Source organism: Peromyscus leucopus, chromosome 2, assembly GCF_004664715.2.
Source record: "Peromyscus leucopus breed LL Stock chromosome 2, UCI_PerLeu_2.1, whole genome shotgun sequence".
Classification (NCBI taxonomy): Eukaryota; Metazoa; Chordata; class Mammalia; order Rodentia; family Cricetidae; genus Peromyscus; species Peromyscus leucopus.
This window is the reverse complement of record NC_051064.1, coordinates 78,604,897-78,749,075: the sequence shown is the minus strand read 5'-3', so window position 1 is coordinate 78,749,075 and position 144,179 is coordinate 78,604,897. Positions and strand designations below refer to the sequence as shown.

At 39.2% G+C, this 144,179-nt stretch overlaps 1 protein-coding gene across 1 annotated transcript; it reads left to right on the top strand.

The window, feature by feature from the left end:
- Positions 1 to 34,840: 34,840 nt before the first annotated feature.
- Megf9 (multiple EGF like domains 9) lies at positions 34,841 to 140,067 on the top strand. The gene is made up of 6 exons (XM_028885699.2): positions 34,841 to 35,590; positions 91,835 to 92,036; positions 123,602 to 123,741; positions 129,356 to 129,499; positions 133,383 to 133,652; positions 135,335 to 140,067. Exons 1-6 carry the CDS (start codon positions 34,987 to 34,989, stop codon positions 135,784 to 135,786), a joined length of 1,812 nt encoding a protein of 603 aa, XP_028741532.1. The 5' UTR covers positions 34,841 to 34,986; the 3' UTR covers positions 135,787 to 140,067.
- The last annotated feature ends 4,112 nt before the right edge of the window (positions 140,068 to 144,179 follow it).

The following is a 144,179-nucleotide window of genomic DNA, read 5'->3' as shown; positions in this document are numbered from 1 at the left end:
TTCCTGTCTGGCTACTGGCCAATCAGTGTTTTATTTATTAACTAATCAGAGCAACACATTTGGCATACAGAACATCCCACAGCATGGAGCTGGTGCCTACCTAGAGCCTGTTGCAGGAAGGTACTCTCCACTCTACTAGAGTAACATAAACACCAAGACTGCCAAACCCTTTGATGTACAATGGTGTATTGCCTGCAAGATATGCCTGAGCAATGGTGGCACAAAGCCTGTGGGAGTAACCAACCAATAACTGACTTGACTTAAGGCCCACTCCAGAAGATGGAACCATACCTGACACTGCTTATGTGACCAAGAATCAAAGACTAGATAGCCGAGGGATCTAGGGTAAAAGCAAATACTACAGGTCTAAGGAAAAAAGTAATAAAACAAATCCTAACAATATTCATAGATCATTTCCTTGGATAGCCACCATTGGAGAAGTTTCCTCTTGCAGCAGATGGGAAAAAATATTGAGACCCACAGTCAGACATTACAGAGAGTGAGAGAACACTCAGCTCTAAATGGGACATCCCCATAAAATCCCTCCCCTTGTTGCTCAGGGAACCCAGTGGAAAAAAAAGAAGAAAGGGTGTAAGAGCCTAATGAGATGGAGGACACCAAGAAAACAAGGTCCTCTAAATCAATATGAGCGAATCTCATATGAACTCACAGAAACTGTAGCAGCCTGCATGGGGCCTGCATGAGTCTGCACCAGGTTCTCCGCATATACATGCATATATATACAGGCTTCCAGTTTAGTGGGGTTCGTTTTCTTCCTTCCTTCATTCCTTCCTTTCTTTCTTTCTTTCTTTCTTTCTTTCTTTCTTTCTTTCTTTCTTTCTTTCTTTCTCTCTCTCTTTCTTTCTTTCTTTCTTTCTTTCTCTTTCTTTCTTCCTTTCTTCCCTTCTTTCTCTCTTCCTTCCTTCCTTCCTTCCTTCCTTTCTTTCTTCTTTTAGAGAGGGTTCCAGATAGGGTTTCTTTGTGTAACAGGAACTCACTTTGTAGACCATCCTGGCCTCAAACTCACAAAGATATGCCTACCTTTGCCTCCCAAGTGCTGGGATTAAAGACATACACAACCATACCCAGCTCAGTTTAGTATTTTTATGGGATTCCTGAGGATGCAAATGAGTGGGTTTCTGATTCTTTTACTTTCTCTTGGGCTCATTTCCTTCTATTGGTTTATCTTGTCCAGTTTTGATGTGATAGTTTTTCTTTTATCTTATTATATTTTATTCTGTTATATTCCAATATTATCTCTTAGAAGCCTGTTCTTTTCTAATGAGAGACAGAAGGGGAGTTGATCTTGATGGGAGGAAGGAACTTGGAGGAGTAAAGAGTGGGGAAACCATAATCAAGACATATTATATGAGAAAAGTATCTACTTTTGGGGGAGGGGGGTTTTGTGGGTCAGTGCAATCGTCTCTTTTGTCATTGTCCACTTTCACCCTTTGAAGTAGTTTCACTTTATTTCTTAATCAGTCCTGTCTTTAAAAAAAAAAAAGCTTCATTTAACGGTCCTGTTAGGACTGCATATTGTTTGAAAATAAATATACCTAGTCAGCTCTTCAGCTCTACATACCTATGTGTCAAAGACAATATGAAAAAACTGTGAAGTTCATGTTGTACAGTAACCTAAAATAAGTCCCAGTGAGCAGCTAGAAAGAAAGAAAGAAAGAAAGAAAGAAAGAGAGAGAGAGAGAAGAGAGAGAGAGAGAGAGGAGAGGAGAGGAGGGAGGGAGGGAGGGAGGGAGGGAGGAGGAAGAGTATCATCATTAAGGAAGAGTTTCAAACTGATAGATTGTTAATTATTATATATGAATTATAGGAAAAATAAAGCAAAATCATATCCTAACAAATATTGAACAAAAAGACTGGATGCATGTTGTAGAATATTATTTTAAGATGTGTTACATTTGTTTATGCTATGGAACATTTGTTTCAATGATGCAAAGATGTGTTGCATTCTTTTATGTTGCATTTGTTTAACTCTGAGTTACTGTGCCTGTCTAATATACCTGATGGTATAATAAAGAGTTGAACAGCCAATAGCTAGGCAAGAGAAAGGATAGGCGGGACTGGCAGGCAGAGAGAGCAAATAGGAGAAGTCTGAGAGGAAAAGAAGAAGGAACAAGAGAACAAGGAGAGGAGGACGCTAGAGGCCAGCCACAGAGTAAGAGTGAAAGTAAGCTATACAGAAGTAAGAAAAAGAAAGAGCCCCGAGGCAAAAGGTAGATGGAAGAATTTAAAGTTAAGAAAAACTGGCAAGAAACAAGTCAAGCTAAGGCTAGACATTTATAATTAAAAATAAGCCTCCTCCATGTGTGTATTCATTTTGGAGCTGGGTGGTGGACCTCCACAAAGAGCAAAAACAACCAACAAAAGATGTGTTTTATTTTTTAATATTATTATTATTATTATTATTAATGTGTGTGTGTGTGCACGTGTGCACATTGCATGGGTGCAAGTGTATACAAACCTATGTGGTCTTGTTCTCAACATGTACTACAAACTACACACAGAATTCTGTCCTTCCAAGGCAGTGTTCCCAGTGGCTCTGGAATATAGTATACACTAAGCCATCTACCTCCATGTGGAGAAGTGGCTTCAGGTTGACAGTGTTACATGTAACACATGGTTTGCTTTTTGTTGTTGTTGTTGTTACTGCTGTTTGTTTAATTGCTTGCTTTGTGTGTGTGTGTGTCTGTCTGTCTGTCTAATTCTAACTTATAATTTTAAAATTATTTATTTTATGTTTTCATATTGGGTTCCCTGGAACTGGCATTACAGATGGCTGTAAGCTAGCATGTGGCTCCTAAGAACTGAATTCGGGTCCTCCATGCAAGCAACAAGTGCTCTTAAATCACTGACCCATCTCTCCAGCTTCCTAATTCTAGATTCTAAATCACAGAAATCATTTGCTCTAGAAATCTCTTTCCTCACCATGCCTTTCCCTTGGCACCCTTCACTGTTCTATGCACGATTTTGTTTTCCTGCCAGAATCTGCAGCCATTATTTCACAGACCCAAGCAGAGCTACAACCATATACACCCCAGCCTTTCTTCATGAATGACAGCACCCTACTCCTTGCTTTGTTACTGACACTGTCTCAGGACAGCCCTCTGGCCCGCCTCTGCTGACAGTGTGTGTAATGTGGATCATGGCCACGAGAGGGCGGAGAATCGCTTTCAGAGGAAAGCGTTTTTCCAGGTCCTGCGAGTCTGTCTGTAGTTCATGCTTCTTAGCCTAATTATACTGACATGGGGGATTTTTCCTCCTGACACTAGCAGCTAGCAGGACCCCATCCTGTGCCCTGGTGTGTGTAACAGCTCTTGGTTCCATGTCTGCCACCTATAACTTGGAGCAGGGGTTATGTGTAGAAATGAGGAAATGAGAGCATTTACAGAAAGATAAAGTCACTGAATTGTCTTCTTAAGGTGGCCAAAGATGAAAATAATTAATTATATCAAAGCTACACAAATCCCTACCAACACTGGAGTTAGAATGGTGACTTTGAACGGGGAAAACATACATGAAATTGTTCATGAGAAATGCTCAGATTAACCCACTGTCTAGACATGAAGATCAATGCAATTGAATGATATGAAATAGAATACAACACCCACATACAATCCCAGACAGACACCAACTCCTGATTTTTGACAAAGATGAAAACAACATTGGAAAAAAGACAGCGTTTTTAACAAATGTTATTGGGAAGACTTGAAACCCACACGTAGAACAAAACTAGATCCTTAACTCTCCATCTGCATAAAAAGTAAGTCACAATAATTGAAGGTCTTAATATAAAACCATAAATTCTAAAACTATTAGAGGAGAAAGAAGGAAAACAACTCAAAATGCAGGTATAGGCTAATAATATTTGGGGGTTACCTCATATTAAGCTCCTGTCTACAGTGTTTGGGGGCTCTCCTGAAACAAGTGCAGGCTTATTAGAAGCTATCTTATCATTTAACCAGTTAAAATCAGCTTGTATTAAAAGGAAGGATATATGAAAGGACAGTAACACCTCATGTATGTCCCTAAAAGGCTTCAGGTGGCCAGCCCAGCTGGCGGGACTAGCCCAGAGACTTACTCCTGCTCTCTGCTGCCCAGCTTGGTCATCTCATGCCTGGCTATAAGCCCTCTTGTTTATCTTCCTCAGCACTACAGGTCCTGCTGTTTTAACCCTTGATCTTCCATTTAACTACAGGTGTGGTTCTCACTGTAACATCCATGAGCTGCGTTCAGTTTCCATCCTAGGCCCTTTTACCTTAATACCTACAAATAGCTAGTTCCTACCTTAATGTGACAGCTATACTACTCCTGGCTACAACATATTGAGAGATATGCATGAGTAGTTATTGTCGCACTATTTATAACAGCTAAGTTATGGAAACGCCTAAGTATTCCACAGCCGAGGAAAGGAAAAAGAAAAGGTGAGTTATATACATAATGAAATTTTTTCAACCATAAAGAAGATTGAACTTATATATTTGCAAGAATATGGTACAACTGGAGATAATAATATTAGTGGAAATAAGTCAGTCTCAGAAATACAAATATCACATGTTCTTGTTTCTGTTTCTGGGTTTTTTTTTTTATGTGTATAGGTGTCTTACCTATAAGTCTGTGCACCACATGTATGTCTGGTGCCTGAGGAAGCCAATGGGATCCTTTGAGACTAGAGTTGCCACCATGTAGGCTCTGGGAATCAAACCCATGTTCTCTGTAAGAGCAGCAAGTGTTCTTAGCCACTGAATCATTTCTCTGACACCAATATCACATGTTTTATGTCATACATGGTTTCTGGATTTTGTACAGATACATAAAAGCATGTATATCTATATGATATAAAAAAAGTAAAACTGTCCACATGTATAAAAAAGGAATGATAGGAGAGGGAAGAAAGGACAGCATAATAGTGTTAAAGGGGAGAGTAGGCCCAAAATACAGTACACATTCCTATGAAAATTACACACATGCACACACTTGTGGAGTAGCAGTATGATGGTTCAGCAGGCACAAGGACTTGCTGAAAAAGTCTGATGACCTGGTTTCAGTCCCCGGGATCCACAGTAGAAGCTAAGTCCTGAAAATTGTGGCACATATTCACATACACATATATACACACCATTTAATAAATAAAAGTTTGATAATAAGTATCTGGAGGTGGAGGCACAAGCATCAGGAGTTGGAGCTAATCCCCACTGCTCAACATTCATTTGCCTCCGAAAGTCTCAAAGTGCACTAGGCTACCGTATCTTATTGGTGTGTGGCAGACTATAAAATTAATTTTTTTTCAAAGTGTGGGTATGTATGGCAGATGCCACAAGAAATATTATATTATTTCTTAATTGCTGTTTTTTTAGTTTAATAATATTTGTATATTCATTCAAACCTACCTATGTGGATGAAATTTAAAAAAAAAAAAAAAACTTGTAAAGATGGGAATTTGGTCTATAATTTAAGATGGATTTTGTGTTGCTTAGGCGAAAAGAAACCTAGAAGGTGAGGAAGTAGGCCACTGGGGTGTCATTAAGGGTCTGTCTTCTCTGGATGTTTCTCATCCCTTCTCCAATCCTTTCTATCTTGGTGGGAACTGCTCTGTGCCCTGTACACCACGATGGACTAGAACTTCCAAAATTAGGAGCTCGAGTAAATGCTCGCTCTCTTACTATGTCAGGTGTCTTGACCACAGAGACAAACAAAACAGGACACCTGTGGTGGCCGGAGAGAGGGCTCAGGAGTTAAGAGCACTTATTTCTCTGGCAGAGAACCCTGATTTGGTTCCTAGCACCCATGTCAGGTGGGTCACAACAGCCTGTAACTCAAGCTCTAGGGGAAAGTGAAGCCTCTGGCCTCCTCAAGCATCTGCACACACACACACACACATGCACACATGCACACTCACACACGCACATGCATGCACAGATGAAAAAAAAAAACACAATAAAAGGAGAACTGTGGCCAAGAAAGAGCAGCATCAGTGGCTTGGTTGGTAGGGAGATCATTTGCCTTGCACCTTGGGCAGGCTCTTCACTGTGGGGCATAGTTTTAGGATTCTGCCTCAAATCATGTGGAGTGCTGGAAGGTATGAGGCTGCCTTTGGCTCACATAGGTGGATGAGTAATTGAGAAAAGTACAGGACACTACACACACACACACATACACACACACACACACACAAACACACACACATTCGTGTGCAAACTACCATATACAATCTTTAGTTTCCACCAATTAAAGTGCTAAGAATGTTGCCAGATAGCCTGTAAGAATTTCCTGTAGCATAATTTTCTCCATTTTGCTATTCTCCACCTATCCTTTGTACCTACTAATGCATTTACACAATGTCTTGGCTTCCCTCATTCTATTACTATAAAAACATCAGGAAACTGTATTCACACTGGAACATGGCATTTGAAGTGACCTAAACCATGTCTTGTGGCCACAGTCATTCACAGACTCTGGGATACACTATCTGCCTTCTTCGGTGAGAACTGCATTTCTACAGCACCAACCTCCTGTGCAGCTGCAGAGGGTCCAGAGTTCACCTGCTCTCAATGTCCTCCCAGCCAAGGGGCTCCCAGAGCCTCCCTCTAACCTCATTCATGAAAAAAAGAAGAAAGAAAAAAAGGGGAGAAAATTTCTCGGTAAACCTTAAAGATGTTAACTTAAGAGCCACAAAGTGGCATATATGACTAGTGAAAATATACACATGTGTACATATGGACAAAAATACACACATAAACATACACATGTACATGCACATAAAAATACACATGTTCACACACATAAATATATACATGTACACACATAAACATGTATATGCAAATGTACATATATACACATAAATATTCACATGTGAATACATGCAAACACACATATACACACATATAAATATATACATGTAAATATGTACATGTAAACATACATATATATACATATATATCAATATATACCAAACACTAATATGCACAGGTACATATACTGACATAGATGTACAAATACACACACATAAATATACACATGCACACATATGAATATACAAAATGAACATATATAAATACATATAATTATATAAATGTGGACACATACTAATGTACACACATAATATAGCCATGACCAAAAAGCAAGTTGGTGAGGAAAGGTTTCATTTGGCTTACACTTCCATATTGTTGTTTACTACTGAAGGAAGTCAGGAACTCAAACAGGGCAGGATCCTGAAGGCAGGAGCTGATACAGAGGCCATGGAGGGGTGCTGCCTATTGGCTTGCTCCCTATGCTTGCTGGAGTTGCAGAAGTGTTTGTGGCAATAGTGAAAGACGCAAGCATCTTCAGCTGCCACTTCAGGCAGGACTCCAGCTGAGGCTGTTGCTGCCCCTGCCTCCGCTCTGGGACTGGCAGAGCCTCTGCTCTGGACCCAATGTCACAATCCATACTTCCTGAAAGTGGTTAATGCAGTTCAATCCATCAGACCAGAAGAGATACTGTATGGGAGGAGTTTTGTTCAAGATGAATTCAGGTATGCTAAGGTCAAAGTTGTCACCTTGGACAGGCTGGTATGGGCCCAGTCTCTCAGCCGAGGGACTTCAGCACAAGAGTCGAGCTTCTGGCATTAACCCAGGCGCTTGAGAGGGAAGGGCAAAGCCATCACTGTATATACATGGATAGTCAGTACACATTTGCCGTAGCTATAGTGCCCTCTATATATAGAGAGAGGGCTTCTTATCTCAGCCAGAGGAAATCAAAAACAGAAAAAAAAAAAAAAAAAAAAAAGCAAAAAAAAAAAAAAAAAAAAAAAATGCCAAGAGAGGAGCCATTGTCCAGCACAAAAAGCATCAAAAGAAAATCATCAGAGGCCCAAAGGAATAGGTCAGCTGACTTGGCCACCTGGAAGGCAGCACTAGAACTAGTGAGGCCTCTCCACATCTTGGTTACCCTGCCTTAACCTGAATTGCTCAAGAGCCCACTTATACACAAGAAACCAAGCAGGCAAAAAGGGAAAATGCCAAAGAGGAGGCTATGGGTGGTGGCTTTTGCCAGATGAGAGATCGGTATTCCCTGCCATTATCAGAAGACAGACGATGGCCAAACTCCACCAGGCCACACATTTGGGAACAACTAAAACTAATGCGTTACTCAGAACCAGATAAAAATTCCTGGAGTCTAGCAATGATCTGGCCTTGAGGGCCAAATTTCCCTAAATCTGGCAAATGTTGATCGGAAATTACATTATGTCAGAGGCCACAAGGCTCAGGACAGGTAAATAAAATATGTCCTTGAGATTGAAGAAAATGGAGCCAATCTTTTACCTTTTTCCTTCCTAAGGAACAGATGCACCCCATAGCAAGAAGTTCATAAGGCAAGAATTACTAACCATTCCTTCCTCAAGTCCTTACAGGCCCTGCAACAGACCAAGAGGACTGTTCATCAGACAGTTTGAGAGGCTGTGCCCTTCTCTAGTCTGAGCATGTCCATGAGTTCCAGCCTGGCAACCTTGTATTGGGAAAGAGGATCCCAATCCAGAACCTGGAGCCAACATAAAAAGGCCTATACCCTGTGGTCCTCACCACCCCTACAGCAGTGAAGCTCACCAGTGTCATTCCATGGACTCACTACTCCCAGCTGAAGGAAGCTACAGAAGATAATGACAGATGGGTAGTGACCAAGTCCTCTGATCCCTCAAGATGAGGCTGAAATGGACTTTATAACCATGGTTGTGCTATTTTGTCTTTTTTGTCTCCCCATGGGAAAGGTCTAAAACCCCCATAAGCCAGGACTTTGGGTTTGGAAATTTAAAAAGACTGAAACTAGAGAGTGCATAGCCAATCTATCCACTGAGACACAACCCACCTTCCAAGTCAATTTCTGTAAAATTTTGCATTCAGGGGCTACTGGAGGATGGTTCACTCATTCCTGTGGAGAAACATGCCACTGGGACTGTGAGTCCATTGTGAAGAGAAGAGGCTCTGATCTATCCAGTACCATGCCTACATAGCTGATGCCTGAGTTGCCAGAAGCCAGACAAATATATTGTGTTCAGTGGGGTAATAAAAATGAGTCCTTATGAAGGCACACTGATCCCTTGATAGTCCTAGAAAGGAAACCATCATTACCTATCTGTGGTCATAGACAATGCAATCCCATATCCATAGAAATTAGGGCATGGCAGGAAGCCGTAGATCATTACTGGGAAGCCAGAAGAACCTGGGGAGTCAGGTTATACCTAAATGATCTAGGTCCAGGCAGCAAATTTACTATACAAAAGAAACCTGCACCTAGAGTCATCTGACCTACTGGCCCAAACTGACCCTTCTTGGTACTGAGCCCCCTTAGGCAGCAAGTCCCAAAACTCCAACTTCTCCAAGAATTCCTTTGGTAACCTCAAAGGCAAAGCTCTAGGAGGCAGTGGTTGGGAACCACTGCCCTAGCAGATTCCTGTAGCTGTCTATAACAGGTTAACTCCATGAATGTTTAATTAATTTAGTTAATTCTAGGCCCCAGACGCTGCCTTGCTGGCTTGTACTGATGGCTTATCCAAGTGTGCATCTTCTGAATTGTTTGCGTGGGAGGAGAACCCATCCCTTTATGCTCTTGTGAATGCTATACCACAGGTGTTCATCTGCAATAGAGGAGAGGGCAGGGCCCACCTAACTCTAGATTCTGCGCTTCCCCATGAGCAGTTAGCCGTCCCCACCCTCATTCCCCGGTTGCAGGCATGAATGCCTCCACTGCAGTTGGAACTTCAGCCCCAGTTATGGAGGATAAAAACTTAAGGAACACAGTACTCAAATAGACATAGACCTGGGACATCTAGAAAATTCTGCTTTCCATCTGGAAGCCCAGTTAGATTCCTTAGCCGAGGTTGTTCTTCGTAATGGAAGAGGACTGGACATTCTCTTCATGAGACAAGGAGGTCTGTATGGCACTAGGAGAAACTTGTTGCTTCTTTGCCAATCATTTGGCGGGAATTAGAGAAAGTTTATCCATGGTCAGAAATACCTTCAGGGCAGTGAAAAGAGACATCAAGAATATAACGATTGGTGCCAACCTTTGTTTCCTGGTCCCCCTGGGTAACTACTGCAGCTGTTACAGCCTGGGCCATTAATTAATTATTTTTCTCCTAGCTCTCAGCTTACTCATCTGCCAGCTTAACTATGTAAAACAGAGAATAAATTCTGTTAAAAAAAAACTAGTGATATGAAGACAATAAAATCCCTGGCCCCAGATGAGTCCATGATTTGACTCATGCCAATAGAACCGCTGGGAAACATCACAAGCCCCCAGACACTAGCACAACTGGTGCCATGATGGAAATACTGTTCAGACCTTGGAATCCAGCACATAGGCAGCAACACCTGCAAAAAAAAAAAAAAAAAAAAAAAAAGAACGAAGACTTAATCCATCAAAGTCCATAGTTCTGAGAAAGTTCCCAAATGTAACAGCCATAGTCTTTTGGCTCTGTAGTACCACTCATAGTGCTACCTGAGGTGTGTCAACCCAGGGTGATACTCCATAACAAATAGACATACACATATATGTTGCTGGAGAGCTTCTATCCAGGTTCCACCAAGCCCTGCAGTCACACAATCCATGTATAAAATAATCACTCAGATACTTATATTATTTATAAACTATATGGCCGTTGTAGGCTTCTTGCTAACTGTTCTTATATCTTAAATTAACCCATTTCTATAAATCTATACCTTGCCACATGGCTGGTGGCCTACCAGCGTCTTTACATGCTGCTTGTCCTGGCGGTGGCTGCATTGTCTCTCCCCTTCTTCCTGTTTCCCCAATTCTCTCTCCTTGTCCCGCCTATACTTCCTGCCTGGTCACTGGCCATCAGTGTTTTATTTATATAGAGTGATATCCACAGCACTTCCCCTTTTCTTCTTTTTTTTAAAAAGGAAGGTTTTAACTTTAACATAGTAAAATTACATATAACAAAACAATTATTGAGCAAGAATTACAGTTACAATATTAAAGAAGATGTCCTGTCTATCTTATATTTGTGAGTTTAAGGTTTTATAGCTAACTTATTTTTTTCATAACTGAGGAAATTACAACTATCTACTCTTTAACCACATCAAAGACCTGAGAAGGAACATAATGGTACCTGAGAAATGGTAGATGGATGCAAGCAACTTTCGGCAATCTTGTAAGAGTAGACCAACACAGCTGGCAGCCTGGACAGTCACCTAATGTTTCTCAGCATTGTTGGTGCATTTAAATTGGCTACAGGCCTAGAGTATCTGACAGACCATTTTCATAAGCAAGAATTCTAAAAGACCATCTTACCCTGTCTTGGCAGAGTACAGTGTGTCCCGCTTGTCCAGAAAGGACAGCATTGCATTCGTACTGTCAGCCATCAAGGCAAGGGCAGTTCTTTGCCCAGTAGGCCATTTTGTACCAAGAAGACAAACTTCCAAATGGAAATGTCTTAGAAGCCCAACATTCTCTCGGGATCAGTTGGTACAGCCAGGAGCAATTGTGTCTCATGTCAACAGAATTCTAAGTTATTTAAATGCCATATTCTCTAGGTCTATGAAGTGTTTGAAGATTACCTATCTATCTGAAATATATCTATGTATACCTAGAAGACTTAACTAACATGGCTATAAATATGATTATCATAGATGACTAATTATTAATCTATTTTTAATTATCCATTACAATTTTAAATGAGTTACATAAACATAATACCTCAAACAAGAATAGAAATATATATGTATATATGTTATATATATATATATATATATATATACAGTATAACAAAATTAACTTCAAGTTTGTATCAATAAACTAAAATTTATAACAATGTAAAGCATTTTAAACAAGTTGTTCTTTAAAAGTAGGTTCATTAATCTACCCTTTTATCTTATCATCTCTATATCCTATATATCTATATCATGTCCCCTTTTCTTTTTTAGAAAGAGATCACATTTATAATCAACCTGTTTTAAATAAAAATATTGGTTTTTCTCTGTCCCACATCAGAGGGCTCTTCTGATTTGGGATGCAAGAATCTCTTAGCCATTTTTTTTTAATATGTCTGGGTTTAGAGGGGGAGTGAGCCAATTCCACCTCTAAAGCCAGCTTGGTATATTTGGGAATTTGGGCATAGTATCTCTTACTACTTCCTGCTGGAGGGGGGCGCTGTATCTTATGGGGACACAAAGAAAATTTTAGGCCTATGAGGTAGTCCGTGAGGCTGTATTGTGTGAACCAGTTGCTTTGAAACTGTTCTGGATGTTAGATTATCTGTGCCATGGTGTCATCAGAGACCTTTAAGGGGGTCTTGGCTGGTGAAACCTGATGTATCTTAATCTGGAACAAATCCATAGCCTCTGGCTTTCTGTGGAAACAAAAGCAGAACCTCTTTTCCAAAGCAACATATGCTTACATCCAAATTTTGAAGTCAAGGTACCTTTAAAATATATATATTGATTTAATTTAACATCTTTTTTGATCAAATTTTTTTTGTAGTTAAAAATCCCAAAGACAACACAATCCAGATTCTCTGTGTAATATTTATCTTTACGTGGCTTTTTATATTAATTTATTTTTTGTATCTTTCAAGCCTATGTATATTTTACACACATTTTAAATTACTTTATCTGAAACAGTCTTTTTGTGAGCCTATTGCTTTAAACTGTAGCCTTCTAAGCCTGAAATGGTGCTGTGGCTGCTCACTCCACCCCCTTCAGATTTTTCACATGTCGGTGGTATGTTTTCTTCAGCTCTGGGAGTCATCAAGTTTCAGAAATAGTAGGTCTACGCTTTTATCAAAGCAGCATGTAGCCCAGAAACCTCTTTTTTTTTAAATACTAGTAATGACTAAATCTACCACACAGTGTAATGTGCCGCTGGCAGATGCCTCATTTCCGCCATACTGCTGGTCAAATGCACACGCCAGGAAACCACCAGTGTTCAAACTTGAGTTTTGTGGTGTCTAGCTGCCCATATGAGACAAGAAGCAGGAACCTGGTTTTGGCTCTGTTTAGAATTGGTTATTAAGTATTCTCAGGTTTAAGGTGGAAATCGTGCCCCACGTTGGGCGCCATTTGTTGCTGGAGAGTTTCTCTCCAGGTTCCACCAAGCCCCACAGTCACACAATCCACATATAAGATAATCACTCAGACACTTATATTATTTATAAACTGTATGGCTGTGGCAGGCTTCTTGCTAACTGTTCTTATATCTTAAATTAACCCATTTCTATAAATCTATACCTTGCCACATGGCTGGTGGCTTACCAGCGTCTTTACATGCTGCTTGTCCTGGCAGTGGCTGTAGTGTCTCTCCCCTTCTTCCTGTTTCCCCAATTCTCTCTCCTTGTCCCGCCTATACTTCCTGCCTGGTCACTGGCCATCAGTGTTTTATTTATATAGAGTGATATCCACAGCACATGTACACACACATAAATAGATACATAGACATAAACATAAAAGAACATCTGGGTGGTGGTGGTTGTGGTGGTGATGATGGCTCATGCCTTTAATCCCAGCACTTGGGAGGCAGAGACAGGTAGATCTCTGTGAGTTCAAGGCTAGCCTGGTCTACAGAGTGAGTTCCAGGACAGGCTCCAAAGCTACACAAAAAAACCCTGCCTTGAAAAACCAAAAACAAACAAACAAAAAAAACAAACAAAAAAACATGTATATACTTACATAAATATACACATACACATAAATATATAACATGAACACACACATAAACACTGACATATAAACACAGAAGTAAAAATGTGCATGTACATACAAACAAATTATACACAAGTATACACACAAACATAAATATACACATGTACACAGATAAATATGCATATATACAATGATACATAAACATAAAGTACAAATACAAATATTGATATACACATATACAACATGAATACGCACATAAATATATATATTTACAACATGAATAAACACAGTTCTACACACATAAATATACACCTGTAAAAACAGGAATTTTCACATCTATACACACATAAATATACTCATGTACACACACTTAACATATACATACCTAAACATACACATATATAAACTATGTACACAAACATAATATACCCAGGAACATACACATAAATACAAACAAATGCACAGTCATAAATTTGAACATGAAATATACACACGTACACACTCAGAAATATACATATGTACACACATGGAAATATACATATGTACACCAACACATACACAACTACAAACGCATAGACAACATGTACACACATAAATATATGCATGTACAACAAAAATATATGTAAGTACTGTTGTACATCTACTCACCCCAGATAGGAACCCCACAACAGACCAAAGTCTGAAAACTACCAAAGTCCAACTTGGTGAACCACGTTTTATTGGGGTTACGTACAAGAATGTGGGTAATAGATTACTTAAAGGAGCAGAACTGACTCAAAGACAGCAGTCATAAACAAAGCCCACCCCAGCCTGGGTGACAGCTCACAAAGCCAGGAACATGGAGCACACTGCTGTCTGCAGGCATCTCAACATGCCCATGAATGTCCTCCCAGGTGCTTCAGTGGTCTGAACCTCTCTGCTGGTTTCTTCCTGTCTGGTCCCAGTCTTTGAGGTTTGTCTCCTCCAAGTCTTCTCTGATTCTTGGTTCCCTTTTATCTGAGGACTCGCAGCTTTCATTGTCTGCTCTGGTAGAAAGGGACCTAGTGAATTTGGTCATTTCAGGGACTTCCTGAAGACCTTTTGAGTCATTTACCTTTCTTCTCTGAGGCCTCTGTTATCAACACCCCAACCTTTCCTCCAGCTCTTGCAATCTTCTGCCCCACCTTCCAAAGTGATCATTGAGCCTTGGAGTGGGTGACCATATTTATATTATCATATTTCTTATGACATATTTCATACATCATATTTCTATGACTAAGGAATAGACCATCATGCCACACACAGTAATAGTCACATGCTCTCAGGAGCTTCCCCAGTGGTTATGAGCTGAAGTTGATAACAGCAGTGATCTATGATTATAAACACATTGTTTAGAAGTCAGTGTGACAGGCACATCCACATCCATCTGGAAAAAAACACAGAAGTTGCTTCCCCATTGTGACCTCTGACCCACCCAGCCACAGGTTCTTTTCCTGCCTTATACTGCCAGGCTTGAACTCTCTCTTGTGGAGCAAGCCTTAAATCCAACTGGAAGGATGTTTGTGTCATCCACAATAGCCAAGTCACTACTGCACAAGTAGGTACAACCTGCCAGCCTGTCAGTACTTTAGCACACAGTGTCCATAGTCAATCCAGAATGTTGGTGACAGTTCTCTACCAGCAGCCTGTGTGGCCTCTTCCAACACTATGAAAGCCAGCTGGTGTGGTGGGAGTTTCCAGTGAAGTCCCAGCTTAATTTCTCTGTGTCCTGAAGTCGAAGTGTGCACATGTGTCTCCAGCAGTAGAGTCTTACAGTCTAGTTCTGGCACACAACCAAGCAGTAGCAAAAGCCTTTATCAGTTTGTATGACCTCACAAGGAGGTAGTCCACCCCTGGCACTGGAGTTTTCATTCAGTAACCGTATGGCCTCTGGGATTGTCCTTTTCCAACCATGTAGGATACATTTTGGATTTTTCTTTCTTTCAGTTAAGCCATCCTCCACAGGGTTGTAAGGTAGATGGAAACACTATTGCACCTGGTTGTCTCTCCAATGGCTCTCCAAATCTGCAAAACACTCAGAGGTCAGCATTATGTCATCTATGTATTAGAACCTTTTCCAGAGTCTTTCATAGCCTCAACACTGTTTGAAAGTACAAAATTCAAAGTCTCTTCTAAGACTCATGGCAATCTCTTAACCCCCCCAGAAAAAGAAGAAAAAAAAAAAAGAAGATCATATACTACCAACACACAATGGCACAGAATGTACATTTTACCATTCTTAAAGGGAGAAAAGGGAACATAGTGAGGAAACATTGGAACAAAGCAAGACTGAAAAAAACTGGGCAAACTACAACATCTGATGTCAAAGTGTTCTTTAGATCTCCAACTCCTTTAAGCTTTGTGGTCTGCAACATACTTCCCTCTCTTGGGCTGGTCCCATACTTAATCTGCAGCTCTCTTTGTAATCTTTACTCCACAACTCTGGCATCTCCAACATCTTGTGGTCTCCAGTGAAATGCCAGCTTCTTCACAACTTCATGAAATGGCCTCTTTGGGCCCCCAAGCAAGAACATCCCTGACATGTGCCTGGCCTCAGTGGCTTTTTTCTTAGGAAGATTCCACAATCCCTTTCTTGTATCCTTGACTCTAAAGCCAGAACCATATGGTCAAAGTTGCCAAGTTCTTGTGCTTGATGGGGATGGAACTTGGCACCCTAATTCAGTTACCTTTGCACCAGATTTCTGTTGATGCTGGTTTCCTTTACTGCTTAAGCTTTTCTTTAATTCCTTTTCACAAGTTGGAAGGAAGCTCAGCTGGGTGGGATCTTGCCCTGATGACAACATTCACTTTATTCAATTTAGAATCAGGCTTTTCTTTAATCTTTTTTATCTCCTTGAGCACTGAACCTATCTCTATTACACTTTCTGGTGCTCCTTTTCTCCTCAAACTGTACATTTTGGATTTTTCTCTTGCTCGGCTCGCTCCTTTTCATTTTAGATCTCCATAAGAGTGGCCAACTAGCCAGGTAGTGGTGGCGCACGCCTTTAATCACAGCATTTAGGAGGCAGAGGCAGGCAGATCTCTGTGAGTTCAAGGCCAGCCTGGTCTACAAAGAGAGTTTGGGAACAGCCAGGGCTGTTATCTAGGGGGAGAGAGAGAGAGAGAGAGAGAGAAGAGAGAGAGAGAGAGAAATACCACACAAAACAATCAATACTAGGCTGTCATAAAATCTGCTCTGCTAATGTCATTAAGCCAAAAACTCTTCAATTTAGCCTCAGGCAGATTTTTAAGACAAAGGCAACAAACAGCCACATTCTTGCCCAAATATTACAAGAATGGTCTCTAGACCACTTACTAATATTCCCTCTAAAACTTCTTGAGCTGGGTCCCTACCGTTCAAATCACCCTCAGCACTGTAGCACTGTCTTCCATGCTCCTACTAGGATGACCCATTTAAGCCTCACTTAAAGCATCCAACTACTTTTCTAGTCCAAAGACCCAAAGTCTTTTGAATTCCTCCAACAAGCAGCATGGTCAAGCCTATCACAGCAATAGACACTTCCTGGTACCAATTTCTGTCTTAGTCACTGTTCTATTGCTGTGAAGAGACACCACGACCATGACAATTCTTGTAAGAGAAAACATTTAATTGGGGGCTTGCTTACAGTTTCAGAGGCCTCGTCCATTATCATGAAGGCAGGGAACATGGGACAGGCATGGCAGGCATGGTGCTGGAGGAGTATTTGAAAGCTACATCCTGATCTGCAGGCAGAGAAAGAGAGGATGGGCCTGGCATGGGCCTTTGAGACCTCAGGGCTCACCCCCAGTGACACACTTACTCCAACAATGCCACACTTCCTAATCCTAATCCTATCAGAGTTCTACTCCCTGGTGAGTAAGCATTCAAATATATGAGCCTATGCAGGGGCATTCTTATTTAAACCACTACAAGGTACTTTTGGATTTAAACCCATTTAGCTATTGGTTCAATCATGAGTGTTAGGGAGAATGCTCAGTTATAGTAAAGGACACTGGTCATAGGACAGTCTGCATAATATTTGTGTTTGGAGCATGTACACACCACATCACACTGCTGTAAGTGTACGTGCCACCTTTGTAGAGTTTGACTCTGTGCCATATCAGCAAACAGATTGGTCAGGAGGCCTTCAATCTATACAGTCACCTGTTGCAATGCTTTATATACCTCTCACACTTGCTGTACTAATGCTGTGTACATAAATTCTGCTCCTTTCCATGACTGAGACCCAAATCCTACTGGAACCATTTGCTCAGGTTGCTCAAGCCACAGCTATCGCCTTCTGAACTCCTGGTGACTGCTAACAGGAAGGGACCCTGGCTGAATGGGGTACACAGCTGTTTAGCCTGTCCTACAAGGATCTTAGCCAGCTCAAAAGCCTTTTGAGATTTTCTGTCCCAATCCCATATAATACTCTTTATCAAGTTATACAGAGGATGCAAGATATGGTATGAAAATCTGCCAGTATCCTAAGGGTCTCCCAAATGCTTGTAGCTTTACATTTACAAGCAAGAACTATTGTGGGTTTTGTCAATAACATCAGGTATCATATAAATGTTACCCAAACCATAATACTACAAGAATTTTTACAACTGTGCCTGGCCCTTGCACCCAAAATCAGATGATTCATCCACCACTTCTGATTCAGCTAACAAGCCTCCCCCTTATTGACCTCAATCCTCAGCTCCTTCTTTTCCTCTAACTCCTTTATTTTCCCTTTCTCCTTCTGTAGCAACAGGCCACCTGAAATCAACTCTCCCTGGTGCCCACTTTCAGCCCACCAGCAGCCCTTAGTCCTCCTGCCACTGGCTCCCAACATAGGGCTCTCTCTACCTCCCCCTACCTGGTTTAACCTGGCCATGGTGCTACCTTTGTGGAAAGTTGCCAGGGTGGATGGCTTGGTCAGGGTGCATGTCCCTTTTTCATTAAGTGATCTTTCACAACTAGAAAAGAGGCAGGGATTTCATACCATTAGTCCCTCTACCTTTATTAAAGAGTTCCAACATATCAACCAATCTTGCAACCTCATCTTCCATAAAATTTACATAAGTCTCATCAACAACCTTCTCCCCAAGGAGCACAGACAAGTCTGGAACCAAGCTAGGACAAAGGCAGATGAGATTCACTGAACTAACACTGCCCACCAAGGTGGTGATGAGGCAGTCCCCGACTGGGACTTGAATGGAACTACAATACCTGGCAAATGGATGGGGGGAGCATTCCAGCTAGGGTTCAGTGTATAACTTGCCTCCTTGCTGGTCTCCATAAGGCTGCTCTTAAAGCAGTAAATTGTGAAAAAATCCAAGAGGTCATCCAGGACAAACATGAAAACCCATCTCAATTCCTAGGCTGCCTTACAAAGGCCCTCTTACAGTATATACCAATCTGGATCCCAAGATCTCAATTGGGAAACAATTCCTTATGGCTGTTTCTTCTTCCAGAGCTTCCCTGACATTAGGGCCAAACTTAAATGCCTAGACAAGAGATGTAGAAGTCTTAGTACTGGCCTTTAAAGTGTACCATGGGAGAGATGAGAACAAAATCCCAAACATAAATACCTGATCTTGGCTGAGGCCTTTCAGCTGACCTTAGTGAATGCCCAAGCTCTCTCTTTTCCCAAAGCCTCTGGGTCCCTGCTCCAAATGGTGTGACGTTGGTCACTGGACCCAGGCCTGCCCAAGCACTCAAAAAACACTTCAACCATGCTCAAGATGCCATCAAAAGGGACATTGGGCTGTTACTGCTTCCATGTCCCTCATGGAGTGGGGACATTAGACCCAGTTCATCACCCTTCAGATGATCTAGGTCTGGTTATGGACAACTGAGGGGGACCGGGGCTCCCTGGGCCCGACCACTGTCATCTCCAACATGGAGCCACAGGTAGTCATCATGGTATCAAGGTGACCTATCTTCTTCCTTCTGGACACTAGGGCCACTTACTCAATCCTGACAGAGTTTGGGGGACACACCTCTTCTTCTCATTCCCCTGTTGTCGGGGTAGGGAGACAGCCTTTTGAACCTTACTAAACCCTACTACTTATCTGTATCTTTAAGAGTATTCTGCTTTACCTATTCCTTCTTAATGGTACCAACCTGCCCCATTCCTTTGCTGGGAAGGGACCTCCTAGCCAAAGTGGGAACCTCTATTTCCTTCACTCCCCCAATCCACTTGACCCCAGGCTCATGAACCATTCTCTTCCTCATCTCTTCCAAACCACACAGTCTAATATACCTTTCCCTTTTCTGGCCTCCCAGTTGGATCCCTGAGTATGGAAAATCCTAAACCCCTCTATAGCCAAACATCATTCTCCTCTTGTCACCCAATTACAAAATCCTACCAATTACATCACCCAGGATCAATACCCACTCCCTCTCCAAAGTCTCAAGGGACTTAAGCCTCTTATTTCTGACCTCTTAAGAAAAGGCCTTTTGTGTTCTACATCTTCCCCCTTTAATACTCTCATGCTCACAGTTTAAAAACCTAACAGAACCTATTGCTTGGTTCAGGATCTCCAACTATTGACTCTGTAGTGGTTCCTCTTCAGCCCATAGTACCCAATCCCTATACTCTCCTTTTTATCATCCCCTCAGGGACCTCTCATTCCTCTGTCCTAGAACTCAAGGATGCCTTCTGTTCCATTCCTCTTGACCCCCACTCCTAAAATATGTTTGCCTTTACTTGGACTGCCCCAGGCACCCACCTTTATACCTAACTCACCTGGACTGTTCTACCCCAGGGCTTCCGGGACAGTCCACATCTATTTGACCAGGCTATGGCCTCCTATCCACTCTCTTTGTCTCTTCCTGAATGTAAGCTCATCTACAATATGTAGGTGATCTTCTTCTCTGTAGTCTAGCCCTAAAAATTAGCCAGGCTGACACCTCTACTCTACTAAACTTTCTGTCTAACAGGAAATATAGGGTCTCTATCTCTAAGGTCGAGCTGTCCACCCCTCAGGCAATTACCCTAGATAGAAATCACCTAATCCAATCACTCACAGTCTCCACAAGCAAGGATAAAATTCTATCCTTCCTAGAGAAGGCTGGCTTCTTATGCTCTTGGATTCCCTCTTCTTTCTTCTTGCTTGCCCCCTCTACGAGGTGGCCCTTGGCCCCTTACATGAGCCATCCTTGCACCCATTACCAAGACTTCTGTTAAACTTCAATGAGACCTCCCAACCCAAACCACTAATCAACAGGCTGAACTAATTGCTCTTACCCATGCCTTTCAACTAGCAAAGGGAACTCTGCACCAAGCTTCTAATCCAATCAAATTGCTGATCTGACTTCCTAAGGTGTGTATGGACCATTTGCTTCTGCTGGCTTCTGCCACCCACCACATTTGATTCCAAAATCTAGAGTCTGCCTGTTCAGCCACTTCTTCCCTCCACTTGCTCTAACCATCCATCTCTCCTTGTCTACTCAGCAAGTGTCCTCTCTGGCTACTGGAGCTTGCTACACCCTCCAGGGAGTACAACACATGGGCATCTCCCTGCTATGCCATATGAGGCCCAACCATGTGGGCAACTCTCCAGTTACTAAGACACTTACTCCTCTCCCTCTATTGGAACCCTCCCTGTTTCCTGTCCTCCTCCCCCTAGGAGATGCGCCTGCTGAGTCCTGTAGCCTCATTAAGCTCTTCTGGGCCTCTAGGGCTTTGTCCCTGCTGTTCCTCAGATTTCTCCTGGAAGTCTCACAGCTTCTCTATGCCCTCCTGGGCTTCTCTCTTGTCTCTCAGTGCCCACTTGGAGCTTATAAAACTGCTTTTGGCAAAGTTTATTTTGTGACCCTTTTCTCTCCCTTCACAGACTCAGATTTTATGAAAGCTTTGCTTTGTTACTACAAGCAGCTTGACCTCATTACAGCCCAATGATCAAAACTGGCATGCTCAATTTAAAAATTCTCTCATATGGCAACACCTTCTGACACGACACAAACAAATAATCTGAAAAAAAATTTATATCTAAATGTGCTCTCTCCTCCTCTATTTCTTCCTATCTACACATGTCCAGGGTAGGTCTTACACATAAATGTTTAACATTCAAGAGCCTTCCCCCTCTAATCAACAACCCATCCTAATAGGGTTAAGAAATTGCTCTGTAGCAGGCTGTCAAAGGCCAATCCAGTTCCCTATAACTAACTCCTTTATCCATCTTTTCTTCACCTGGGCTTATCCCTTTACCTGTTTTCTCTATGACCAAAAGGAATATTACTATAAACAGTGGCCAGAAACTTACAGAGGTTGCCTATATTGGTCCTGCCAATACCATTGGGAATACCATTAGGCCATCCTAATCTTCCCTCTCTTCTTTACATACAGGAGGCATCCTCCCACCTCTACATTTTCAAGACTCATTGGCCACCAGATGGGAAGAGGGTTATCACTGGCAAACTGTATTATGACCTGTTCAGCAGGTGTGGGTCATCAAAATACGAAGAGTATAACCCCACTCTCCCAACATGTAGGTATAGAAAAAAATAATAGATGTGATCTAACATTCATCAAAGTCTCCTCCCTAATAGCTCCCCTCCTGGATGACACTGAGCCCACCTCTCTGTCCTCATGCTCACTCCATCTCTTGTATCAGATCTTAACCTCCACATATCATCTACTGAATGACACTCTGCCTGACTGCTTTAGAGATTGCTGGTTTTGTGTTCCTCCCAGACCAAACCTACGACCACCAATCATGGCCTCACCCATTGGTCTGTTAGACTCTCTCACCTCACCACTTATTAACTGCTCTGAACCAAATATTATTACCACCCCTTATCTCTCCCACTCTTTTGGTATCACAGACTGTTTTGCCTCTTCAGGGACACATTTATGGGCACAATAGATTCTTTAGAGTGTAATAATACCTTAACCCTCAGCATTACCACCCAGCCTTATGCCCAAACATTCACAATGCCTCCATCCTTTGTGGCACTAATCCACTGCCTACCGACTGGGCAGGCTAGGTCTTGTGCCCTGGTGTTCCTCTTTCTTAAATTAGAGGTGGTACCCAGTGAAGAACCTTTGTTGGTTTTTCTCTTCATCTGAGACCTCCAACAGGTGTCTCAGACAATCCTCACCCTCCAGAACCAAATAGACTCATTGGCTACTGTAGTGCTACAAAATCACTGAGAATTTGATCCACTAACAGTGGAGAAGGGTGACCTTTGCCTCTTCCTCAGGGAGGATGTTGCTTCAGTGTCAGCCAGTTGGGTATAGTAAAGGACAAGTGTTGTGGATGATTGATTGATAAATAAAACACTGATTGGCCAGTAGCCAGGCAGGAAGTATAGGCAGGACTAACAGAGAGGAGAATGAGAGAACAGGAAGGCAGAGGGAGACACGGCCAGCTGCCACCAGGACAAGGAAGATGTAAGGTACCGGTAAGCCATGAGCCACGTGGCAAAGTATAGATTAATAGAAATGGGTTAATTTAAGATAGAAGTAGATAACAAGAAGCCTGCCACGGCCATACAGTTTGTAAGCAATATAAGTCTCTGTGTGTTTACTTGGTTGGGTCTGAGCTGCTGCGGGACTGGCAGGTTAGAGACATTTGTCCTGACTGTGGGCCAGGCAGGACCAGAAAAACTCTAGCTACAGACAAGATCCAACAACTCCAGACAGATCTCCAAACATGTAATGAACGGCTCGATGCCTCTGGCCATTGAATCATTGATGGCCCAATATAGAACAGGATACTGCCTTTCTTAACTCCCTTTCTCCTCCTTTTCCTAATCCTAGTAATTGTTCTCTGACTTATCAATTTGTTGTCTAGATTTCTTCAACAGCAAATTCAAAATAATTCTAACCAGACCTTTCATGGTTGTTATTACAGGGATATCAGTCTCTGGCTACAGAACCATAGGCCCACGACACCTGACTGTATCCCCATGGTGATGATCAAGCTTACCCCAAGGCCTTCAATGCTCCCTAACAACAGGAAATAGTCCAATGATAACGTTGCCCTCTTTTCCGATCCCTGATTAGTTATCAATGGTAAACCAAAAAGGGATGAATTCATTCACATTAAGTCAGCTATATAACAAAACCTTTTCCAGAGGATGGGCAGAACAAGGCAACATCGAGAACCACCATCCCATAACAAGTAGTGGGGTTGCAAGATACCCTTGGTGAAGCACTCTGAAAGTTTGTTGTCAACTGTTCTAAGCAAGTGTCAGGTGATCCCCAGGGTTTATAGCTAAGAAGATACTAAAGTCAAACAAAGGTCTGAGTTAATACAGCATGGTAGGATTCCATCCATTCACACTAATTGCTTCCTCTACAGATCAAAGTTGGGTAGGAAGCATGGACAGGAGGCACCGACTTAATTAGCTTCCTGTAAATCTCAGTCATTCTCTCTGAGCCATTGTGTTTTCACATCCTGGAGCTCTTCCACAGAACCTCCACATTTCTCCACACCTGATAAACTCTGTGGGCCTGACTTAATCTGTTCAGCCCTACTCAGGGCCAAAGGTGAATGTGGTCTCATTCTCCTCTGCTGCACCTGCTGGCTCCCTAGGACAGAGAGACTCTGAGTTGGCACTGATCCTGCAACTGATGTTGCCTTTCCATCCACCACACCTGAATGTTGGGAGAGTTCCTGGCTGGGCAAACCATCTCCACCCCTAGCATAACCCTTCGCTGGAAGGAATTGTACTCTCCTTAATCTGAAGGTATAGTTACCCACCTACAGAACAGGCTCGATTTTTCATCTGTAATGTTCTATCATGAATGTGTTCTGTGAACTGCACCTCAGGCTTTAAAGTAGTGGTTCTCAACCTGTGGGTTTCAACCTCATGGGGGTTGCATATTAGATATCATGCATATCAAATATTTACATTATGATTTAAAACAGCAGAAAAACTACAGTTACGAAAGTATCAATGAAATAACTTTATGGTTGGGGGTCACCACAACATGAGGAACTGTACTAAAGGGTCACAGCATTAGGAAGGTTGAGAACCACTGCTTTAGGGCTTTCCAGCTCCTTAGCACACAATTTGGCTTTCTCTCTACTCTTTCCTTAGAAACTCCAGCTTGACATAAATCCTGCCACATTTATCATCAAGTAACCCACACACACCTCTTCCTCTGTTTTACCTTTTGCATATCTCCTGTAGCTTGTTCTTTTACTTTATAGACACTCTTTACATGCTGGTCTAAGTCATTGATATCTGTTAAAGCTTTTCTACTTGATCAAGATCTTACCCCACCACAGGGCTCAGCAAAGCCGCTAAAGTTCCACACCAATCTCAAGGCCCTGCTGGATCAATCTTCTCAACTCCACTGTGAGCACAGTTTTATCTGGTCCAGTGAACTGGGGTTCAAACACAGAGTCTCTTATTCCTAATTCCTTCACTAGCCTCTGCCCCTCCTGCATGGTCCTCCAGTCCTGATATTTATGGGAACTTCTGACGGTGATAACTAAGTGTTCTTAATGGCTTTAATAAGCCAATCCATCTGTGACTGATTTCCCTCATACTGTCTCAAGTTATGCAGCCTTTGCCTTAAGGAAGGATTGTTAGTTACATTACTCCATTTTCTGTCTCCACAGCAGCCAGACTGATCCTATCCACCTCCATTCCTCACAGCCCCACAAGCCAGGCTGAGGCACGCTCTTCCATTGCTTGTGAAATCTTCGCTGATTTCAGTAGTTGAAGGGCTGAGTGTTTCCTAATCACACTAGTTTCTTGCAATCACACTAGTTTCTTGCACTGGCTCATGGTTACAGATTTCCTCTCTTTTTCTACTGAAGGTTGGACTTGAGAGGTATTGCTTGTTGCTTTTACCTCTTTCATCCTCTTGTTTGTATGATTTAGTTGCCAAATTAGAGGTTAGCACAGAGGATGATAGCCACATCTTCCTTTACTGTTGCAATTGCTCCTGTACTTGAACAAGTTTCTGCTTTACACAATCAAGTTCCTGCTTGGCCTCCCTCTCGGCCTCAGAGACATTTCTAACTCCACACACAAGGGATAGGCAAGCTCTACCACTGTCAGAGAGGCTTTCCCTGACACTGTAAAAGGATATTCCTTCAGTATTCTGTCTTCTAATTTCCCTGTTAACATTTACTATCTTCTCTAAATATCCAGGTTATTTGCCCATCTGTGTGTTCATCACTGACCTCACTTGCTTTGCCCTGAGGACCACGAGTGGAAAGTCACAATTGGTTGTTTTCTAAGGGGTCTCTAGGTCAGTGTTTGTACATTTTTGGTGAATGAGTGAATGAATGAATGAAGGAAGGAAGGAAGGAACAAATTCTCCTAGACCAGACATTTGATGCCCATTTTGCGGGTTCCTTACAGACCATTAAGAGAGACTGAGTTCTGCCTTCTGCACCCTAGTCTGGGTCCAGAATTATGGATTTTCCTCCCAGAACATTTTTTCTTGAAGGGAAATTATTCTGGGCAGCAAGCACAGCTTGGCTGGATAATAGTCTAAGTCCCCAAAGGGAAACCGGATGGCAGAGATTCCAGTGTTCTACCTCTTAAAGAGGTAGTGCTGCCAACATGTGGCCAAGAATTACATCCAGTTCCAAATTCCAGACTGCACTTGGGGCATCGCACACACCCAGTGAGTGCCCGCTGATCATCAGAACAGTGCAGGCATTGTATGGGAAAGGAAATGAGATCCACAGGCTTGAGAGAAGGCCCGATCTTCTAGGACCCTCTTCAGAGGTTGTTCTAATTTTGGACTGATGGAATGACAAAGCTGTTTTTATTTCCCTTACACAGTGTGGCTGAATTTGGAAGATTCTGTCTTTTCTCAGGCCACTACTGATGCCTGCAAGCAGGCGCCATTATTATCACTATAAAATACTGCCCCCCACCTTGATATAAGCTGACAGTCAGAAGCCATCTCTGTGATTCTAGAACAGCAGTTTCTGTAGAGAGAACTTAATGGTGTGAAGAGAGTTCTGGATCGGAAGTCAGAAGTGGGAAGACCCATGGGCTTCCAGCCAGACAAGGGCTCTTGTTGGCTTTCAGCTGCCTCCCATGTAAGGGATGATATGAGTTTGATGGTGACTTGGGGCTTGGGGTGTTAGAATCTGACCCTGATTCGGCAGCCATTTTTCAGGGTGAAATCCTGTAAGTCTTGATTTATCATTCACACACAATGTGTTTAGAGGGTCTGAGGCTCAAGGTCATTCTAGCTGTGTAGATTTGGTCAAGCTATTTCTTCACCAAGCCAAACTGACTATATAAACCACTGAGCCAAAATATTCCCTCTAGTGACCTGTCCTGTTTTGACATTTGTTCCTTTTGTAGTCTTTCTGAGGTGAGCTCTTTCTTTAAGGCATGGCTTGTCTATCATTGAGAAACTAGCCCTTAGAAGCCAGCATGAAATCAATACAGTTACCTATTGGGGGATTTATTAAGGCAACTCCAAGTAGTTAAAAAGGAGGTTTATTTTGGGGGGTAACTTACAGCTAGTAAAGGGGTTGGTTACAGGATCCAGGAGAAGTGAAGTGCAGTCCAGCTGGATTCTCTGGAGAACTCTGCTAGGTCTACCATCCAGCATCTAGGATCACCAGGAACCAAGAGAGCCGGCATCTTGGGTCTTAAGGACTCCCATCTGGGCCCCGCCTCAGGGGCAGGTCATAGGTAGGAGTGACAGTTACTGGAAGCCTCACTGGAGGTAGTACTTCCAGGTCAAAGCTGGAACAGCTAGCTACCCACTACAGTTACCATGAAATAGTCAATCAGAGGACATCATCATCCCAAAAGGCCTGAGCCATCTCGGCAGCACCTCCAACAGAAAGAGGAGTTAGGTGTCCTGTGCCAAGTCATCCTGCAGTGCTGGTGCTGCCCTCTGGCAGGCATGGACTGTGGTGAAGGAGATTCATCAGAGGGCAGAAGGCTGAGGGCACAGGATGAAAGGAGCGTGACTTCTCTGCCTGTCTAGAAATTCTGGCAGGGAGACTCAAGGACACTGGACTCTCCTGCCCTTCACCTATTATGAAAAAAGACAGTTGAGGAAAAAGTAGCCCTCTAACAACATTTTTTAATGGTCTTTATTAGTAAGGCTTTGGCTCAATGCTTTATATATTTAGTTTTCCTTGGTGATGCTTATCCTACCAAAAGGAAAACCAGGACAGTTAGCTGAAATAGCTTACCTGAACCTACACTGCTGGAATGACCAGGATTGAATACAGGACTCTTTACTGTCAAGCGGATGTCTGTCCTAATAACAACTGCTGTAAAAAAAAAAAAAAAAAAAAAAAAATAACCAAAGAGGAGTGAATGCAGTCAGCAGTGGTGGAAACCACTTTGGACCTGAGGTCTAAAGTCCTTCAGTTTATTACCTTGGTAACCTTGGGCAAATTGTTTGAGGACTTTGAGTGACAAGATACTTCCTTATCACATGGGAATAATCAGTCTACTTCACAGCATACTGTTAAAGGACTGCATAGATCAAGTGTTTCCTGTAGTGTCTTACACGTAATAAATGCTCAGTAAACGTCAGTCACCATTAGTCTTATTGCTACTGTTATTACTTCCATCTTCCTTCCAGGATTGTTACAAGGCTGACAGGAGGAAGCGCCTGGGAAAGTTCTGTTTGCTGTGTGCTTGTCAGCAATCTCTTTTGTTACAATTATAGCATTCTAAGGGAAAGAATTAGTCCAGAAGCTCAGACCCCATTCCCCACCCCCAGAATGGTTCAAATTCTTTGCTCTGCTGCCAACAGTGATGACGAGCAAGGGTTTGACTCAGTGCCCACTGTGAATGACGTCCTTCAACGTCTCCAAGAACTGTGCAGCAAATGCTTTTCCTGGCTTATTTTAACATCAGAGAGACTTTGAAGCTGGGTTTCGACATTTAGTGTCATTATTTAGAGATAGTGCTTTTCAATGAATATAGGTTTGTGACTTAGAGATACCAGGGGGTAGACCAAGGGCACAGTGGAAAGACATCTTAGATTCAAGATGCTTCTGCTAATGATTCTTACTGATTTTGAGGACAATGTATGTGCCCTGTAAAAAAAAATGCAGAAATATGTGGAGAGAAATTTAATACATCCATAGTGCAGTCACTCAGAAGCAAAGAATGCTATGGCTCAGTGTGTTTTGAATTGGTTCTTTATTCTGTATTATCATTTTACATGTATTGCATAATTGTGATCATACCAGTCATGTAATGTATGTTTTCCATAATTTCATACTAGTAGAATATGAATTCATTTTATTTTTTATTTAAAATTTATCTTTACTTATGTCTTTGTGTGCTCTCTCTGTCTCTCTCTGTCTCTCTGTCTCTCTGTCTGTGTGTGTGTGTGTGTGTGTGTGTGCAAATGTGTGTGCAAGGATTTCAGAAGAAGGTGTTGTATACCTTAGAGCTGAAGTTACTGGAATTGAACTTGGGCTATCTAGAAGAGCAGCAAATGTTTATAACTATTGAGCCATCTCTAGCCCCCTGAATTCATTTTCATTTTGTAGATGCTTCATATTCCAACAAAGAAACATGGACCACAACATACTTAATCCATTCCTTTTTGATTTTTTAATTTTTTCTAATTCTTATTAACCCTTTCCCCTCCCTGAGGCAGGATCTCCAAGCTGGTCTTAACCTCTTCCTTTACCTCTCAAGTCTTGGGATCATAAGCATCTACCATCATGCTGAGCATTCCATTTTCGTGTACACACACACACACACACACACACACACACACACAAATTATTTACTTTCTTTGGGTAGAATTTTAAAAGTGGAAATTAAGAGTCAAAGAAAAGAAGAAAGGTGTCATTCTGTTAATTTTTACAGTCCTAATAACTGTGAATGATATTCTTTGGTCAGTAGCAAGTATAACTAGTTCTTAAAATTTTTTGATTCCATGCAAACCAGTAGGTTTAAAAGGATAGCAGTCCACCATCTTGAATTGCAAAGCCAACTACTCTAGCTACACGTGCAGCATCTCATGCTTCTTAGTCACTTGTGTTTCCTTTTCTGGGAGTTGTCCACCAGTGCTCTTTGGTGGGCAGACTTCATTAATAGTGGTCCTGCTAATCCTACAATTGCCTGCAGAAGATGCCAAACCTTGCTTTCAGCCACATCTGATAGGAGACCAGGTTCCTGAAGGATTAGTAAGAGTCTGTGGCAGCACTGATGTTTCAGTGAAACCAGAAGCAGCAAAGTGGTTGTGTATCATAAAGCCTCTGCTACCATATTTTTATGCTTTCTGACTTCCAGTGCCTTTTTCCTCTTAAACGCTGCTCTAGCAGAAGGGCTAAATTTGGTGCATATGTCTGACCTTTCTTCAGCATTTGCCTTTGGCCTCTTGCTATGTGAAACACCCAGTGGCTACATTCACAGAAGCTATTATAGAGACAAGAATTGGCTTTGAAATCAGGCAGATCTTGGGCAAGTCTCAGCCTTTTAGAAGTTTAGTTTCCTCTTTCTTTCAAGCAGAGGTGACAGTCCCAACTATAGGGAATGAACATGTTTCTGTTTTTATGGTGCCGAGGATCAAATCCAAAGTCCCATGCATGCAAGGCTATCGTTCTACCCAGCTTCTGTGAGCGCAGAACTCCTGAACAGTGCCTGCCTGCTCCATCACAAGACTCCTCTTACCTCAAGGATTCCTGAGCTGATTCTGGGGATTTCATGCTTAGCCAGTGCCTAGCAGATCTTTTCTGGATCTTTGTGACTTTAGCTGCCAGAGTGGGATGACACCTCTCTTCTGGGGCAACAGTAAATGTACTGGACCCCATCTGATACACAGTGTCAGAGCCGTCACTTTTGTCTTCTCTTCTCTTCCTAACATGATATCGTGAGCATTTTCCCATTATAGTTAGTGATGCCAGCCTGAATTCAGCCACTGTCATTTGCTAAGGGACCTGAGGCAAGCTGCTTAATTTCTCTGTGCCTTGGCCTCCTTATCTGTAAAATACAGATAATAAAATGACATAGAATCACTCTGTGCCTCCCTAAGACTTGTGTGTTGAAATCCTAACACTGTCCCTATATAGTATTTAGAGGCCTTTGGAAAGCACCAGGTCAGCAGGGCAAAGCCCTTGTGAATGGGTTCAGTGTCCTTATGAAAAAAGACCCCAGACAGTTCCTTTGTCCTTTCTACCACAAGAAGACAGTGAAAGGATGGAATCTGTGAACTAGGAAGAAGGCTCTTCCCAGACACTCTACAAGATGACATCTTGATCTTGGGTTTCTTAGCCACCGAAACTGTGAGAAGTAAGTTGGCATTGTTTCTAAGTATCCTACTCTTTGTTATTGTAGTCCAAACAGCCCAGGACATAAGTACTTACTTGGTGAGATTCTGAGGGTTAAATGAAATAAGTCACACAGATCTCTTAGTTCAGTGCCTGGCACATACAAACTCTATTATCTACTATTAATATCAGCTACACTATCTTGATAGCCACCCTGATAATTATGTTATATAATTAAATTGAAACAGATGTATTCTTTTTTTCTGATGTTGGATATTTATGGTATTTCTCATTTTTATTTTTTTCTTTCATTTTTCTCTATTAAGAAATTTTCTACTCACTCTACATACTATCCACAGATTCTCCCCTCCTCCTTCCTCCTACCCGCCAGTCCTCTTTGCCAAGCAACCCCACATCCCCACATCCCCTAAATCGAGGTCTCCCATGGGGAGTCAGCAGAGCCCAGCACACTGAGCCTAGGCAGGTCCAAGCCCCTTCCCACTGCACCAAGGCTGTGCAAGATGTCATGCCACAGGCACCGGCTTCCAGAAGCCTGTCCATAGACCAGGGACAGATTCCGATCCCCCTGCCTGGGTGCCCCCCAAACAGTTTGAACCAAATGATCGTCTTCCATATCCAGAGGACCTAGTCCAGTCCCATGGGGTCTCCACAGCCACCAGTTCACAGTTCATGGGCTTCCACTAAGTGTGGCTGGTCATCTCTGCACGTCCTCCCATCATGATCTCGACATCCCTCATCCAAAATGTTACTTATAAAATAAGTCATGTTGGGCATGATGTAATCCCAGTACTCAGGACACTAAGATAGAAGACTATCATGAATTCTGGCCTAAACTGGGCTACACAGGGAGTTCCAGGCCAGCCAGGACTGCAGAGTAAAACTCTGTTTCAGAAAACTTAATAAAACAAGCCATCTTGTAGGTTGTGGTTTAGAGATAAAAATCAAAGCAGTGAATTAAAAAATGTGGGCTGGTGAGATGGCTCAGAGGATAAAGGTACTCGTTGCCATGCCTGGCAACCTGAGTTTGCTGTGTGAAACCCATGAAGTGGAAGGAAAAAAACAGCTCCCCCCAAATGTCTTCTGACTTCTAAGCATGCATGTGATCATGTGCGTACACACAAACACCAACAAAATAAGTTTAAAAAAAGTAATAAAAGAGAATTAATGTTGAATGGAGTAATATTAGTAGGTCTAAGTTATCTTACAGAGCTGCAGTGGTGGTTATATCTGGATGCCAGCACCTGGGAGATTGAGGCCAGTCTAAACTAAAAAGGGAGACTGTCTCAAAGTATTATCTTAAAGAAGCTCAACATTTCCTTGACATATTTCTAATATTTCTGGCTAATTGTCCCACCTGAGAAGGCCAGCATGAAATATCCTTATCTGAGGCACAGCAGGCCTGGATCAAGGTCTTCTAGGCCTTTGCTCTGGGATCTGCCTGGCTAAAAAGCCAAATCAGCCTTTTCTCTTCTAGTCTCGGAGAATCTCTGATACAGCACAGCTCAGGCCAACCCAGCAGTTTTTAGATACCATTTGGAAATGTCCAGTAGGGCAACTGTCAAGCCATGTCACCTGATCTGCAGTTTATGGGGCAGAGGTTTCTGCAGACAGAGGTTTCTGTCTGTTTGTCTTTCAGCTAACAAAACACAGAGTTAGCAACAGCAATTGAAATGTGAAGTGACATACACAGAGGGCAATCTGTGTATCAGGCTGTCTTTAATAAAAAAAAAAAAAGTTCTGTTTGATCTGTTCAAGGAATTAATGGCCTCATTTTATAGACCAGGAAACTGAGGTTCAGAGAAGGTAAAGTTTTCCTCCAGGGAAACTTGATCATTGTGGAGTCTGTGGCTGGAAAGACACAAGCTTTCCCTGTGAGCACAACAGGGGTTCTTTCAATTTAAACATCATGGATTGGTGCTCGCTGCTAGGCACTGGCACAGACAGAGCCTGATGAAATAGAAAGAGTCAGGAGCATCAATCACAAGTTCTAGTCCTAAGGATGATGAGTGCCCAGAAGTAATTAAGTCATGTGGGTGGTTCATTTTATTTGTGGTACATATGTCTAAAAGCCATCATTAATCCTTTTAGGAAGAGGCAGGGGTTGATAGATCAGGGTTATAAACAAAGGGCAGTAGGGAAATGGAGGGGAGGGAATGAACTCCCACTCAGAAATTCAAGTCTCCTAGAGGATGTGGCATTTTGGTTGGGGTTAAGGAACCAAAAGAATACAGGCTGGGGGTGGGGATGCCATGTCTACTCCCTTACTAAAGACAAGTAAAACCAGAACCTTGGTCAGTGCTTATTAAATATTGGTGCTCAGAACAGTACATGGCCCTCTCATTTTGCACCCTCTTTCTTACATAAATAAGCCTATAAAGACACACCCAGAGATAACCTCACATTTAAAAACAGAAACACAAAACACACACTGGTACACATGCACACATTATTAATACATTAAAGATATCATATGAAAATTCATAGAAGTTCTTATAGTCACAGACTCACAGAAACATACAATCTTCACAGAGAAACAAATGTGTTTATGCTTTCATACACAAGCTCGAACATATCCTCTCCCCACCCACTACTCATTCAGGCAAATAAATGCATGCTTTCGTTAACACACACGAGTTCACACACAAATCTCATCCTGCCTGTCTGGTTAGAGGCGAATGACTAATGGGAAACCATGCACAAAGGCAAGCATCCTAGGAGAGGCCAGGATGGCTGCGTTTAGCAGGGAGGCAGGTCAGATGGGATTAAGCCATCAGATGACAAGCTTGATCTGCCAGACTGCACCTAGAAGTTGCTCAGCTTAGGCTTCAGAGTTGGACACTGCACTGGATCCTGGGTGATGGTGCAAGTTTGCCTGCCTGATTTCCAACTTCCTCCAGAGTTTAATGTCATCCAGGGTCAAGCTCTGCTATCAGCTCCACCCCAATGCCGGCAACAGGCTGGAATCTCTGGGGATGCAGAGGCAGTGCGGGCTGCTTTCCAACCTTAGGCTTGTCCTGACACAGTGCAACCCCAAGTGGTTAGCATTAATGATAGTTTACAACGGTGGGGCCAAGCACTGGGTTAAGCCCTTCATGTACATGATTTCATTCTCACAACAGCTCTCTGAGGGGGATGGGGTGTGTCCTCTCATCTCATCATTTAAGTGATTGAGAACACTGCTTGAGCCACAAAACCACTCAGCAAGAGAGGCAAGGAGCTGAAGTTCAACCTGGTCCTATCCTATTCTTTTCGAGGTTCGTGGCATAAAGTGTGCATGCGAGTGTGTCTCCCCCACGCCAGAAGCTTGCACCTTGTGCTTATTGTGGGACTCTAGACTGTCCCATCCAGCTTAGTCCAGCGCCAGACCCCTAGCAGGTGCCTGCTGGGGGTAACTGGGATTGGCTTGCTAAAGCTGTCAGCAAGAGCTTCAGTTCCCACATCTCTGAAATGGGGGTGGCAGTGCTGAAGCCCCCAGTGGGGGTGGGGTACAGGCTCTTTTGAGTCACCAAGTGAGTGCGGAACTCCCATCTGTATTACCGTTGCCACCTCCCGCGCCCCTCGCTGGGATGCAGCCAGCCCGAGCTTGGGTGCCGCTCGGCGTCCCCATTGTTCAGAAGGGCGGAGATGCTGCCCACAGGAGACTCCCCGCCCCGGGTCCAGCTCGCAGCCCAGTGGAACAGATGACTTGGCCGAGTGTCCGCCGCGCAGGGCGCGTCCTTTGTCTGCTCGGCGGCGCCGGGTGCCCGAGGCCCGCGCCCCGCTTTCTGGGTAGACAAAGCCGGGGCAGCCGCGAACCCGGCCGGCTCCAACGCCGCTCGCGCCTCCCCGATGTCCCGCCCGCTCACCGCCGCGCCCTCTGATTGGCCCGTGCCGTTACAAAGAGGCCGGGAAGCGGGCGGGTCACGTGGGTGGACGCGGCTTCCTATTGGGCGGGCTTGGCTGTCAATCGAGGAGGGCGGGCCGTGCGCGCTCCGCCCCGGTCTCTCCCTCCGCTCCGAGGCCCGCCCGCGGGGCCGGCCGCCTGTCAGAGGGAGGTGGCGATGGTGCGCCCGGTGGCGGCGGCGGCAGCGGCGGCGACGGCTTCCTCGGTCCGACGGCAGGGAGGAGAAGATGACTGACCGGCCGACTGGATGAATGAATGAATGGCGGAGCCGAGCGCGCCATGAGGAGCCTGCCGAGCCTGGGCGGCCTCGCCCTGTTGTGTTGCGCGGCGGCCGCCGCCGCCGCCGCTTCAGCAGCCTCGGCGGGGAATGTCACCGGGGGCGGCGGGGCCGAGGGGCAGGTGGTCGTGTCGCCCACCCCGGGGCTGCGGGACCAAGCCGGCCACCCCTTCCCGAAGGCCGCGGCTCCTACGGCGCAGGCCCCGCGGAGCGGCCCCCCGCGCACTCCAGTCCGCAGAGCCGAGGCTGCGACCCCGTCCACCGGCTCCCCGGAGACCACCCCTCTCAGCACCACCGCGCGACCCGCCGCCTCCACCTTCCCGGTTCTAGGCCCCTCGCCCGCCACCCCTTCGGAGGAGGGAGGCACTCCCGCCGCCACCCAACCGCCAGCCTCCAGACCCGCGCCCAGCACCCTTGAGAGCACAGCTGGCCAGGGGCCGACCACCCCCCTCGTCACCACCACTCAGGCGCCCAGCACTCCCGGGACCCCGACCGCCCAGTCCCCGGACAGCAGCAGCAGTAGCAGCAGCACCGTCCCGCCCACCGCACCTGCCACCGAAGCCCCTGCTCCTCCTCCCCCAGGTGAGTCCCCGGCGCTTCCTCGCCCCCTGTACCTTCCCTAGCCACTGCCCATCTTCACCCCAGCCTCTGTCACCCCGTTCTGGCCGCTTCTTGTCCTAGCGACTCCCAAAGGGACAATCCAGGCTCCAGCTACACTCAATCCCCATCCCTCCAAATCTAGAAAGTCTTTTGTCCCCCCCACCCGGTGCTATGCTCCATCCAGAGGGAGCGGCTGCTTAGCGTTCTCTTCCTAAAACAGGGTTTTCTGGCCTTTGTCAGAGTCCCAGAATGGACGCAAACTTTTGGGATCTGCCCAGAATGCCACCCTGCCTGGGTTATTTGGGGGGAAGTTTGAAAGCTGGCATGGTGCTCTGTCAACACACAGGTAGAAACCTGAAGGGATTCCTCCAAAGCTCCAATTTCCTTGTTTGTTTCTTTTTGCTGGTGTAGTTAACAGATGCCGGTGTGTGTGTGTGTGTGTGTGTGTGTGTGTGTGTGTGTGTGTGTGTGTGTGTGTGTGTGTGTAACATACAGGGTGGATTTTGCTTACAAACAGGCCACTTCAGGCCTGAAATTAAAAAATAAAAATGGCATTGTAATCCATATCCTCTCTGCAAATAAGTAGACTTGGTAGGCCATTTGGGACAGGTGTGTATCTAGGTTGCACGTTTATAAATTAGGTTAAATCCCTTCCTTGTACTACTTCATTTTGTCTCAATTCCAAGGTCAGTGTTTGGGCAAATGCCATTTAAGCAAGGATGTCCATTTTTGCCCTTTAAAAACTAGAGTGTTCCTTACTGCTGATGCTGACATGCCCATTTCTGTTTGAGCTCACTTCTACTAGTAAAAGTCTTCAAGCAAAGTTAAGAGACAACTGCTGTTCTTTCACCTCTTTGTACCTTAAGTGGGCCAGGAACTCAACCAATGAAGTCTACTTCTTTAAGACATTCAGCAAGTTTCTGAGATCTTTTGCTTTGCATTGGGGTGGAGATTTGCCCAAAGCGCTTGTCTAGCTTGATCTGATCATTGACCTAATTCTTTGGCTCAGTGGTTTACTGTGGAGTCAGGTATGGACTTTGGACTATAATTGAGTTGGTAGAGGATTTTCCCAGATGGCTAAGTCTTGAATTGTATGTTGGAGCTTGGCAAAGGCATAAATAGGAATGCAGATTATTCACCCCCAAGAAGCCACATTTGGATCTCTTTCAGTTTCAAGGAATGTATTAACTAGCTATTTTTTTTAACCTATTTGATACTTTTTGGCTTTATAAAAAGAGATTGACATATTACTAAAGTTAGACTAGTAGTTAAGTGTAGACTCTGAAGTCCATTTTTAGGTTTGAATTTCAGCTTATTTCCCCCTTTTGCCTGTGTTAAGTATGAACAGGTCACTTAGTCTTTGATTTAAGGCAACCTGGACAACATAGCAAGATTATGAAGACAGACAAAAATAGTGGAGAGAGGTTAGGAGAGGAAAGAAAAAATTCACTAAGTTAATGCATACCTAACTAGTGCTTAGAATGGTTCCTGGTGTGTGATAAGGACCACATGTATGTCATTTCCCCCTTATGACCAGCTCTTTTTTTCTAACTGGAAAAATATTAGAGAAGCTGAGTGGCAACTTGTGATTTTTATACTTTGCTTTGGTAAATAGAAAAAAGATGTTAGAATTTCTGGAGTTTTAAGCACATGATATTTAAGTAGAAAATGCTTGCTTTTGTTTGTATCTGATAAACACGCAGTTGATGTTACTTCACTTTTATCATTTTGAATTCTTACTGTCAAAAGAGATCATCAGAAGCCTACAAAGAAAAAGGTAAAAGCCACTTTATCACTGCTCTCTAGTTCCAGTCCCTAGAGGTTACTCCTCTTAGCAGTTTGTCGGATCTTTAAAAAAATTTTCTGAGCATATTTCAACACACAAATACTTTAATTTTTAGGACTCAGGGATAGGGATTTGCTTAGTGTGCAGAATCTCTGACACCATCAAAACTTAGTCAAATAGTTTGTAAAATTAAAATGCAATCATTCCATACATATTGTTTCATCTTGATGTATTCACTTAACTATGTAACATAAAACTTAATTTTTTTCATGTTAATACCTAGGACCTACCTTATTATTTCCAATAGTTGTATTTTTTATTGTAAATGTACACAGAATAAGCAGACTTGTTTAGCCAGTTCTTTATTAATTAATTTAACCAGTTCCTAATTTATATATATATATACACACATATATAGATAGATAGATAGATAGATAGATAGATAGATTGCTTTGAAAATTACAGAGAATGTATTCTTAAGTCTATTGTGTATTTATTATATCCTCTAATATTTTCATACCAAATCAGTAATTATATTTCAAATCAATTTAAGTGAAGCAAATCTGGGGTGATGAATATTTGCTAATTTGAACTATTTTTAGTGGTTTCCATAGGCTAATATCTGTATGGTTGTCTTTCTGTAGCAAACACTTGGTGATATCAAACTGAGGTCATTTACCTTTGTTTAAATAGTCTGTAATTTATTCTCTTCTGTGAATTCATTCTGTTGTCTATGTTTAGTTCAAAGGTTTGACTGACTTTGTGGCTTTCTCGTAGGCAATCTTAGCTTTACAGTGATATAATCAAGTGGGACCTTTTAATTGTAGCCTGGGCTCCATCTACTTTAGGTAGTAAGCATAGCTGTTCAACAGAGGAAAATATCTCTATGAATTTGAGAGAGCTAATTTGGCTTGCAAAGCTGGATTTCCTGCCATTGGGAAAGATGTTGTAGAATTTATTTCAACATTTCTGTGAGAACTGGGTACCATTTACTATATCATTTGAGTGGACAGGTCTTATATGAATCAGTAAGAATTTCTCTCCGGGAGATTTAGCTGAAAGCTCTTACCTACCCATCAGTTAGGGCCCAGTTGTTTACAGGGACACTGATCTGCAAACTGAAACTAATTACCCAGCAAACAGTCACTCTTCTCTCACAACCCTGGTACAACACTGTAGGGATTGGTTGGATGAAGAGTGGAGAGAAATTCTGTGCTCTTACTAGAGAGTAATAATCAGCAGTAAGGCCCTGAGGTAATGACAAATGCTTGCTTGCTTGTTTGTTTTAAATGGACTTCTGAGGCTGGTAGGAGCTTAGAAGTCATTAAGGCCCAGCATGGCTCTACATTTTAAGAAATGCTTCTATAGCCTTAGGTGAAACACCTCTGCCTGTACCTAACATCTGACTAGATGAATTGGCCTTTGAGAGCATGTACAAGTCTGCTTTCTCAGTGCACTTCTTTAGATTTTGCAGATGTGATCGTACTCTGAGTCTTAGCTAAATAACCTCAGCTTCTTCAATTGGTCTTTGACATGGTTTCATATTTCTTTACTTTCCTGGTCACCTCTATTCTGAATCTTTTTAGTCTTTGTGTGACTCTCCTAAAACAGAACAGAACTGAACCTAATAGTCTAGATGTACTCCAGCATATCTCATAGCAAAGAGAGTGGTTACCTTGTTCCTTCTGGGTACAATACTGATTATATATTTAGTTCCCTAAGCACAGTATCTTTTTTTTTTGCAACCAAATTATGTTGTTGATTCATTGAGTATATCAAGATATCAGACTATTTTAACTTCTTCATATATTTTTTTAAAAATATGTGTTAGATAAATCTTTTATCTGGACTTAAATTTTTGTGATTTTTCTAAAATATAATCTAAAGCATTTGAGAAGCTCATTTGAGAAGATTGATTATGGTAAATTCAGATGATCTTTTTCACTCCAAATTTGTCAGTGTACTCCACCCAGGTTGTTCACATGACTTACAGGGTGTTCCTCTAGACCAAGTCTAAGGACAAGTCAGGGCAGGTTATCCTTACCTCACTGGAAAAAGAAATCCATGGATGGTAAAACAGTTTGGAATGGAAGGGATAATAGTTTAGACTAGTTCTCAAGGTTCTCTTCCAGCTCTTAAGGTCTGTGATGATTAGATGTACATGACTCGAGGTACATGTATACCCCATAAAGAATCTTTAATTATTTACTTATGATCCAGACTATAAGAATAGACTTTGTTTAAGCAAGCCCCAGAATCCAGTTGAAATCTCTAACTACTATGAGGTATGAATGCAATATTACAAATGGAGTCTATTTGATTTGTTTTATTTGCTTGGTTTTGTTAAAGATAGGGTCTAGCTGTATACTTCAGGCTGACCTCTAACTTGTCATCCTCTTGCTGCTATCTGCTGGGTGGTTAGATGTGCCACCATGCCTGGCTCTTCACTGTCGATTTGAAAGGAACATTCTAGAAACCCAGGATCTCCTAGCTGGACGAGAAAATGCTTTCTTTATCCTAATAGTCTCTACTACTAAAGCCCAGAGTCTTATTGTGTGTGTTTATTTGCGACTGTAACATTTCTTTTGTGGAAATACAAACTGTATAGGCTCCAAAGATAATAAAGATTCAGAGTCTTTTATCTAAAACCTGTGTGTTTTCATATATTGGAGAATATTTCAGATTTTAGAAAGTGGACAAATCCGTCATAGTGAAGCTAGAAGAATATCTAGTAACCAAACTAATAAAGACATCCATTATTAACATGTACATTCAGGGGGATAGGGACCTTAAGTAGCCTTGCATTTAATCAGGTCAGGCTTTGTTGGCATGCCCATTCAGGGAAGGGCTTGCAGGACAGACAGTCTGGTTCTTTACCTGTCTTGGAATACATACAAGCACTTCCCTCCACATTTAGATAAGGTCTCACTATATTGCCTAGGTTGGCCTTGTATTCATGGACTCAATCCATCCTTCTGCCTCAGCCTAAGTAACTGGAATTACAGGAGCTCACCATTATGCCTGAATTCATGATAGTTTTCTTCAACATTTGTTGGGCAGGACTTGTAGCAGCTGCCAATACTTAAAAACTACTCTTGAGTCCTATCTCTGCTTGTGGCCATTTGACAAAAGAGGGATAAAGGAAAGTCTTGGCTCAACCCTGCCAAATGAGGACAGAAGAATCCTGTGGTCAATATTTTTCTGCCACTGCCTGGGAAGGGGACTAGGTTGACCTGAGGCAGACTCTTCTGTCTTGGGAGAGGGGCTCCAGGACACTCATTTTAAGAGTAGTTCAGAGCTGGGGGCTTCTCTGTCAGCACTGATTAAAGCTTTATGGGTCACCCCTCATCAGAGATGTAGTTTGGGTGCCCATCTTAAACCTTGTCCCTTCCTTGGGCTAGTTGTGGCTTGGTCCTAGAATTGGGCTGCCTGCCCTGTCCTCTACACCCCAAGAACCAGAGTAGACTAGAGGGAAAACAGGCATTTGTTTAAAGACAGGTGGGCGCTGGAGACTGAGAATGCCCTGCATAGCCTTTTCATTTGAAGACAAGATGGGAGTCTAGTGTGTTCTGTGTCTCTCCTGCTTTAGGGCCAGGCAGAAATGGAAGGGTGTATAAACCTTAGCACCATGAAGAGATTACTGGTGGCTGGGACCTCACCATGGTTTTGTTAGAAGGGGGTCCACTTGAGGCTAATGAAGCTTAAGCCCCTTCTGGTATCAGTTCTAAATCTTGGTATCTTTTGCTACTAAGAGTTACAGAAAAAAAAAAATTTGATTTTGGATCTTCTACTATTTAGCATTAGGTTTGAGGGTTCTGAATCACTATAATAGTAGTTGCAAACACACTGTGCTCCTGGCACAGAATATTTTGCATGTGTTAAGTATTTAATCCTTAGAACAGTGAGGTACTGAGTTATATAGTATGATCCTCATTTTTTTCTGATGCTAGGGATTCAGTCTAGGCCCTTGCATATGAGAAGCACATACTCTGCCTTTGAGCTGTAACCTCAACCTCTGTTTTATAAATAAAAAAACTGAGGCCCTGAAGCAGTGCTCTTTGGTATTTGCTTTCTTGTCTGCTGTTCATCCATCTTTAACTTTTTGTTTTATAATGAATTATGGCTGTGATAGTAAACTGTAGTTCATCTTTTTGATTGGGGTTTATCTTGCTTTGATGGATGTATTTGTTTGAGTTATCTTTAGGTCCAGACATAGAACTTCTTATATTTACTATATCTTACTCCTGGCCTTAGTGCTTAGTTCCTTAGTCTGATTAGTTTGTGGAATAGCATAAACTCCATAACATTAGTTTAGAATCTTTTGAATAATGTCTCCAGGAAGCCTTCTGGCTAGTCGAAATTTTACATATTGAAATAATCTGACTAGGTCTCTTTATCTTGATTTAACTAAAGACTCATAAAATTAAAGTGCATTTCTTTTCATCTCAGCATTCTAAACATGTGTGCATTACCTTCCAGACGTCCTGGCACTCCTATAAAAAGAATGCACTGAAGTATTACAGTGATGTTTTTAACTGATGGGCAAATTGTGGGTAGAGAGATTACTGCTCTGGGGCACTTCATAGAGCAGAGCAAATAGAGATAGATGATCTTGCTTAGCTGAAAGAAAGTTAGATGAAATTTTTAGTTATAAATAGTTTTAATATATGCTTTTTGCCTTGGTCTTGATTTTCTGTTTGTTTTCTGTAGATATAAAAAAATCTTTATTGTTAATTTTGGTATTATATTACAGGTACATCTGTGGCTACTTTTTTTTTTTTTTTAGTAGAAACAGCTACACCATCTGCACTTCTAACTTTAAAAGGAGTTTGTTTTTTATTTTAATTGTGGTGAAGTAGATAAAGATTCCATATGTATTTGAATCACAGTAAATATTTGCTCAAAAGTAGTAATTTTTTCGGTCTTTCTGCCTAAGTATGTCCAATAAATTATGTCAAAATAATCTCTTTAGTAGTGCTACTCTTCAATGGGTTACTGTCAGAGAACTCTTTCCCAACTTTCCTTCTCTACTTGCTGATGTTTTCAGTACAAACTCCTCTGTGTGTTTCTTTTACTCTGTCTCATTCTTGGGCCCTACCCCTCTTTCCGTGTTATTTAAGGAGCCAAATTACCCTCTCTAGTGAACAATTTACCACTTTGTCCTCCTTCAGTGCCTCCTCAAAGCCTGATTCTTCTAAGAGATCTTTCTAGATGAACAAAAAGTCCTTGAAGATGTCTTGGTATCAGGGTGCATGGGATTGAACCCTTTTCATGAAGAACAAAACCTGTCTTTTTTTTTCTGTGACTTGGACTTTTTTCCTGATGATTTGGTTTTAGTCTACTTAATTTAGATTATTAAGTCTACTTGATAAGAAAATACCATTTATATAATAAACATATGTACTTTTTTCATTACATGGTACTGGAAAAATGGAGAAACTATTTCTCCCTAGTTTTTGTTGTTGTGTTTTGCTTTTTAGTGCTGGGAATCAAATTCAGGACCATCAGTTTGAATACTGGGAAAGCACTTTACCACTGAGGCATATGCCCTGTCATGGGGTCTTCATCATTTTTCACCTTTCCATTCCTTCTAAGTAACAATAAAGAAAAAAGAAACTTTCCTAACAACAAAATATAAAGTTATTTTAAGGAGCAGTTTTCTTTTTCTGTTTATGAATAATATGATCTACTTCTTGATACATTGATTTGGTATATGAGGCTTAATTTGGTTAAGAAACAAATGTTTTGATATTTCAAATGACAGAATTTTCCCTGTATAAATACACTTAAAGTTAATAGTGAACAGAATGTGTCTAATAATTAACAAGTATGGTTCTCAAACTACTCTTAGAATCCTCTAGAGTTTTCCATCAACCCTGGGTTAATTTCTGTGTATTATATGCATGTAAAAGGCTTAGTTTCTCCCCTCTATTGATTTTTTTTTTAGGTAACTTGATAAGCTTCATATTTGATCATTTTTATTTCTAACTGTTGTCCTTGAGTTTAATTCTTTTTTTTTTTTTTCTTCTTTTTTTTTTGGTTTTTTGAGACAGGGTTTCTCTGTGTAGCTTTGTGCCTTTCCTGGAACTCACTTGGTAGCCCAGGCTGGCCTCGAACTCACAGAGATCCGCCTGGCTCTGCCTCCCGAGTGCGAGTGCTGGGATTAAAGGCGTGCGCCACCACTGCCCGGCTGAGTTTAATTCTTTTGCTGATTTAGCTACTCATATTTAAATAGCAAGGAAATGGTGGTTAGAGACTAGGGTTGCTACATTTCTTTCCTAGAAGTAAATGGGGTTCAATATAATAAAAAGAACACAGTCATAATTGAAAATAAATGGTCTGGAGATAACAAGTTAAGCTATGGAACTTGATTGGGAAACTCAAGTAAATTTCTCTTTTTCATTTTAAAATATTGTTTAGGAATAAGGATAATAGGAATCATTTGTGAATATCTTAATCTACCTCTTCAGTTGTGTTGTCTCAAATGAAATTGCTAGTGTAAAAGATACTTCCATTTTACCTGTTCTTTCTTGTCTGATATTTAACACTGTGGCAAGGAATATAGAGCATTTTTATGGCTGATTGCTTGTCAGGATTTAAAATATATATCACTTCTTAAGCAATAAAGAGTTAATGTCTTCATCTTATAGATGGCAAATACTGGGACTCAGGAAGCTTAAAAGGAAAGGAGACCAGTGAGATGATTCAGCTGATAAAGGTGATTGTCACCAGTCGATAACCTGGGTTCATTCCCCTGGACCCATGTGGTAGAAGGAGAGAACTGGCTCTTTCAAGTTGTCCTCTGATTTCCACATGTATATGGAAGCACACTCTGATGTATAAGCACATGTACACACCCCATGCACCTCTACACTAAATAAATAAATATAAGAGGGAGGAGAGAATTAACTCCCACAGTTGTCCCACAAGTGATCTCCCACACACTCAGCATGGTACATACACACAAAATAAATAGATGTAATTTTAAAAGAGGTTATGTACATTTATTTCACCACTGATCAGCTCCAACTAGATTTTCAATATTTAGTGATTAAATGAATGAAGGAGGAGTGATTGGTAGTTAAGAGTAGGTATGCAGTATGTTCTTGAGGAAAATAATGTAATCCTGATTTTCTCTTTTAAAATAAACTTCCCTCTAGCTTTTCCCTTTTTTGTAATAATAGGACTTGTGGAACTCTGAGAACTCTAATATTAAATTAATTATTCATTTTATTACATGGTTTTTTTCCATTCTGTTTTTCTTAGTTAAAAGAAAAACTAAAATAGACATATGAGAATCTGATGACTTTTGTGGAAAGAATAGCTAAGTTAGAAAGCTGAGTCCTTGTCTATAAGATATGGGGCTTGGGGTCCTTTTACTAATCTCGTAATTTGGGCAAGTAATTTCATTTATAAAATGAAATGAGACTTTTGGCTTGTAAATAGGACTATATGGGTACTTGTGTTTCTTCAGATGTATTTGAGGGCCAGTATTGAGATGAGAGCGGTCAGCTGGGTCTACTCATGCAATCATCAACCTTCAGTCCTCACTTTTCGCTCCCATACACTACCTACCCTCCAGTTAGCTATGTTCTTATCTGATTTGCATAATGGGTACATTCTTTCAGTAGAGGTTTAAATAATAATTCTACTCTATAAAGTTTATGGTAAATACAGTATAGTAGTTTATGAATTATTATATAGTCATCAAAAGCCTTTCAATGGGTAGCAAAATACATAGGAAAGAGACCTAACAAAATAGTTATTGATGAAAACTAAGTAATGGGATTATGAGTAAATTTTAAGTCTCTTCTTTGTGTTTTGATGAAATTTTCAAGTTGTTTTTTTTTTTTTTGTTTACTGTATCCAATTTTAATTCTATAGTCATAAGATAAACATAAAATAAGAGCAATGGACAATAATTGTGATAAGCATGGTAAATCTCTATGTACATGAGATTAAGTTAGATGATATGACAGAGTCATTTGCCTGCAATTCTGTAATTGGCTTAGCAAGTTTGATCTACATCTGAGATATTTGCTTAGTGTCAGTGACAGATAATTCTGAAGAGAGAATCTGCAGAAGAAGCTGTCTTGAGATAGGAAACCTTATGAGGCCTGACAAACCTCAGGCAGGTAGAGATGATGGACCATATACACATCCATACATACATACACACACACACACACACACACACACACACACAAGTATGTGTTCTTTAGGGAAGATTAACTAGGTCTTCTTTTTCTCCATTTTATTCAGCCTAAAGGATTTGAAACATGCACTTTAAAATCAATTTATCTTTCACCTTGTATAAAAATCAATTCAAAATGGTTGAAAGACCTTAATTTAAAACCAGAAACATTGCAGCTTAAAAAAAAAAAAAAAAACATAGGTGATACCTTCGAGACATTAGGGTAGGCAAGAACAATTTTAGTAGAACACTATTATCACAGGAACTAACCTCAAGTATCAATAGATAGGGCTTCATGAAAATTAAGTTTCTGTACAGTGAAGAAAATAATGAGCAGAGCAAATAGCCCACATAATGGGAGAAAATCTTTACCAGCTGCACATCAGACAAGGGACTGAAATCCAGAATTTACAAAGAATTGCCAAAATTAAATAACAAGGAAATAGGACAGCCAATTAGCAAATGGACAAATGAATACATATACTTTTCAAAAAAAAGAAGAAAAAAGAAAGAAACACAAATGGCCAATGACTATTTTTTGAAAAGTTCAGTATCCCCAGGCATTGGAAGAATGTAAATTAAACTATTTTGAGATACCACCTCATCCTAGTCAGAATGGCTATCATAAATGAATATGACAACATATATTAGACAGAATGTTGAGAGAAAGAAGCCTTATTCACTGTTGGTCGGGGTGAAAATTAATACAACCATTGTGAAAATTGGTTTGGAGATTTCTCAAAAACTTAAAAGTAGAACTAGCATATGACCCAGCTATTTCATTCCTGCGCATATACCCAGAGAATTCCACATCGTACCACAGAGATTGCAACCCCATGTTTATTGCTACTTTATTCACTATAATAAAGAACTGAAATTAACCTAGTTGTCAATCAAAAGATGAATGGATAATGAAAACTTGCTATACATATAAATGGAATACTATTAGAATGTATAATATTATTAAGTGTGTCCAAACAATCTCAGAAAGAAAAAATATGTTCTCCTTCATATGTAGAATCTATCCAATAATATATGTAGATATGTAAGCAATATGCATGTGATGCATGTGGGTACAATGTAGCATATAGAAAAGAAGACAAAAAAGGCTAAATATTAGAGAATGAGGAAGGAGTATGTGCAAGGTAATGGACACAAGTTATGAAAGACAATATAAAGCTAGTTATTTTTCTAGTTTTAATTCTGTTATGCATTTTTTAGTTTTGAAGGCAGATAAATGCATAAAAATATATTTGGTAGTGACAATGTAAAATTCAGTCTGAAGCTCCATAGCTTCTGTTCCCAGTGCTATTCTAGTTGTATAGAAGTTCATTGAGTTGTACAGTTTTGGGGTCTGGTTAATTTGGGTGTGTGATTTTTTTTTAAATTCATGATTTTCAAAATATACAATAAAATTTAAAATAAAAAATAAAAATTGATTTGTTAAAATAGACACTGTTTAAAGCAAAGAATATTTTAATTTGTGCCATTGTTCACTGTCTTTAACAATAGAAGTCTATAATTTTTTCCCCTTAAAGACACAGAGACTCCCTAGAAGTTTGGTTTCAGTCTGCCCATATGTTTTGCAATTAGATCAGATGGGGTTGCTTTTATACTGGTAATAGGACAGCTGTTCTATATGATGCCTTGCCAGGGAGAGAGCTAAGCTCCAAGGAAAGGAGAAATTTATTCATTTGGAAGAAGGAATGTATTCTGCCTAGTCAAAGAGAAAGTGATAAGGAGCAGGAATGTTTTCAACTTGCAAGAGGAATGTTAAATAAAATTTAGTTAGTCAACATTAGGCCCTTGAGATAACTGATTTTGAAAGCATGTCTCAGTCTTGCATGGTTCTTAGCAGCTATCATATTTCCAGGGATTTTCGTATATTTTCATGATTTATTTTAAACCTCATTCTTTTACTTCATGTATGTGGGCAGAGAGGAGAGCAGTAAGCAGGATATGATAGTTCCAAGTTTCTTTTAATTTTTATGTTCATTAGATATGATTTTTTTTGTTTTAGTATATCCTAGGAAATGTGTTTTGGGAAAAAATTGGGTGAACTGAATAGCTTTTTAGGTTTTCTTCAGTCTTGTCAGTCATTTATAGAACTGTAATCCAGGTGTGGGAGGGTTATTGGGAATAATGGAATGAAGTAGGGGTGTCTGCATTCCAATGTGCTCCTTCTGTCTTATTTTCCTGTTGAGGCTTGGTCAAAAGAGGATATCAGGACTTTGCTGCTACACATTTCTCATCTAGTTTTATGTTCCTTACATCCTTAGTTCTGTGTGTACAGCATTAATAGTACAAACCCCCACCCACTAACAATGTGTGGGATAATGAATAGCTAGACAGTACACCAAACACACAGAGCAATTTGGCTGTTGGGTATTATTATACTGAATTGTTGGTGTATTGCCTGCAAACCTATCCCGTTTAACTGGTTTTAATTTTTATGTTAGTTTGTTGTTTCAACTTGTCCACAAATGCAGGACTGAATAGTCCAGCTAATCAGTGGAATGGCAATCAGAACAAAATTAGTCTTTCTTTCATTGATTTTTGTATTCTGTAGAACACACTTTCTGATGTAGACACAAGTTTTTCTATCTATAGAATGAAATATATTATTTTAGTCCCCCAAGGTTTTTGAGAAGTAACATATCAGTCAATTGGGGTTTTTCTCAAACAAAACGGCTTTATAGAGTTCAAACTCTTCTCTAGTATTTTCCCCAAATTATATACTTTATATTTGTTTATGATATAATGTGAATAAACTAGCTTTGTTAAAAAAACACATACAAATTTATATATCATTTTATATATGTTATGTTTTAAAGTATTTTTGGATTAGCCTTTTGTATAATAAATTGTGCTGTGTTTTTTAAAAGTTTAGGATACTTTAGTGCTATTCTTTGTTGATTACCTTGATGATATAAAAATAATAAATTAAGCTATAAATGTTTAGTATTATTTCAATTGTTTTTTTTTTAATTTTGGGACAGGGTCTCACTGTCTAACCTGAAATTTCACTGAGTGAAATTAGAGTGGCATTGAGCTTAGGATCCTCCTACTCCAGCCTCTTAAATTCTGGGATTATAGGCAGGTGCCACTAGGCTTGTCTCGTGGTTGTGCTTTTTAAATGGATTCTAGTTAACCATTTTATGCTTAAATACATAAACACATGTTCATTTTAGAAAATGTAAGCAATTATAAAATTTAAAAGTGAACCCACAGATAATGAAAATGACATTTTAGTGGTAACCAGAGATATTTTTCTATTAATATTTTTCCCCTTCCCTGCCACTGAGATAATTCTGTATGTATATAATGCATAGATACTATTCTTTCACTTAATTTTACACATTTCAGTGTTTTAAAATGAGATGGCTTCCAATTGAAGTTGAAAGTAGAACCTTTGTTGTTATTATGCTAATTTATTTAAAAAACTTTGAAAGCTTGGTGTGTTCAAATTAACATATCAGATGCCTCCTAATATTTATAGGAAAAAAAAATCTATCCTGTAAATCTTTTTATCACCAAGTTTAATATTTTACTGCTCCATTTCTCACAGCAATAAATGAGATTACTTATTTGTTAAGAAAACAAAAATGCAAGTTGTATTTAGCACTCGGAAGTCAAATATATGACAGATCTACATGGAAAAATTCTCCATATTTAAACAATTTATCTGATTTCCATAAAGAATACAAATCTACTTTAGATAGTGACCAAGACTCCCTATGATACTTTGCTTGGCGTTCTCTGGCAGAGCCAGATTGGTGACATGCTTTTTGTGTGTTTTTCCAGTACAAACATGCTTTTTCTTGGGAGCAAGGGGGGCCATGAAGCCTAAAGCAGTCTGGAACCAAGCCTGGCATGTGGTATTTTCAGTCCTGTGGTTAGATGCCAAGGTGCCCATCTGCCCTGCTCATATATTGCCAGAACACTTAGGTGCTATGCCGAGGCCATGGCTTAAATGTAGCTCTGTCCTTCCACAAACTGGTATCTGTCCTAGACAATGAACTGTACTTTCTCAGTTTTGAACTTTGAAATCAATAGTAAATTGTAATGCTATTGAGAAAGGATTAGCTTAATGAATGTAAATCAATTTGACAGTGTTAAATAATCAGCACTTAGATTAATAGATACCACATACTAGTACTCCAAGTCAGCTATTATTATTAATATTGCTTTATTACCTATCAATAATATTTGGGTAACATCATCGAGAACATTGTCTCTTAATTCTAGATTAATAAACTTATCTTCTTCCTTGACAGTCTGGTAAGATTGTTAGAATCAGGAAGACATACACATTGTCACAGATCAAACTTCTCTAATAAGTGTTTCTAATACGCAGGATAGGACCAGTGTTCTTACAAAGGTTGTGCCCTATCCTTTAGAGAGACCCCCCAGTTCAAGTGAGAATAATCCCATGCCATGTTGCCAGACATGACAGTACTGGTACTGCTCAGCACTGGGCTACCTAGAAGCTATTTTCGAAAGACAAGTGTAAGCACTCAGGAGTAAGAGGCAGGAGGATCAGGATGTCAATACCAGCCTGAGCTACATAAGACCCTACCTGAAAAAAAAAAAAAAAAAAACAGAAGAAAAACCAACAGCAACAAATGCAAACATAGGACCCTAAAGAGTCTCTGGTATAGCCATTTTCCAGTCTGGTAGATGTATATGCCTCTGGGGTCTTCTGTTAGTATAAGGCCATAGTCACAAATGACCTAACAAAGTGAAAGTAAGAGTCTGTGTGTTCAATTCTGTATTGATAGCATGTTATTATTCTTAAAGGATATGAAATACACTATCCATGTAACAAATGCAAGTTATTCAAGCTCCCTGGGCTTCAATACTACCCTGTAACATGAGTATAATAATGCTTATTTAATAGAGTTCTTGAGTGTTAGCCCTATCATTTAAACCCAGCTCTGCCTGACTCCGAAGTCTATGCACTTTTCCTTCTGACTAAATTGTGTTACATTGCCAAAGCAGATGGGAGTAGCAGAAAATGGAATAAAGCACCAAGTGGGTACAAAACTCATTTTGGCTTCTGATTTTCTCACCTTTTCTAGCCTCCTCCAGCAAGCTCATTTTTTTTTCTTTCTCAGCACTTGGTTCCAGTTGTACACGGTGATCCAATCCATGTTTACATTCAGTGGCTCCTACAAAATCAAAATTAGATCAAAGAGTCTTTCTCAAAGGCAGATATGGATGCAAAGTAGGAGTAAAGAGAGGAGTTGGTGGTGAGAATAAGATGAGGACAAACAGGTGGATGAGCATGGAAAATGTAAAATAGAACTGAGAAGTGACTGTGAGATTTTCCTTCAGCACCAGACGCTTGAGGCTGACCATGTCATGTTTATTAGAGTTTGGCAAGTGATACCACACACTGTGAAATGGAAGTCTTGACTGACAATAAGACCTTCCATAATTAACGTAAAATGGACTCCAGATCAAGATGCTGATGTATAATAACACTATAGAAAAGTCATAGAAGACTCATTTGTAAATGTGAGTCAGACTTCTGCCAGTCACTTCAGGTTACAATCCTCTCCCTAATTAATGAACTTCTTAGTGAAAAGTTAGTTTCTCTCAGGCAAAGGAATAGTTATTATTTCAGCTATAGACCCAGCTCCATCTGATCCACTCACAAAACATATTGACACATGATGTGTAAATTTTTGGAAGGTTTGTTAGTTAAGAATTGAATAGCTTCAGTGTGTAGGGAATTGATATTCAACAATAATACTATCACACCTTCAAGTGGATAAGAGCAGTGGTCAGGTCCAACTTTAGATGTAGGGAACACATGTACAATGCAAAACCAAATCATGTCACTCTCCTAATTGATAATTTAGTATTTATATTGTAATATAATAATCCTGTTAAGCAGTAACTCCAGCCCATAAAGCTCAAGTTGTGTAATATGACTTGAAAGTTCTTCATATCTGTCTTTATCCTCACTTCCTCCTTGTGCTTTAGACTAGTAGAATCCAAGTGCCATATTTCTCACCATATACACACTGACTGTCATCATTAGTAGTACTGAAGCAGTCATCTGTGAAAGTCTTTCTCTATGTTAGACACTAAGCTTTAAATGAAATTGCATGACCTCAGTTAATTCCCAGAAAGTGTAATAAGAAATATGCATTATCATCTCTACTCTGTTAAGCTGGAATTGAAGTTTTGAGACTTTAAATAGAATGAGCAGATTTTCATGGGTAGTAGAATGTTGAACCTTGATTTCCATTCAGATCTTTATAGCCTCAAAGCCTGCTTTCTTAATTATTAAGTTAACTAGACTTTTTTGCTTTCTTTATGCCATTCTTCTGCCTGGAATATCTTTCTATTCAGTTTAAATAGGAGTCTTAATTGTAAGTATCAGAAATTACATTTTGATTTAATCAGAAATGGAGTTTATTACAAGGATTTTGAGGATTTCACAAAATCGCCAAGGGGACCAAATGTAGGCCATGAAGCTGGCAGTGATGCCTGATCACACCACCAAATGGGCTACTGACAGTGCCATTGAGTGTTAGCTATAGCTTGATGAGAACACTGCCGCCTGGGTACTGAACATGATAGGAGGCACAACTGCCCATTGTCTTACTTCACCATCCCCTCCTCAGTCACTAGAAAGGGCCTCATGATCATTCCTTGAAACATTAGTTCCTGATTTCAAGACTAGGACAGTACATTTGATTGTTTCATCTTCTGTCACTGTGTATTTGCTGCCTACAGGGAAGGCCAGGAAAACAAGACTCGGACTTGAATTACTTGGTGAGGAATAGGGCTAAAAATGTGTGTAATTCCTTTATGGAGAAAGGGATTCTGAAGTGGTGGGGAACTATAATAGCAGTCTGCTGAAAAGAATTTCAGATGTCAAATACCTCTTTTGGCCACCTGACAAACTTAATTGTCCTTGAAAACACCATTCATGCTGCCTTTTACTGCTATTGCGTCTTATATGTTCTAGCATTACTGAATGTATGTTATGATTATTTGCTCTTAAAGGACTCTGGTTTTAAATATCAGTAGTCTGTGGACTGGCTCTTGTAGCATGAATCTTAAAAGTTCTTATAATAAAATCAAACCCAGGGCCAGTTATTGGGGTGAATACTGGAAGAGCAGAGAGACAGAACAAGCCACAGCTATCTCACCTTGCCAATTCCTCAGCTGGTCCTGTTTCCTCAGGTTGGAAGCCTCTGAGTCCTCATCCAGAATGAATCTCAGCTGAACTGTGTTGCTCCAAAGCCTGAAAGCTTAACCAGCCAAATGCTTAACCAGCCACAAGCTTAACCAGCCAAATGCTTAACCAGGCCAAAATGCTTCTAGTTTCTGGTCCTCACGCCTTATATATCTTTCTGCTTTCTACTACCACTCTCTGGGATTAAAGGCATGAGTCACCATGCCTGGCTGTTTCCAATGTGGCCTTGAACTCAGAGATCCCAGATGGATTTCTGCCTCTGGAATGCTAGGATTAAAGGCGTGTGCTATCACTGCCTAACTAGTGGCTTTCCTGTTCTCTGACCCCAGATAAGTTTATTAAGGTACACAATATTTTGGGGAACACAATACCACCACAGGCTCTCTGTCCTATTACTTAAAAGTCTGTGCTTTGTTGATGTTTACACTTTGACATCATCTCACTTTTAGCATGGAGGGTTACGTTGCACTGAAGTGCATTTCCTTCCCACTTACCACCTGTAGAATGTAATTTCTGTAAAGACAGCCCACCACCACCCAAACACAGGCTCCTGGGTTAATTCCTAGTGTGTGGTAGTTCCTCAGTAACTATTGGATAGGAGAAAACTCCTGAAATACATTACCTTTGGGGATGAAGCCGTAGTCAGAGAGACCTTTGAATGAATATAGCCAATTCAGAGCATTTTGTCATAGTTTGCAACTAGACTACAAACAGTAAGTGGGTGGAAATAGCCTCTTTATCTTTGGTTACCTCTTCCTTCTATCCAGAAGCATAACTAGAAAAGAGTAATTGGGAATTTTTCCCCACATCTGCTACTATGGTCAGTAGCAAAATGGCCTGAGGGTATTGTACAAACCCTTTTGTCCCTTCTCCATTATAACCAACCTTATTCAAGATTTTTTTTTACTATTAAGAAATTTTCTGTTCATTTCACATACCAACCACAGATTCCCCTCTGCTCCCTCCTCTTCCTCCCCCAGCCTTTCCCCTCAACCTAACCCCCATTCCTTCCTCCTCCAAGGTGAGGCCTCTTGTGGGGAGTCAGCAGAGCCTGGTATATTCAGTTGAGGCAGGTCCAAGCCCCTCCCCCTGAACCAAGGCTGTGTAAGGTGTCCCACCATAGGCATTGGGCTCCAGAAAGCGAGCTCATGTACCAGGGATAGATCCTGATTCCACTGCCAGGGGCCCCTTAAACAGATCACATTACACAACTGTTTCACTTATGCAGAGGGCCTAGTCCAGTCCCCATGCAGGCTCCACAGCTGTTGGTCTAAAGTGCATGAGTTCTCACTAGCTTGATTCAGTTGTCTCTGTAGATTTCCCCATCATGGTATTGATGCTCCTTGCTCATAGAATTTTTCTTCCCTCTCTTCAACTGGACTCCTGAACCTCAGCCTGGTTCTTGGCAGTGGATCTCTGCATCTGCTTCCATCAGTTAATGGATGAAGGTTCTATGATGACAGTTAGGGTATTCACCAATCAATCTGATTATTGGAGTAGCCAGTTCAGGCACCCTCTCCACTACTGCTAGTAGTCTAAGGTGGGGTCATCTTTGGGGATTCCTGGGAACTTCCCTAGCACCACTTCTCCCTGTTGCCTTGATCATGGTATCTCTTTCCTTGCTCTCCTACTCTGTCCCTGTTCCAGCTCAACCATCCTTTGCTTAGGTTCTCATCCCCCATCCCCTACCCTCCATTACCCCACCACCACCACCACCACCACCACCTCCAGTTTGCTCATGGAGATCTCATCTATTTCCCATTTCCAGGGCGATCCATGCGTCCCTCTTAGAGTTCTCTTTGTTAGCTAGCTTCTCTGGAGCTGTGGGTTGTAGTCTGTTATCCTTTGCTTTACATCTAGTATTTACTTATGAGTGAGTACATATTGTGTTTGTCCTTCTGAGTCTGGGTTACCTCACTCAGGATGATTTTTTCTAGATCCATCCATTTGCCTGTAAATTTCATGATGTCATTTTTTTTTTTTTTTTTTTTTTTTTACTGCCAAATAGTACCCCATTGTGTATATGTGCCACATTTTCTTTACCCATTCTTCAGTTAAGGGTCATCTAGGTTTTTTCCAGGTTCTAGCTATTATTAATAATGCTGCTATGAACATAGCTGAGCATGTGTCCTTGTGGTATGATTGAGCATTTCATGGGTATATGCCCAAGAGTGATATAGCTGGGTCTTAAGGAAAAATCCACCAACGTGATTATTGTTTATTCTGGGAAGAAAGGCAGTTATGCAAACTGTCTTAAATTTATGCTTTTAAAAAAATAACCCTTTAAAATTTAAAAATAGAACCTGAGAGATGTCTCAGTAAAGTGATTGCTGTACAAACATGCAGACCTGAATTTGATACCCAGTACCAATGTAAACAGCCAGGAGTGGTGTCATGGGAGGCCAATACAGGGGAGTTTCTAGGGTTCACTGAAGCCACTCCAGCTTAATCATCCAGTCCCATGTTCAGAGAGGAACTCTCTATCTCCAAATATAAGGTTGAGGGTGATCAAGGAAGATACCTGACATCAACGTCTGGCCTCAACACACAGATACATGCATGTGTACACACACCCACCACCCTATAAGAACATGCACACACACAGACACACAAAAATAAAATTAAAAACCCTATTTGAAAAAATGGAGTTGAATAATTCTTAAATTAATTGTGTAAGAGCAGTGAAAGTGCAGGCTGGAATTTTGTGCCTTTTTGATGTTAAGTGTTTTGGCATGAACAAGAATATGATTTAGTTAGATTGAAAGAAAGCTTTCAAGTTAACTTGAGAATCATTGTCAATGACAGCTACTATCTCTGAAGCAAGGCTATCGAGTTAGGACTTTGGGTTGTGCTATCTACCTAATGTCCTCATCTATAAAATTGGCATAATGGGTGTTATTATATGGATTAAACAGTAGCATATACAGCACTTAAAATTTCTGACATAAATTGGCCTTGTAAATGTTAGCTGTTCTTTTTACTGCTATATTTTGAATACCTGCTTCCCTTTACTACATCCAATTCTTAATTCTTCTGTACATCTAATCCTTTCAATTCTGGTGATTAGTAATGCACTATCTTTTACAATGCAGAACCAGAATCTAAAATGAAGTTGGGTTGCATGCCCAATAATCATATGGCTGAGAAGTGCTAGTTATGGGATTCAAACCCAGATATTTTTGAAGTCTTTCTATCATAGCAAAATTACATGCTAGAAAAAGATTTAACTTAATGCTGTCTATTAAACCTTCCTTCCACTCCTGTTAATTTTAAATGCATCATTCACACCTTTAACACCTTTGCTTCTCTTTTCTCATTTTTGTAGTCATAGTTTTTTTTTCTGACTATACCATAAATCTGCTTAGTATTCTCTTTAGCTTTATTCATGATCCTGTATATTTATAGTAGAAAGTTTGCACATAATCAAAGGGAGCAAAGCATACTGTCCCACACTACTCTGTCCGTTTTTATTCTATTTTCTTTTGTTGTTAGCCTGACTGGTCTGTATAGTGGGTTGGTTTCCAGAGGATCTGTTATGAGTAAGATGAGTAAACATACATTATCCAGTGTTGCTGGAGGGCTTCTCTCCAGGTTCCCCAAGCCCCGCAGTCCCACAATCCACTTATAAAATAATCACTCAGACGCTTATATCACTTATAAACTGTATGGCCGTGGCAGGCTTCTTGCTAACTGTTCTTTTATCTTAAATTAACCCATTTTTATAAATCTATACTTTGCCACGTGGCTGGTGGCTTACCAGCGTCTTCACATGCTGCTTGTCCTGGCGGTGGCTGCAGTGTCTCTCCGCCTCAGCCTTCCACTTCCCAGAATTCTCCTCTCTCTTTGTCCCACCTACTTCCTGCCTGGCCACTGGCCAATCAGTGTTTTATTTATTGACCAATCAGAACAATTTGACATACAGACCGTCCCACAGCAATCCAGGTTGGCAATTAAGGGAAACTATCATACATTCAAACACCGAGAGCCATTTTAGCTGGTATAAAAGATGAGAAATAACTTGCTCAGAGCTGGATGCATTAGCAATGATGATACAGATTTACTACAGAAGTTTTACAATCTGGCATGGACTTTTGTATGCTCTAATTTTTTGTAAAACTTGTGCACCAGACACTTGAAAATTTTCAAGTAGATTCTAGACATTTGTAGAAAAGAAAAGGGCTTGTTAAAGCTGCTTTTCCTGTTCTGGACACTTATTTTTGATAGCATTTTTAACTGCTCCCATTTTTAACAACAAATCTTTTAATAGATTATCAGAAAGTCAACATTTCTATTTGTTGTACTTCCTTTAATTGATAATCTGTGTAACAATATAGATTTACAAATATATACAATTAAAGTCAGTGATCTAGTTTTCAGGGATGAAAATCACAATTGTCAGGATGTAATTAATTTGTTTTCTTATTATTTAACCAATTTTGATGATATTTTCCTTCTTTTAAGTTAATCATATAAATTTGCAGATCTTCTTTTCTCTCTTTGTATCTATATCCACACTCATTTTTTTCAACTACATTTCATTACATGATTAAATTCCACATTACCTTCTTATTTATTGTCATTCTGAGGATTGAACCCAAGATCTTCAGCATGCTCAATGAGGGTGCTCCCACTCAGTTAATCATCCAGCCCTATGTTTTTTGTATTTATGTCATAGGGGAAAAGGTGCACTTTTGTTAATAACTCCATTTACCTTACTCATGGTTATTATTTGCAGTTCTTTTATTCATTCATCAGGTCTTTGTTAGTTTTCCACTGGGCACTGAGTGCCTGTTAACATAGCTGCTGGGGGAGGGGGGCAAATAAGACGGATTTGTGTCCTTTTAGAACACGGTTGGAGGGTAATGAAAATTAGATTATAGAATGGTAGTGGTAGAGAATTAGAGCAGCAAAGAAGGACCTCCCCACTCAGAGTTTAGAAGGTGTAGGAGGAAGATGAGAAAAGCTTTCTGGAGGAAGTTTTTTATGAGCTGAGTCTTAAAAATAAATAGGAAATTTCCAGTTGGTAGAGAAGGTGAATCTAGGGAAATTACTTGGGGAAAAAGTACAAAAGTAAGGAAGTACATGGATGGGGCATTTGGAAAACCTTGAGTGGCTAAAACATTGTCAGGATGATACAGGGAATGATGAAGTCTGAAATTGGAATGAGTTAGCAGTGTCAAATCATGAACTGCTTCCCATGCCATTTTCAGAAATTTATTCTGAAGGCCATGATGAGTTTCAGTGTAAGCCAGGAAATGATATGGTAAGGTTTGTGCTTTGAAAAGATTGTTGTGGAAACTGCATTGTTCTTCCAAAAATGTGCTGACTTCTACCAAACGTAATTAGAGGCCACTGGCTATTTCTTTTCTTCTTTTCTGTCACCAATTTTGGATTAAAGGGCTTATATGCTAACATAATAATAGAGGGGGCATGAATTAGTTCTCTATCCTCTCTTGTTAAGAAAACATTTGAAACCTATTTGGCTTGTTGATATAATGTTTAGCCTTAGATGATTAAACTAAACAAAATAAATCCAATAAAGTTAGCAATTGATGCTGGACCTTGCAATAGACATGGTGTTGAACTGGCTAAATAAAAGTATCTCCTGTGTACCAGGCTTTGTGTTAGGGGCTGAGGGGAGATGGTAGATGACTTGAGCATTTGCAGCTTGATAGAGGAATAGGCTTGAGCACTAATTTGAATGATCTAGGTACTTACTTACATTCTTTTATATACATTTCACTTTCTAACCTTACTGTAAGCCTATAGGATCTGGTAAGGGAACTGAGGAGAAATAATGAAGTTTCACAGACTCATATGATATTTAGTAATGCATAGTTAGTAAGCACAATTCAATATTTGATTTTTTTTCATTTACCCCTACCATATCTCAATACTTTCTCTGACAAGGCAATATTTATGCACTTTCATCCTGAAGTGTTCCTCCCTTAATTATTTCCAGTGCCAACCAAACCAAAACTAATATTATGAGAAAATGTTGGCAAAGCACTCAAACAGTAAGGACTCGGAGACCCTAAGAGACCTTAGTTGTTAGAATCACTGTTGGAATAGCAACTTATCTACATTTCAAATACTCAGGAAACTTGATAAAGTGCATTTAAACTGTTTTACCATATTCAAATTAATCTTGGTAAAGAGCCATTGTCTGGCACATATTTGAACTCTGGTTTCTTGCTTAGGAGTTCAGAAACGTTGTCATCACAAATACAGATACAAGGAAGTATGTCATGAGAGTAGCTTAAACACAACTTTATTGTGGAAAAATTGGGGCATTTGGCAGAATTAACATAATAGGATGGATCATTACTTCTTTTGCACCTATTGTCCACCTGAGCAACCATTATCTGGACTACCTAAACAAAGTATTGTCTCATGAATACCTTCATCTGTTTACCTTATTCTGAAATTATTTTGAAATAAATGTCAATCATTATATCATCTATGCATATTTCACAATATAATTTTGAAAGAAATGGGTTCTCCATTCTAAATCATATTTAAACAAAAGATAAAATTTTTCTTAATATAATTAAAATGGAGATTCAGAAAACCGTTTTCTTTTTTGACTAAAGGAATCTTTTTGTTTGCTTGCTTTTAGGTACATTTAGAGGCTTGATTTTGAATACATAAAAAAAAATGTACAATCTAGTGACCCTTCTTGTACTTGCTACCCATTTAGACTGTCATCACCCCATATTGTGCACTGCTTTATCAATACTCCCACCCATTTACTTTGCTAAAGCTAAATCTAAAGGCTGAACTTGTCCTCTGTGGTTTTTTTTTTTTTTTTTTTTTTTTTTTTTTTTTTTTGTAGTTTTTTGAGACAGGGTTTCTATGTGTAGCTTTGTGCCTTTCCTGGGACTCACTTGGTAGTCCAGGCTGGCCTCGAACTCACAGAGATCCTCCTGCCTCTGCCTCCTGAGTGCTGGGATTAAAGGCGTGCTCCACCACTGCCGGCTCCTCTGTGTTTTTGTTGTTGTTGAAAATTGGTGGCCTTCTGTCATTGTCTCTCACCTGCAAATATCTGGTATAGTCTAATTGAGGATAGAGATAGCAAGGAACCCTGGGGATGTTTTGGTAGTGTACAATACAGATTATTATCCACTTTTTGAATGTAAGGAAACTGATTCAAATAGATGGTTTACCAATATTAAGGCATTAAGTACTTGTTGAAATTTGTTATTTGAACCATGCTCATCCATAAATATATATTAAATGCAAGAAACTATTTATACTTCTTTTTGAGATATAATTTTATGTACATAAATGTTTTTGCCTGCATGTATGTAAACACACCACATATGTGCCTTGTTCCTGTGGAGATCAGAAGACGGTATTGTATCCCCACAAACTGAAGTTACAGAATGTTGTGAGTTGCCATGTAGATGCTGAGACTCAAACCCAGGTCCTCTACAAGAGCACCTAGTGCTCTTAACTACTGAGTCATCTCCCCAGCTGCTTATATTTCTTTTTAAATGCCTATTACCTACATAATTTTTACAATTGTGCTACTTTTGTCTTTGGATATCCAATTTCTTCTGTCCTTTGTTATATTCTTCTTTCTCTGTCTTACCCTAACTTGACTGACTTTAGAGCTAATAACAGAAGAAATTTTGGTCTCCAACAGAGTGTCAGTTGCAACTATGAAAACAACTCAAGCAAATAGTCTATTGATAGAGGAACTTTTCATTACAAAACGTTCTTTTTAAACTCCAGGATATTGGTTGCTCAGTCACTGAGGAGTCTGTACTGCCATTCACTAGCACCCTGGGTGTCTGAGCAGACCTGGATAGGAATGTACTGTTCATTTTGCCTGGGAGAAAAGGATAGGGAAGCTGCCGCAAACATTGCGTCATCCAAGCCAAACATTCTATTTGTTTGATACAAGCTATTGATCTTAGAGTATATCCTCAGATACAAATAGGTTTCATTGTAAGTGGGCTTATTTTTCCTGGTCTCTGTGGGTAAGTAAAATTGTTTAATGTGTGTTAGGTCTAGTGTTGTCAGAAAATATGCACTTTGCCCACCTTCTTTATTTCTGTTGAATTTTCAATCCCTGGGGCCTCATAATTACCCCTAACATTTGCATACTGTCCACTTAACAATTAGAATACAGTGCTGATGGAGTATGACTTTGATATTAGCTCAGTTATATATCTGGAATGTTTATTCCCCAGAGCTTTCCAACTGAGGGAGCCCAGCATGAACTCCTACTTTGGAAAATATCTGAGTGGGCAGGCCTGTTTGCCACATTACCCTCATTGTCTGTCTTTGTTTATTCAGCTGAAAAGCAGTACTCGCCTCTTACACAGCCAGGCACGAATCTGCAGGTTTCAGGAGCTATTCAAGTGCGTAGGAAAATTGTTTGGGGAAGAGAAAGGATGAAAATTGTTATCGGAAACTGACACACTGTGCCAGGGGAAGGTGCTTTCTTATGTGAAGAGGGTAATGATTTTTTTGTGATTATGCAGTCTAACTCTGGAAACATTTTTGTGGGCTGTTTTATTAGGGTCTTTGCTTTCATTTATCTCCTTATCTTCTGGATAAGAGGCTCTGCTATCTTACTGATACATTTTATTTGTTTGTACTACAGTGAAAAGCACACTAGGTTTTTAAGACACAAGCTGCCATCAGGTACAGGTGATAATGAAATTCCTATGTCCAGATTAGCAGGCACATATTCTTGGTGGTTTTCTCTGGCTGTCTTTGTCTCTCAAGTGAATTATTTTATTCAGCTTCTAAAAATTTCTTTGCCCTCATTCTTTGCCAAACTTTTTCCACATTTGCCTCCCAGTTATAGTTCTATAGAGCAGACCTATGATTCTTATGTAAAATTCTCCCATGGCTGCTCAGCTTCACAGGTCACCACTTCTGCCTTATCTTCTTGCCCTAGTTACAGTGAACTGTTTTCCAAACTCTAGGGTACTTTTTTTTATTCCCACATCACCTACATGCTGTCTCCTTGCCTAGTCATACCTCCTTATTCCTTGTTCCTAGATTAGATGTTTGTCCTTCAGACAGCCTGGACTGGGTGTTTGCATGTGCAAACACATGTACTGTGCTTTCCTTTAACATTATGTGCATATTGTCCATTTAGAGCCTAACAGAATATACTGCTTCTTTGTTTTTCTTTCTTCCATAAGACAGTAAGTTGTTGGAGATCAGGGACCATGTCTGCCTTTTTTGTTGTATCTCTGTCTGGCACAGTGCACTGAGTGATTGAATTAATACGCATGTATTTTGCTGAGAATCCTTTCTTTGGTGAATGCAGAGATTTTAGTTCTCTGTTCTTGTGTTCTTGAATTTTTCCTCCTTATATTGTGTTAATTTTCATTTGTTCACTTATTGATTGTCAGTTTGGAAGAATCTGCAATCACCTAGGAAACAAGAACCATGTGAGGGATTATCTTAATTAGGTTAATTGAGATGGAAAAACCCACCCACTTTAGGTGCCACCATTGCATAGGTTGGGGTCCTGTGCAAAACAAAAAGGACCAAGTGAGCTGAGCATCTCACTCTCTACTTCCTAACTGCAGACACAGCATGACTAGCTATCTCGAGCTCCTGTTGCTACTTCTTTCCCACCACAATGGACTGTACACTTGAACTGTGAGCCAAAATAAATCCTTCCTTCCCTAAGTTGCTTTTGTCAGGGTATTTTATCATAGCAACAGGAAAAGAAAATGAGACACCCAGTTATTCAACAAAATGTTGCTTTGAACTTTTTGAACCTCCATGCCCTTCCCAGAAGCACATGCAGAGATCTTCTAAAAGGAAAACTTTGGTTATGTAAAATTGCACTATTACAACAGGAGGGGCTCCTCCTAGGCCCATTTTCCTGCACTGCTTTTCTACCTGAGCACGCAATAATTTTCTAACTACTAGATGAGCGATCCTTCCTGGAGCACTGCACTTCTATTACATTGTTTATTTAATTCCTGCATTTTGTACAGATGAGAAAACTCAGGCTCAGGGTTAAATATTAGAACCATTGTTGGGATTCTAGACTACCTAGCCTCGGAATTGGTTTGGAAAGTATGCACACTTCTTTTGGCTTCAGTAAAGCTTCAGTCAAGAGTAGAAAAAGAAGGGAGTGGTAGAGTAAGTAAGCAGATGTTTAAGTGGCAGCATTTAAGACTCCCTCAGATCTTTGGTTGGCAAAGAAATGCATGCAAGCATACTATATAATGTTAGTTTCCCCACCTAAAACTAGGCTAAAACCCATAGAATTTACCACTTTATAGTACAATTCAGTAGCATTATGTTATCTCCAGAACTTTTTCATCTTGCAAACCTGAGACTCTATGCCCATTCAGTAGCTCCCTATTCCTCCTTCCCTAATCCCTGGTAACCCCAATTCCATGGTTTGTTTTTATGTATTTAGTTGCTGCAGATGATCTCCCTATAGGCAGTTATACAATTGTTGTCTTTTTGTGTTTTGTGGTTGGCTTATTTCACTTGGTGACTGAAAGATTCAGTTATGTTATAGCATGTCACAACCTTTCATTTTTAAAGTATTTTGTGGTGTGTGTGTGTGCCACATTTGAAAAATCCATTTACTTATCAGGTGTTTGGTCATGCTTTGGAAATGAAACATCCCCCACAGTTGCATGTGTCTGAGCACTTGGTTCCCAGCTGGTGGTGCTATTTGGGGAAATTGTGGAACCTTTAGGAGATGGAAACTTGTGGGTCACTGGAGTGTAAGCCATGAGGAATATATCTAATGCCACTTCTGGCCCAAGCACTTTGCTTCCTGATCCACTGAGATATTGGGAGTAAGCCTGGCCCCATGTGCCTATCGATTCCTACTGCCATGCTACCTACTGCCATGCCTTCCCTGTCATGATAGACTATATTTACTGAGCCATGATCCAAAATAAATCTTCTCTTCCTCAGGTTCCTTCTGTCAAACATTCTGTTAGTCAGACAAGGGAAATAATACAAATTGCCTCTTCCTTGTGGCTGTTAGTAACACAGCTGTTTAAAGTTCTCTCTGGAGCCCTATTTAACGCTTCAGATACATATACTCAGAAATGTTGGGTCATATGAAAGGTCTATTTTTAATTTCTTGAGGAACTGCCATACTCTGATGGCTAATTTTGATTGTCAACTTGTTGGGATTTAGAATCACCATGGAAACATACATCTGAGTATGTCTATGAGGGTGTTTCTATAAAGGTTTAACTGAGCCAGAAAAACCCATCCTAAATGTTGGTGGCTGGGGTGCTAGACTGAAGGCATGTTAAGCAGAAATCATTCATAAGTCATTGCTTCCTGTTGCAAGTGCAGTGGTGGCCAATTGCTTCACCTTCCTTGCCATAATGTATTGCATCCTCTCAAACTATACACTGAAATAAATACTTCCTCCTTTACTTTGCTATTGTCAGGTGTTTGACCATAGAAATGAGAATCATAACTAATACACATACTATTTTCTTCTTCCTCCCCCTTCCTTTTCGTGGTGCTGGGAACCAAATCCAGGGCCTTGAACATGTTGGATAAGCCTTTTATTACTGAGCTTCATCTTCCCCCACCCCTCCTATGTGGCTTCATACTTTATGCTTCTGGCTTCTAAGTTCTAGAATTATAGGACAGTGCCATCACACCCTGCCTGCTATACTATTTACTATAGTGTTGCACTGTTTTATGGTCCTACTGAGACTGTTGACACAGTCATGTTTGTGTACAAAAGCAAATGGGAGGAATGAAAGCAGAAATAAAGTAACAAGAATGGGCAGTTTTGTTAATATAGAGGAAAACATCACTTAGCCAATTTACTTCTTTTTGATTTTTCAGCTAATGTTGCCTTTTTTTCAGGGCAATTACTTCAGGAAGGAAACCAAATTATTTTAACTTACAGTTAATCATCATTGGTCACTGAGAATTTCTAAGATTACTAACTTTGATAGTACCTTAGCAATTATTAGGGGGAGCTTGAGGATTGTGTTTTGCATTTTTCTCTGAAGGAGTTCATTTTGGAATGATGGTGACTTGAAACATTGTTAAGAGTTTTGATGTCTTTGTGCTTCCAAATTCTCATTTATTTTTGAAGTGAAGTATCTTAATCTATGTTTTAGCTACTAAAATTTAGCATTATGACTTCTGATGTCTTAGCTTCCTCTTGAGGATTCTGTAAGTGTGTAAGTGGTGCTGAGGAAGTGGTTGAGTTACATCAATGTGTGCAAGATGAGGAGCAAGCAATGTAGTAAGAAGAGGGATTCTTTTTTTAAATGTGAAGTGCAACCCAGATGCTTAGTCATGATTATAAAGCAATGAGCTTTGCAGTATGCAGAGTAGAACAGTGTTACAATGATCGTACTAAGTGTTTGATAATACTGAAGGGTAGCAGGAGAGTGGGAAGCATTTGTCAACCAGTTTGGGGGATTAAGAGGATAAGATAGAGAACACAAAGTAAAGATGGCCCTCTTCAAGTTCCAAAGGGAAAAAGTAGGTCCATTTAAATGTTCTTTGAAATGACTCAATGCTCAGGTGTTTTCTTACCTTAACTCCAAATAGATTAAACTTGTAACCATCTCATCAACTATAGAGGTGTGTTTTCCTCTTTGCGCAAAGTATTTATTCATTCAGAAAGCAAGAAAATAGACTTAACTTTATTGTATAACACAAAGAAAAACTCTACTAATGTGCCAAACCTGTATATTTCAAGAAATGGTTTTTACTAATGGCTCTGCCAAAACTTGGATTGTCCTTTAGACAACTACAGTAATTTACTAATAAATATATTGCCACTAGTCTCATTTCTTCAATCTTTCCTTTTCCTTACTCTTGTAGATATTCTAATCCCAGCTAGACTCCATGGCCATCTGACCTTGGGAAAGTAACTTAATTTCTCTGTGCCTCTATTTTATTGTTTTATCCTAAGATAAAGATTGTACTTATCTTTTAATTTCCTAGTAAATTTACAATAACTTAGGGCTTATCGAATACATAAGACAATGTCTGATGTATAATAAGGAAACAAATTAATAAAACAGTGAGTAGTAGTAGAGGTAGTTACTGTTATTTTTATTGTTAGTATTATTACTCATTTTTGCTTCTGAAGTAGAATTCTGGTTACCTGTTTCAATTAGTTTTATGTCAACTTGAGACAAATTAAAGTCTTCTGAGAGAAGGGAGCCTCAATTGAGAAAATGTCTCCATAAGATGTGACTGTAGGCAAGCCTGTTGAACATTTTCTTAATTACTGATTGATGAAGGACAGCCCAGCCCATTGTGGGTGGTTCCATGCCTGGGCTGGTAGTCTTGGGTTCTATAAGAAAGCAGGCTGAGAAAGCCATGAAGTAAGTAACAAAATTCCATGGCCTCTGCATCAGCTCCTGCCTCCAGGTTCCTGCTCTGTTTTAGTTCCTGTCCTGATTCCCTTCAATGATTTACTCTGATATATAACTGTAAGCCAAATAAACCCTTTCTTTCCCAACTAAGACACTACCTTACTACACTGATCAAGAATTTTGCATTTTCCTTTACTTATGGCAAACCTTTCAAGTATATTAGAGTTATTTTTCAAACTTGTAACAATGCATAATCCTGAGTAGCCCACAAGACATGGATGAACCCCACGAATTAGTGTATTACTGTGCTCTCTAGCTGGTGGTGCTGGGATCTTTGGTGGTGAATCATTCCAGTTGGGTCAAGTGCAAACTTATCCTAGATTCAGGGACCCAGATAACGTTTTCTCCTTCTGTTCTTCCCCATTAATTTTTGCTGTAGCCATGGTAAGTAAAATTTCTCTTTACTCAACTGTCTACTACGATAATTCCTGGAGTTTCTTAGGATAATATGGTCCAACTCTGGGATCAAATACATATATCCTCAGTAAACTATCCATTTAATAATATGTTTAGCAATTGGTTACATATGAGTGTTAAAATGTAATAGATAATCTTCTTTAGGTTACATCACCAGCTGCCTCAGGACAGTAGCTTCTAATTGACCTTTTCTTTGTTTTCTTGGTACTCCTCTGAATGACTTTTCCAGGCATTATAGTGAGTAAATAGTTCCAGGCTTTAAGTTGCTCAGCTGGCTTCTGTAAACAGAGAAACAAAGGCAGATTCAGTCCAATGACAAAAACAATTAGTAGTATTTGAAATTGAATTTTTTTCATCTTATGTTTTATGTTGGGAATAAAATTATATTGGGAAAGATATTATTGAAATTATTTAGAGTACTTTGAATATATTCAGATATCTCTGATTATCTTTTTAGTTTACAATTCTTGCTGTCTATAGTTACACCTAAGGATGCTGCTTTCCAGAAAGATTGCTTATAATAAAAATGTAGGGTGGAGAAAGAAACTACTTTTGTAGATATTCTTTTGCCTTGTGTCTTCTAATTCTCAAGACACTCTTCAGTTAGGTATCAGGTATCCTAGTTTACAAGTAGGCATGAAATTCAAAATTACAGAGCAATGAACAGTGGTTTGATGTTTAACCCCAAGTCCCTTGTCCACACAAACTGATTTCTTTCTATTGTTGCCTGGGGCCAGATTTTAGACTGTTCAAATTCCTGTACTTATTCCTCCAACCTTTTCCATCCCATTAAACTTGGGGCTACTGTGATCATGTTGTTAGAGAAAAGGCCCATATATATATATATATAAATATAATATATATATTATATATATTCAAAAACAGTGACTCAGATAGAATAGTAATCTGCAGATAGTAAGATAGAATCGTCTTTCAGGCCTGAGGTAGTAAGTAATAGGTCAATTCTTTTAGTGCATTTTAATTTAAATTTGACAGTGACCTGGGAGAATAAAATCAGTTTTTATTAAAAGAGAAAATTTTCATGTAGCCTTTTAAAATGTGTACACATAGGGAACTAACAGCATGAAGTTGAGTGTTTGTCTAGGTCCAGGTAGCACGTGGTTAGTTTAGCATAGTCCAGCTCTGGAAGTCTTGGTTTTAATTTAGCAAAATTTCTTTTATAGAGATACTTGAAAACCAATTTATGGTATTACTTTAGTAATAAGGGTGCACTTTAATAAATTAAACTGATGACAAATATTAAACCATAAATGTATGTCTTTGGCTCTATACAATATTTTAATTAAGATTCGCAAGGCAAATGCAAATTCAAGATGCTCTGTGTCACCAGTTAAGAATTAATTTTGTTTCTTGAGCAACTGTTTCATCCTACCTACCATTTGGTAATCATTTGACTTGATGTCACATGCTTACAGAGAAAGCAAATGAAAGAGATATATTGGACAGATCGGCAAATGGCCCATCTTGTATTTGAAGGAAGAAGGTTGTGTGGTGAAGTGAAATGAACAAGGGCATCAGAGTAAAACAAGCATAACTGTACCTGCTGCCTCAGCCACTTATTGCAACTGTGGACTCAGGCAATTACTGTGCTTCTCTAAGTTTCCGTTATCCTATTAATAGACTTGGGCTTAAAAGCTTATGAGAGCTAAATGTTAATTGAAGTAAAATATTCAACAAAGATTGGAGCATTACTGGTAATAGTAAATGGTAATTTTTCTTACTGTAATTAATAATAATAAGACTGACTATGCTAGTAAGGTTTTTATTGCTATGAAAAATCCCAGGAAGAAGTGATTTAAAAGGAAGAAGAATTTACTTTGAGCCCCAGTTTCAGAGATTTCAGTCCATGGTCAATTGGCCTGTGGTTTTTGGGCCTGTGGTAAGACAGAATATGGTAGTGGAAGTATATGGCAGAGGAGGCAGACAGGCCTGGGGCAAGACACAGTCCCCAAGATCACACCCCCAGTGATCTACTTCCTCCAACTAGGGCCCACCTCTGAAATAGTCTATGGCCCCTGTCTTAGTTTGAGTTTTTATTGCTTTGAAGACACACCATGACCATGGCAACTCTTATAAAGAAAATCTTTAGTTGGAGTGGCTCTCTTACAGTTTCAGAGGTTCAGTCCATTATTATCATGATGGGGGGCATGGTGGCAAGCAGGCAGATGTGGTGCTGGAGGAATAGCTGAGAGTCCTACATCCTGCAGGAAATAGAAAGTTGAATGACAGTCATACTGAGAGAAGCTTGAGCAAAAGAGACCTCAAAGCCCACTCCCACAGTAACACACTTCCTCCAACAAGGCTGCACCTTCTAATAGTTCCAGTCCCTTTGGGAGCCATTTTCTTTCAAACCACCACAACTCTCAATAATACCATAAGTTGGTTCATCCATCAATGGGAAATCCATTGATAAGGTCAGAGCCCTAATGGCCTAATTACCATGCGTGGGTCTATCAACTGAGGATCAAATCGTCAACACCTGAGCCTTCTGAGGGACGTTTTATGTCCATATCCAAACCATAATACTGACTTAGTTGTATGAAGTAGCTTATTGACAGGGCATTATGGTCACAGAAAGCTAAAATATGTTAACTCAGATAAGTATAGCCTTCAATGGGTGACCTTATAATATATAACTTAGATATAGGAGCCTTATAAAGAACCAAGGAGGGAAACCATCTGGAATAAGTTGATCAGAATGTTTCTGTGTATCTCAAAACATAGAAGTTAATAAATACTATTAACTAATGCTCATTAGAAGATAAAATGGGAAAAGATCAGTTTTAACCACTGCTGACAATAAACATCCCAGATGTAATCTCCCCAAGATTTATATGAAACCTATATACATAAATTTTAATTATAAACTTTTACTGGGTGATATAAAAGTCCTGAATAAATAAATTGTGAGGTATACCAGTACTTCTAGTTGGGAAATTCCAATATTACAAAAACTATTCATTCTTGGTAGATTAGTTTTTAGGATAAGTAAAATTGTTAGGAAGATTACTATAGGATTTTTTGGGAAGGACTGTGGCAAAAAGTTTAGAAATATAAATAATTTTGGAGAACTAAAGGCAGTTGTGGAGAGGAGCAAATAAGGAGCATGTTATAAAACTGTAGTTAGTAAAACCATTTTTATTTTACTGGCATAAAAATAGATCAATTTAATAAGTTAATAAGGTAAAATCCTAATTAAATAGTTTTATTAAATAAAAACCCAGAGTCAGATGTTGAGGGTGAAAGCTGAAAGATCACAGAAGCAGAGCAGCCAGCCACCAGAGACTTCTTACCTCTACTAAATCTCAGATTGAATGGAGGAGATCTTGTCTCTATGAATACTCAGACTGAATAGGCCTGAGATCCTGTTTCCACCTGTCTTATATTCTTGTCTCCACCTCCCTAATGCTGGGATTAAAGGCATGAATCACCACCACTTGGCTCTGTTTCTTTTTTAGACTGTTCAGGGTGGTCTTGAACTCCTGATCTTCCTGCATCCTTTTCCTAAATGCTGGGATTAAAGGTGTGTGCCACCACTGCCTGACCTCTATGGTTAACTAGTGGCTAACCCTGCCCTCTGATCTTCAGGCAAGCTTTATTCATCAGAACACAAACAAAATATCATACAAGTTAAAAATCGATTTTGATGTTTTAAAATTTATAGTGTGTATGTGTATGTGTGGTGTGTGTACATGTGTGTATGCTTTCATATGGGTGCACATGTGTGTGGGTGTATGTGCAAATATATGCAAATGGGTGGAAGCCAGAGTCAACCTTGGGTGTTATTCCTCAAGTACCATTCACCTTGTTAACTCAAATGGGGGGAGGGGGAAACCACGTCTTGCTGTGGTTACCTGACAGGAAGGGGAGTCCTGCCCTATTGTCCAGCCCACCCCCACCCCACTTGTCCCAAGACAGCAATTTTTGTGGGTCTGTAAAAGGAGTTTCCATCATCTGCTTTATTGCACATGAACAACCACTTAAATAGTGGAAGCCTATCAACTGTTTGGTTAATACATTATCTCGAATTGCTGAGTGCTCATACCACCAGGTTCTCTATGAGGAGGAAGTACATTAAAGGAGACATGAAGAGTCAGACTTTTCTGAAGACCAGCCACCAGCTACATGCTACTTCAAAATTCAGTGTTCTGATTTCTGGGGTATGGTGTGCCATGCTTCGTATTTAGAAGTGCAGTATGCCAAGTAGGCTGACCACTATGTTATGTTTTTGTGTTTTTCCCTATAGTTTCTCTCATTGGTCTGGAGTTTGATGGGTAGTAATCTCAAATACATGCCATCACACAGTGCTTTTTTTTTGTGGGTTCTGAAGATTGAACTCAAGTCGTCATGTTTGCATGGCAGGCACTTTACCAACTGAGCTCTCTCACCTGACCTGATCTTGAAAATATGTTAACATAAGATATAAAAAGGAACACAGTTGTTCAGCAAGTCACTGGTTAAAGCACATTTAGGTTATTTCGAATTTGATGATTATGAATACAGTTGTGTAAACATCTAGCTACACTTACCTTCTGGAACATATTTTCACTTCTTGTGGTGAAGATTATTGGTTCATATATAGGTATATATTTATTAGAAAATGTCAGATTATTTTCCAAAGATTCATACCAGCATTATATGAGAGCTTTAATTGCTCAGCACTTTTTATTGTTTTTTAATTAATTTAGCGATAGTACTAGATATATAGTAGTAGATGTGCCATAGTGTTAGATTTCATTATAATTGTAATTAATGAAAATATTTCATTATAATTGTAATTAATGAAAATAGCATTTTCCCAATGAGTGATGCTAAGCATCCTTTCAAGTGAAGTATCTATTGAGATACTTTCCCCATTTAAAGATTTATTTTCTTAATGTTAGGATCTCAGAGTTCTTGTTGTATTTGTGTAATAAATATGATTTGCAAATAACTTCTCCTAGCCTATGACTTGTGTTTTCATTTTCTGAGCAGTCTTTTGAGGAATACATTTTGTTTTGTTTTGGTAAAGTATAATTTGTATGTTTTTCTTTTTGTGAACTTTATTTCTGTTGTTATATTTAAAAGCTCTTCATATAATACAAAGATTTGTCTAACCCAATCAAGTTTTTCCAGGTTTTCTTCTAGTAGTGTTGTATTTTCTTACTGTGTATTTAGGATAATGGTCCTTTTGATAAAATTTTTGTGTAAGGTATGAGGTTAGATCAAATTTTGGTCCTTTTCCTATGGAAACTTGTGATGGTGTTAATTGTCAACAAAATTTACAATCATCTGAGATATGAGTCTCTGAGCATGCCTCTGAGAGATTTTTCTCACTGAGCTATTTAAAATAGGAAGACACACTCTGAATGTAGGTGGAGAGAGCAGAGCAGTAAGCATGCATTCACTGCTTTCTTCTGACTGTGGACATAGTGTGGATATGTGCCTTACGGTCCTGCTGCTGTGCCTTCCCAACAGTGATGGACTGTGAACTAGAACTGGGAGATAAAATAAAACCCTATCTCCCTTAGGTTGATTTTATCAGATTATTTTATCATAGTAACTAGAAAGGAAACTAATATAAACCCAACTATTTAAAATCATTTATTTTGATGGAAAAAATATCCTTTTTACATTAACTTGGCTTTTCTTCTTTGTCAGAAGTTGGTTGATGTCTGTGAAGGATTAGTTTGGGGCTTTGGAATGGGTTGAAGTGGGGGTTGGGTGGAGGTGTGCCTCATTATAGGTGTGAAGGTCAGAGGACAATTTGTGGAGGTCAGTTTTCCCTCCGCCATATGAATCCTGAGGATAGAACTCAAGTTGTCAGGTTTGGTGGCAAGCACCTTTTGCCCAGTGCACTCTATCCAGCTCTTAATGGCTGTTCTACACTGAAGAAACAGTTCCCTGATTGCTGCTGCCTTGCTGGAAGTCTTAAAACCACCTGTTAGAGTTCTACATATTTCTTCTTGGCTTTTTGGTTCTTTATGTTTTCATACTCATTTTAGAATCCTATTATGAGTATTTTGTCCAAAAAGTTATTCTGGGACTCAGATTATGTTTCATTGACACTATAGTATAATTATTATGATATGTTTTCTCCAATTATTTGTCTTTTTTTTCTTTCACAAGTGCTTGTAGTTTTAAGCATAAAGGTTATAAACAGTGTTAAATGTATACCTAATATTGCATATTAGGTGTTATTCTTGAGTATTTTAAAATTGAATTCCAATTGTTCATTCATAATATGTGGTGATACAATTGTTTTGTTAACATTACATTATTTTTAACATTTATTTTTATTTGTATGTGTGTGTGTGTGTGTGTGTGTGTGTGTGTGTGTGTGAGAGAGAGAGAGAGAGAGAGAGAGAGAGAGAGAGAGAGAGAGAGAGAGAGAGAGAGAGAGCGCTAGAATGAATGAATGTCTGTGTGGGTACCTGGTGAGACCATGAAAGGGCTCTGGATCCTCCAGAGCTGGAGTTATAGGCAATTGTGAGGCATACAATGTCTGTGCTGGGAAACAAACTTGGGTGCACTAGAAGAACAGCAAGTGCTCTTAACTGCCGAGTCACCTCTCCAGTCCCCTACAATTGGATTTTATATCGTGTTGCCTTTATATTGAACACTCTTTATTGATGTCATTGGTTCATAGTAGTGTTGGTGTTTTTCTTGTTGTTGTTATTGTTTTTTAACTCACAGCGTTGCCTGCCCATGCTGGCCCTAAATTTGTGGACTCAGGTGATTCTCCTAAGTAGCTTAGACAATAGGCACATGACACTATGTCCAGCACAGGGTATTGACATAAAAAGAGTTTGGTTTCTGGTATTGAATTATCTCTTGATATTACAGATAGTCCTCGACTTGATGCTTTTTTACATTTATCTTGGTATGAAAGCAGTATGTATCCATAGAAACTGTATTTTAGATTTTGAATCTGTATTTTAGATTTTGAATCCTTTTCCTGAGTTAGCAATATGTGATACAACATTTTTGTGATGTGAAGGCAGTGGTAATGTGCACTCTCCAGTGGTCTCCACAGTTGCTAAGCTAGGTGTTTGGGAAGTTGAATGCGTTTGACACAATACTTTTTTTTTATTTAAGATTTTTTTATTCATTTTACATACCAACCACAGATCCCCCTCTCATCCCTCCTCCCGCTCCCCCCCAGCCCACCCCTATCCTCTTCTCCAAAAGGGTAGGGGCTCCTATGGGGAGTCAGGTACATTCAGTTGAGACAGGACCAAGCCCCTTCCCACTGCGTCAAGGCTTAGCAAGACATCCCACCATAGGGAATGGGCTCCAGAAAGCCACCTCATGCACCAGAGATAGATCCTGATCCCACTGCCAGGGGCCCCCTCAAACAGACCAAGCTACACAACTGTCTCCCTTATGCAGAGGGCCTAGTCCAGTCCCATGCAGATTCCACAGCTGTCAGTCTAAATTTCGTGAGTTCCTATGAGCTTGGTTCAGTTGTCTCTCTAGATTTCCCCATCATGTTCTTGACCCTCCCTTGCCCCTGCTCATAGAATCCCTCTTCCCTCTCTTTGACTGGACTCCCGGAGCTTGGCCTGGTTGACACAATACTTTTAACTAACATTAAGTATAAATAAACTCATTGTCAACTTAGGAGCATGTGTACTTTGTAATGTGTCTTCTTTGATTTCGAATTATTAAAGTTATAAGTTGTTATTTCCTGGACCTTAAAATATTATTTTGAAGCAATTCTTTTTATTTAAAACAAATAAAAAGTTAATATAAAAAAATTCCCTCCTTTTGTTAATATCTTTTATAATAATATTGTCAAAATTGTTGAGACCAGGAAATAACAATGATAATACTGTTTACCAATTATGGATCTTATTTTAATTTTACTGTTTTTCCCACCAGGTTCCTTATCTGGTCATAGACCCAAAACAGGATCTCACATTGCATTTATATATCTCTCCTTAGATACCTCCAATCAGGGATAGTTTTATCTGGGGCAGTCTTTATTTTTATGACTTGGTACTTTTGAACAACACTGGTCAATAATTGTGTATAATATTTGAGTTTGGTTTTGTGTGTCTATATGAGTGTGTATGAATGTGTATGCATTTGTCTGTGTATGTGTGTGTGTGTGTGTGTGTGTAGAGACTCCAAAAGTTGGTACTGAGTGACTTTATTGACTGAGTTAACACTTAGTCTTTATAGACTATATTTTTCTTTCTTTTTTTAAAAAACATAATTCTTTATTGATTCTTTGGGAATTTTGCATCATGTACACCAATCCCACTCCTACCTCCCAGACTCTCCATATCTGCCCCTTACTCTTGCAGCATGCCCCCCAAAATTAATTAAAAGCAAAACAACAACAATAACAACAAAAATCCCACCTTATCCTCTGTCTTTCCCATGTCTCTAATACCTCTTCATTCATCCTAGTGGCATTTGGAGCTGCAGTGTGTCACACAGTATACCCTGTTGTCCAATTAGCCCTGTCTGCAAAATGTTCATTGCAATGAGTCATTGGTCTGGATCAAAGCCTCTGGCACACCATTATCACTAGACCCTCACCAAAATTTTTCTTGGAGGGTATCCTGCTGTTGCCCCAAGTCATGGAGGTCCTGCAGCTATCTTTCTGTAGGACCAGTCCCTTCAAGAACTCTAGCAGGTAATAGATGGTGCAGATTTTAGGGTGAGCAAACCTAAGGCCCAGGATGTGGGTCTGGGTGGTAGCTGAGCTGGTCAGTCTGGGCCACTGGGATCACCCCCTCAGTAAGGGGCAAATCCAGCTCTCTTAGGCCTGTGACATCAGGGCCAGCTCTCCCACACTCATGGTGTGTAAATGTGGGGAAGCTCTCCTGCTGCAGTGTCCAGTGAGGGGCAGGGCCAGTTATCCCAGAGCCAGTGAGGTGTGGGGGCCAGCTCAGCAGGCCCTTGGATTTTAACAAATGGTTCCTATTACCCACTTGTGGTAACATGCACCATGACATCATCACAGATCCCACGTGCAGTAGGAACATAGACCCAAACATATCCTTAGCAGCAGCTCTTGCCATATGTCACCATGGCCCCAGTGGCAGCACAGGCCACCCAGATCAGTATGGCCCTGGCAGCAGCAAGGCCCTCAGACACCAACATGGTCTCAGGTGGCTATGTGGACTGTATTTTTGAGACAGGGTCTCTCATTAAACTTGGAGCTCACCAGTTGGCTAAGGTGAATTTTTAGTGAACCGTAGAGATGGATCCACCCATTTCTGCCTCCCTGGCACCTGTGCTTAGCCATTTCTTCTTTCTCCTTTTTAAAAAATGATGCTGGGAAGTGAACTCAGTTCTCCATGCTTGTGTAAGCATTTTAATGACTGAGCTGTCTCCCCAGCCCAGTCTGTTCTTATTTCATGATGAATAAGGTTATTTGGTTTGGGTAAGAATACGACAGAAGTGATACTGTAGCCTGGACACATGTTAAAGAAGGCTCATTTCTTGTGACTTAATTTTGAGCATTTTACTAAGGTATTATCTGTCTGGTTTCTCTACTATATTAGAATCATGACTGTTTCCCGTTAGATATTTCTAAGTATCTGATTAAGAGAGATTTTGGGCCTATGCCTGGTTGTCAAAAGTAACTGTCACTCACTAATTTTATTTACAGTCTTGTTTCCAACCATTCATTACCCCAACAGTGTATGCCTAATGGAAATTTTCTACTTTTTTCCCTTTTATTCTTGTATTAGAGATTGAACCTAGAGTCTGTCGTGCTAGCTAGATAACTGCTCTGTCCTTGAGCTACATCCCCAGTCCCTCTGATTTTTTTTTCAAGTTGGAAAAGATTATTTCTAAGTTGGCTTTATAGAGAATTTAAAGTCATGGACAAAAGACTATTGGTATTATGCTTTAGGCATGGATATCTTCTGTGTTGTGGCCAGCTGTTCTGAGCATGCTCACCTTTAGTATCTTTTCCTGAATTGAGGTAGAAATCTGCATATATTTCTCCCAGGTCCTTGGCCCTTCTTTGGTTCCTTGAGAGGCACTCATTGTGGCTATTGAGTTTACACATGAAGCCCCCAACCTGGGTTCTTCTTCTATATTTTCTAGTATTGTAAGAACCTATTGTACCAGCCTTGCTTTTGCTTCTGCCAGAAGAGCTTCTGGTAAACAGGGAAATAATCCCCAGACTTAGTGCCACTAACTCAGCTGCCATGTGCCCCCCCACACACACACTTGCTGAGCCCCCTTCAGATACCAAGATCCACATCTTGCTATTTTCTATTCTCCTATACTTATTAATTTAGAATTTTACTATAAGGAAGAGCTTTCCCTACAGCCTATTTATCAAGTTATTCAGTTATTTATTTAGGTCATTGTGGACTCATGACATTTAGTTGTTTTTAAACTGTTTGCTCTTTTAAATCTCTTTTTATTTGTTTAGATTTTGGAGCAAAGACACAAACCAGTAAATAAATAAAATATAGTAAAGATAGAGAAGGTGATGCAAATAGTGTAACTGTACTTAATGATACCTAATTCTAGACTTAAAATTGTTAAAATAGTAAATTTTGTTGTACCTATTTTGCCACAATTGAAGGAAAAAACTCTTTAAAAAAATAAAAATATCAAGGAACTAAGAAACCAATAAAAAAGAAAAAATCTCCTAGTATCCATCTAGTGAAATATACCTCTTTACACAAAAACCACCTTTGTATAAATAGTTAGCCTTGGGTATTTCTAAAAATTATTCAAATATATTTTAATTGAACTTTAATTGTATAATATATTGTTATTATAAATATTAAATACCATGGTGGCTTATTTTCTACAGTGTACTATACTAAAAACTTTATTTTACAAAGTCATATAAGGTATCTTGTGTGTGTATGTGTGTGTGTTTGTGTATGTGTGTATGTATGATATGTGTGTGGGTACATGTGTCATGGTGTATGTGTGTAGGTCAAATGACAATGTTGTGGTGTTGATTCTCTCCTTCCAACTTCATATGGGTTCTGGGTATTGACCTTGAGTCTCCATCTTGCTAGCCAGTCAGGGTATAAGATGCCATTTGAGAAAACAAATATAAAAACAAACCAAGAAAGTGTAATTACAACACTTCTTGTTTTCTGTTCTCTGCTACACCACACGTGTACACACACACACACACACACACACACACACACACACCTTTTGTTTTTGAGACAGGATCCCACTATATAGCTGTCCTGAAACTCAATATATAGACCAATCTGGCCTCAGGCTCACATAGATTCTCCTGCCTCTGCCTCTTGAGTAGTACTGTGTAGTTAGAGTTCTCTCTCTGGGTCCCACCAAGCCCCAGCAGTCCCATAGCCCACTTATAAAATAAACATACAGACGCTTATATTATTTAAACTGCTCGGCCATTAGCTCAGGCCTACCATTGTCTAGCTCTTGCTCTTATACTTAGCCCATTTCTGTTAATCCTCTTCTTCTTCTTCCTCTTCCTCTTCTCTTCCTCCTCTTCTTGTTTTTCAAAACAGAATTTCTCTGTGTACCCTTTGTAGTCCTGGAAGTTGCTCTGCAGACCAAGCTGGCCTCAACTCACAGAAATCTCCTCCCAAGTGCTGTTTCCCAAGTGCTGACATTAAAGGTGTGCACCACCACAGCCTAGCAGAATTTCTTATTGTATAGTTGTTTAGCTCAGGTTTCTCAGTGGCAACTGGGTCTTAAACTAATGAAGGCAGAAGATGTGAGGTGCTCTGAGACCAAGTTTGGAACTGTTACCTCATTTGTGCCACATTTATAAGGCCAGATTGGGAGTTTCCAGTAGACACTATCTTTTGATGAGAAATTACAGTAACATCACAGTGCTAAGCATGTATAGACACGGGCAAAATTTATTGGGAATCATTATTATAAGTGACAAGTGTAGATGTAACCAACCGTCTTATTAAATAAGAAACACAGAAACAATGTAAAAGAGAAAGCCAAGAGGTCAGAACTCAGAGCTAAAATCTCACCCTTCCTTCTGCTGTCCCAGCTTCCCAAAAGAGAGCTATATCCTGTCTGTTCATTTTTTTATAGTATTTTGTTCTGCCTTCTCATTGGTTGTAAACCCGAACACGTGACTGCCTCGTCACTGTCTGTATGCACAGCCCCCTAGGTCTTAAAGGCATATGTCTCCAATGCTGGCTGTATCCCTGAACACACAGAGATCTATGGGATTAAAGGCGTGTGCCACCACCGCCACACTCTGTCTATGGCTCTAATAGCTCTGACCCCTCGGCAACTTTATTTATTAACATACAATCAAAATCACATTTCAGTACAATTAGAATACCAACACAGACAAGCAAAAGGATAGGAATTAACATAGTAAGTTCTCAGTGAATACTCAAAGAATCGTTAAAGACTTAAGTGAAGAAAGGACCCAGAAGGGAAAGAGCGGGTGTGAGAGCATAGCTTAGTAATGGAGAGCACATCCTTAGCATGTGTGAGGCTCTGGGTTCAATATCTCTACCCCCCAAAAAGAAGAAATAATCAAAGGTTAAAGTGGTATATGGCTTAGGAAGGCTGATGTTTTGCATCATTAATTTTTGAGAGAGCATTTTCAGTATTTCAGAAAAGACTACAGAGCTTTAAAGAAAGAACACCACATGGTATAAAAAAAGGAAACAATCTATTTTGTCTTGAGAAATTTTATTTGGAAGGTGAATGGTTGTTAAATGGGACAGGATATGAAAAAAATGTATTTTAGGCTTAGAGTCTGTATTTGAAGGCAGAATCTATAAAAAGTGAAAAATTGAAAAGTTGTAAGTGGAGGCAAGTGAAGAGAGGGAAGAAATCATGGAAAGAGCTGAGAGAGGATATGGTAAATAGTAGCGTTGGAGAAGACAGTTCATCTTGAAGGAGCTAGACGGTCTGAAACTGGAGAGAAAGTTAAGTGGTTATAAAATGGAGGGAGAGAAATAGTCCATGTCCATGAAACTGGAAATAAAATCATTTAGCATTTCATGAAGAAAATATTTTCAGACTTACCGGGATTACTGTTTAAGCCAATTTCTAGATTACAAAGCAAGTTTTTATAAGCCAGAGGCAATACATGTAGCCATAGATAATTTGACCTTTCATTTACTTTTTTTTTTTTTTTTATGGTGGATGATGAGAATCAGAGCACAACCCAGAGCACTTAAGACTCATCAAAGGACACAGAGCTAGCCCTAAAGTATTACTTTAAGTGGTTATGGCATTGTCTGATGGTATTTCTTAATTTCTCTGGTCCTGGTTAGTTATAAGACTTATTTTTTTTCTGAATATCAGATTTCTCACTCAAGATCCCTATGTCTCAAGATGGTAGTGGATAGCAAAGGAGCCCATTCATGTTGTTTCTAATGTTATGTGCGATATAAGTAGCACATGCTCAATGACTGGTGGTAGCATTTCATTATTAGTAGTAAAAGCTAGCTGTTACCTTCTTAGACTCTGTCATCTTGTCCCATTAATTAGATGAATTGTCCTTGAACTGTGGAATCTGGCAGTGAGACAGGGGTAAGCCACACTAACAACATAGTTTTCACTTTGAGACAGAAATTTTTCTACAAAAAGTTTGCTCCATTATTCTCAAATGTCTACCATAAAATAAATCAAATCTTTTACTGTAGAAAATTGTGGCTGGGAAGTCTTGTAGATACATCTTTATTATAAAATGTTAATCTTAGAGCTTTTCTTTACAAGCAATGGCTTTTAAACTTTCCACATTTCTGTGAAGCCTGCTTTAACTCAAGAAACTCATCAGTTTTAACATTGTTTCCCAAATTTTAAAATATTTATGACCTAACCTAGCATAACATAAACATGAAATGTAATTTGAGTATCAATGCTATGCTAGAGTAACCCCTTATAAAAGTAAAAACAGTGGATTGTTCCTTTTCCTTACAATGAAGCCTTTCCAAGATTCCATTTCTCCAAATATACAAAAATGAAACACAGTCCTAATGGAAAAAAAAAAGTACATTTTAAAAACACCATACTTTAGGAAATCAGGCCTGTGGTGAAAGTATGTTTTGTAGTTTTTAAGAATCACTTGAGGCCAGGCGGTGGTGGCACACGCCTTTAATCCCAGCACTCCGGAGGCAGAGCCAGGCGGATCTCTGTGAGTTCGAGGCCAGCCTGGGCTACCAAGTGAGCTCCAGGAAAGGCGCAAAACTACGCAGAGAAACCCTGTCTCGAAAAACCAAAAAAAAAAAAAAAAAAGAATCACTTGATGTGGCCTAAATCAGCAATTGACACAGATGGCACCCCCTGCCCCAGACTTTTGTGTCTGCAGGGGCCACAAGCAACCAGGAGAGGCGCCAGGAGATCAGGTACCATCATACCAAGTACTGCTGGAGGTCTCTATGCCCAGGCATGGGAAAGAGGAAAGGCAACACCTCTGTGCCATCTATGGCCATGAGGGTGTCCAAGGGCCATGCTGCCACTAGGGACATCCTGATCAGAGTGGCCTACACTGTCACCTGGGGCCATGGTGTTATCCAGGCCAGGGTTGCTGCATGTCTGGGTCTGTGGCCCTGCAGTAGCCAGGGTCTGAGTTTATGTCCCAGGCTCCTGTTGTCACTGAAGGCCATGTGGAAGATTAAGGTCTGATCAGCCACCCCGGACCATGTCAGTGTCCGAGAACTGTGCTGTGCCCAGGGCCATGCTGAACTGGGTAGCTAATGTTGCCACCTGGAGCCATGGAGACATCCTGGCATGGGCTGTTGCCTAGGGCCATGTATGGTTCTGTGGCCCTGCAAAAGCTAGAGTCTAGGGTGGTGTCCATGGCTCCAATTGCCACCAAGGACTCTGTAGATGTCCAGGGTCTGGCCAGCCACCTGGAACCAGGATGATGCCCGTGGACTATGCTACTGCCAGGACTGTGCTGATCTAAGAGGCCTGTGCTGCCATTGGGGCCATTTTGGTATCTGGGCCTGAGCTGTTGCTAAGTGCCATGTCTGGGCCCATTGTCCTGCTGCACCTGGAGTCTGTGGTGATTTCCATGGCCAGTCTTAGCATGGGGGACTTTGGAACCATGCTGTGCTGAGCCAGTCCTGCTCTTCTCTGATCCTAGGATGGCTGGTCCTGCCCCTAGCTAGATATTGCAGTAGGTGAGCTGGCCCAACCCCTCAGGGGAGAGCTCACACACACACACACACACACACACACACACACACACACACACACACACACGGGGAAAGATGGTCCCAACCCTCATCATAGGCATGCACCTCACATGGGAAGCACACTAGAGCCTACCCTGTGATGGGGGACACAGGGCTTGAGACCAGGAGAGGTGACCCTGCCCCTGCTGTCTGCCATGTGTTAGCATAGATGAGGGAAAGACGCCCCCCCAACACCCATTACCACCTGTGGCAGGTGAGAGAGCTGGCCCTAGGGTTGCAAGAGTAGGAGAGCTAGCTGTGACCCTCATCTGCTGCAGCACATGAGAAAGCAGCCTCTGCTTCCTACCTGGGCACTTACACTAGAGCTGACCCTGTTGTCAGGGATGCAGGTGAGCCATCCCAGAGGGCATGAGAAAAACAGAGCTGACTCCACTCCTACCCTCACCCCACAGCTTGTCTGCTATGTGGTAGGTTGGTAAGGGAAAGGTGCCCTTCCCCCTCTGCCCCTTGCTTCCTGTAGGAAGGGAAAGAGCTGGCCCCAGGGTCACAAGAGTGAGAGAACTAGCCCTGCTCTACACCAGCTACAGCACACAGGAGAGCAGGCCCAGGACCCCACCTGGGCAGCACACTAGAGCTGACCCTATTGTCAGTCTCAGGTGAGCCAGTCCTGAGGACATGAGAGCAGGAGAGCTGACCCCCTCCAACTCCTCCATTCCCCTTTATGCCCCCTACAGCAAGTGGGAGAGAGGGCCTTGCACCTTGCTTGAAAAAAACAGTAGAACTGGCCCCTGCGATGTAAGTGAGGGGAATTCTGATGTGAGGACCAGAGAGCAGGAGAACTGGCCCAGCTCCTTGCTGTAGGATGCATTGAGTGAGCTAGCTGAGGCTACTAGCTAGCTGGAGAGCTCATGTGGGTAGTGACAATGAGAGAAAGCTAGCAAGCTGACCAACCCAGCTACCACCCCGGCCCAGAACCAGGACTATGAGTTGGCCTACCCTAACATCCATCCAATCTGTGAACTGTTGGAACATGTGAAGGGGATGAACCTACAGATCCAAAACAGCAGGATCTCCATGTCACAGGTCAACAACAGGATATCCAAGAGAAGCCCCAGTGAGAGTCCATTATTGGTAGTGTAGCAGAAACCAGAGGCCTTGAGATAGACCAATGACTTTTGTAATGAACACTTGGCAAGTAGAGATGAGGAGACTAAAGAGTAAACTGTGAGGTTTCAACAGGCCATACTACAGCTTCCACATAAAGATTCTTCTTTTTGTTGTTATTTGTTTCTTTGTTTCGTTTGGTTTTGGGTTTTTCTTTTAATCTTGGTTTTGTTTAGTGTGTGTGTTGTGGGGGGGGGGTTGCAATGGCAGAGGGTGGATGCGAGGGGCCAGGGGAATAAGTAGAATTGGAATGCATGATGTGAAATCTACAAAGAATCAATAAAGTTAAAAAAAAAAAAAGAAAAACAACAACAACAACAACAAAAAAAAAACCCTATATATTTCTCACCAAAAGCAGGGAGGCCAGGAGACAATGACAACACTTGTGAAGTATAAAAATAAAAGAACTATTAAGTTAGAAATAAAAAGTTTCACTTGATGTATAGGTGTTGTTCAGTGGAATAGTCCTGGATTTTGACAGTCCTCTCCCCTTCCTTCTTCAATTTGAGAAACAAGAGATGGTTTTTGTAGGCTTCTTGAAAACAATGGTGACATTGTATGGTGGAGGAACTGACTACACCTAAAGTTATTATACTTAAATATATCTTCTTGGTCTTTGTATGAACCAAGTTGGACTTTAAAAAAAAATCTCAAAAGGAAATAAATATATGAGAGGGAGACCAGATTCCTGTGGATCTTCATCTTTTACCCTGTCTTCTCTCTACACAGTAGCCATTATGATCCAACACTTAAGTTTTTGTTAGTTACAAGTATATTTCTTGTTACCTCTGTTTGAGTGCAATGCTTATTTTATGATTATAAATTTAAAATTTCCTTTTCTCAGAAATTTGCATAGTAAATAGACCAAGGGCAGTTTTTCATTTTCTTATTCAAATCTTTGGTTTACTGCTTTTATAGTTCTTTTTCCTCTGTAAGGAAGGGCTAACACACTGTTGTATGAAGTTGCTTGAGCTTTTGGACATCACCATTAAATTCTAAGATTTATAACATTCAGAAATAACTTTAAAAGGAAGCATAGGAAAAGGGCACACATTTGCTAGGATGTGCTAGCAGTGTTAGAATACACACACACTCACACCTATCTTTGTTTTTGTTTTTGTTTGCTTGTTTATTTAATTTTTGAGATAAAGACTCAGGTAGTTCAGGCTAGCACTAAACTTGCTATGCAGCCAGGGCTGGCCTTGAACTCCTGATACTCCTGCTTCTACTTCCCAGCTGCAGATATTAAAAAAAAAAAAAAAAAAAAAAGAAAAAAAAACACTGAAAGTTCTCTAAAGGGTATAATTTACCTCTGTATGTGTGGTACTGGGAACTGAATCACTGAATCCAGGACCTCATGCACTCTAGGCAAAATCCCCCTTCATGAACTATATCATTCCTACCCTTTTCACTCTTTTGAGATAAGGTCCCACTAAGTTGTCTAGGTTGGCCTCAGACTCATAATCCTCCTGCATTAGCCTATAGAGCAGCTTGGGTTATAGGTATATGGCACCATTACCAGCTGAAAAAAGATATGTGATTAAAGTTAGATAGAGAGAAAAACATGCCCAGTATATAGAAGGCCCCCAAGAAGTTGTTTTTTTTTAAATTTTATAATTAATTTAATTTTACATATCAGCCATGTATTCCCCTGTCCTCCCTCCTCCCGCCTCCCCCCCCCCGACCTTCCCCCAATCCATCCCCCCATTCCCATCTCCTCCAGGGCAAGGACTCCCCTGGGGATTCAGATCAACCTGGTAGATTCAGTTAAGGCAGGTCCAGCCCCTCCTTCCTTCACCCAGGCTGAGCAAAGTGTCCCAGCATAGGCCCCAGGCTCCAAAAACCCAGCTCATGCACTAAGGACAGGTCCTGGTCCCACTGCCTGGGAGCCTCCCGAACAGTTCAAGCTAATCAACTGTCTCACTTATCTAAAGGACCTGATCCAGTTCCTTGGGGGCTCCTCAGCTATTGGTTCATAGTTCATGTGTTTCCACTATTTGTCTATTTGTCCCTATGCTCTTTCCAATCATGGTCTCAACATCTCTCGCTCATACAATCCATCCTCTCTCTCGCCGATTGGACTCCTGGAGCTCCACCTGGGGCCTGGCCATGGATCTCTGCATCCAGTTCCATCCGTCATTGGATGAGAGTTCTACCATGACAGTTAGGGTGTTTGGCCATCCAATCACCAGAGTAGGTCAGTTCGGGTTTTCTCTCGACCATTGCCCGTAGTCTATGTGGAGATATCTTTGTACATTTCTGTGGACCTCTCTAGCACTTTGCTTCTTCCTATTCCCATGTGGTCTTCATTTATCATGGTCTCTCTTGTTCTCCCTCTCTGTTCTTGATCCAGCTGGGATCTCCCGCTCCCCTAAGCTCTCTTTCCCCCGACACTTGCCCTTTATTCCCCCCCGCCATGACCAATTTGCTCATGTAGATCTAATTGATTTCTCTGTCGCTGTGTGATCCCTATGTCTTTCTTAGGGTCCTCTTTACTACGTAGCCTCCTTGGAGTTGTGAGTAGCAATGTAGTTATCCTTTGCTTTACATCTAGTATCCACATATGAGTGAGTACATACCATGTTTGTCTTTCTGAGTCTGGGTTACCTCACTCAGGATGATTTTTTCTAGATCCATCCATTTGCCTGCAAACCCCATGTCATTGTTTTTCTCTGCTGAGTAGTATTCTATTGTGTATATGTACCACATTTTATTTATCCATTCTTCAGTTGAAGGGCATCTAGGTTGTTTCCAGGTTCTGGCTATTACAAACAATGCTGATGTGAACATAGCTGAGCAAGTGCCCTTGTGGTATGATTGAGCATTCCTTGGGTATATGCCCAAGAGTGATATAGCTGGGTCTTGGGAGAGATTGATTCCCAATTTTCTAAGAAAGCACCATATTGATTTCCAAAGGGGCTGTACAAGCTTGCATTCCCACCAACAGTGGAGGAGAGTTCCCCCTAGCTCCACATCCTTTCCAGCATAAGCTGTCTTCAATGTTTTTGATCTTAGCCATTCTGATGGGATGTAAGGTAGTATCTCAGAGTCATTTTGATTTGCATTTCCCTGATGATTAGGGATGTTGAACAATTCCTTAAATGTCTTTCAACCATTTGAGTTTCCTCTGTTGAGAATTCTCTGTTTAGTTCTATAGCCCATTTCTTAATTGGACTATTGGGCATTTTGATGTCTAATTTCTTGAGTTCTTTATGTATTCTGGATATCAGCCCTCTGTCAGATGTGGGGTTGGTGAAGATCTTTTCCCATTCTGTAGGCTGTCATTTTGTCTTGTTAACCATGTACTTTGCTCTACAAAGCTTCTCAGTTTCAAAAGGTCCCATTGATTGATTGTTACTCTCAGTGTCTGTGCTACTGGTGTTATATTTAGGAAGTGATCTCCAATGCCAGTGTATTCAAGACTACTTCCTACTTTCTCTTCTAGCAGGTTCAGAGTAACTGGATCTATGTTGAGGTCTTTGATCCACTTGGACTTAAGTTTTGTGCATGGTGACAGATATGGATCTATTTGCAGTGTTCTACATGTTGACATCCAGTTATGCCAGCATCATTTGTTGAAGAAGCTTTCTTTTTTTCCATTGTACAGTTTTGGCTTCTTTGTCAAAAATTGTATGTTCATAGGTATGCAGATTAATGTCAGGGTCTTCAATTCGATTCCATTGGTCCGTATGTCGTTTTTTATGACAGTACCAAGCTGTTTTTATTACTGTAGCTCTATAGTAGAGCTTGAAGTCAGGGATCGTGATGCCTCCAGAAGTTGTTTTATTGTACAGGATTCTTTTGGCTGTCCTGGGTTTTTTGTTTTTCCCTATGAAGTTGAGCATTGTTCTTTCCAGGCCTGTGAAGAATTGTGTTGGTATTTTGATGGGTATTGCATTGAATTTGTAGATTGCTTTTAGTATATTGCCATTTTTACCTTATTTTAATCCTGTCTATCCATGAGCATGGGAGATCTTTCCATTTTCTGACATCTTCAATTTCGTTTTTCAGGGACTTAAAGTTCTTGTCATGTAGGTCCTTCACTTGCTTAGTTAGAGTTACCCCAATTATTTTATATCATTTATGGCTATTGTAAAGGGTGATGTATCTCTGATTTCCTTCTCAGCCTGTTTGTCATTTGTATATAGGAGGGTTACTGATTTTTTTGAGTTGATCTTGTATCCTGCTATGTTGCTGAATGTGTTTATAAGCTGTATCAGTTGCTTGGTCAAATTTTTGGGGTCACTCATGTATACTATCATGTCATCTGCAAATAGCGAAAGCTTGAAAGAAGTCAGTTTTATATTAATAAGAATAATATCCTCTGGAATAGGTGTTTGCATATGAAGAAGAGACTTAAGGGACCTGCAAAAAAAAAAAAATCTCTCTTGAAAGCCAGGGAGGTTTCATCTCCTGATCTTTGGGTAGAGGGACTTTTATAACTTGAAGAACTATACTGTTGGGTGTAGATTCAGTGACTCCACAAGACTTTTGCATCGAAACTATCCCATAAATTGAAGTTCTGTGGGGAATTACTGTCTTTTTCTGGGCCTTTACGTTTCTGTTCTCAAATGCTTAAAGCAGTTTGGTACCAGATTTTAGGGTTTTTTTTTTCAGGGTTCAAATCACTATATTACGTTGTTCTTCAGAAACCAGCCCATAGAAGGTTATCTAAGATTGTAGTTTGTCTGTGAGTATTTGCATCACTCCTTCTAATTATGTCTCTGTAGAGTTTTTCCCTAGAATTTCAAGGTTTTGGAAGACAATCTACTACTCACTTGACAAACAGTATTCCATATTCACTCCTAGGAAACTGAATGAACTTTTCATACTGTCTGTGTTTAGCCTCTGTTATTTCATTTCCATTAGTGTCTGCACTGGCAACTTACCATTAATCATGCCATAGCCCCTTTGTGTTACTGTGATGTCTATGATTCCACCTCATTAAAAGTCAGTACTTCCTCTGTTGCCTTGGGCTACAATAGGTCCTTCCTATTTCTTTATCAACTAAAATTTCTTTTTATCATTTCCATAGAGTTTTCCATTAAGGGGATAACACTATTTCTGCATTAACTCCTATGGTTCCACATGAATGTCTAGAATTGTAAAAGGTCTGAAATTTTTCTTAAAAGCTACCAAATTACCTTGCCATAATGTAATGTAATAGATGCTCACAGTGTTTCATATTTTTTTTTTTTTTTTTTTTTTTTTGGTTTTTCGAGACAGGGTTTCTCTGTGTAGCTTTGCGCCTTTCCTGGAACTCATTTGGTAGCCCAGGCTGGCCTTGAACTCACAGAGATCCGCCTGCCTCTGCCTCCCGAGTGCTGGGATTAAAGGCATGTGCCACCACCGCCCGGCCTTTTCTTTTTCTTTCTTTCTTTCTTTCTTTTTTTTTTTTTTTTTTTTTTTTTTAGTGTTTCATATTTATTGCAATTGCTCATTTTTTTTTTTGAGTGTGCCATTTTTATTTGAGGACCATCTCTGAGATAAAGGCCAAAATTCCGAGCTACAATTTGAAAGATGCATATACCTTCTCATATTCTAGCTTCTGTTCCTTGGCTGTTTGGGGGAGATTATCATGATATTATATCATTGTCTTTTCTATAGATGGATTGGTCTTTTTGGCTTAAATATTTGCTACTCACTCTGTTACTGTTAGCATGACCTAACACCGTAATACCAAAGGCCTTTAATCAATATGTATTCATTTTTTCCTCTCCTTAAAAACTCTGTCTTAAATTCTTCTATTCTCATCACTATATCACAGGCATATATATATATATATATATATATATATATATATATATCAGTGCTGCATATAACCCATTATATATAGGCAATTGTAACAGTACTAATTCTGTTTTCCAGACATTGTCCAAAAATAGCCTTACCCGTAGGACATAACAAATCTGTGGCCTCTGAATCTAACATCTGAATTACATTTGTGCTATTTTATGTGATATCACTTTCCACTGTTTTCTTACTCTTAAATTAGTTATAACAGGATTTCTGGCCCCATTTTGGAGCTGTAATACAAATGCTATTATTCTGCACTATTTACAGATGAAAAAAGGAAAGCAGAGTAACTTGCCTAAGACTATACAGTTAGTAACTAAGAAGGCAGGATTTTAAACCTTAGTTCATTGTCTCTACAGTCTTTTTGCCTTACTGTCTCTTTAAATTTCTCTCATGTAAGAGTTACAGGAAGTATGTAGTATTTTGTTTCACAGTGTTAAAGTAAATTTCAGCTTTTTCTTGAAATAGGAGATAGAATTTGATTATGTGAGAGAACCTTCCAGAATGTAGCACAAAATGAACAAATATTCAGAGATAGGCTTAATGAGTATTTTTAGGGAATAATGAAAATATTGGATTTACTCCATAGAAATAATAAATAACCAATTATCATGACTTTGAAGGTTTACCCATTAGAACTCTACTAAAAAAATACTGAGTTTTAAAATTATATAGGTTTTTAGATTAATTAGATTTTTTTAAAAGACTGCTAATGGGGGTGTTGTTGAGATATAACTCAATAGTTAAGAGCACTGGCTGCTTTCCTGAAGACTGGGTTTGATTCCTAGGACTTACATGAGGCTCTCACCTGTCTGTAATTCCAGTCTCAGGGGATCTAGCCTCTTTTAGCCTCAGCAAGCACCAGGCACACATGGTGGTGAACAGACATACATACAAACAAAATACACATACAAATAAAATAATAAAATAATTTAACAAAAAGATATGTCCTAAAAATAAATAAAATACTTCTAATTATATGTAATTTGTTGAGAACAGGGATTCATTTTTAATAGGAAATACTTTATTAGTAAAGAAATAATAAAACTTCCAGTATTTATTATAGAGTTTCTTCACCTTTATTTTTCCTTAGACATTTCTGTCTAGATGAGCATGTAATGAAACTTGGTCCAGCAAGAAGTGTTGAATATATGTTGAAGTTTCCCCAAATTTCAGAAGAAAGATGTTATTTTGTTTTGGTCAATTTTGGTCCAGCATAGAGGTCTTGCCATGACAGATTTGCAAACTATTGAAAGTGGCTTCTTTATATTCAAAAAGACTATCCACATACCCAAAGTATGTGTGTGTGTTTACTGTGGCTTGCATTCAGGGCCTCACACATGCTAGGAAAATGTACCACTAGTTTACAACTCCCAGACCAAAAATAAGAATCCTGATTTTGAGGTAAAGCTGATTCCTTTCCCTAATCTTGGGACTAAAGATGTTAGGTTTTATAGTTTACCATCCATGCTTGAAATATACAAAAGAAAAAAAAATTATCCACTAGTATACTCATTACATCTACAGATTCAAAGGAAATGGGAAGAAATGAACTGATATCTAGGCTTAGGAACTGAGAAAGCATAGGGGTGGGGGCGTTGGCCAAATCGGGATTCTGTGTGGACTCCTTTGTGTTTACTTATGTGGATATGCTATTTTTAAATCTTATTTCTCTTTCTAGAAAATACAGAACTAGACACCTTTTAACTTTCTACGTAAGACTCTGCATTTGCTGCTATCTGATAATATTTTAAATATTAAAGAATAGTGTTAAGATTATTTAACTAATGCTAAGTTAAATTTGTATCAGTACAATGCCATTTTACATAGTGCCTTAACTATTCACAAATATCATTTTTTTTACCCAGTTTATCCCTATTTGGGAATGAAGGACACTGGTCTGTAGAACATATACAACATTTATTTTTTCCTGCAGTTAATTTAAAGGACATCTTTTGTACAAGCTTGCAAAGTCCTGTGTTAATACTGTGTTAAACTCTATTTAAAATGTTTTCTCTTTGCTAAAATGAGTAGAAATATTAGCAAATACTCCTAAACAAGTGTTTGCATTAGAAGGCTAAAACTAGGGGCTTCTAAATCATTTTCATCCAAAACACTGTTTGAAGTCTCCCTAAGAAAATGTTTAGGTTCTAATATTTTAATTTAGAAAAGATGTTTGAGTTGTGATTGGTTTCTTATCAGGATGAACTAGTACTTTCTTCTCTGGGTTTATTGTTCACTTCCCTTACTTTTGAGTTTTAATTCTCCAATTTTTCCTGTTGGAACATTGAACTTCTGATTCCAGCTGTGACACAGTTTTCTACGACCTCATATAGCTTACTGGAGTTAGTCACCTGAGCCTTAGGCCTTTGCTGCTCACAGTAGAGGTATTTATTATTTAACAAGTTGTCATTTCCAGCTTGTTGTTCTCCACGCCTCCTTATGGAGGCTTTAGTTCAGAAGCATGTGTACACATACATACATGCACACACACACACACACACACACACACACACACTCTCACTCACTCACTCACTCACTCGCTCACACATAGGGCTAGGGTAAGGAAGTAGACTGGAAGCAAATTGAGAATGTCAGTGTTGCTAGAGTTTTCCTGCCTGGCCCACAGTCAGGACAAATCTCTCTTACCCACCAGTCCCATAGCCGCTCAGACCCAACCAAGTAAACACAGAGACTCATATTTCTTACAAACTGTATGGCCATGGCAGGCTTCTTGCTAACTGTTCTTATATCTTAAATTAACCCATTTCTATAAATCTATACCTTGCCATGTGGCTCGTGGCTTAACAGCGTCTTCACATGCTGCTTGTCATGGTGGCGGCTGGCAGTGTCTCCTTCTGCCTTCCTGTTCTTTCTTCTCTCCTCTCTGGTAGTCCTGCCTATACTTCCTGCCTAGCCACTGGCCAATCAGTGTTTTCTTTATTGACCAATCAGAGCAACACATTTGTCATACAGAACATCTCACAGTATGTCAGCTTTGTAATTATGAACTATATACATGTTTTGTACTTTGGTGTATACATTTCCCAATTTAAATAATCTGAACAATATAGGAAGTCAAAACTAGAGTTAATTTTATCTATCCTTACAAATTGTCACAAATGTTTATTAACAAAAATGAAGGTTTGATAATGACTCCTTCCTTCTCTTTTCAGAGTATATATGTAACTGTTCTGAGGTTGGAAGCTTGGATGTGAAGCGCTGCAACCAGACATCAGGGCAGTGTGAGTGTCATCCAGGTTATCAGGGTCTTCACTGTGAAACCTGCAAAGAGGGCTTTTACCTGAATCACACTGTTGGTCTCTGCCTGCCATGTCACTGCAGTCCACATGGATCTCTTAGCATCCTCTGCAACAGGTAAGCAGCAGAGGGTGGAGGTGAAGTCCTTTGTATTTTAGTAAGGAAAAATGTAGGAGTCGGAAGAAGAGAGTAGGGGATGGGGACGGCTAAGATTATAGGTATGTGTTTGTATGGGTATGTGTTTGTGTGTGTGTGTGTGTGTGTGTGTGTGTGTGTGTGTGTGTGTGATTGTATATATATATATGTATATGTATATGTGTATATATATGTATATGTACATACATACATACACACACACATATATATAAAGAATAAAATCAAAAGTTTCTGTTATAGAGAATCAGTCATTTAATTAAAGAGGAAAGACACTGTGTCATAGATTTATAAAATGTTTTATATACTTTAATTCTGTCACTTTGTATATTATATTTAATTGCAGAATTATAAAGCTTTCATTTTCTGGTTGAGATCTTTAAGTGAACCTGGGCTTTGTAATAGTTTCTCTAAGTTTCCTGAAAAAAACTACTGATGAAGAATTCTGTTGACTGGAAGGGGTTCCCTTGCAGACATTTCTAGTGGAATATCCTTATTGTATTTATTAATATGTGGCTGGAGATTAATGAAACATATTCTTGATTTGCTTTTTTCTATTACCCAAAGTCTCAAATTTGCAAATATTTTTTATTGTTGTTGTTTGTTTTTGTTTTGCTTGCTTATTCTGTGTGGGGGTGCCATTGCATTCATGTAGAGGTCAGAGAACAACTTATGGAAGTTGGATCTCTATTTGTATGGGTCCTGGAAATTGAGATTAAGTCATTAGGCTTAGTAGAAAGCACCCTTACCCGTTAAGTCACCAAAGCAGTCCAACTTCTATTTTTCTAATGAGTGGATAATAGACTTTATTCTTGGGTGGGGAGGAAGCGGGAAAGATACCAAATTAAACTATCTTCTGTTTGGAGGTGATTTAATCTTATGGTACCATACCATGTTATCTGACATTTGCTTTGTACTCCATGAAAGTAGTTATTCTTTGACCTTGTATGAGTGAATACCTGGCTTTTTGTGGACCTCAAGCCAAAAAGCTGAAGAACCAGCCTTACGCAGTGACAAGAGCATAAACTTTAGAGTTAATGTAACCTGGGTATGGGCCCAGAGTCTGGAGCCATTTCTGATCTGCACTGTGCTGTGAGCAAGCAATTCCTCTCATTTCAGTGACTCAGTTTCTTCTTAAGGCTGCTATAAAAGCTAAATGAGTTGGTATATATAAATTGTTTAGCACACACAAATCAAGAAATTCATATTTGTCTTCATTTCATAGGAATATTGTTGAATTAATTGAGGGAATTTTTTGAAATAATACTTTAATTCTTTGAGAATTTCATATATGCATAAATGTATTTTTATTATATTTATACCATGTTCCTTATGATGGATTATTTTAAAGGAATTTTTATAGCTCTTTGGTTTAAAATATGCCTTAGAGTTTACCAATACATATTTTAAATGCTTTATAAACCATTGTGTTATTATACAATATTATATAATGTTCCTGTATTAAAATATTGAAATGAATTTGACTGAGAAGTTTATAATTTGAAATGAAGCAATAATGAATGTTGCTGGAGTTATCTCCGGTCCTGCCCAAGGCCGCAGCCACTTAGACACAAATAAACACACAGACGCTTATATTATTTAAACTGTTTGGTCTGATGGCTCAGGCTTCTTGCTATCCAGTTCTTATATCTTATATTAACCCATTTCTATCAATCTGTAAGTTGCCACAAAGCTTGTGGCTTACTGGTGCTTTCACATCATGCTTCCACTGTCTCTGGCTGGCAACTCCCTGACTCAGCCTTCCTCTTCCCAGAATTCTCTTCTCTGCTTATCCTGCCTATACTATACTTCCTGCCTGGCTACTAGCCAGTCGTGTTTTATTTATCAGTCAATCAGAGCAACACATTCACAGCATCCCTAGCAAATGAATGTTTATAATGTTTAGTATCTTCAAAGTTTATATTGTCTTAATATGTAGGTTAGTAGGTCACAAAGATATTAAATGGCAGAAAAGGAATTCCACATTAGGCCTTCCCAGTGCAAGTCCTGGTTTTACCACCATGCCCACATGCCACCTATAATGAGAAGATTGATACTCTGTTTTTGAGATTGAGACTATATTCTTTTTTTTTTTTTTTCAACAAGGTTTCACTATGTATCCCTGGCTGGCTTGGAACTCTTAAACCAGGCTCTCCTCAAACTCATGGAGATATATCTGCTTCTGCTGCATCTGTTTCTGTCACTTCTGACTCTGCCTCCTCAAGTGTTGGAATTAAAAATATGCACCACTATGCCTGGCCTCATAATATAACTTTCTTACCATATCCCTAAACACATGCCCATACAAGTCATATTTAGAAACTCCTCACTTTCTTTTATTGTGGTACTTGTGACTGAACCCAAGATCTTGTGTGTGTTAGACAGGCACTTTACCACAAAGTTATATCCTCAGGCCAACACACCTACCATCTTAAAAATCAGAATGCTAACAAGCTGATAATTTGCTGACTAGCTTAGTAGCTTGAATAAGATATATGTACTTTCTGAACCTCAGTGTTTTAATTTATAAAATATGATCAATATATTTAAGATGAAGGATATCCATGAGAATTAAATTTTTGTGTGGTATGTATATATTTACATTGTGAGCAGTATATGGGTTCAGCTCAATAATTCAATAACTCTAGGAATTAAATCTGATTTGTTTGTTTTGGTTTTGTTTTAAAAATGAGAAATCGAATTAGTGTCTCACAAAGGAGAAGGATTAAGTCAGCCAAGCATGAATATGAGTAGAAAATGGAGTCCTAGCCTGACAGTGGTGGTATACTCCCAGCACTTGGGAAGTAAAGCCAGGCAGATCTCTGTAAGTTTGAGGCCAGCCTGGTCTACAGAGAGAGATCCAGGACAGGCACCAAAATTACAGAGAAACCTTGTCTCGAAAAGGGGTTGGGGGGGGCGGTGCTTGTTAGCAAATTACAAGAGAACTTATTCATTATAAAAGAAAAAAAACTGCTTTTTTTCTATTGTCATAAACCCAATTTTAGCATTGAAAACTAACATCGTATATTATAGAAAAAAAACTATCCAAAATTAATTGAATATATGCTAAACAGTTATCTGTGCCCTTCACAGTTAATTCATTTAATCCACATTTTAAATATATGAAGCAGACACTAGCATTGCCATTCTTGTTAAATTGCAGCTTTGAACATTTGCCTGGGTAGTAGCTAGTAAGATAGAGTTGTTGCTAGAATACCTACTTTCTAGAGCTAGAGTACATCCTCTTGTCTGCTGTGTTGATACATCCTTTCTCAGAACCAGGAGGGTGAGCATTGTCTTTTTGAGCTCTTATGCTTGACTACTAATACTAGAGTACTTGAATTGTGAAGAATTCCTTCCAGTTGTCTTCTGGTAACCAGATCCTGATCCTGGTGAGGTAACTCATACTAAATCATAGCTAATTCCAGTGTAGGTTTAGTAGATTTAGAAGGTAAAGATAATCCCTGTGAATAAGTCTTCTATGATGCTTATGTTGCTTTCTAATTGCATTATCACTTTAGAGTAAATATATACTTTTGTTCTTATCAGGAAACATATAATCTGCATAAGACTAAGGACATAGACTGCTAAATAGAAAGTAACACAAAAGAATGTCTGATTATAAGCCTGACTTATAAGCAGGGCATTTTAGCTACCAAAGTAACTGAGATGTGCCTTTTTGGGTTCTGATTTAGGGAAGTAGAGAGATAAGACCTTATTGTGGGGAGATGACCCAGAATTCTAGAGAATTTTCTAAAATAATACAAGATGAGAAATCTCATCCCCTTAATGCCTGCTAAAATCTTCTTTTGTCTTGACCTCTGTGTTCTCATTAACAATGAATAGAAGAGTTCTGACCTGACTCTTTCACACATTGAAGGTCTATGGAACAAACAACTGACTTTTTAAAAATTCATTTTCCCATTCTTTCTGTCCATATGTTTCAGTGGGAGTTGCTCCAGTGAGGGTAGATTTTGGCTCTAGGAGCCAGATGTGGGTTGAGCAATGTCTTTGTATGCAAACACAAAGTCCTCTATGTACTGACAGGAGGTTACCCTCTCGGGTCAGCATTGGTGTTCCAGTCTATTTAATTGGAAAAAGTTGGTATGCAACATCTGAACTTTTTTATTTTTTATATTTTGGATCCCATTTCTAGTGTTTCCCTGATTCACATTTTGGTCTTTGATAAATTAATTAGAGACACTGTTTTATACAAAAAAGCAGTCTGCTAGTAATGTCCTAAATCTATGACTTTATATGTAAATAATTAAATGTACCCACCATTTTTAAATATCCATAATAGCTTATGATACATGATTTGTTATTTTAGGTGACCGTAATAAGGTAAGTCTATGATGGTATAATATATTCCTTTCCTTAAAACTATGTTTGCTGCTATATAGTATATCTTGAAATACTTATTACTTTGCTTTTTCAATTATAGAAAGATGCTCCAGGTCAGAAAGAAAATGTTAATTATGTCATAAACAAAGGCCAAAATTAATTTCAAATAGAAAGATGCCAGAACCCCTCCAAGGCGTATGCCCATATAGGGCACAGAAAAATCATTTTTGTGTAATATTTGGAAGTCACAGCTGGTACAAAATCGCTACTTTATTATTCACTTCTAGAACATTTAAAAAGAAAGCTATTTGATCACTAAAAACAACAATGTGGAAAGCCTTGTCATTTCATCCACCCATTGTTTCATGTAATACAGACATTAAATTTGCTGGCCATGTCAAAAGATATTATCCCTGTTCTCAAGAAACTCACAAGTTAGTAAAAGGGTAGCTATGAAAACCAAATGTTAGAGCTTGCAGAATGTGCAAGTTAATTCAGGAAGGTCTTAGGAGAGGAAGTCACATTTGAATTGAAATTTGATAAATAGAAATTTGTATGAAAAGAAAGCACTATTTCTTGAAGGCAAAGATTGGTAATGGTAATGAGGAAGGGTTGAACAGAAAATAGGACTCTTGTCTGTTTATTTTCTGTTGTATCTCTAAAGCCTGGCTATAGTGGACACCCAATAAGCATTTGGTGAATAAACTGAATAGATGAATGAAGAATAAACAGAGCCAGACTATGAAGGAGCTAGTGTGCCATCACATTCACTAAATATGGTTGAATGGGAGGTAATATGAGATTTGCTTTTTAAAAAAATCCTCTGCCAGCCATCTGATGAACAGAAAGAGTATGCAGTACAAGCAAAAAGACCATTAGGAAAATCTTCTCTGGAAGAACAGTACATGTTCTTTCTGTTAAACAGAAAGCTATTTAACAATTTAAGCAAGAGAAAATAAGGCCATATCTAAAGCACAGAGAAGGGAACTAATTTAAGGGTTAAATGGTTGCTTTGAATGTATGAAGTGAATGGGAAATGACTACCATGTGTCTTTCTGGCTTGGGCATAGAACAAGAATAATACTCCATTGCCAGATGAAAAAATACAGACTTAAGGTAATTGAAAGAAGGTAGTGATGTTGTTTTGTTTTAATCATGTAGATATTAAAATGACTGGGAATTCAGGTAGAGATGTCTGGTTGACACTTTCCTATATGTTCTTTGACAGACTCAAGAAATATTCTAAGTTATTATTTTTAGAGAAATTATATTTTAAAGTATATGTGTATGCATGTGTGTGTTCATGTGAGTACAGGTGCCTGTGGAATTCAGAAAACAGTATTTGAACTATAGAGTTGAACTAACAAGTGGCTGTGAACCATGTAATGTGGGTGCTGAGAACTGAATTCAGGTTTGCAAATGCAGTATACACATAAGATACTATATTTTATGCTGTTTTTTATAAAAAAAAAAGCAGCACTTTATAACATTATTCAATATGACAATTATTATTCCTGCAAGTCACCAACCTCAAGTTTAAAGTATTTTTTTAATCCTTCAATATACTTTTTCTTGTAAGTAGAATTTTTAAAGATAATCAGAGTGGTAAAAAGAAGGTATGTAAACTCAGCCTGTATCTCTGATTATTTGTCTCAGTAAGCATTTATGCATTGTGAGATAGTTTATGTTTTAGGAGATATATTAAGTTTGTTATACTAAATGGCACATTAGGTTTGTGGAAAAGCAAGTTAGACTAAATTATAACTCTTAAGTGGTCAGACAGGGTCTTGTTCAGAAATGAGCACTGAGCACACTGATGTTGTTATGGAGACAATGCATATCTAATGTAGTCTGGAAAGTATTATCTGTTTTGTATCTAAAGACTCCATTTCATGGCAGGCACAATTTGCCCTCCAAGTCCTAGTCATCTAATTATTAACTAGATAACAGCTGTAGGCAAATGGATGGAAGAAAAACATCTTCCCAGACGTAGTGACCTTTGTGACAGCGTGTCACAGTGAGTTGACACTGTTGATGAACAAACATGTTACTGTTTCTAAATCTTATCACAGACTCCTCTTGTTTAACTTTAAGTCAGTTTTAAGACAGTTTATTTTATGTAATAAAATACAGTAGTATTTTAATGTTGTTATTATAATATTAAACAATCATTTATTTTGCTTCTAATAGTCTGCTTCATTTGTATGCTAATGGTAAAATCAAGCTCATATAAATGTTTTAGTTAGTACCTAGGTACCATTTGCTTAAAGTAAAAACTGATTCATACCAGAAAATATGAAGATAAACTATTTAAAATGACCGAGAAGCTGGGAGACATCAGTTACAGCTGTGAGAACCAGAGCTCAATTGATTGAGGCAGTAGCATTTAACCTGTTTTTGAAAAAAGGAAATGATTTAGATATACAGAGTTTTAAAAAGGTGGAAAAGGCCTTTTTAGAATAGGAAACAAGATCATTAATGACACAGAGATGCACTCAATATAGATGTCAAATAAAAAAGAAGCAGGGATAAGAGATGAATCTGATAACTCCTTCTGGGGTCAGGTCACAGAAGGCCATATAAATTGAAATTTACTCATTAAATAATTTTTAAAGATTTTTTTTTAATTATATGTATGTATCTGCATGAGTTTTGGGCACATGAGTGCAGTTCCATAGAAGCCAGAAGTGGGAATTGAATTCCTTGGAGTTGAAGTTAGAGGTGGTTATGAGCTGGCTAACATGGATGCTGGGAACTGAACATGAGTCTTCTGAAAGAATAATACATACTCTTAACTGCTGAGCCTTCTCACCAACTCCTTAGCAAGGTATCCTCAACAGTAGGAGTAAGATCAGCACTGTATTGTAGCAGTATCCAATGTAGGTATGTGTAATAGTGAGTGGTTAAATGCAGAGTGAAATTGCAGTTTGAAGTACAAAGTGTTGTAATAGCCACGTTTCTGTGCATAATCTCTGGGAATTAATGCTTTGGATTAATGCAAACAAATGTAAGGGCAGTTTGTGTTCATAAACTGGATTTATAGAAGTGTGCTGTAGTCCCAGCCTCCTTCTCAGTTGTATACCTTCTCTGTGTGCTTTCTGTTCTTTTGTTGCAGACTGCAGGGGCTGAATTGCTACACCCACTACACCCCATGGGATTTTAATCTCCCCAGGCCTTGCTGTTGAATATCAAACAGCTCCTCTATACCCGTGTTCTTTATGTGCTGCCGAATATAAATCCAAGGTCCCTTTACCACTAAAGAGTTTTAAAAGCTGTTATTCTTTATAGGGAGGCCATTGGTTTACAAACACAATAGATGTGGGAAAGTCGAAAACTTATATGGTTGACAGTTTTTCACAAAGTTTGAATAAAATCATACTTGTAATTAATTTTTCTACTTAATTACTCTGACCCTCATAAGCAGTAGCAGAAAGTGCAGTGCCTTCCTTTAAGGTCACCCATTCTCCAACAGTTAACTACTCATTGTGCAACAACTCTGGGGTGAGTCCTCCTATGACATTAAGTATAAAGGGAATGATTCTTATCGGTTCATTGATGTTTTTTGCTAATATGTGGAATTACTGATTGCAGCTTGGTCCCTGAAAAACTGAATACCTGATGCATGCTCACTATATTTATGGTGTTTTACCAGTCTGGATCCCTCACTACAGGTAGCAGTGATCTTTTTATTTTGAGGGAGGATGAATTTAATCCCTTAATGACAAGTTCTTGCAAGGATGCTCTAAACTGGGCTTCCTAAGTTACAGATCTTTACAATTAGCTTCTCAGTTTACACAGACTGCTATATCCTCTGTGTTCTTGCGAAGGTCTAAAACATTTTTTAGACTCTTACTAGCAAACTTGAGATCCTCCTCCTTCCCTAAGGGCGAGGAACCTTTGATAGACATTTGAAATGCAAAGGGTTTTGTTAAATCCTTCTCTCCAGATAATGGAACTTCACATAAATGAGGGAAACTTAAGTTAAATGATTCAGTTTAGGAGGATCAGCCTCAATGTTATTTTCAACCTCTGTCCAAATGACAAAGAAACTATAAATTTCTCTTGCTTAAGAAGAAAGAAAGCACAAAAATAATCTCTAGGTAAATATCTTCCTCATAGGCAATTTCATTACACTTTAAAAGATTGCCCCCCTCACTTCCCCTCCCCCATCCAACCTGCCCAACCCAATCCCTCATGGTCCCATCCACTGAACTCACCCTCCCCTCCAGTTCACCCAGGAGATCTCTTCTGTTTCTCCTTCCCAAAGAAATCTATGTGTCCCTCTTTGGGCCCTCCTTGTTACCTAGCTTCTCTGGAGATGTGGATTGTAGCCTGGTTACCCTTTAATTTACAGCTTATGAGTGAGTACATACCATGTTTGTCTTCTGGGTCTGGGTTACCTCACTCTGGATGATTTTTTTTCCTAGTTCCATCTAGTTGCATGTAAATTTCATGATGTTATTGTTTTTTATAGCTGAGTAATTCTCCATTATGTAAATTCACCACATTTTCTCTATCCGTTCGTTGGTTGAGGGGCTTCTAAGTTGTTTCCAAGTTCTGGCTATTGTGAATAACAGGGAGGGGGGTACATTTCAGAGTTAGGGTGAAACCCGGTGCTAGGGAAATTCCCAGGAATCTACAAGGATTACCCAAACTAGGACTCCTAGCAATAGTGGAGAGGGTGCCTGAACTGGCCTTCTCCTGTAATCAGATTGGTAACTACCCTAATTATCATTATAGAACCTACATCCAGTAACAGATGGAAGCAGATGCAGAGATCCACAGCCAAGCACTGGGCCAAGCTCTGGGAATCCTGTTGAAGAGAAAGAGGAGGGATTGTATGAGCCAGGGGGGGTCAAGGTCATCTCAAAGGAACGTGTGGAAACAACTAAACCTGGGGGGCTCATAGGAGCTCACAGACTCTGGACCAACAGCTAGGGAGCCTGCATGGGACCGACCTAGGCTTTCTACATATGTGTGACAGTTGTTTAGAGTGGGTCTATTTGTGGGACTCCTAGCAGTGGGATCAGGGCCTGTCCCTAATGCTTGAACTGGCTTTTGCAAACCTATTCCCCATACTGGGTTGCCTCACTCAGCCTTAATACAAAGGAAGGAGCTTAGTCCTACTTCAACTTGATATACCATGCTTTGTTGACACCCATGGGAGGCCTGCCCCTTTCTGAACAGAAACAGTACAGGAGGGGATGGGGAGGGCACAGGGGAGGCAGTGAGAGAGGGAACAGGAAGAGAGGAGGGAGGGGAAACTGTGGTTAGATGTAAAATAAATGAAATTTTTAACTAATAAAAAAGGGGAAAATAGAAGTTTTAAAGCTTTATAAACATATAGTGAGTTTTGGTCTATAGCCTGACTTCCTTCCAAGATGAAGATACCACGTAACTTGGAAAGTGCTACTGACATGTTACTACATGCTCTATAACCCTTCTCTAAAATGCTTAAAATCAGAAGTGTTTTACATTTTGGAAATTTGTATTAACTTCACCATTTGAGCAACCATAATCCAGAAATAAAGAATCTGGTGCAGAATTTCTAATCGAAGCTATTCAAAAGCTTCAGGGTCATAACTGACAAGAAAGGACATTGAAGAAAGGACATTTGGAGAGACTCCTTTGAGATGTGACTAGTAAATTCTAGATGATAGCTTGAGAACCGGCAACAGAAAGACATGATTGGAAAGTTTAGGAAAATCCAAGTAAGTCTGTAGTTATCAGCAGTTATATTAGGATACTCTAGAGGAACAGAACTCATAAAATACATATTATATTATTAGATATTATATAGAGAGATATTATATTAATATAATATTCTATAAGAAAGGATAGATATAATATGGAATATATATATATATATATATATATATATATATATATGGGTTTATTAGATGGCTTATTAGTCTGTGGTCTAGACAGTCCAACAATAGCTGTCTACTAATAGAAGGTGCAAGAATCCAGTAGTTTTTCAGTCCATGAGGCTGAATGTCTTACCTGGTCTTCAGTGTACACCAGAATCCTGGAGAAGTAATTTGCTGGATACTTTTATGTCAATTTGACACAAGCCAGAGTCTCTGAGAAGAGAGAACCTCAACTGAGAAAATGCCTCCGTAAGATCAGGCTGTAGGTAAACCTGTAGGACATTTTCTTAACTAGTGATTGATGTAGGAGGGCCCTTGTGGGTTGGGGCCACCCCTGAGCAAGTAGTCCTGGGTTCTATAAGAAAAGAGCCTGAGCCCACCAGGTGGATCAAGCCAATAAACAGTACCCTCCATGGTCTCTGCATAAGCTCCTGCCTCCAGGCTTATGCCCTATTTGAGTCTCTGTCCTGACTTTCTTCAATGATGAACAGTGATATGGAAGTATAAACCAAATAAACCCTTTTCTCCCCAAGTTGCTTAGGTCATCATGTTTTATCAAAGCAATAATAACCTTTACTAAGAGAAAAATAGTCTCCAATGCTAGTGAAGGAATGGACTTGCTAATGAGAGTGAGGGGAAGCAAGCAAAGAGAGTGTTTCCTTCTTTTATGTTCTTATATAGGCTGCCAACAGAAGGTGTGGCCTGGATTGAAGGTAGATCTTCCCACCTCAAAAGATCTAGATTAAAAGTGGTTCTTCCTACTTCAACTGATGCAATTAAGAAAAAAAAACCCTCATAGGTGTACCCAGTTGCTTGGGTTTTAGTTAATTACAGATGTACTCAAGTTGATGACATCAGTATATATTAACTTCTCAGTCTTTATCAATGTTCTGTGGTTATATATAATATTTAACTAAACATTAGGGGAAGTTGGGTATCTTAGGTTTTCTATTGCTATGAAGAGACAACATGACCACAGCAACTCATAAAGGAAAACACTTAATGGGATGACTTACAGTTTCAGAGGTTTAGTCTATTATCATCATGGTGAGACATGACGGTTTGTGCAAGCAAATATGGTGCTAGAGAAGGAACTGAGAGTTCTACATGACCTGTAGGTAACAGGAATTGAACTGAGACACTGGGCATAGCCTGGGCATAGGAGACCTCAAAGCCTACCTCCACAGTGATACGCTTCTCAAAAAGGCCATACATACCCATTCCAACAAAGCCACACTTTCTAATAGTACCACTCCCTATGAGTTTATGGGAGCCAATTACATTCAAACTACCACATTGGGAAAAAGCCATGTGAGAACTCTATACTTTAAAGACTCCTCTTTAAATTTCATATTTTATAATTAAAAATCAGTAGAATCAATATTGGGATCAGTCGAGAAAGGTAACATGGATTGTTGTCTTGCCATGAGAGCAAAGTTGGTCCAAGTGATACTTCTTTATAGGATAAAGGAATTCATTTTGTTACATGAGCATGTGCACATTTAGATATATGATGTTGTGATAAGAATATACAGTTCAAAGACCTCAGCATAAATCCAGCCACTCTGAATCTACTAGAAGAGAAAGTAGGATGTAGTCTTGAACTCATTGGCATAGGAAATCACTTCCTAAATATAACACCAGTAGCACAGACACTGAGAGAAACAATCAATCAATGGGACCTCTTGAAACTGAGAAGCTTTTGTAGAGCAAAGGATACAGTCAACAAGGCAAAGCGACAGCCTACAGAATGGGAAAAGGTCTTCACCAACCCCACATCTGATCCAGAATATATAAAGAACTCAAGAAATTAGACATCAAAATGCCCAATAGTCCAATTAAGAAATGGGCTATAGAACTAAACAGAGAATTCTCAACAGAGGAAACTCAAATGGCTGAAAGACATTTAAGGAATTGCTCAACATCCCTAATTATCAGGGAAATGCAAATCAAAACAACTCTGAGATACCACCTTATGCCTGTCAGAATGGCTAAGATCAAAAACACTGAAGACACCTTATACTGGAGAGGTTGTGGAGCTAGGGGAACTCTCCTCCACTGCTGGTGGGAATGCAAGCTTGTACATCCACTTTGGAAATCAATATGGTGCTTTCTTAGAAAATTGGGAATCAATCTCTCCCAAGACCCAGCTATACCACTCTTGGGCATATTCCCAAGGAATGCTCAATCATACCACAGGGGCACTTACTCAGCTATGTTCATATCAGCATTGTTTGTAATAGCCAGAACCCGGAAACAACCTAGATGCCCTTCAACTGAAGAATGGATAAATAAAATGTGGTACATATACACAATGGAATACTACTCAGCATAGAAAAACAATGACATCATGAGGTTTGCAGGCAAATGGATGGATCTAGAAAAAAATCATCCTGAGTGAGGTAACCCAGACTCAGAAAGACAAACATGGTATGTACTCACTCATAGGAGGATACTAGATGTAAAAGAAAGATGACTAGACTGCTACTCACAACTCCAGGGAGGCTACCTAGAAAACAGGACCCCAAGAAAGACACAGGGATGGCCCAATGACAGAAATGGATGATATCTACATGAACAACATGGATGTGAGTGGGGGTAATGTAGGGCAAGGATCGAGGGAAAGAGAGCTTAGGGAAGCAGGAGATCCCACCTGGATCAAGAACAGAGAGGGAGAACAAGGAATAAAAGACCATGATAAATGAAGACCACATGAGAATAGGAAGAAGCAAAGTGCTAGAGAGGCCCACAGAAATCCACAAAGATACCCCCACAATAGACTACAGCAATGGTTGAGAGACAGCCTGAACTGACCTACTCTGGTGATAGGATGGCCAAACACCCTAATTGTCATGCTAGAAACCCCATCCAATGACTGAGGGAACAGGATGCAGAGATCCACAGCCAGGCCCCAGGTGGAGCTCCAGGAGTCTAGTTGGCGAGAAAGAGGAGAGTTTGTATGAGCAAGAATTGTTGAGACCAAGGTTGGATAAAGCACAGGGACAAATAGCCAAATGAATGGAAACACATGAACTATGAACCAAAGGCTGAGGGGCCCCCAACTGGATCAGGCCCTCTGAATAGGTGAGACAGTTGATTGGCTTGATCTGTTTGGGAGACATCTAGGCAGTGGGACCAGGTCCTGTACTCAGTGCATGAGTTGGCTGTTTGAAACCTGGGGCTTATACAGGGACCCTTGGCTCAGCCTGGGAGGAGGGGACTGGATCTGCCTGGACTGAATCTACCAGGTGGAACTCAATCCTCAGGGAAGTCTTTGCCCTGGAGGAGATGGGAATGGGGGCGTGGGCTGGGGGGAAGGCAGGGGGTGGGATGGGAGGTGGGGAGAACAAGGGAATCTATGGCTGATATGTACAATTAAATTAAATTATAAAATAAATAAATTAAAAAATATATATACAGTTAAACTCACAGCCTAATTTAATGTCCTTTCTTAAGATTTTAAAAGACTTTCTAGAACTATGCTAGTAGACTTAGTTTGAAATAGAAGGACTTTTGTTCCTACAGAGAAAGCTTTGTCTTCCCCTGTGTCTTAAATCAGCATAATTTTTTCCTCTCTAATTTTTTTCCATGATGCATTTTGGCCTTTGCAACATGTAGAGTTGGTTCAAAAATTATGTTACTCATTAGTTCTCTGATATGATACAATGCACTTTGACAATTATTTACTTAATTACATTTTCACTCATATATAATCCCAAAAGTTATAAAGTACATATATATTTTTCTATTTACATTGAACATATATGTATTTCTTCAAACATTTATCATCTCTTTATGCCAAAAAAATTTATTTGCTCAAATCATTCCATCCATTTGTGACAGTGAAAAAAACAAAGTCTTTCTTATGTTCTTTTGAAATGCACAGCATATACTTGACATCTGTAGTCACCTTAGAGTGCAGTGACACACCAGAACTACTTACTCTTAGTCCCCCCTCACCCACCCATACATCTTTCTTTCTCATCTCCTAGTTCTTCTACTCTTCCAGGACTCTGGTAACTACCACTCTATCTTCAACTTCAGTGAGATCAGCTTTCCAGTCTACATATGAATGAGGTCATGTAGTATTATCTTTCTGTGCTTGGCTTATTTCATTTAACATAATGATCTATATTGCCTCAAATGACAGAGTTTCATTATTTTCTATATCTGAATAGGGTTCTGTTGTGTGTACTTCTTTATACATTGTTTAGCTGCTGGACAGTAGAGTTGTTTGCATTTCTAGATTCTTGTAAACAGTGTTCCAATAAACATGAGATTCCTCTTCAACATACTGATTAAATTTCCTTTGGCTATATACCCAGTAGTGGGATTGCTGAATCATATAGTTGTTCTTTTTATATTGTTTTAAGGAACTTCTGTACTGTTTTTCCATAATAGCTGTACTAGGATACAATGCCACCAATGATGCCATGCTTCCCTTTTTTCAGCTGAGTTTTTCAAGCTTCTACTTGTATTAGTAAATTCAATATGTTTTGTGAGGATGTTTATTTGATAATATCTGTAAAGCAATTTACAATTCATAGTAATCTTATAATTTAATGCAGTAGCAACTCTAAGAAATAGATAAGTGTGATTATCCAGCAAATTACAGATAAGAAATAATCAAAAGGTTATATAAGCCCAAGTTTGAGTGTCTATTAACTACCAGAATGAGAAGAGTCAATTTAATGGCTTTTAACATTGCACGTTCTTTCACTACTTTAAATTCCCATGAACAGCTAGCTGTGGTAGCACACAGGAGGTGATGCAGAAAGAGATCACAAGTTCTAGGTCAGCCTGGGCTAAATAGTAAGCCCCAGTCTCGAAGAACAAACAAATGATGAGAACAAAATCCTGAAGACTTCCATGGCATTCAATTCTGGAGTCATATGTGTCTGTGCTCTAGGTCAAGAGTTCTTGACTAAGAGAGAGAGACACAAGAAATATATTAATGAATAAATACATTTTTCAGTAGATAAGTTCCATAATATTGGATAGATTTTCAAAGATATGCCAAGGGTTAAATTTTATTATAATTACTATACTGAAGGGGCAAAAGCATAATTTCCATGTTGTCAAAAGACTATAATGAAAAGACAGCTTCTGGTATCAATGAAAAACTTCCTACTCTTCTGTGTCTAATTTTCAACACATACCATGACCATTTCATTAATTTTTACTTTTTTAATCTTGAAATAATATTTTAAAGAGTTCAGAAAATGAATAGGATGTACAACACAACAGATGCTATAGCTATTTGAGGGAAAAATTACAGAGAAATATATTACTTTTCTTGACTGACCTATTTGTTGAAAGAAACAGCATAATCCGGAAAAGGTATCAGGAGGAATAAGGAGATTATTGTTAATGAATGTGGTTAAACCTATGTGTTTGATGCTTTACATGTACATACTCTCCAACTTCTAACAACTAAATTATCATTCTCTCAGAAGCTAAATTACTTAGCAACATGTAATAACTAATAATTAGCACAACTTCTATTTGAGATGAGGGAAAAATAAACCCAAGGACTTGCACATGTTAGGCAACTGCTTTTGAACTTTGTAAATGGAATCTGAGAGTTAAAAAATAGTGAATTCAGATCTTTTTGGCCCAAAGGCTCTTTCCACTGTGCATTGAAATAGAACATGGCAAGATTATATGTGGCAGTGTGGGTATCTCATGTAAGTGCTAGGTTGGGTGTCTGTATGATTCATTGGTGTAGGGGTTGGTCATTGAAGAGATAAATTTAGAAATCACGTTGGACCACAGTAACAAGTATTTTATAGAAGGAAACATGAAGTAGTGAGAGTATATATTGAGAATCATTTGAAAGAAAAAGACAAGAAGTAAGACATACCAAACTGATTTAAGAGTCAGAACATGTCTTGGGGTTTTAATGACAGGTATTTTACTTTTGGAGATCTGAATACAAGTGTCATGGATTTATTCATTGAAGTGGGAAGAAGGCAGGCAGGGCAAGTAGGACTAAAAAACAAACATTGAGAAGCTATGGACAGTAATTGTAATTCGTTTATTGAGAAGGCTAGAGAGTAAGTTAAAAGGGACCAGGGCTTAATGACATACCCCTGGGGTCATTTGCCTGAAGTATCTTCCTCTTAGGTTGGGATTCCTATCAAGTTAATAGTATAATGCTAGAGATGAAAAATTTACCAGGAAGGGCTAGGACTGTAAACCTTGTGAGATATCTAGTGATGTTTTTCAAGTTAATTCCATACAGTGATTTTTCTAGTTATGGTCCCTGATCAACAGTATGGTCATAATCTGGGTAGTAGTTAAAAATATAAATCCCAGGCTCAAGCCAGACATATTCAACCAAAATCTCTGAGATAGGGCTCAACAATGAAGGTTACAATAAGCCCTCTGATGATTTTGATGCTTATTATAATTTCAGAACCATTGGTAATAGTGGAAAGTAAGCAAAAAAAAAAAATGTTGCCAAAAATCCACTCAATATATATGCATGGGCAAGAAGTGCAAGTGACAGAAAATGCTTGATAGGAATCCTCTAGTCTTTGTTTATATAAGCTAATGAAAACTATTTGGCAGAGTCTTAATTGATTAAGCAAATTTATTAGGAAAGGTTAAGTGGGAGTGTGGGGAGCTGTTATTTGTAAAGTGTTTGCCACATGAGGACCTGACTTTGGATTTGCAATATCCATTTAAAATGCTGGGCATGGTGGCACACACTTGTAATTCAAGGGCTGGGAGGGCAGATACAAGAGGATCACTGGAGCTTCTTGACCAGCTAGTTTTGTTGAATAAGTGAACTTCAGATTCAGTAAGAAGCCCTTACTCAAAAAACACAATGGAAAGAATAGAGGAAGACACCCATCATTTCTTTTGGCCTGCACAAACATACACACAAATATTTATGTGTACATAACACATACGGGAAGGCTTAAGCAAAATATATTTTTCTTTGATGTACGATTTTTTCCCTGTAAGTTTTTCTTAGTCTTGTTTTAAAGAACAAATCTAAGATCTCTGATGTCTTTATTGGCCCATCAAGGACATGTCATTAAAAGTTTTTTTTTTCTAATCACCTAGAATGATGATTTATTCCCAGCATTTAAAGGGATGAGCAAAATGTGACATAAAGTACCAGGACTAAGTGTGTAGGAGATATTAAATGGACTAAGGTGCAAACAGATGTAATACGTTTAGAGATTGTCATGACTTAATGAAGAAATTGCATGAATTTTGGAGCCAAATGAAGTTTGCATGGCTGTTTCTGCTTCATAACAACCTATGCACTGGAAATACAACAATGGACAAAGCACATAGCATTCCTTGACTTCATAGAACTATCTTCCTAGAGGAAGAGAGAAAGTGAATAAGGTAACAAGGAATCAAATAAAAATATGTGCTTATATTAAGTAGTAAGAAAACTTAGAATTTTTAGTGTGGTTAGGTAAGTCCTTATGGAAAATAGAGCATTTGAATAAGGAACACAATAAAGTAAGGGCATGTCATGGGGACCCCTGGTGGAAGAGTATTGCCAGTGTCTCTGATAAAGGAGTGTGCTTAGGTACTGAGCAATGCAAAGTCATTGTGGCTACAGTGGTGAAAGGTTGGAAGCAGGCATTAGAGAAGTGGGATGCTCAAAAAGTATATTTCAAAGATATGGAGAGTGCTGCTCTTCTGACAGGTATACTTTCAAAAGTTCCCATAAGAGCATTGGTGAAAAATAAGATGACAGCAATTCAGACATTGTTGCCCTAGTTCAGGGACAGGCACACAGATAAAACGATGTGAACCCTAAGACTGCTTGTATGCACAAAGACATGAGCATGTGGCAGAAGTACTCAGGAGTAGAGGTTAACTGATACTATGATGAAGAGAGTGTGGTTGGACCCCTAATTTATAACATACACAAAGGAAAGTTTCAGGTAGATTAAAAACTTAAATGTGAAAGCAAACATAAAGCTTTAGGGGAGCATTGTAATGACCTTTAGGTATAGTGAGATGCTTCAACAGTAGTATAAAACTAGTGACAGCACATATGGTTTTTAATGTGTTAGACATGTTCTACATACATGCCTAACATGTTTTCTAAATTAACCTTTATGATATTTGTATGAGATACTTTCTCCATCTTACAGGTAAGAAAAGGGGTTAAGTAATTTATACAGAGATAAGAAAAGGGATTAAATTATTTACACAGAGCTAGAGAGATGGCTCAGCAGTTAAGAGAACTTGCTGTTTGTCTTAGTCATTGTTCTATTGCTGTGAAGAGATACCATGACCACAGCAACCCATTTAATTGGGCCTTACTTATAGTTTGAGAGGTTTAGTTCATTGTCATCATGGTAGGAAGCATGGTGGCATACAGACAGAAATGGTGCTGAAAAGTAGCTGAGAGTTCTACATCAAGATCCTCAGAGAGCAGGAAGAGAGAGAGCTGCTGGGCCTTGCTTGGATTTTTGCCACTTCAAAGCTCACCCCCCAGTGACACACTTGTTCCTCCTAGTTCTTTCAAATAGTACCACTCCCTGGTAACCAAGCATTCAAATCTATGAGCCTATGGGGGCCATTCTCATTCAAACCACCACACCATTCTTCTAGAGTACCTCAGTTTAGGTCCCAATATCGATGATGGAGAGGCATGTAATCCCAGGTCTAGGGAATTCTTCACCATCTTCTGACCTCTGTGGGTACCCATGTACATGTGCATGTGGACACACAAATTAAACATAAAAATCTTCAACCATATTTTTAAGTCTATTTATTACATATATATTTTGCTTGCATATACGTATGTGCACTGCATGTATGCCTGGTATCCTTGGGATTCAAAAGAGGGTGTTAGATCTTGTGGAACTCAAGTTACGAATGGTCGTGAGCCACCATGTGGGTTCTTGGAATTGAACCCAGGTCCTCTGCAAAAGCAACAAGTGCTCCTAACTGATAAGCCATCTCTCCAGTCTCAAAAAAAAAAAAAAAATCTTAAAAGTATGATTTACATGGAGTCATATGACTAGTGAGAGAATGAGGATTTGAATTCAGGCATTCTAATTTTCCTGAGTTTGTGTTTTTGTGTTTATTTTTCACTGATACATAAAATATAAAAAGTTGTACATCAGTGTCATACATAGAATACTTAGTGCATGTACACTTTGTATTTTGTTTAAATCTGGTTAAGTATATCTGTCTCCAATATTTTTCCATTTCTTTATGCTGAAAGCTTTCAAAATCGTTTGAGTTTTTTTTAATTAATTTTTTATTTGAATAGGTGTTTTGCTTGCAAGTATATCTGTGCATCTCTTGGTATTTATTAAGTGGCACAATGTTATTTATTAAGCAGTGCTGTTTACCATGCAAGACAAGCCATGAGGCACAATGAAGCCCACTATAAGAGTTTATTAAGGGAAGGGGATAGAAGGGGTGTGCATAGGCCTATGGAATGACCATGCAAGAAGAGAGGAAAGGAAGAGGTGGAACCCGATTTTATAGGTACCCCCCCAACGTGTGCATATGGGTCTGTGTAGCTATGCCATGCATGCACGCAGATTACATGATCATGCTACATGCAAATTATGTGACCACATGGCACACAGATTATGTAGGATGTAAGGCCATAGGATGATGCAGGGCCCTAAGCATCTTGCCTGGCTACTGGACATTGCACACACAGTCATGTAGCTGGGGGAGTGGCTAGGAATTCTAACACCTCATGCATGCAGTACTCTAGGAGACAAGAAGTGGGGACATAGAGTCTCCTGGGAGTAGCATTAAAATGTGAGCCACCATGTCGGTGCTGGGAATAGAATTTGGGTCCCCTAGAAGATCAGCCAGTGCTTGTAACTGCTGATCCTCTCACCGGCCCCTTTAGTTATTTTTAAAATGCACAAAACATAATTATCTTAGTATGTATGCTCTTAATTTTGCTAAACTATCCTTCAAAATATAAAAAGGAAAATCCTGATCAATTTAACTATATTAAAAGTGGAGATTTCTGTTTATGAAAAGATCTTATAAAGAAGGTAAAAAGACAAACCGCGTATTGAGAAAGGACAATTACAGCATTTGCAAGTGACGGGACTGCTTTCCCAGAAACATTTCTAGAGTTTCTAGAAATAAATGTGGAAAGTACTTGAGAGAGCCTTTACTGAAGAGCAAACTCACATGACCTGCAGTTATGAAGACACTTCATTGCTTTAGAAATCACAAGAATGCCAAGTGTTGCTGAAGCACTGAGCACTTTCCTTCATTGCAAAACATGCACTGCCTAGTGAAATCAGTTGCCTAGTAATTCACTCCTTGGTTCATTCCTTAGGGAAAATTATACTCAGGAGCATAAGGGATGTATAAGAGTTCACAGAGTGTGGTTCACAACAGTTAAAAATTGAAAACAAACCAGGCATGGTGGCACACACCTTTGATTCTGTCACTTGGCAGGCAGAGGCAGGGGAATCTCTGTGAATTCAGGGCCAGCCTGGTTTGCATAGCAAGTTCAAGGTTATCCAAGGCTACAAAATGAGACGAGAGAGAGAGAGAGAGAGAGAGAGAGAGAGAGAGAGAGAAGAGAGAAGAGAGAAGAGAGAGAAGAGAAGAGAGAGAGAGAGAGAGAGAGAGAGAGAGAGAGAGAGAGAGAGAGAGAGAGAGAGAGAGAGAGAGACTGTCCAAGTAATGGAATAATTGAGTGGGCCAAGAATTCTTAGAGCTCTGTTTCTTCTGTTAAAAAAAAAAGTGAAGGGAATGAGAAATAACCCTCCTATCTAATTAAGCCAAGCTTCTGAGTTATAGCTCTGTTAATATGATATTTTTTGTTTTTTGCCTCTCTTTTGCTACTGATTTTTCAAGTAAGCTTTTAAATTTGGTGATGGTAAAATTAGTTTTCAGAAAATATTTTTGTACTTAGGTAATACACTTTAATTATTGGGAATTTCTGTCTGAATTTGACTTTGCTCTAACATTGTGTACTATTTGTCCTCAAAAAATACAAGGAATGTTTGGCATAATAGCCCAGTGTTTTCAACAATAAAGCTATCTTTTTTTCCTCAAGAAAAGGAGCTTTGCTCATTGTATAATGATCTTTTCCATGACCAGAAAGATAGGGACAGACAGTCTCCAGCCAAAATGTCCAACTGTTGAGTATTTTTGCTAATAAGACAGGAAACTATTTTTTCATCTCCTTTACAAAACTATAGCTCAAAATGAAATGAAGTATTGTCAGTAACTTTTCATTTTATTTTCCTATATAAAAACTTTTCTAGTAGTTAAATTTTCTTACTACCTCTTAAACCTTATTTTAACAGTTTGAAGGAAGTTATAATATATAATATAATCAACAGGGATTTTTTTTCAGACTCTATTTTAATTAGCAGTCTCAGTCTCTTGCCAAACTAAATTGTTCTTCCTTCTTAAAACAAAAAGAAAATTGATAGACTTAGTTAATATAATTTTTCTGTTTCTTGTTCTCCCTGTCAAGGTACCAACATGTAAACTATCTGAGGAAGAGAAAAGAGTAAGGCTCTTTACCGACAAAAAAAAAATGTGTGTGTGTATGTGTGTGAGTACAGATGTGTGTATAAGCAAGCCCATGAAGTCCAGAAGAGTGCATTGAATCCCCTTTAAACTGGAGTTATAAGCAGTTGTAATCTTCTTGATATAGGTACTGGGAACCAAGAAATTCAAGTGCTATTAATCACTGAACAAATCCCTCCAGATCCTAGTGACCATAAATACATCAGTTAATATATTTTAGTTAAAGTTAATGATATTGTATCTAAATATGTACATAAACATGTAGTTTATATCCTGCAAATCTTAAGAATCACTAGATGTTTTCATGACAAAAATGTGCCAAGATATTTGATATTTAAAAACAAATAAATGAAATCATTAGCTCATTGATACAAATGGTCTAGCTGGCTTTGATTCTATATGATGTAGGACTTTCCAGAGTTTTCCCTTCACAACTGTAAGATTTTCTTTCTGGAAACTGTTTGTAACATGTATCAGAATATATTCTTTTCCTAGCTACCTGTTGCTCCAAACTAGTGAAAAAATTAAGTGCTTACATGAAAGAGATACCATTATAGAGGGAGACATCATGGGGATAGGGAGAAACCCAGTGCTAGAGAAGTTCCCAGGAATCCACAAGGATGACCCCAGCTTAGACTACTAGCAATAGTGGAGAGAGTGCCTGAACTGGCTTACCCCAATAATCAGATCGGTGAATCTAACTGTCATCACAGAGCCTTCATCCAGTAACTGATGGAAGCAGATGCAGAGATCCACAGCCAAACATCAGGCCAAGCTCCATAAGAAGGATTCTATGAGCAAGGCTATCAAGATCATAATGGGGAAACCTACAGAGACAACTAAACCAAGCCAAACTAGTGGGAACTCATGAAATTTAGATAAACAGCTGTGGAGCCTGCATGGGGCTGGACTAGGCCCTCTGAATAGTGAGACAGTTGTGCAGCATGATCTGCTTAAGGGCCCCCCTGGCAGTAGGGTCAGAATCCATCCATCGTTGGTGCCATGAGCAGGCCTTTTGGAGCCCACTTCTATCTATGATGGAACACCTTGCATAGCCTTGAGGCAGGGGGAGGGCCTTGGACTTGCCTCTACTGAATGTACCAGGCTCTGCTGACTCCCCATGGGAGGCCTTACCTTCTTGTAGAAGGGAATGGGGGGTGGATTGGGAGGGAGAGGCTGTAGGAGCAGGCGGAGGGAAGAGGGGGATCTTTGGAATATAAAATAAATTTTTAAAATTTCTGAATTAAAAAAATAAGTGCTTACCTTTAATTTCTTGCCACTTTTTAAAAAGGGGTTTTAAATATAGAATCTAAAAGGCAAATAACTTGGAGTCTTTCCTGTATTTAGATACTGTGAATTCCAACCTATTCTAATATGTGTTAGGGGGGGAGACATAATCTAAGAATATTGTTACCATCTTCACAGTTGCTTTCATGTTTGAGTTGAAGTTTGTACAGACACTGTGTATATGGTTTTTAATTCTCACAGTAGTCTGCTCCGTAAAGGTTGTTGTGGTCATCTTCACTTCACAAAGGAGAATATCTAGGCTAAGGGAGAGTATATGCTTTGTGTCAGCTACTCACCAGGAAAGCTGGATGAGAACCAAGCTATATCTTCTCAAACTGTTTTTCCAGAAACTCTGATACCTTCTTTCCTGTCTTCCACCCTTCCCACCTAATCACTATAATTACAAAATAAGCCGGGCGTTGGTGGCGCACGCCTTTAATCCCAGCACTCGGGAGGCAGAGCCAGGCGGATCTCTGTGAGTTCGAGGCCAGCCTGGGCTACCAAGTGAGCTCCAGGAAAGGCGCAAAGCTACACAGAGAAACCCTGTCTCGAAAAACCAAAAAAAAAATAATAATAATAATAATTACAAAATAATGGAAATTCTGAATATTCTCTATCCACATATCTTAAACAAAACAGAATAAAAAACAAATTAGTGAGTACTTATTGATGTGTGTCATATCTTGAAATGACAGATTTTTTTAAACTTCCTTTTGAAAAATGAGTAACTATTCATGTTGGAAGACAACTGGATTTGTTAATAGACTTTTAAGAAATACACATTTTGGGGGTAAAGATTAAATCCAGGACCTTACACATGTTTTTGTGTTCTCCAAATTGAGCTATGCCACTAGCCCTAAGAAACAACTTTTTAAAACTTATACTGAGTTTTTCGACAATTTTCTTCATGTTTAATGTTCTTTATTATTATTAGGCCTTCCTGAAGAAATAACTTTTTAAGAATTAAAGCCTTATGATATTTATTGATACCAATGATAGTGCAAATTCTGTAACTCAGCCTTGGCACCACAAGAAAAATCTAAAACCCTATTTGGATAGTTTAAGATATGTAGGGTATAAGCACAGTTTTCCTAACTAGAGTAAGCTTATTCTCTATACAGTGTTCACAATTTGCTAGATATTAAAGTCCCTAAGAAATGACACCAGAGGAACAAATTCTACCTTAAATGTCTTGCTAGCGTATCTTACAGATTTCTGATTTCTGTTCAAAATGGAATGCTATGCCCTTCCTCTAGAGTGATGAAGCTATGAATATGCAATTCTTTCATTTCTGATCTATGAATAAGTACAAACCATATTTTTACATCCCCTCCCCCATGATTATATCATTGACCTTTGCTTCTGAAAGCATTCAGCAGTCTGTAACAGAGAGCCCATAAAAGGGGGTGTTGTATGGCTTTACTCTGTAAAAGAAGTCACACAGGCAAAGCTTTATGTTTGCTGAGTGATTGAAGTCTTATACATGCCAAAATTGGCGGTGGGCCATGAGTAACATGATGGAAAGGCACTTTTAGTACAACTCTTGCAAGCAAACTTCCCACTCTACTCCCTCGATTTTTTTTTAAGTGAAAAGAAAGCACCTCTTTTCCTGTTATTTAAAAAATCTACCCAGGAAAAGTGAGGCATGATATCTAGATTCAATCATTTGCTTCATCAGGATTCCTGAAGTTAACTCTGGTTGGTTTTAAAATACATAACTAAGGGATAGATTCTCCAGGGAGAAAGATTTCAGCTGACATCAGTGTTTTGAGTGCCCAGAACAGAATTCTAAAGAAAAAACATGTTAGAGACCATTGGTTCTCAACCTTCCTAATGCTGCAACTCTTTAATACAATTTTCATGTTGTGGTGATCCCTAAATATATTATTTCATTGCTATTTCTTTTCTTTCTTTCTTTCTTTCCTTCTTCCTTCTTCTTCCTTTCTTTCTTTCTTTCTTTCTTCCTTTCTTTCTTTTTTCTGTATTTTTGAGACAGGGTTTCTCTGTGTAGCTTTACTGCCTATCTTGGATCTCCCTCTGTAGACCAGGCTGGCCTCAAACTCACAGAGATCCACCTGGCTCTGCCTCCCAAGTGTTGGGATTAAAGGTGTGAACTACCAACACCTGACTCATTGCCATTTCATAACTGTAATTTTGCTACTCTTATGAATCATAATGTAAATGTCTGATATACAGGATATCTGATATGCGACCTCCAAGGGGGTCATGACCGACAGGTTGAGAACTGCTGTTCTTAGAGACAACAACTCAAGAAACATGGCTGTATCATAGCTATGGCATGTTTGTAATTCATTGTCTCATGGTAGATCCTCAGAAATAACTCATCCATTTATATACTAAGTAATGTATGGACAATACATACATTAATGGACAAATGAAGAGTGAGCTTGTTTTCATAGATGCTTCAGAATGCTTGAATGGCATCTTCAGAATGCCATCTTGAGTAGGAGTGATATTTCTTTGTAGTTTTCTCACATGTAGAAGGACTTAAGTGATCCCTTCTTACTGAATCATAAGATTTTCCTGTGTTTCAGACATGATGAATGTACATTCTCTTTGCAAAATCATTTAGTAGCTTTGGGATATATTTTGGGTAAGACTAGATATATATTAGTGGCATCTTTTCTGTTTTTTTTTTTTTCTGCGTGTGAAAACGAGTAAAATGAATTCAGAAATGAATAGGGCTTTCTATGGTCTGCATGATTGAAATGATTTATCCATATGATGAACTTTCATATTTTAAATGTTTTCTCTTTAATGGAGAGAGAAAGAAAGGCATGAAAAGAGAGAGGGGTGGGGAGGGAAAGAGAGAGAGGTGAATTAGAAATCTGCTTTGCTGTTTCATGATCTTTGCTCTCCCAACACCTCCCTATTATGTATTTATTTTTCTCATTTCTTTATTTTTTTAACTGACACCCCAGACTGTCCATATCCATATTTCTAGGACAGCATGTGATGCTCTAGAACAAGAACACAAGAGTTCATGGGACTCAATGCATGTTTTCTCTATGCAGGAAGTTATTATAGGTAATATGATTTGATAATCAATTCAGACAAATGAAAATGTATTAATAAATCCTTTCAAAACAAACAATGCTCCAATTATTCTTTATCCTAAAATGTACTGTGTTACATACAAATTTGCATGGCTAGGTCACTGGCTGCTGGTCTCCTGACCCATTTTGTTCTGCCTTAGAAAAGTGGGCATTCCAAAGTTATTTAAAAGGCATGTTTAGTAAATGCCTACTGGATCTTTTAAAAGAGCAGTGCTTACCATCTATATGAACAGTACAAAGTTTAAAACTGTCATCTAACTTGGGTATCTAAATACTTGCTATTGTAACTTCTGAGAACCTTGGGCTTTGTTACCCTACCACAGCTTTTCAAATGACAGGTTGTTCATCTTCTGTTAGGGAACATTTGACTTTACTGGAAGTGAGAGACAATGTTTATTCTAGACCAGGTAGAAAGGAAGGTCAGAACTTTAGGGGCAGTGAGATATGATGCGTGGTGTACACAGAACGATAATGACGAATAAACCCCAACTCACTGACTATAAACAATAACTCTGACTTCTCAATAGCAAACTAAAGATTATGACTTCCACCTAGAAGAGTTACCTGGAGAATGAGAAGATTTATTTATTAACATAGGTCTTCAACACAGGGGCTCATTGTTTTTATATTATTGTTATTGTTATTGTTATATTGTTCCTGCTTTTAGAATGCCTCTATTTTAAGGTTTTTTTCTGCAATTTTTTTTCTGCAAATTCATTTATTTGCCAGAAAATTGCATGACTAAATAGACTAGGTAGCTTTGAATAGAAATGTAGTTCAATACATGATTTTTTTTTAAGATACAATATTTGAGAGGTGGTAAATACAAATATCACAAGACTGGCCTTCTTTCTTTCTTTTCTAGATTAGATTTATTTGACTAAAGGCATACTAACTTTCCGTGTAAAAATGAGGTGTTTTTTTTTTCTACTTTTCTCCTCCTTTTTGACAGTTCTTTAGATAACCATGACAAGCAGAAGAGGAAAGCTATCTTAGTTGTTCTTCCTGTTGTTGTGATAAAATACTCAGGCAAAAGCAACTTCTGGCAGAAAGAACTTATTTCAGCCCTCAGCTCCAGGCTACAATCCATAATGGTGGAAAAGTTCTGATAGCAGAAGCTTATGGCCACTGGTCATATTGCCTCCCTAGTTAGGAAACAGAGGATAATGAATGCTCATCCTTAGGAGCCTTTCTCCTTTTTCTGCATTCCAGGAACCAATCCACTTTTTGAATGTATCTTCCTACCTTAAATAACCTAGTCAAGATAATCCCTCATAGGTGTGCTTCAAGTCTTGCCTCCTAGATGATTCTAGATCCTGTAAAGATGGAAATCAACAATAGCCATCACAGAAGCAAAGTTCAACTCTGTTTAAAATATTTTCTTAGGGGTAGAAGGTAAAACTTACTGGTTGGACTAAGGGCATAATAAAGTGAGAAAATCTTAATTAAATAAAACCCTTAGATTTGTAAACTACAGTAGAGTATCCATGGTTGAAAATTATATTACTTCTATTCTGCAAAATTCAGTCCAGAGTCCCAGTAATCTTCAAATTTGGAGCTTCTATTTTTATTACAGTAATAGAAGTGGAGAGGTGATAGGGGAGTGCATTAACTGACATGCATAAGAGCTAGGTAAGTATTAATAGTTTTAGCTTGGCCTGCTGAACTGAATCAACAATTCCTTAGGGAATCACTATTAGCAGCTAAATCTCTAAGAAAACTATTTTAAAATGTAGCTTTCAGTTAAATTGCCTCCTATCAAATGTGAGTGCTGCCAAGATCTGCTCATACAGAGTCTAAACTTTTGAGGCCTAGAATGAACATGTAAAGAAAGGCATTTCCCCCCAAGTGTAGTGGTGCACACCTGTAGTCACAGCGTTCAGAAGGCTGAAAGAGAGTTAGAGGCCAGCCTGGACTGGATTACCTACTGAATGCCTGTCTTCAAAAAATAATAATAATAATAATAAATAAATCAAACAAAACAGTATCCCTATTGAAGAAAAGAGGGGACAAAGAGAAAATACTTTAGTTGCTTTTCCCCCCACGAACCCTGATAATTAGTGTTTTTAATCTTTTCCTCCTCCCAGTGCCTAATTCCAAATTTTAGTTTGTATATTTATTGAGCATTCATCAGGTATTTATTAAATATGTACAACAAACATTTACTTGTTTTACATTTCTGAGGTTACCAAGTTGGTTACATACAATCCTTGAACTGAAATACCCATTTAACAAGGTGTACAACATTAAAACCACCTGTTACAGAGCATGGTCCCTGTACTTGTGATAGGTCTTGAAAATAGGAAATTACTTGATAAGCTTTTGTTTCAGGAATTTTATAATCTAATGAGAAAAATCTTAACCTATTGAAAGAATATAGGACAAATTACACTTGGGATTAAAATGTAATATGGGGAACAACAAGATCTCTGTGGACCAGCTAGGAAAAGTTTCATTGCAAAAAGTGCCTTGAAAACAGGAAAAATTTTAGAGGTAAAAATGAACAAAGGAAAGTTTACAGAAGAAATACTGTGCCAAAAGTTACTTGAGGAAAATTTTACAGAAATTAGTGACAAGTCGGACATAAATGAATGATTGTAAGAACATGGAGCAGAAAAATTAAATGCTGTCAAAGTTATATCTGATTCAGCTATTCTGAAATGCTGTACTCTATGCCATGTGTTGCATTCACTTTGATTACTTCTGTGACAGTGGATAGAAATCACCAGGCAGTGATTTCCCCAGACATGCCTGGAATTGGGCTTCAGATCCCCTGGGGCTAGAATTATGGATGGTTGTGAGCCACAGCATGGGTGCTGGGAATTGAACTTGGGTCCTCTGCAAGAGCAATAAGTGCTCTTATCCACTGAGCCAACTCTCCAGCACATTACTTTGTGTATTTCTGTCCCAACTAGCTGCAATTTTCCTAAATTCCTTGTCATGATTTCTCCAGGAGCCGTGGGAGCCTTTGTTTAACCCCCCTTCCTGCTTCTTGCCATGGGCATACCCCAGGCCCAACTTGGTTTCCCAATGCTTCTAATAGTCAGATATAAGAAGCAACCTAAATTCCATCAAGAGAATTAAGTAAGAGATGGTACATTTGAATAATGCCATGGTATGTTGCTATGAAATAATTATTTGAGGGCTAGAGATGTAGTTCAGTGGTTGAGTGTTTTGCCTGGCATATATCATGCCTTGGGTTTAAATCTTCAGAACTGAAAAACAAACCTGTAAACTGATAGGGACCTTCTTTACTAGATATTTATGTAGATGACAACAACAAGCACATCTATCTTCCTTTTGTCCCTTCAGTTCACTGTTAGCCCTGCTTCTCCTGTGTATGGTGGAAGGCTGTCTTATATGCATTGCAGCAATGACTGTCTTCCTGTGTGTGATAGAAGGCTGTCTTATATGGATCACAGCAGTGAATGTCCTCCTGTGTATGATGGGAGGCTGTCTTATATGGATCATAGCAATGACTGTCCTCCTGTGTGTGATGGGAGGCTGTCTTATATGGATCACAGCAGTGAATGTCCTCCTGTGTGTGGTGGAAGGCTGTCTCATATGAATCACAGCAATGAATGTCCTCCTGTGTGTGATGGGAGGCTGTCTCATATGGATCACAGCAGTGAATGTCCTCCTGTGTATGATGGGAGGCTGTCTCATATGGATCATAGCAGTGAATGTCCTCCTGTGTATGGTGGAAAGCTGTCTTATATGGATCACAGCAGTGAATGTCCTCCTGTGTATGATGGGAGGCTGTCTTATATGGATCACAGCAGTGACTGTCCTCCTGTGTCTGGTGGGAGGCTGTCTTATATGGATCACAGCAGTGAATGTCCTCCTGTGTATGGTGGAAGGCTGTTTGCATGGGACACAGCAATGGATGTTCTTGCCCTTTGGTTTCTGTTTTGATTCATTCAACAGGAGTCCCTAATTAAAACAAAAAAATAAGCTGGGTGTGGTAGCACATGCCTTTAATCCAAGCACTTAGGAGGTAGATGTAGGAGGATCTCTGTGTGTTTGAGGCTTGCCTGGTCGACATAGTGAATTCCAGGACAGCCAGGACTACACAGACAGACACTGTCTCAAAACAAAAACAAAAATGAAAAACTTTTAAAAGAAAAGAGCCAAATGTTTTATATTTTAATTATTTTGGAGAATTGTTATTTTTGTTATAATCTAAGAAAAGAAAATAAATAGAAATTGATGGGATACTAAGTAAAAATTTTTAAGTCTTTTATTTTTACTTTGTGGGGGTGGTTGATTAGCAACCTAGAATTTTTATAGTATTTAATTGCAGGAGCTGGAGAGATGGCTCTGTGCTTAAGAGTGCTTGCTGCTCTTACAGAGGACTAGAGTTCAGTTGCTAGTACCTATGTCTGGCAACTCACAATTGTCTGTAACTTTAGCTCCAGGGCATCCAGTGCCTTCTTCTGGCTTCTATGGGTACCCACAAACATGTGCATATACATATACCCAGACACACAAACACACAAATAAAAATAAAATCTTAACAATTTAGCATGAAATGCATCAGATATCCCAATTCTAGTCATAATTACTTAATTGTGAATTCTATCTTATTTATCAGAACTATGATTTAAATGCATTGTAGGCTCAAAATAGAGAATTATATCAAGTTCCTAATTTAGAAATAAGTGTGAAATGATTCATTTATCAAAATCTTTGTTTGTTTGTTTGTTTGTTGGGGTGTATTGCTTTTTGAGACAGGATGTCCCTGTGTAACAGCCCTTGTCCTGGAACTAGCTTTGTAGACCAGGCTGGTCACAGAGATCCACCTGCTTCTGCCTCACAAGTGCTGGGAATAAAGGCATGTGCCACACCACTATGGCTGTCTCATTTATCAAGATCTTAATCTTCACATTTGTGGCCCAGAAGATAAGTAAAGGCTAGCTTATTTTCTCCAGTTGGAACAGATGCCTGTAGAGCTTTGGGATAATCTTAAAATGAGATACAGCAGTGGTACAAGTTCTAAGCCCCAGTGTTCATTAGAGAAAAGTTTACACTGGGAACTTCTAGTCTCCATTCTTTTTTTTTTTTTTCTTGTACTTTAATCTAAAGCATAGAGGATGGAATTGCCATAAAGTATTAAAGTATTGTTATCAATACTACTAGCTGGATTATATCCATCAATTTCCTAGTTTTGGAAGCTGGGGTAAAGTGATTATAACTTGAGGCAGGCCTGAGCTACATAGTGAGGTACAGGCCAGACTGAGCTACAAAGTGAGACCAGGGTTCCAGAAAACAAAACCAATCAAACAAACAAAAATCCTGAAAAAAAAAAAATCCCTTTTGTGCCTCTGAGAAGTAGAATCTAGTAGAAACTCTTGGCTGTGTCCTGATAATCTATGGAGCATTAGACAGTACAGTTTTCTAAATCACTGAACTTTTGTTCATTGTCTTTTATTTGCAGTTCTGGGAATTGCCAGTGCAGAGTGGGTGTCACTGGCTCCATGTGTGACCGATGCCAAGATGGACATTATGGCTTTAATAAGACAGGCTGCTTGCCCTGCCAGTGCAACAACCGATCCGATAGTTGTGATGTTATCACAGGTATGTAGTTTCCTTAATTGAATATAACATTATTCTTTATTTGTTTGATCTTGAAGTCTTTATATATTGATTCTTTTCAAATGTTTTTTAAGTCCTTCTTTTAGATAGATACAGTAAGGCATATGGCAAACCAAACTTTTATAACAACTTAAAAATATTTCATGACTTTGAAAAATCATATTGATTGAAGAGCTGTAGAAGTATGGAGAACAACACAAAGTGAAGACTGGGAAAATGTGTTAAAATTCTTCCAGGCAAGCTATGATCACTTGAGAAATCCTGTATGAAAGAACGAATGCTTCATGAGACTTGAAGAAGGGTCAAGTAGATCCAGAATTGCAGAGTGCAATTGCCTGGGGGCTTACTTACACAAGCATGGTCAAGGGTGGTAGCAAGATTGGCCAGTCCTCACAACTTGGATCAGCAAGTAGAGAATTATGTGGTGTTAAGGACAAAGGTGACTTTCCTCAAACCTAGAATATAGTTAATCTCAAGCTAATATCAAAGATGCCAGGCAATATCCTAGTGATATTGAACAGGTTCAAGTAGTAAAGTTTCATTTATCATACCACTCTTTTTTTTAAATCTGTAATGTGCAGGAAAAATATATAAGGAAAGGGCGTACAGTTACTTAGGCATAGTCATGAAAGTTATGGCTCATGATGTCTACAATTAAGTCAGGCTGCATCTGTACACCACATGCTATCTTTCCAGGGAAGATTTGCCTGTTCTGAGCACAGGCTAGGAGTAAGGGTTGGCCCAAGGAAAGGATTTGTACTTGAGAAAGAGCTTTTGACAGCCGTTTGGAGCCTGCAGGATAGTTGGAAACTAGAAGAGCCCTAAACAGAAGACGAGTTTTCCCAAAGCTAACTATGAAGGAAATAGATGGCCAGACCAGAAAATTTTTTATGCTGAGGAGACAAAATCCTTTTAGAGAGAAGAGGGCTTGTTAAAATATACAGCCAGCTCTTTCTAAATCTGTTGCCAAATTCTAAAGACACATGGGATGGGTCTGAATATTTGAACCCCCATTGGCCAGTGCTGACTCTCTCAAAGTCTTTCAGAGCTGAGGAGACAAAGGTCTCCCAGATTCTTAGTCCAAAAGGTCATGCCAAGAAATAGTGAAGAACTAGAGTGGTTACGAAAATTGCAACCCATATGCAACCCACTTCCATGCCTGATTGAATTGAGATCATCATTTTCTCATATTTGTCTAATATAGGAAAAGAGAACACGCCGGTTCTTTTATATATCAGGTGTAATATACACTAAATAACAGAGACTACAAAAATGGAGAAGTGTGACCAAAAATAAAACTATAAGCAACGGAGTCAGCATCGCAAGTAATACTGCTATTAGAGTTAACATTGAAACTTTAAAATAACTAAAATTAGTATATTGTGGAATTACAGGGCAAAATCAGACGAAATTGGTAAAAAGCAATAAAATATTACTAAAGAATAGCACTGCACTGTGCTACAGACACACACACACATGAGTGGGGTGGAGATCATGAAGACTAGGGAGACAGCTCAGTTAGTAAAGTGTGTGCTGTGCCAGCATACAGACCTGAGTTCTAACCCCAGAACCCATGTAAAAATGCTGTGAATGGTTTATGTGTATGGGTGCTTTGTCTGCATACATGTCTGTGCACCACATGTGTGCAGTGTCTGTGGAGGTCAGAGGAGGACATCTGATCCCCTATAACTGGAGTTAAAAGCAGTTGTGAGCTATTGCCATGCGAGTACTCAGAATTAAATGTGGGTCCTCGGGAAAAGCAGCCAGTACTCTTAAACACTGAGTCATCCATGTCTCCAGCCCCAATGGCATGCAGTTGTAATACTGCATGGGGAAACAGAGACAGGAGGATTCCTGGGACTTGCTGGTCATCCTGTCTCCCTTAATTAGAGAACTGCAGGTCACTGAGAGACTCTTGTGTCAAAGAAAGTGGACAGCATTCCTAAGGATGACACTTGAGATTGTCCTCTGGCTTACACTTGTGCACACAAATATGTGTGCTTCCATGCATATTGAGCCTGCTCACACATACACATGCATTAAAAAGAAGCAATCTAAAACTGAAAATTAATGATATTTTAAATTAATAACTTATGGCATAAGCTTAAGAGCAGGCTTTACCCCATTGAAGGCAAAGTGGAACTAAATAGAATCCAATAAAAACTATCTAAACATAAACATTTTGATAAAATATAGTAGAAGAAAAGGCAGGAGAGACAAATAGGTCACAGCCAGAGTCTAACATAAATGTAAGGAAGGCTCAGGGAGTTATGGCTAGGAATTTTCTAAATGATTAATAAAAAAAATATAGTCAACCTACAGGTCAGAAAGCTCAGCAAATGCCCTCCCTATAACAGAGAAAACCACACCTAAGCAAAGTCAATCAAATTGTCACAAATTACCTAAATGTATGATTAGAGGAACTTCTTGGGAAAAATTTTTAACACCAACAGAAAAAAATCAGGACATATGAAGTTGATAGGTCAAGAGTTTTTAATGAGAACAGAGTATCAGAATATTTGAAACTGAAAGAATTCCCAGAAGAACCTGTGCTAGAAGCTTATACTTTATGCTAATCTTCTGCTCTCCAGTGAAGTGTTTGCAGAGAAATCTGTTTAGAAGACATTGTGATAATATTTTCTATGTTATCTGGCTGTACCTACTTGTGCACTATATTGCCTACTGTTCTTTTTCTCTATTGTTATATGTGTGATCCCAGCCTCTCTTCCCTGTCCCAAAATTATCATTCATGATCTTTCTCCTGCCAAGAATGGCCTTTCTGACCCACCTCCATCCACACTGCAGACCACTTTGTCTTATGAAGTCATATTCTTCTTTAGACCCTGACTTAATTAGCATTTTCTGATGTTCCTCACTAAATGCAAAGTCCTCTGCTATACACTAGCACGTGTACTTGCAATTTTTCAGAGCACTTGTCACAATTGATGTTTACATGTTTACTTGTGACTATTACTCACATGGCCTTACTCACTACATGATAAATTCTATCAGGGCAAGAACAGCATCAACTTCATCCTCATTGTTTATACAATCTCTAGCACAGATATTGCCACATACTCATTTAATCTTTATTGGATAAATACACAAACTAATGGAAAAACATGAAAAATAACATCAAGGTTCAACATTATATAACAAAAAGAATGCTTCATAGTGCAGAATCATTAGTTGCTCTCTGGGTCTTTTACAGTACCAAAAAGCCATGTACAAGATTCTTTTTCTTTCTAACAATGAAGCAGCTCTCACACTGACCTGCACATGCTGTAGAGATAAAATAAATTCTTTGAATAATTCTGGTGTCTGAAAGAAACAAATTATTTACCATATGAAAAATAAAATAAAGTAGAACCCAATATAAAGGAGTGAACCCGACTTAGAGCAGCTAGTTAGTTCATGTACAACTTTTGTCACAAACGAGTTTTCAGTGCTGTGATATGGTTGCCCTCTGGTGGCCACTTTGTGTGTTTGCACAGTTCTTCCCACTATTTCTGGAATTTCTGTTTTAGATTGATTTAGATTTTCCCAAGTTCTGATTTGGAGTAAAAATATATTGGTGAAAATATCATAGGGAAAATTTTGAGAATAGGTATAAAAATGATCTTAAAAATATTTGACCCAGAAATCCTATACCTTCTGAGAAAATAATGTTAAATTCATAAAAAGGTTTATGTTTAAAAAAAAGAAAATGCAGCTGGGTGGTGGTGGCACACACCTTTAATCCCAGCAGTTGGGAGGCAGTGCCAGGTAGATATCTGTGAGTTCTAGACCAGCCTGCTCTACAGAGCAAGATCCAGGACAGGCACAAAAACTATGCAAAGAAACCCTATGGGGGGGGGGAGAAAAGAAAGAAAAGAAAAAGAAAATGCTCATCAGATGATAGTTATGATTCTAAAAAAAAAAAAAACCTAGATACCCAAATTTATAACAATAGGTAATTAATACTGTTACCTAGAGAATATATAGTTAGGAACCCAGAAAATCAAAACCACCTAGTTGTAAAAATTAAATACATTTGTACATCTACAGTGCCTTGATCATCATAATCAGCCAAGAAATAGTACCTATTAGACTGTTTTCATTGCAGTTCTTTCATGAATGACATGTAGCTACACAACAATGTAAATAGTCGGGCTGTAAAATGACAAGTACCATATAATTAGACTGTTTCAATGACAAAACCTAGATCTCTATAAATAAGGAAAGATTTCAAGGAATGTGTTAGTGTCCCAAATGTTAATAAAGCTGTTCAGGACACTTTTCTTGTTCTTTTACTTGTTTTCTATATTTTCTTTCCTATCATATTTTTCTTAAAAGAAAATGTAAGAGGGTTAATTATTTTTTAACTACAAATTTTTCCTTCAGATAATAGACTTGCTTTGAAGAACTCAAGGTTCGTGTGTATCCTTGTGGGGTCCCATGCCAGATAGACTCCAGCAGCCTAACTCTGACTGCCTTGACTGCTCAGGAGCCACTTTGGTCCAGGATGCCACATCTCCTGGCTTTCTTCCTGTGGATGCTATTCCTTCTCTGTCAGCTGTGCCCCATCTCCCTTAGTCAGCCCTACATTAGTGCCTTAGAGCTGGGAACTTAACACATTTGTCCCTTCCACTTGTACTTTTCCTCTGAGTGATCTCACTGAGACCCCAGACTTAACTTAAATACTCTCAGTGTGTGTGCTGTTGTCAGATTTGCATCTCCCTTGATCTCCATGCTCAAACATCTAGGCGCCATCCTTCAGTTTGCTTTTCAATAGTGCTGCCTTTAGGATGCTTGTTTGTGTACATAGATAGTTCATCATTTGACTACAAAATCCAAACTATGAAAGTGCCACAAATTGTTTGCTCTCTATTAACATATATTATCTTTTTTTTTCTTTGTACAAAGTTAGTGTGTTTTAGTGTGTAGCCAGTTAACTAACAATGGCATGTTGTGACTATAATCACATTCCCAGCTTTTTTCTCATAGGAGACATTGAATTCAAAGACAAGGCTAGTTAAAAAATAAATCAGGAGGGTTTGGAAAGATGGCTCAACAGTTAAAAGCAGTTGTTTCTTGAAGAGGCCCCAGGTTGAGCTCCCAACACCTTCTCTGGGCAGCTCACAACCACCTGTAACTCCAGTCCAAAGAGCTCCAATTCCTTCCTCTGTACTCTAGGGCACTTGCACATACATGGTGCACAGGAACATGGGTAGGCACACACACACATACACATAAACAACTATTTTTTAAGTTAGATGTATTTATTTTATTGTTTTATGTGTATGAGTGTTTCGCCTGCATGTATAAATGTGTACCTGGTGCCCATGGAGGTCAGAAGAGGGTCTCCATCCTTAAATCAGTCTCTCTTTCTCTCTCTCTCTCTCTCTCTCTCTCTCTCTCTCTCTCTCTCTCTCTCTCTCTCTCTCTCTCTCTCTCTCTCTCTCTCCCTCTCTCCCTCTCTCCCTCTCTCTAAATAATAAAATAGAAACCAAACACTACTCCTGATATTTTTTTCTGTATAATTTTATGGTCTTCTTATTGTGGGCAGGATTTCTGAAAGTTCTTTAACTCTGAAACAATAATTCGATTCTTTTAGGTGCTTGTTTAAACTGCCAGGGAAATAGCAAAGGGGATCACTGTGAAGAATGCAAAGAAGGATTTTATCAGAGTCCTGATGCTACTAAAGAATGCCGCCGCTGCCCTTGCTCAGCAGTGACCTCTACAGGCAATTGCACCATAGGTAAGGGCTTTTTTTCTGGGTCTTCACTTCCTTCAATGAAGTACACTACATTTATGAATTAGGTTCTGGAGGATGTAAGTGAAAGTGAGGTATAAAAATCACAGAAGTTTTCCTTTCTACAAATTTACAATCAAATCCTAATACATATATGAAATGATACCTCAGATGTCCTAATAGCCAACCCTGTATATGTGTCTAGCTTCTTTCATGTAACATATTCAAAGTTCACCTATATTGTAGTATATATAATATATATATCAGTAATGCATACTTTTTGTTGTTGAATTATATAGATGTCACACTTTATTTATTCTTCCCTGAATTGGTGGACATTTAGCAGTTACATTTAGCTGCTATGAACATTTATGTTCATGTGTGCATAGTGCATATAAATGTTGCCAGTACACCCTCAAGTCAGTGGTTGTTGGATGTTTTCCTCACTACTAGAGATTAAACCCAGGAATTCATTCGTGTTTGCTGGCCAAGCACTCTGCCTCTGAGCTGCTTCCCTCAGTAGTTGCATGTACAAGTGTTTTAATTTCTCTGGGGGTATATAACTAGGAATGAAATTGCTATGTCATAAGTCAGCTCTGTTTAAGTCTGTGAGGAAGTGTCAGATAACATTTTATGTTATCATTTTGTGTGGGGTGGTGCAGGTGCAGTGTACATCACATGTCTTCTGTCTCACTCCACCCTATTTTTTTATGATTTATTTTTTTATTTTTAAGTGTGTGTGTGTGCGTGTGAGTGCATTGCCTATAGAGACCCAAAGAGGGCATCCAATTTCCTGGGTCCCAGAGGTGGAGTTACAGGCCTTTGTGAGCTGCCCTATGTGGGTTCTGAGAACTGAACTCTGTAAGATCAATGCTTGCTCTTAACCACTGAGCTTTTTCTCTAACCTCCTCCCCTTTTGGGGGGAGGCAAGATTTCTCAGTCTGAAACTCACTGATTTGGGTTGACTAACTAGCCAGCTCCAGGGATCCACCTGTCTTGACCTTCCCAACAGAGATGTGTGTATCACCAGGCCAGTGTTTTCCACATGGGTTCTGGGGCTCTGAACTCAGGGCCTCATGCTTGCACAGCGAGCACTTTACTGATTGTGCTGTCTCTCTATCCCCTACTTATAATTTTAGCAAGAATATATGAGGATTCTAAACTGTCCACAGCTTCAGCAACACTTAATATCTATATTTTTATTCCTATAGCCATCCTAATAAATGTTAAATGGTATTGCATTGTGGTTTTAATTTGCCTGTCTCTGATGACTAATTACATGTTTATTGACCACTTTTGTATTTCTTTTGAGCAAATACCTATTTGGGTTTTTTGTTCATCTTAAAATTGTAGTTTTTTTATCATTATGTTGATAGAGATGTAGATACAAGTCCCTTATCAGATGCATGATTTGTAAGAAATGAGGTTATAGCTCCATTGGGGAGCTCTTGCCTAGCAAGTAGTAGGTCCTAGGTTTGCTCTCTAGCATCATAAAATATTTGAATTAAAAAAAGGTTTTAAAAATCATTTGTAAATATCTTCACTTATCCCATGGATCAATTTTTCACTTTCTTGATGTCCTTTGATTGATTGATTTCTGAGGCATTCAATTTAATTTTCTTTAGTTGTTTATGTTGGCTTGGAATTTCTCATGAGACTGCAGTCAAGATGTTAGTCAGGGCTGTAGTCAGTAGTCTGAAGGCTTTATTGGGACTGTAGAATCTGCTTTCAATATGGCTTACTCATGTGTCTTGCAAGAGGCAAAAAGATTGTCACCATGCAAACTTCATTAAGCTTCTTAATATCCTTGAAATATGGCAGCTGGGTCCCGTTGAAGTGAGTGATCCAAAAGAGGGCAAAATAGAAGCTGCAGTGTATTCTATCATTTAGTTTCTAAAGCCATAAAGATGTTTCCAAGACCCCATTACTTACTCACACCTATTCTGTCATGTATGAACATGTGATTTCTAGGAGTAGAGAGCATTTGACCAAATCTGGAAAGTCAGTTACTATACCTAGTAATAGGAACAGGTATTTTCCTCTTTTCATAGAAAGGTCTGAAAAATTCTTTCATGTATTTTACAAATAGTAATTAAACACCTAGTACATGCTTGTCATTGTGATAGATAAGGAATACAAAAGTCTAAAAACTAAAATATGGTATTTGTTCTAAAGGAGTATTCAGTGTCATAGAGAGGAAAATAATAAAGAAGCTGCCTTGGCCTATGGAAAGACAGTTAATAGTGAGGTGGGAAATCCAAGCAAAGATACAGGGAGAAGAAAGGTGGAGTTGGGAGAGACTGCAAGCCAGAGGAGCAAGATATAATAGAACATAGATAAAGCCATGAGAAATATGGCAAAATGTAGATTAATAGAAATGGGTTAATTTAAGATGTAATAGCTAGTTAGTAATAATTCTGAGCAATAGGCCAAATGGTTTGTAGTTAATATTAAGCCTCTGAATGATTATTTATAAGTGAGAGTTGGACCAAGTGGGGTGCAGAAAAATCTCCGGCTACAGAGTATGTTGTGTGTTGATGAAACAGTATATATAACATTTCAGAGAAAAGAAAACATGCAATCTTTGGGAGTACTCCTAAGCCATCTGTTAAGCTTGAAACAAGGTAGATGATGAAGTGGGAAGAGAAATGATAAGAGCTAGGAAAAGTATGCAAGGCTTAGATGATTTTCAGCAGAAAATTCTATTAAGGTTTCACTTAGTCTGGCAGCTCATTAGAATTGAAGCAACTTCTCTAGGGTGTTAATATGTGTACTCAGATTCACTGTGAAAATTATAGAGACTTTAGGAGTGTACTTCAGTAAAGAGCATTAGGAAGTATTGAGGGTGCTGTAGGTAAGAAATGATGACAGCCTTAACCAGGAGCGTGGCACTGGAGTAGAGTCACACTAGTATAGAATCTGCTAAAGTGTCACTGAAATGAATTGCTAACTGCTCGAAAGTGGGAATGAGATGGAGTACTGAGAGTTGGTTCTAAAGTTTGGGACCTAGGCAGGTGGATGGATGTTGGGACCATTCACTAAGATGTTGAGGACAGTTATCTATGTTAAATTTGAAATGTTTGTAGATGCAGGTATACAGGCAGTTTGTATATCATATACAGTTTGTAATTTAAGACAGGAAAATGGAGTGGAGATACACATTTTCCATTGTTAACTGTACAAGTGAATGAACTCACCCATGGACAAATGGATAGAGTGAAAGGCGAAAGAAATCAAGCATAAAAATCTAGGAGTAATGGTCCTGGGTATAGCTCACATTGTATGAGAGGCCTCATACTAATACCTAGTACTATACAAAACAAAAGGCCTAGGAGTACCAACATTTATGGAGGAAAGAGATAAAGTTTTTGCTTAAACCATATTTTGTAGACTTTCATGCCACAGAAGAAAGAAAAATAAAATAAAATGAAAACCAACTATGTAAGTATCTATGAGATTGTTCAATAGGTAGAGATACAGACCAGCAAAACTGACAACCTGACATCGATCCCCAGACCCACACCATTTATGGAAAGGACTCCAGCAAGTTGTCTTCTGACATACATATGCATATTGTTGCCCATGCGCATTAATACACACACACACGCACACGCACTACTTCAGTGACAATGTATCACAGTTTCACATCTGGTGAAAGCATATTTCTTTTACCCCCTACTTCAGTAGGCTTTTTAAACGGGCCCACCATTCCTTCAGTTTGCTGAAAAGGTAATAAACTATCTAGAATATTACTTCTATATATCTCTTAATGTTGAGTGAGAGAAGATACCAGGGGGGATTTGTAAAAATGTTTGGAGGACAAATAATTTACTATTTTTTAATGTAGCTTGAGACTTTACTAAATTAATTGATGTTCTTTCTATTTTAGAATCTGGTGAATTGGAGCCTACATGTGTCCAGTGTAAAGATGGTTACACAGGACAGAACTGCAATAAATGTGAAAATGGCTATTACAATTCTGACAGCATCTGCACACGGTGCGAATGCCATGGCCATGTGGACCCAACTACAACTCCAAAGATTTGCAAACCCGAGAGTGGGGAGTGTATCAACTGTGTCCATAACACCACTGGGTTCCAGTGTGAGAACTGCCTAGAAGGCTATGTTCGAGACCTCCAGAAAAACTGCATCAAGCAAGGTAAAACTCTTCCTAAGATTACACATTTACTGTGTTATGCCGGCATTGAATGTTTATAGATAGCTGCCATTAGCTTTGTAAACCTTCCAGTCCCACCAGAGGAGTTTCTAGAATTAAATTTTGATAGGTATTTAGCTAAAACGGTTTCTTTCCCTTTCTGGTTGTCTCCTGATACAATAGCATCAACTCTAGAAATATGAAGACTAAGACAAGATTGGTGCGACCGTGAGACAGACAGAGTGTGCTCATCCCTTCTGTCTGTCTGTTATACATGAAAGGTCCTGTAGTTCTGTTTCTTTCCTTCTTGATGTATCATTTCCATGATCATCAAAGGCCTTTCCAGGGAGGGACCTATAGTCTGCTTAGAAGTTGCATCTGGGAAGCTGGAGTTCATTCTAGCTTCTTCACACTTTGGGCTGACATTGAGGTAGATGAAATCTTATTAATATTCCCTTTGATTTTTACAAGAAAAAGCCATTCATACAATAGAATGTTTTTTGTAAAGGAATTCAGTGAGGATTTAGAGGGGTTAAGTTAGGAATTCAGGAGGAGCTAGGAATATTTAGGGATAATTAGACCCTGTTCTTGTACAAACTACTCCTTGTGGCATTCTAATGCACACTGATTACTGAGCTGAGGTAGTAGAGTTGGTCTGTGGCCTGTGGCATTTTTCTGCCATGTTCTTGATATTTGTACTACAGTGGTCAGATTGAGCCACATCACTAGCTAGAAATGCTGTAACTCTGTATTCCATCATGTGAGAAGCATACCTTGTCCAGACCAACAAGTACCAAGAAGACTGATGGTTTTTGTTAGCCATGAAGGAATCCAAATTTTGTCTGTTTTTAGGTTAATTGATGTAGTAGACTGTGGTGATAAGTAATAATAGTTATTTTTTATAATAATTTTATTGAGGACCTATAATGTTCATTGAAGTCTTCCTAAGAACTCTGTGACACAGACATTTTTACCCATGTTTAACAGATGAAAAATGTACAATTCTAAGAGATTGACTTACCTTTTGCAATACATTCCTGACTTGGTCCAAAGCTGCCATTGTTCCATTGAGCTAAGCTGTTGAGTAGAAGTCTAAAATGTAGTTCCTTGATTATAAAGCAGTCCAAATACACACAAAGTGAGAACTTGACATGTGGAATTCAAGGAGAACTCTTTTTCTCGTTTGGCTGACATCAACTCTGATGTCAAAAATAATTCCATTTTTTTGGGGGGTCAGGGGGAATAGATTTTTATACTTCCTTTGAGAAGAATTTTATCTTCATGAAATGCCACCAGATATATTGGATATATTTTAGGTCAAATAATTTTCATTTTTAACCATGCAATTTAGAACTTGGTGGTGACACATTTACTGCTTTTATAGAAATGTCTGTGATTATCAGTGAATAAGGAGGGAATGAAAACTCCTATGTTAGAATTTCCTAAAGTTTCAGTATGGGTGTTATACACATTGGAGAACAAACCTAGCTGTAATAAATGAGCTTTCCAGACCCCATATTTTATCATTATATTTATTTAAAAATTATTTTTAACTTACATTACCCTAAGCAGAATCCCATGTCAACATCCCACATCAACTTCCACTATCATGTGTATTTCTTTTATTGTTTCTCAAAACTAGATAATTTTGTCTTTTACATTTCATTCTCTGTTTTTATTTTCAGAAGTTATTGTTCCAACTCCTGAAGGTTCTACCATTTTGGTTTCCAATGCCTCTTTGACCACATCAGTGCCCACCCTTGTTATAAATAGTACATTTGCCCCCACAACCCTGCAGACTATCTTTTCAGTAAGCTCTTCTGAAAACAGCACCTCAGCTCTCGCTGATGTATCATGGACCCAGTTTAACATCATCATTTTGACAGTTATCATCATTGTGGTAGTGCTGCTAATGGGATTCGTAGGAGCTGTGTATATGTACCGAGAGTACCAAAACCGGAAACTCAATGCTCCCTTTTGGACCATCGAGCTGAAAGAAGACAATATCAGTTTCAGCAGCTACCATGACAGCATCCCCAATGCAGATGTGTCAGGATTGTTGGAGGACGATGGCAATGAAGTGGCTCCCAATGGGCAGCTGACCCTGACGACACCTATTCATAACTACAAAGCTTGAGGAGCTGAGCTGTCCTCCTGGATTGTCAGAACACAGTGCTCACTAAAAGGCATCTGCCCTCCAGCCACACATAGCCTGGGTAGAGTTTGCTGAGTAAGGCCTCGTACAAATGAACTGTTCAGGTACAAACTGCAATGCGCTTAGCCTATCTGTTGCTCTTAATTCCCCATGAAGATCTGAAGCACTCATCATCATTGAGGACATGAAATAAAGTATATTTTTGTAGCAAACCACATGTGTGTATGGAAAGGCTTAATCCCACACAGTAGTCCAAGTCTATCCAGCCTCAAAGGACTGCTGGGAAAGTGTTCATCTCACCAGCCATGACAGAATGTTGATGTGGAGGGGGAAGACTGATAGAAGACTTCATCTCCATTTTGGGAACACATTTTTTTGAAGGAGAGGCAGGAATTATGTTCTTTTTTCTGTACTAAAAGATATAACTGAGGAAGAGCTGGTGTCTAGGCTATACCACACTAAACAGTCTTGACTCTGTGTAAACTATGGGCAGAAAAGTCCCAAGAGGATCTGTAGAAGGGCTTGGCTTTCCTCCCGTGAGTCTCCTTCAAGGATGGGGTTGAAGCACAGGATAAGCCTCTGTGGTGAGGGCAGGCACAGCACCCAGAGAGCAGAAAGTTGATGGTCCTCCTCAGGGGAGGTTCCTGCCTCTAAAGAAACAAGGTGTACATAGTTAATGTAGCATACCTGCTCAACATTGTACTTGTATCTATTTGTAAAAAAAAAAAAAATCATGTCCTATTTTATCATTTAGACTTTATTTGTATAGCAGTTAATCGTGTTGTAAAAAGAAGATATGGAAATTGGTTAAAATACTGTAAATTAGGTGGCAATATTGCTAGAGCTGGGACTCTGGTGAGCATCATTCATTTTTAGTCCCTATTTGGACACTTGACATTTATAAGAGGTCAAATGTTTCTGATCGTTCCTCCCTCAACTTAGAGTCATATGCTTTTTGACCTACCATAGATTCAAGCAATAGATGTTAAATCTGTAATTGTTAAGCTGGGACACAGGCTGCATTCTCTAGACACTCACCTAATTAGCCACTCTGTGTGCTTTACATTGCTCGGTGTAAACATCCTCAGAAAAAGACTTCTTTCCTGAATGTAAAAGACAGTCTTCCAAAGGATAGAAATTTTAAATTAAAAAAGAAAAGCCATCACATTGCTTGGGGCCCCTCATTTTTATGCCCATGAAATATTTATGTACTTCCCATAACCTCCAAAATAAAGGCCTCTGACATTTGAACATAACCTATCACCCATGAATCATGAGGTATGTTTGGCTCCTTCAGTGCTAGAATTCATCCATCTTCTTGTCTGGGCAGGGATTACTCTGATTGAGTGTGCATTTAGTCCTTGCTTTCTGATGCCATTTTCCCCTGAGGCCAAGTACTGCTTCTTTCATCTGTTATGCATCGACAGTTTGTAGATGAAACAAGCCAAGAAAGGTGGCCCAGACTATGAAGTAGTTAGGGAAAAACAAAACAAAGACTAGACCTAGGAAACTCAGACTTAACTTCCTCAGAGAGAAAAACATATAGTTTGTTCATCCTCTGCAGGAGACCCCCACCTTTTTCTCAGGGTTTGGAGATGACTGTAGACTAGAGGATCCGTAGGTAACCTGAGGGTGCTCTGCATATGTGGCTGTCTGTATTAAAGTAAACATTGCATCTCATTGTACTGAAACAATTTACAAGTGGCTGATTGCTTGCCTAGCATAGGAATCTATGGGTTTAATCCTCAGAATTACAGAATAGACCAGTGTTTTTATTGTCCTTTGTCATTTACAAAACACTTTCCTATGTGTGTTCTTTGATCCTCACCATAGCCTCCTAAGGAAGCAGTCTTGTACCCATTTTATACATGAAGAAACTGAGGCATAGAGAAGCTAAATCATTCAGAGCTATACAATGCACATCATTTTTATGCTTGGAATCAATTCTCACTTCTACAGCATAGTCATTTGGCTATATGATAACATATAAAACTACTAGCCAGGGGCCCTAGAAGGCTGGAATGAAGATTCACATTTGTAGATGCTTCTAATAGAGCCCTTGTGTGCTCCCAAGTGTGCTTCGCCATCCCATGTGCATGTGTCTGTGTGTGTGTGTGTGTGTGTCTGTGTCTGTATGTGTGTGTGAGAGATGTATGTGATTTGCAGGCACAATTCAGGGCCACATAGCTACAAATGACTTTGTGGAAAAAACACATGAAGATTTCTATGTAAAGTCAGAATTAATGATGAGAAGGCAAAACTGCCTATTAGAGTTCATTAAAATGAAGGAATTCCTGTAGTGGGGGGTGCTTTCCCTAACAGTTACAGCACAGGTGTGTATTGACTGTGCACCACACAATCTCAAGCATTGTGCACAGTGATTGCCTCCCTGATACCCCATCTCCTGCCAGAAATAAAAGGTAAGGAGATAAAAAGCAAACATTTGTTAAACAAATGTTTACCCAATAAATAAATGAAGCGTGTTTGTAGGAGGCTCAGAGCCAGTCAAATAGTCAATATTCTAGCTGAATAGAGATTCCTTGAAACAGATCTTCAAAGATAACACAGAAATTAAACCACAAATTATGTTTATCAAGTATGGCTCCTAGGTCATACTAATTTTTCACAATGATGAAAAAGTATAGCCTTAAAATGTGTTTTACATAACATTAGTGACCCCAGAATTCTGCTTATAGAAATAATTTTGCTCTAAAGATCAACCATGAGGTAATCTCCTTTTGAAATTAGAGTAGAAAACCATTGTAAAACACAATGCAGGGTTTTCAGTCTCTGGAGGCATCACCATCCAGCACCAGGCATCCTCTGAAAAATCTAATGTTTGAACAATTTTTGTCTAATTATTGATAACATGTTCTTTTTAAAATTCAATACCTATGTGAATCTTACTGAGAAGTAGTCATCACTTGCTATGAATAAACTGATAATTGCTCGCATCTTCATTAGCTCACCTTAGTAAGCCCTATGCATTTCTGATGGTGGATGTTATAGTCCGTGTCCAGCAGGTCACTACCACCCTCCACACTGCTTCTCTGGGCTCTCTTATCTACAGTCTTTCCCATTATAGAAAAGGCAAAAGGATAGTATAATCTCTTATTTATTTCAACATCCTGAGTGTATTTTTTTCCAGGAATACTTGGATTTTAAGAGAGGGCAACAGGGCAGACATGGGCTGGGAGGATAGGGGTTTTGTCTTGTTTTTTTGTTTTGTTTTTCTTAACAAGATTATCTAAGTCGAAAATGATATCAGTATACTCTAGTTCCAATATTCCCAGAACCATTAATCATCAAAGCAATACTCACTGACCTCCCAGTTAATCTGGGTTATCTGATCATCAAGATGTGTTTTGGAAGACGAGAGACAATTGGAGCTTGATTATTGATCATTCACTGTGGTCCTGTGCTTTTTAAATTTTTTTATGCTTGTAAACATAAGGTTGGTTCTAATGACTGTCCCTAGCTTCTTATATTTTGAAGTAGTATGTGGGCAGGAGTTGAATTTCTGTATTTCTCAAGAAAAACTCTCTGACAAAATATTCAGAATAAGTTCAAAGAACCCATGCAATCATTAGGGCAACAGAAGTCTTTGTGACCTCATCCATACACACACACACACACACACACACACACAGAAAAAACCCTTTAGTCTGTTGTTCTTTTGACAGTAAGTGGTTTTGGAGTTGAAATGGGTTTGGTGTCTATGTTCAGGGCTTGGGAAGGTGATGGAAGGTTAATTCATCTTTCTCTTTCACTCTGAGCCATTGACTGAGCCATGGGGAGAAGCAAGAAAAATGGTTATTAATTTGTAGAAGTCAAATATATCACATGGCTAAAGGTTATGGATCACTAAAATGTCAGTGGTTTGAATGATAATTTTTGAAAGGCATTGGGGATCTTCTTTGTTACTTATGCACCTGTAGGAACTGCAGCAACCCTGGAGTGAGCCCAGAGCTTCAGATTCAAGCTAGCCCAAAGCTAAGTGACTTCTAGTCAACTTTTAATGCTAGACATAAGCACTCTGTACTCTTAAATTTCAGCCCAATCAATTAGGGAATGTTTCTAAAACATTAAATTTGTATTTATGTCACTAAAATCCTAACGCAAAATTTAAAAACATGTCTCATATGTGTACTGTACTAGGTTTCATGATGCATTTCTAAATTTGTGTATGATTTGAATATATGAAAGAATTTATACAAGAGTGTTATTTAAAATTATTAATAAATGTATATAATTTGTACCTATTGTAGATTTGTTTCACTTTTTTATGTAGTGAGAGATTTTAGAAGTCTTCAGGTAAGTGCTGAAGATCACTTGTCATCTCACTTCCTGTACTTTGAATCCTTCATGTACTGACCAACATCTTGTTTAGGTTCATTAAAGGAGTGTCTACCCCTTGGGGAGAAGATATCACATAGGACAATTCCTTCTCATAAAATAAATTCATACCAGAGGTGAAAATGTGTATTATAATATATTATTGGGGGTTGAAAAGTTGGCTCAAAGGTTAGAAGCAATGGCTGCTCTTTCAGAGGTCCTGCATTCAATTCCCAGCAACCACACGGTGGCTCACAACCATCTGTAATGAGATCTGGTGCCCTCTTCTGGCCTGCAGGGATATATGTAGGCAGAACACTGTATACATAATGAATAAATAAATCAGATATTATTATTATTATCATTATTATTATTATTAGGGTAGGGATATGGCTTAGCTTTAGGGCTCTTGCATATCATGCACAAGGCTCCAGGTTCCATCCTCAGCACTTCAAATAAACAAAGAATAGCATGTATTTTTGTTCATGCTGTTTCTGTTCTCTATGCCTTTCACTGGGATTTCTATCAAAATTGTGGTAAGACTGACGCCCTTTGAATTTCTGACTTACACATGGGAAGACTTTCTGAACTCTGGAAGTGAACACATTCTATGTTTATTAGGTAACCCCTAACAAGAGTGCACCTTTCTATTATTTCAAGGTTCCCTTCAAGAGACTCTGTTTTAACAGTTAAATCATGTTTAATGAAATACTTTCTGCTTATCCCATTAAACATCCAAGGGGTGTTTTGAAAAAGAGGCTACAAGAAGTCTGTCATTTCTTTATACTGAGAACTTTATAACCTTGAATCAATTTATTCTACCTCAGCTGCTCATGATAGCTCACATCTGTGATCCCAGAACTTGGGAGGTGATGACAGGAGGATCAGAAGTTCAGGGTCATCCTGCCTCTATAGTGAATTCTAGTCCAGCTTAAGCTACATGAGACCACCTTAAAAAGAAATTATATTTCAGTTGATTAAGCTGGAATATGAAATTATAGTTTTCTGTCCTTAATTTTACAATCAAACCTTAAGTAGTTAATGGCATATGTCTGTGTGATGTATATAAATTGAGTATTTTAAGATAATGGAATAATTATGCCAGGAAACTAAACAAATTAAGCTTCAAGAGAAAAAAAATGTATACAAACTCAGCACACTAGGAATAATATCACTAAAACCATAAAGTATTTTTATGCTTCTGGTGAAAGTCTATAAAGACATCTCATCTCCACTGTATTATCACAACTGATTGTGTTAATTTTCTGCAGGAATGTAAGACATGTTCCAAAAAATCAAATGCTCTATTGTAACTAAACTTTGAAGGCAATTGTAAATAAAACAATTGTAGTTAGTTTTGTCTTACTGATTTTTCTTATGGTGCTGGACATCAGGCCCTGGGCCCCATACATGCTAGACTTGCTTAGTTAGATCTTCAAAATTAAGCTAGGACTGGTGAGATGGCTCAGCTGGTAGAGATGCTAATTGCACAAGCCTGGAGATGTGAGTTCAGTCACAGGACCCCAGTAAAGGTGGAAGAGAGAACTGATTCAACAGAGTTGTCTTCTGACTCCAACTGCATGTTGTAGCATATATAAGCACTCACTCATAATAAAAAAAAATGTTTAATTAAAACCAATTTTTTTTACACAAGTTGATAGTGTTAGAAACGTGAACAACAGGCTGGAAAAGCAAGCTTATGTCAATGTTACAATCAGTTTTACCTATAAGTCAATTTTTTAGTTTTAAAAGCCATTTTATGAAAAAAAATAAATATTTTTCAGATTTTCTAAAATTTCTATTTATAATGAAAGCCATTGGACAATATTAAAGTTTGTTATTTGAGAATGCACTTGATTGTATTAATAATTTTCAAGCTCATGTGTCTAAGCTAGGGCTGGAGAGATGGTTCCATAAGTGTTTGCTGTACATGCATGAGGGCTTGCGTTCAGATCCCAGAATTCAGATAAAGGGCCACGTATGGCAGTGTATGTCTGTGATATCAGTGTTGTGGAATCAGAGACAGGCAGATACAGCCAAATCAGTGAGCTAGAAGATCAGTAAGAGACCCCATCACAAAGAATAAAAAAAACTGGTGGAGGACATCTGATACTAACCTCTAGGCCTCCTCACACACTCCCAAATACATATATGCACATGTGTCTGTATGCATCCTCAAATGCACACACACACACACACACACACACACACACACACGCACGCACGCACGCACGCACGCACGCACGCACATGCGCATGCACAGGCACACACCAAAAACACCTGTGTGCTGCTAAATCGAGCACTGCAGTTCACACAGTTACAGAAAAAAAAAAGGCAGAATGTTTGCTGTGTATGCAATATCAAGCTTTTGTAATAAAATGTTTGGGAGGAGAATTTTTGTAGTTTTCTTTGTGCTGTCAGATCAACTGCTAAAATCATGTGTCTTGATATTTTAATTTCTTTCCCAAATATGAAGTACTCTCAGCTCTTTCCCATACTCATTACCATTCATATTCTACCACTTTCCACACATGTATAATTTCCTATACATATTCAGCTTATAGACTTTTTCCTGCACCATTCTGAGAATGTTCATTCTTCAAAGCCCTTTGGTAAAGAAAGCTTATCGTTTCTTTTTCTTCCTTCCTTCCTTCCTCCTCCCTCCCTCCCTCCCTCCCTCCCTCCCTTCTTTCTTTCTTTCTTTCTTTCTTTCTTTCTTTCTTTCTTTCTTTCTTTCTTTTTGGTTTTGTTGTTGGTTTTGAGACAGGGTTTCTCTGTGTAGAACTGGAAGTCACTCTATATACTAGGCTAGCCTCGAACTCATAGAAATCTGACTGCCTCTGCCTCCCTGAGTGGTGGGATTAAAGGTGGGCACCACTACCACCTGGCCTTATCGTTACTTAATATTTGAAATGATATGAACACTTTTTGCTGCACATGTTACTGAAAAGGACTTTCTGTTCCTGCCTTCCTCTGTAGATTTGTTTTCCTAACAACCAGGAGCTTTTCTTCTATCTCTGGTGTCTGACATATTGCTGATACTTCATGAACTCTTACTATGTGGTGGTTTAAAACAAATGGCACTTGATGATGCCAGGCAGAATTGGTTGATGAACTTACCAGGCAAAATATGGTAATGTTACATGCTGTGGGTAGGATGCTAGAGTTCAGATAGTGTTTGTCTACCTAGGAATTCCTGTTCTGTCATGACCCCCAGAATAGCAGTATGGAAGTGGTGAAATCTTTTAAGTGATGGCGCTCAGTGGGAGGTGACTAGGTTTTAAGAGGTACTGATGCTTTTGTCATGGAAGTGTGTGCTTCCTCTCACAGGGAGGTCCCAAAAGAGCACCTTGCTAGATGAGTCCTATCCTTTCTCTCTGTGTGCTGCTGGCTACTTTTGAATGTTCTCCCATCCGTTTTAATGCCATCTACTGTGAGAACCTCCTTAAAAGCAAGCAAATGCCAACCATGCTCTTCAGTTTCCTGAAATATGAGCTAAATAAAACTTTTCTTTATAAAGGACTCTGCCTTGGGTATTTTATTACAGCAACACAGATGCATCAAGAGAAGGGTGATATTTCTTTTTTTTTAAAAGATTTTTTCTATTTTATTAAAATTTTTCATTTATTTTACATACCAACCACAGTTTCCCCTCCCTCATCCATTCCTGTTCCCTCACCTCACCTCCTGTCTACCCCCAACACCCATCCACTCCACCTCAGTTCAGAAAGGGGCGGGCCTCCCATGGGAGTCAACAAAGCATGGCATATCAAGTTGAGGCAGGTCCAAGCTCCTCTCTCTGCATCAAGGCTGAGTGAGGAATCCCAGCACCGGGAATAGGTTCCAAAAAGCCAGTTCATGCACCAAGGATGGGTCCTGATCCCACTGTTAGGGGCTTCACAAACAGACCATGCTACACAACTGTCACCCACTTGCAGAGGGCCTAGGTCGGTCCCATGCCAGCTCCCTAGCTGTCGATCCAGAGTGAATGAGCATGAATGAGCTCAGGCCAGCTGTGGGTTTCCCCACCTTGCTTGTAC

Bases quoted from the DNA above. Each gene is read 5' to 3' on its own strand.
- Megf9 (XM_028885699.2), top strand. From the start codon at position 34,987: ATGAATGGCGGAGCCGAGCGCGCCATGAGGAGCCTGCCGAGCCTGGGC. The intron at 35,591-91,834 runs GTGAGTCCCCGG...TTCTCTTTTCAG, and splicing joins CCCTGCTCCTCCTCCCCCAG to AGTATATATGTAACTGTTCT. The intron at 129,500-133,382 runs GTAAGGGCTTTT...TTTCTATTTTAG, and splicing joins TACAGGCAATTGCACCATAG to AATCTGGTGAATTGGAGCCT.